Source organism: Ranitomeya variabilis, chromosome 4 (assembly GCF_051348905.1).
Source record: "Ranitomeya variabilis isolate aRanVar5 chromosome 4, aRanVar5.hap1, whole genome shotgun sequence".
Lineage (NCBI taxonomy): Eukaryota > Metazoa > Chordata > Amphibia > Anura > Dendrobatidae > Ranitomeya > Ranitomeya variabilis.
In genome coordinates this window covers 104,557,577-104,688,390 of record NC_135235.1, presented here as the reverse complement: position 1 = coordinate 104,688,390, position 130,814 = coordinate 104,557,577, and the positions used below count along the sequence as shown (strand labels likewise).

Genomic DNA, 130,814 nt, shown 5'->3' with positions numbered 1-130,814 from the left:
GGTAGTAGTCACACTCTAGCCTAGTGCCAAAGAGAGTAGAGAGGTAGTAGTCACACTCTAGCCTAGTGCCAAAGAGAGTAGAGAGGTAGTAGTCACACTCTAGCCTAGTGCCAAAGAGAGTAGAGAGGTAGCAGTCACACTCTAGCCTGGTGCCAAAGAGAGTAGAGACGTAGCAGTCACACTCTAGCCTGGTGCCAAAGAGAGTAGAGACGTAGCAGTCACACTCTAGCCTGGTGCCAAAGAGTACCAAAAAACACAACAGGACACAAGTGTTATAAAATCAGATTTGACATTGTGGCCTAGGAACTTCCAGTTGTTTTTCTGCTTTTAAACAAAATATCATTGAGCAGACAATGTAGCTGGTATTGGGACATAGGAATAAGGGCCACAGCATATGAATGACATAGCTGGTTGCAATAGACAGAGTGACAAAAAGCGCACATAGGGCATTATCCATATAGAATGCAGTTTTTTTTAGCTCACCTTGTGATGCTGTGAAACCACAACAATTGAATAACCTTAAATAGCAATACCCACCAGCTGCTTCTCTGCTAAGAGGTCCGTACGACCTTGAAATGAGTTGCAAATAAACTACAATCTATTTCTATACATCTAAATCCTGTGAATTCTTTACCAGCATTTCTGCTCTTTGGTACATATTGACATTGGTGGTTGGCCATTGGTACAAAACTGTGGGTTGGGAAATTTGGCAAAATGGACATGAAGAATATATGCAGGTGAAAACAAACCCCTTAATGGTTAGGCTTTTCAATGTTGGAGGTTCAGTCTCTTCTACGCTATTCAGTATAAAAAAAATTATATTGTACACATACTAATTGCATCATTATTCTTGGTGCCATGATATAATCTGCATGTTCCAAAGTCTAAGCACAATGCAAAGTTCATTCCTCCATGGATGAAGTTTTATTATATTGTATTTACAGTGGGGAAAAAAAGTATTGTCAGCCACCAATAGTGTAAGTTCTCCCGCATTAAAAGACGAGAGAGGCCTGTAATTGACATCATAGGTAGACCACAACTATGAGAGTCAAAATGAGAAAAGAAATCCAGAAAATCACCTTGTCTGATTTGTTTATATTTACTTTGCAAATAAATGTATTATCCATTACACTGTAGTTCAAAGAGTGAATGCAAAAGGAATGAACTTTTTGCTGTTCAGTAATAGACCACATCTAATTCAATTGTGTGGATAAAATCCGGGCATAAAACTCAACATACTCACTGTTATGTGTCGAGTTCCTGCCGCAGCGCGGGGGGAATCTCGAACCATGTCCTCTGCGGTTTCTCATTCTTCCTCAGCCGCAGAGGAGCCTGCTCAGCCGGTCGGTCCCAGTGTCTGGCTCAAGCTGATACTGTGCGTCCGGTTACTGCTGCCGTCCCAGGTTCAGCCATTGTAACCAGCATTAATCAGCGGCGACCAGACGGTCCACGGACTAAGTCCTGTTTTTCATCTACTGAGCATGCCCGTGGGACGACCTCTCATTGGAGGCCGGAGGTAACAAGCTCAGGTCCTGTAGTGGCTCTGATTGCACCACTGGGAAGGTCCCGGAGGGCTGCATCTATAAAATGTTCACATGGCCGCTCGGCCATGCGCTAGTAAAAACCTACTATAGTGTGTGTGTGGATGCGTGAATGTTATCTGGTGGAAGCTCCTAATGATCTCCTTCCCTAGTGTTGTTGTATGTGGTCGGGTGCTAGAACTGACTAGCGCCAGATAGTGCAATCCAGCATAAAAGCACGAAATACTGCATCACTTCAGCAGCGTTCGCCAGTGCGGCTCCATGTGCATCTAGTGCGCTTTCCAGGCCCTAGTTAGGGTGGTTAATGGCGTCCGCCAGAGCTGTGCTGCGCGCACCTAGTGCTCTAAATTTATTAACATTTCTTTTCTCCTGGCACCGCAGTTGCGGCGCTGAGCGCTAGTGGTCTAGAGGGACTCTAACCCTGTGTCCTTGGGGCAGAGTCCTGTGATCAAACACTAGCGTTCTCTCTGCGGTATTGCGGCCCTGTGACGTAACAGGGTTTGCCTCCTTACATACCAGGTGAAGCTAACCCGTGTGTGTTCACATTATACCGCCATATACTGTCCGCCATTACCGAGCAGCAGGTGTCATCTCTGCACGGTGGACCCCGGGCTGCGAATGCACCTTATACCATACCGCCAGCCCTAACACTCACAAGACAAACTGACATATTGTGGATAATAATTGAATGGAATTTGTCCAGTTTCTTCTGGACCAATTTGAATCAGGCATTATGAATACAGTTAGGTCCATATATATTTGGACAGAGACAACATTTTTCTAATTTTGGTAATAGACATTACCACAATGAATTTTAAACAAAACAATTCAGATGCAGTTAAAGTTCAGACTTTCAGCTTTCATTTGAGGGTATCCAAATTAAAATTGGAGGAAGGGTTTAGGAGTTTCAGCTCCTTAACATGTGCCACCTTGTTTTTAAAGGGACCAAAAGTAATTGGACAGATTCAATAATTTTAAATAAAATGTTCATTTTTAGTACGTGGTTGAAAACTCTTTGTTGGCAATGACTGCCTGAAGTCTTGAACTCATGGACATCACCAGACGCTGTGTTTCCTCCTTTTTGATGCTCTGCCAGGCCTTCACTGCGGTGGTTTTCAGTTGATGTTTGTTTGTGGGCCTTTCTGTCTGAAGTTTAGTCTTTAACAAGTGAAATGCATGCTCGATTGGGTTGAGATCAGGTGACTGACTTGACCATTCAAGAATATTCCTCTTCTTTGCTTTAATAAACTCCTGGGTTGCTTTGGCTTTATGTTTTGGGTCATTGTCCATCTGTAGTATGAAACGACGACCAATCAGTTTGGCTGCATTTGGCTGGATCTGAGCACACAGTGTGGGTCTGAATACCTCAGAATTCATTCGGCTGCTTCTGTCCTGTGTCACATCATCAATAAACACTAGTGACCCAGTGCCACTGGCAGCCATGCATGCCCAAGCCATCACACTGCCTCCGCCGTGTTTTACAGATGATGTGGTATGCTTTGGATCATGAGCTGTACCTCACCTTCGCCATACTTTTCTCTTTCCATCATTCTGGTAGAGGTTGATCTTGGTTTCATCTGTCCAAAGAATGTTCTTCCAGAACTGTGCTGGCTTTTTTAGATGTTTTTTTTAGCAAAGTCCAGTCTAGCCTTTTTATTCTTGATGCTTATGAGTGGCTTGCACCGTGCAGTGAACACTCTGTATTTACTTTCATGCAGTCTTCTCTTTATGGTAGATTTGGATATTGATACGCCGACCTCCTGGAGAGTGTTGTTCACTTGGTTGGCTGTTGTGAAGGGGTTTCTCTTCACCATGGAGATTATTCTGCGATCATCCACCACTGTTGTCTTCCGTGGGCGCCCAGGTCTTTTTGCATTGATGAGTTCACCAGTGCTTTCTTTCTTTCTCAGGATGTACCAAACTGTAGATTTTGCCACTCCTAATATTGTAGCAATTTCTCGGATAGGTTTTTTCTGTTTTCGCAGCTTAAGGATGACTTGTTTTACCTGCATGGAGAGCTCCTTTGACCGCATGTTAACTTCACAGCAAAACCTTCCAAATGCAAGCACCACACCTCAAATCAACTCCAGGCCTTTTACCTGCTTAATTGAGAATGACATAACGAAGGGATTGCCCACACCTGTCCATGAAATAGCCTTGGAGTCAATTGTCCAATTACTTTTGGTCCTTTTAAAAACAGGATGGCACATGTTAAGGAGCTGAAACTCCTAAACCCTTCATCCAATTTTAATGTGGATACCCTCAAATGAAAGCTGAAAGTCTCAACGTCAACTGCATCTGAATTGTTTTGTTTAAAATTCATTGTGGTAATGACTATAACCAAAATTAGAAAAATGTTGTCTCTGTCCAAATATATATGGACCTAACTGTATCAGCCATGTTGAAATGTTAACAGAGCCTTAAAGGGATTGTTCATTACTGGACAACCCCTGCTTCATCAATTCAGGACCTCAATTACAAGGAAACCCATGTATACTCACCTCCAACAAACAAAAGGATCAGCCGCTGAAATTTGTTCTCCTGACATTACAGTCTACTGACTAGACTATTGGCTGACTTTATGTTACTATGATGTTACTCTGATGACATGCTTTTCTAGTCAACGGACCGCTGCAGCCAATCACAGGCTGCAGCAGTCTTGTGACTTCTAAAATGGAACATACAACACTTTCTGAGTCAACGCAGACCTCTGGAGCAGTATGTTTCTGATCTGTTGGGGTGCTGGAAAATGAATGTTTCCATTTATTCTTTTAAAATGATCCATGCCTGAAAACAAACAATATTCACTGTGGAACAACTCCATAAAGCAGTGCGACCACGTTCCACCTAGCGTCTCAGCAGTATCTGCATGGTGTAATATGCTTTCAGGTTTCTGACCACTGCTGATCACAATTACTTTAATAGATCAGTGGTCACAGAAAATCTTTTTCTTTTTGGGCATGCTTCTGTCTTTTTACATTCCTGGCATGGCTTCCATCATACTGAATATTCCTGTCTGCTTTATCTCCTGCAGTTCAGATATGGATGAATCAGCAAACTATTACTGTACAGGACATGTGGAATATACACGTTCCTCTGTGTCCATCATCCAAGTGATGTCTGTTCTTGCCATGATCTAACAGGACAGGATGGCAGACTGCACAGTATTAGATAGGGTGTATTAATTATTCTCACTGGCAGCTTATTTATAACCATATTTACTGTCCATGATGGCGGATTATATACAGGTTAGTATGTAGAAATGTGTCCTAATGTGCTGTGGAGAAATGCATTAGATTAGATGGCATTCACATCCCGGCTGAAGCATAAAGTCATAAGTGACTAAGTGGGCTCAAGGGAATAATTGACCAAGTAACAAATCCAATTACAACTTTCAAGTTCATGACATAGGACACAAAACAAAAGGGGCAGAGCAAAAGCAAAGAGCATTGAGAAGCACAGTGTTGACATGTACGATGGCAGTCATTTGCTTTTATTATCAAAGCTTTTTCCAGGAATGAGTCACCTAATTCTCCAAATCTGGATTCTGCTGCTGACTTTGATATTACACCTGTTGTGTGGTTGGTCCCACCTAAAACCTAATCCCACCTAATACAGCAATAAGTCCCACCTAATACTTTACGGGGTCCCACTTAATGCTGCACCCAATCCCACGTAATACTGCACCCTATCCCACCTAATACTGCACCCGGTCTCACCAAATGCTGCATTTTTCCGTACAGAGTGAATAAAGTGAATTCTGCCAAGTACTGCCCATACAGTGATGTGGGGGCCCATATTTGCACAGGGGCCCAATGGGGGATTCCCGATACCCTATGGGCCAGTCCAAGCGTGGAGTAGTGCATAGTGCAGGATAAGCAGAGGATTAGATTAGGACGAAGATAAATTCTGTTTATATAGTGGTTTAGCAAAGGTATAGGATAAGAACAATAGGTTTAGTCTATAGGATAGGACATAATTATAATACTAGCCCAGTGGGTAAGAAAAAGTTTTAATTAAAGGAGGGCATTTCCTGATTGTAAGAGAGATAGAGAAGAGAGATAGAGAGGTTCCTTGACAAAGCCAAGTTCAAGTTCAGTGGGCTGCTAGGGAGAGTATGTGTCTAACATTCGAGGCAGTGGGACGCCATACTGGAATCTCAAGCATTCTCTCTGACTAACCCGGAGCCCAAGGTCTGTCATAGGGGCTGCCGGGCACATTGTATCCTATGGTATACAGGGGAAGATGGACAGTGGCTTACACATAAGATAATGGATCCCAGATGCACTGCCGAACAGGAAGAGAGATCCCTGGGGTTAACAGACTCAGCGGGCAAAGTGATGCCCAAGGAGATACTAACGGTAGGGCTGAAGATGTGTTGTGCTTTCTTAACTTACTTTCTTGACTAAGGAATGTAAATTGCTGTGTCCTATCCCATGTATTACAACTTGAACTTGGACTGACTAGTAAACGTTTGCGTGTTGCACTGAACTTGGTGTCCCATGGATTGTGTGCGGCAGCCCCCGAGGAGTCGCCTCCTGATGAAATACTAAGAAGAAACGTGCGTTGAGGCGGTGGGGACGCTTTTACAAATCTAATTTCATGTAAGTAACGCTGTTATGCTGTAATCTATTGGACAAATTGTGGGAGAAGTGCTACCCCATGTACTATACCTCTGTGGATTTATTTGACATGATAGGCATTTTTACTATGCAGTATGTTGTACTGTTTGGCGTCTCCATTATTTAGTGTCCAGTAGTGTATTTTTTTTCTAATTTATTTTTGGTTTTAATACATCTCATTTAACCCCTTACTGCCATCGGACGGAATAGTATGTCTGATGGCAGTATCCCCTGCTTTGATGTGGGCTCCGGCGGTGAGCCTGTATCAAAGCCAGGACATATCAGCTGTTTTGAACAGCTGCTATTTGTCCGCAATAGGCGCAGGTGGAATCGCGATCCACCAACGCCTATTAACTAGTTAAATGCCGCTGTCAAACTCTGACAGTGATATTTAACAAGCGCTTCTGGCCATCTGGGGGTCATCAGTGCATCGGCACCAGAGGTCTCCTTGAGACCTCTATGGTTGTTGATGCTGGATTGCTATGAGCACCAGCCTGTGGTCGGGGTTCATAGCAAGTCTGTAATTCTGCTACATAGAGGCGATCTGAGCATCGCCTCTATGTAGCAGAGCCGATTAAGTTGTGGCAGCTTCTAGCCTCCCATGGAGGCTATTGAAGCATGCCAAAAGTAGATAAAAATGTTTTAAAAAATATGAAATAATATATATATAAAAGTTCAAATCACCCCCCTTTTGCCCCATTCAAAATAAAACAATAATAATAATAAAAAATACACATATTTGGTATCGCCGAGTTCAGAATCACGTGATCTTTCAATAAAAAAAAAGGATTAACCTGATCGCTAAACGGCGTAGCGATAAAAAAAGTAAATACTCCAGAATTACCTTTTTTTTTGTCGCCGCACCATTGCATTAAAATGCAATAACTGGTGATCAAAAGAATGCATCTGCACCAAAATGGTATTATTAAAAACGTCAGCTCGGCACGCAAAAAATAAGCCCTCACCCAACCAGAGATCACAAAAGATGGAGACGCTACAGGTTTAAAAAATTTATTTTTTTAGCAAAGTTTAGAATTTCTTTTCACCACTTAGATAAAAAAGAACCTAGATATGTTTGGTGTTTATGAACTTGTAATGACCTGGAGAATCATAATGGAAAAATAAAAAAGTTATAGTTTAGTATAGCTTTGGGAAGGAGGGGAGCGAAAAACAAAAACGCAAAACCGAAAAAAGCTCCGGGGGTTAAGGGATTAATAAAAAATATTTTTAACAGGTATATACTCTTTGGTTATTTATTTAATCATTTTTGTATACAGTGTTAATCTATGAGTTTAATTATCCTAACATTCTATTCTGGCGCTGCTCCGGTTCCGATCCGTAATATTGTGACTGGAACTTCTGACTGACTGGAAGGCAAACTTAATGGTAACAAGCTCTCAATGAAACTCTATGAGAGCCTCGTTCTGGCTTTCGTTCTTTTAGACTGACATAGAGGTGTGACTCCTGACTCGCCGAGCAAACACTGGAGCGATCCGGCAGGTCATAAACTGCTGGAGACTGACCGGAGCGCTGCCGATAACAGATGAAGACGGCGGCCGGTAAGTATGAGACTAAGTGCAGGGAAACTTAGACTAGTGACAACACTCCAGCACTGCAATTAAAAAAAAAACATTGGGGTGGTGCTTTAAGTCCCAAAACGGGCAAGTCCTTAAAGGGGTCGTCAACAACTCCGATAACTTCCTAATTACAATATTCATCTACAAGAAATAAGAACACTATACATTCATATCCGATGCGGGCACTGTACCAGCAACAGGGGTCTCTTGGGGCTAAATGTTGATGTCATGTCACATGAGCCCTGCAGCCAACAAACGGCCACTAGTGCTCTGCTTCACTCTCACATACTTTGGACTAAATTGATGGGCTCATACTCATCTGCATTAAAAACAGTGAAATCAGATAAAAAAAATCAGATTGCACTCTGACCAATGTTATTCTATGACTCCCTGCTCATCTGGGATTTTTTTCAGCTCAGATCGGACTAAGAAAAATATCACAGCATAATGTGAGTGGCCGCATATATCGGACGAGACTCGCCAATGTAAGTCAATGGGTGCAAGAAAAATAAATTGCACTCCACATGGACCTTGCATGTGCCATGTGATTTTTACGCACCCATCTCATAGAAAACCCGACATTTCATCAGCCGACTACAGTAAATTCACAACCAGAACTCTCAAAATATAAGAATATATATATATATATATATATATATATATATATATATATATATATATATATATATATGACAAAAAAATGGCATATGGTCCCTCAAATTTTTAAAAACCAGCAAAGGGAAAGCTGACAGCTGGGGGCAGATGTTTGTAGTCTGGGAACGAGATAATAAACTTGGAGCTTCCCAGCCTATAAATATCAGCTTACATCTGTCTGCTTAGCCTTTACTGGTTATTAAAATGGAGGACCACCCAAAAAAATGATGTGGGGGTCCCCCTTATAATCAGTAACCAGCAAATGCTAGGAAGACAACTGCGGGCTGATATTAATACACTACGATGGGGCCATGGATATTGCTTCCCCCCCCAGACTAAGAACATCAGTCCTCAGCAGCCTCAAACATAGCGCATCCATAAGATGTGTCAAATCTGGTGCTTAGCCTCGCTCTTCTCACTTGCCCTAGTGTGGTGGCAAGTGGGGTAATAGGATTGAGGTTGATGGCATGATGCCACCACTCAGCAAGCTAGTCGGAACACACTGAAACAGGAGCGTGATGATTACTGCTCCTGCAGTGTGTAAGGCCGGTTTCACACGTCAGTGGCTCCGGTACGTGAGGTGACAGTTTCCTCAAGTACCGGAGACACTGACACACGTAGACCCATAAAAATCAATGCATCTGTTCAGATGTCATTGATTTTTTGCGGACCGTGTCTCCGTGTGCCAAACACGGAGACATGTCAGTGTTCGTGGGAGCGCACGTATTACACGGACCCATTAAAGTCAATGGGTCCGTGTAAAACACGGACCTCACACGGACGTTCTCCGTCTGGGGTCCGTGTGCGTGCAGGAGACAGCGCTACAGTAAGCGCTGTCCCCCCCACATGGTGCTGAAGCCGCGATTCATATGTTCCCTGCAGCAGCGTTTGCTGCAGAGAAAATATGAATAATAGTGTTTAAAATAAAGATCTATGTGTCCAGCCGCCCCCCCACCCCCTGTGCGCCCCCCCGCTGTTCGGAAAATACTCACCCGCTCCCTCGTTGGCTGTCGCTCCTTCCTCGCTGCCCCGCGCCTTCTCCTGTATGCGGTCACGTGGGGCCGCTCATTTACAATCATGAATAGTCGGCTCCGCCCCTATGGGAGGTGGAGCCGCCTATTCATGACTGTAAATGATCGGCCCCACGTGACCGCATACAGGAGAAGTTGGGGCCAGACCAGGAAGGAGCGACAGCCAACGAGGGAGCGGGTGAGTATTTTCTGAACAGCGGGGGGGGGCGCACAGGGGGTGGGAGGGCTCAGGACACATAGATCTTTATTTTAAACACTATTATTCATATTTTCTCTGCAGCAAACGCTGCTGCAGGGAACATATGAATCGCGGCTTCAGCACAATGCAGGGTACCACACGCGTGGGTACCACACGCTCCGTGTGGTACCCACTCGCCATACGGGTGGCACACGTGTGCCGCACGTATGGCCTACGTGAGTTCCCGGGCACACGGACACGGATAACTCCGGTACCGATTTATTCCGGTACCGGAATTATCTGGACGTGTGGGACAGCCCTAATGCTGATGTGAGAAAGGTCACTGGAGTCCATAGCTGATGAGCCCCGGTCACCTCACTGACATCACCATTCACTGCTTGAGAAAGTTCAATGGTAAACCCGTTGCTGGAACGGTATCTGCACTGGAGGTGAGTATAAGGTATTTTTATTTTACATGGGGCAATATTGTGGTTGATAAGCGGATATCTGAATAGTGGACAATCCCTTTAAGGAGTTAAAAGAATATAAATAGTGTGATTCTAACATTTATTATAAAGTCACATGATTAGTAAGATTAAAACATCTTATATAAAGCATGCTGCAGTTTAATAAAAATTAATAATTAAAGGGTGATTTGCTTCTCAGCCTTTCATGGCTGAGGTGGGAATGACTCCGGTCCACCAGTAACTCCCAATTTAGAATTCCATGCATGCCTTTAACATCTATGAGAATTGCAGAAACAGAGCTCAGCTGCGGTTATGTCTGTCTCAGGCATGAAAGGTGGAGATGATAATCATCTAAAGCGAAAAAGCACGAAAGAAAAATGCAGTTGATGTATTGCATTTATTACTTCCCTTCTTACTCCCAGTAAACATATGCTTGCACCATTTTAGACCAAAAATTAAATTGTGGGAAAAATAAGACACTTAAAAGCTGCATTTTTTTTCAAACTGCCAAGTGTGATGTGAATCTTAGACTGGATTCACACAACCATGTAAAACAATCATCAGAGTTTCATCCTGAAAACTATTATTTTCTTCTCACTTGTTTTTTTTTCCTTTTTTACAGCAGCCGCTATTGATCATTTACTAGGCCATTAGCAATATATCCGTAAAAGTCGGATGCATGTTTTTTTGCGCACCCATAGACTTGAATGGCTGAGTCTCAGCCAATTCATGGAAGAAACTAGTGCATGCTGCAATTTTTTTTTTTTTCACACACAGGTTTGGTCTGTGAAAAAAAATCGGTCCGAGTGCTCCTGGTTTTTTAATGTGGTCCTTACATACAGTAAAGAAGATAACATGTGAAAAGTCATTTTAAATATTATTTTATTTTATTTGCGAAATCAAAATAATGAATGTTGGTGAGAAAACTACGAAAATAAGTAGCGCTGCTATAAAATCATGTAATGCGAAATCATAAACTGATGCTGCTTCTCTGTAAATAAAAAAATCAAACAAACTAGCTGGTACCATCCAGTGTAACATAATATTTACTCATGAGCTCTTTGTTTGCCAGAGATGTTACATTTCATTGCTCCCATTACATATTGTTATTTTATTACACTGGACGCCCTGGGATTGTGTAAGATCTCAGGCATTTTCAGGGGTGCTCCCCTAACAGAGGTAGGGAGATACATTCCTAAGGGCTGCTCCCTTTTTTTTCACTCGCTCCTGGCTGGGAGCCACCTACAGTTCAGATCGGCCTCTGAAAGAGCCAGCACTGATTGAGCTTTTAGCTCAGTTTCCTCTGTGGCAGAGACAAGAATCCGGTCTCCGGTTCCCTTCCCCAGCTGGAAAGCTGCTTCTCCTTAGATAACTGCAATCTGGGACCCGACTATCATGGAGACGGAACGAGAAGCTGATTACTTTATAGCCTTGAATTAAGCAAAGAGGATTCCGCAGCATTAGATCCAAAGTCTCTACTTTCCGGAGGGAGACACAAGTGCACACCGCAAGCTGCAACTATCCGCTTGTCACAGGGGGACAATGTTTAACTGGCACAAAACCTTTGCAATCTTGCCGCATTGGAAGAGAGGTATGGCTTCAATGCTCTTTAATAATATCAATTATCACATAGTAATAAATGTATTACAATAATAATGACCATAACAGATAGAAAATCCATCTGTGACTCCAGAAGTCCATGTGCTTATTCGTCATCTAGGGTCTATCAGCTCTTAGGGCTCACTGCTTGTACCTCTATTATCAGCATGCTTTCTTCTTCATGCTTTAAGTTGTTTTTTTTCCAAAAGTCATTTAAGAGACCCTAACCTTGACAAAGTGACTGCCACATCACACCATCACATAGTCCAAACTGCAACGTGAATGCCCGAAAGATAAATGGCTTTGGTTTTATTACGTTTTTACTGAAAGTTTAAAAAAAAAAAAAAGTAAATTTATGGAAATGATGGGTATTAGAGGGTAACGTGTAGAAGAAAAAAAATGTTTTTTTTTATTACTTGCCAACTTGTAGTTAAAGCAGAACACTGCAATAAAACTGCTACAGATTGATTATTAGCTGTCACGTCTCTTCCCATTTATGAATGAGCAGAAATGAAGGCAAGACTGTGAGATTTCAGAATATGGGCTGCCATCCATCCTAATGTAGAATCTATGGAATCTATGGAAGAATCTGTCACCTGACTGCTTTATATGGCTGCTTGTTGTTTGGTTCAGCTATGCTACAATCACTGCAGCTATAGCACTGGACATGGCTAATATACATGAATGAAAAAGAAATACGTGTATGGTTTATTTTATCGCTGATAGGTCATTGAATCCCGTGAAAAAATTGTAGTTTTGGTTCAGTTTGCAGTCAAAAGATTTCAATATGTCATGAACCTTTTTCCAGTTTTCTGCATTGACCAAATTATTGCATTGAAGGGCATATCCAATACTTTAGAAGTCGTGTTCATCTCTGAGCACCATTTTACTACAGCAGTGCTCGGCTATCTCCGGCGGTCCCATTGAGAATAAAAGGAGCAAAGGAGTGTATGTATGCTTGACCTCTGCTGCATTCAGTTGGGAGAAGCCCCATTCTCTTGATCTGTGGAAATCACAGCGGTCAGACCCCCAGCGATTGGAAAGTTATCCCCTATCATAAGGATAGGAGGTAACTTCTAATATTGGCATATAGTTATACCCTTTATGTTCAAGAGGCATGGGGTGGAGGAGAAATGGCTGATAAGTGGAAAAGCAGGTGTCTCTGATAAGATTATATATATATATATATATATATATACAGTATATATAATACGTTCCTTACATTTAATTGTAATATAAGTTTGTTTAAAGTACAATTCCCAATTAAGGTAATATCAAGTATGGAAAAAAAAGAGCCGCCATGTGTGTAATCTGGCAGCTCATTCTTATTCAAGTGAATAGAGCTGAATTGCAATACCAGATGTAGCTCATGATCAGACATGGCGCTTGCGAAAGTATTCACCCCCTTGGCTTTTACCTATTTTATTATATTGCAACCTGTGTTTAAACATTTTTGCAATCCGCTTTGTGTGTGCTGCACCAGCACTAAATAGTCTAAGTAGGTGAAGTGAGAAAAATATAGGCATAAATTAAATTTATGGGATCAAATAAATAAAAATTGGGATGTGCATATGTATTGCGATGAAGCCCCTAAAAAGTTCTGGTGCAAGCAAGTGCCTTTATAAGTCACATACTTGGTGAGAGGAAGTCCACCTGTGTGCAATGTAAGTGTCACATGGTCTGTCAGTATATACACACCTTCTCTGAAAGGCACAGAGGTTGCAACACCATTAACAAGAGGCACCGCTAACCAAATAACACCATGAAGGCCAAGGAGATCTCCAAACAAGTCAGGGACAAAGTTGTTGAGAAGTCCAAGCTTAAGTAATAAAAAAAAAAAACACAATTTCTGATGAGCCCCTGGAGCACCATGAAATCCATTATAATCAAATGGAAAAAACATGGTACCACAACTAACCTGCCAAGAGAGGGCTGCCCACCAAAACTCTCAGCCCAGACAAGAATGGCATTAATCAGGCAGAGCAGAGACCAAAGGTAACCCTGAAGTAGCTGCTGGAGTGTCTGTCCATACGACCACAATAAGTCGTACACTCCATAGAGGTGGCTTTTATGGATTAGTGGGCCGAAAAAAAAGCCTTTACTTACACACACAAATAAGGCTCGTTTTGTGTTTGCCAAAAGACATGTGAGAGACTCCCCAAATGTATGAAGGAAGGGGCTGGGGTCAGGTGAGACCAAAATTGAACTTTTTGGCCACCAAGGTAAACACTATGTCTAGTGCCAAACCAACACAGCTCATCACCCTAAGAAAACTATCCCCACAGTGAAACATGGTGGTGGCAGCATAATTCAGTGGGAATGTCTTTCGGCACCCGGGACAGGAAAGATGGTCCTAGTCAAGGAGAAGATGGATGGCGCAAAATAGTGATATTCTTAAGCAAAACTTGTTTCAGTCTGTCCGTGATTTGAGACTGGGATGGAGGTTCACCTTCCAACAAGACAATGACCCAATGCATATTGTTAAATCGGCACTCATGTGGTTCAAGGGGAAAGGTATAATGCTTTGGAGTGGTCTAGTCAAAGCCAAGGCCTTAACCCAATTGAGAATCTGTGGCCAGACTTGAAGATTTCTGTTCACCAGAGGAAACCATCTAACTTGAAGGAGCTGGAGCAGTTTTGCCTTGAGGAATGGGCAAAAATCCCAGTGGCAAAATGTGGAAAGCTCATAGAGACTTATCTAAAGCATCTTGCAGCTGTAATTGCCCTAAAGAAGGCTTTACAAAATAGTGACTTTAAGAGGTGAACAGTTAAGCACAGTGAAGTTTTCAGTTATTTTGTCCTATTTGTTGCTTGCTTCACAAAAATAAGAAAACCAAAATGTTCACTATTGTAGACAAGTTATTTACATGAACTGATGCGAACCCTAAAAAAAAACACTGAAATTCCAGGTTGTGATGTAGCAAAAGACAAAAATGCCAAGAAGGGTGAATTCTTTTGCAAGCCACTGTAGTGAAACATTTAAATGACAAATTTAGCTCTGCTATATTATCATACAGAATATATCAACACAAAGAATACACTAGAGTTATATGGTTATAAATAACCCATTTTATTAGAACAAAACTCTTTAATTGCACATATGCAAACAATTTGGTTATAGCAGAGAACCCCTTTATATAAATCCCTTTATGAATCATTGTAGAATGTCGTTTTATGAATTAGAGGGAAATTAACATTTAAATACACACAGACAGTTTAGTTTACATAACAGTAATTGTATGATTTTAGCAGCAAGCCTGATCAAAGGGACTGGGAAACAGCAAGGTGCCATTTTGCAAATGTTGTACATCCTACACCCTATAACATCTGTCTAAACAGGACTGGAAACCCTGCCTAAACACTGCCCTACCATAAATTATCTTATCTCTGCTTGATCATAAACTCTTAAAACCAACTTTTTCCCTGAAGCCTCAAATTAGGAAAATAATCTGATGAAATCCTTTCAACACACTTCAATCATGTTACAGATCAGTGCCCTCTTCTCAGCGGAAAAAGTGAGGAACCGCAAGACAACAGAGGGATGTGTTTTTCCAAAATACAACTTTTAAGGCGACTATTTCCTTTACAATTGTAAACACTATTGACATGTTATCCTTTAATCTTCTTTAGTCCGGCCTTAACATGCCCATAACATCTGATCAGGCTAGGCACTTTAAGGCCTGCGAGGCGGTTGCCTCTAAATTCCACACAGGATGATCTATACAGGACATTGCAAAGGTGTGCAAGTGTGTCAGCACAATGGGCGATGATGTAGTGTTAATCAGTGAAGCGAATGCTAATGCAGCACAGACACATTGCCACATCACCATAGCCAAGTGCCCATTTCATGTAATTGTGAAGTTGCTTGAATGGGGGTATTCTCGTGCACTGGCCCAAAAACGGAAAGAAAACAAGTGGTTCATTGGATAATTGCATTGACACTTTGCCACAGATCCGGTCTGAATTCCATCATTGGAACCTTGTAACATTGATAAAGTCAATAATGCTTCCCACATCCCAAGTACTCAAACACCTTGGAGTGTGCTAGAAGTTAGCAGTCATTTACTGTGCCTTATATTAGGCAACAAAACTTGGATTTTTCCCCAATAATTGTTTTTATGGGAGATAGAAACAGCACTGAATCTTCCGTTTACTTGGATCTTCTTAATGCATTAGCCATTTACAATGGCCGATTACGACATAGATGCTGATCAGCGGTCATTGAATGGGCTTTAAGTCCACGTGTCCACCTGTCTGTCTTCCTATCTATCTATGGAAAGTGACAATTTGTTATTGTTTGCCACGTAGCTGCTGCCAAAACTGACAACCAATAAGGCAACGGAATCATTAGTAATCCTCTCAAAATATCAGCTGCAAGGGGACAAAACAATGGGAAGGTCTTCCTGGGAATATTATAACGTAATAAGGCATACTCACCAGCGCTGGCTTCTACACTTCTCTGCACCAAGGCAGGAAGTGGTCATGTATCGTTTGTTATTGTCTTGACTGCCGAGGCCGGTGATGGCTCTTGCGGATTGAGGGTAGGTGACTAGAACAGGATGTTAACCTCACCATATCACATGACGTCCCTTTACAGTTACCTGAATGCTCGAGTTAACTAACAGTCTCATAGGTCAAGTGACTGAAGAACGGAAAGTCACCTTTCCTGTCCCAGGACATCCGGAACAGCTAGTACTGGATCCATGGGAGTTTGAGCTGGTGATGCATCATGTTACAACATTCCCTGCCATTTAGAAAATTTTGTCAGGAGATAAACCCCTTTGAGTAAATTAATTACTTGCACTGCTAAGCCATTTAGATGTGGTATGATTGTGATTTTAATGGTACATAACACCAAAACAGATCCTCTTACCAGAGACATATAAAGACAGTAAAAGCAGTAAACATGAGCTTACAAGCACCCACCAAAAGACTTTCCATGTAGTGGTTGTTCGAGATTTAAACCCCTTACGATCTATGGTGCATATATGCATCATAGGTCGCCTCTCCCTCTTTGGTGTGGGCTCTCCGGCATTGAACCTGCACATTTTCCAGCACGACAGTTGCTCTAGTCAGCTGTCATGTGCCCCTAACAGCCAGAGGTCGAATCGCGATTCTCCCACGGTGCAAACCGAATGCGTGTCATTAGCTCTGCCCATTCGACCCATATCACAGGACCGCAGGGTGCCGATGGGCTGGCAAGACAACCCGGGGTCTGCAGTAGACCACTATGGTTGCCATTTATGAACAGCTATGAGCGTTGTTCTCACCCAGCCCAGAATTCAAAAAATGGTGACGCTACGGGTCTAAGAAAATGGCGCCATTTTTTTACTACTTCAATAAAAAAGAACCAAAACATGTTTGGTATCTGTAAACTCATAATGACCTGCAGAATCATAATGGCAAAACAGTTTTAGCACTTAGTGTCCACGGTAGGAAAAAAAAGAAACAACAATTGCGGAATTGCATTTTTTTGGCAATTTAACCGCACTTGAAACTTTTTTCCCATGTTCCAGTACACTACGTATATGGTAAAATCAATGGTGTTGTTCAAAAGTGCAACTAGTTCTGCAAAAAACAAGACCTTACACGGCCATATTGACAGAAAAAAAAGCTATGGTTCTGGAAAGAAGGGGAGCAAAACACGGAAAAAACCAAGGTGGTAAAGGGATTAAACAAAATAAAAAAAGCTGGAAAATTGTTAACATAATAAAATAACCAATAAATACCCCACAGTTCCGGTTTGAATGCTCTGCTATTCCACACTGGATCTTCAGCTATAACACTATATCATTCTCATGATCACTGCAGCCAATCAGTTGCCCTAGCAGTCACATACCGTGCATGCACATATTGCTACTGAGGCCAGTGATTGGAAGAAGAGGTCATGTCATTGATAGATGAGACGTCATCACTGAAGCACTTGCAGTCAGTCACCACCAGAGCGGCAGCACTGAAAAATTGAATATATAAGTAATTCTTTAAACAAATTTCCAGCCCTTTACAAAAAATCAATTAACATAAAGCTTTAGTTGTCAGTCTGGTAATTTCTTGCATACGTGCATGTTTTTCCATCTGAATCTTTAATTGGAGTAAGACAAGTGACCTGACACATTTTTTTGTCCCTAGATGAGCACCTTGGAGCCATGTATCGGAGGGATTTCTATCTGTTGATTTAGCTGTAGTTCAGCGTTCATGGAACATTGTAAACTTTATTTAGGTTTATACGTATACTAAAAGCTTAGCTATGGTTATCAAGGGTAAAGGTAAATGTACTGTAAGCTGAAAAGTTGTATCTAACCTCTGTTTTTTTTCTTTTATTGGTTTCAGTGAGTACCTATCTTCTCTCTCTGTGCTTCTTGAGACTGTGGTCTTAATCTGGTGGTTTAGTGTTGGTGCTAGACCTTTTCACATAGGTCGATTATTGGCCAAACATTCATTGGGACACTTCTGACCCATTTATACCTGTCCATCGATCAGCCGCCAAAGGAGAAATCACTTATTTATTGCCTGATCATGTCTTTTATACAGAACTGAAACTTGTCACTGGTTGGCAGATTCTCCCCTCATGTCAATAGGGATGTGCTGCTGACAGTAATGACGGGGGAACAAAATATTATACAGTCATTCATACAATCCCCTCTCCTTGTCATTGCTACGTGAAAATGGTCCTTAACAAGCACCAATCGACTTCCAAGATTGTCGTTAACTATTTATTATGGAGCTTTAGGACCTTAAAGAGAATCAGTCAGTAAGACCAACCCTCCATCTATATGGGCATGCAGGTCATAGGAAGCTGAATAAAATGATACCTTGAGATCTGCGATCTGATGTCTTATTCCAGAGAAATCCATGTTTTTTCTTAATATGTAAATGAGCTAAGATCTATGAGCTGGACATAGATCTCCAGGAAATCTGCCTCCAGAGCATATTTTACATAAAAAAGAGGCGTTACCAGTGAGACATATAGATCAGGAGAGCAGACTGTCAGTCATTACACATCACACTGGTAATGCCACTTTCAATTAAAATTCCATTATTGAGTTGGGGGGGGGGGAATCCTTTTACTTTTTTCAGTATTTTCTGACATCTATAAAGAAATGAAGAAAATGGTAGTATTTTGTTGTGGTGGGAACAAAAAATTGTCAGGGCATCTTCTGGCTGTTTTTATAGCCTTACCATTGACATGAATTGTAAAGTATTAGGTGTCTTCCTAGTGCAAGATGCCTGAAGAATGGATGTTACTTTTTTAATAATAATAACCTTTATTTATATAGCACCAACATATTCCACAGCGCTTTACAGTTTAAGGCCGGCGTCACACTCGGCGTAAGACAATACGGTCCGTTTTTTACGTCCGTACTACGGCCGTAATACGGAGAAATGTTCCCAAAATAGTGATCCGTAGTCAGGGTGTGTCAGCGTATTTTGCGCATGGCATCCTCCGTATGTAATCCGTATGGCATCCGTACTGCGAGATTTTCGCGCAGGCTTGCAAAACCGACATCTAATGGATTTATGTGCTCAAATGTTCGGGAAAACATATATACAGTATATATATATATATATATATATATATATATATATGTCATTGAGACACATATATATATATTCTGTATTTAGATTTCATTCAGCGCGATATCTGTGAACAGCCGGTAATTCAATTACCGGCTTTTCATTTCTCCTGCACAAACCCGACAGGATATGAGACATGATTACATACAGTAAACCATCTCATATCCCCCTTTTTTTTGCATATTCCACACTACTAATGTTAGTAGTGTGTATGTGCAAAATTTCAGCGCTGTAGCTGCTGAAATAAAGGGTTAAATGGCGGAAAAAATTGGCGTGGGCTCCCGCGCAATTTTCTCCGCCAGAATGGTAAAGCCAGTGACTGAGGGCAGATATTAATAGCCAGGAGAGGGTCCATGGTTATTGGCCCCCCCGTGGCTAAAAACATCTGCCCCCAGCCACCCCAGAAAAGGCACATCTGGAAGATGCGCCTATTCTGGCACTTGGCCACTCTCTTCCCACTCCCTGTAGCGGTGGGATATGGGGTAATGAAGGGTTAATGCCACCTTGCTATTGGAAGGTGACATTAAGCCAGATTAATAATGGAGAGGCGTCAATTATGACACCTATCCATTATTAATCCAATTGTTGGAAAGGGTTAAAAAACACACACACACACATGATTTAAAAGTATTTTAATAAAATAAACACAGCGGTTGTTGTAATAATTTATTGTTCTCTCAATCCATCAGGAACACCCTCGCTTGGAAAAATAATAAACGCACAAGATACATACCTTCTGGTGAACCGTCTCGTCCCACGAAGTAATCCATCTGAAGGGGTTAACTAATATTACAGGCAGGAGCCCTGCTAATGCAGCTGTGCTCCGTGCCTGTAATCCCCGGGTGCTGAAAGGAAAGCAGTGATCTGTACTTACATTGAGTCGCGGTGATGCGCCCCTGCTGGATGTTCTCATGAACTGCAGCCTGGGAACTTTTTCCCACGCTCCAGGTCATATGAGGACATCCACCAGGGGGCGCATCACCGCGACTGAAGGAAATGTAGGTCAATGACCTACATTTCATTCATTCGCCGGGGATTACAGGCACGGAGCACCGCTGCATTAGCAGGGCTCCTGCCTGTAATATTAGTTAACCCCTTCAGATGGATTACATCATGGGACGAGACGGTTCACCAGAAGGTATGTATCTTGTGCGTTTATTATTTTTCCAAGCGAGGGTGTTCCTGATGGATTGAGAGAACAATAAATTATTACAACAACCGCTGTGTTTATTTCATTAAAATACTTTTAAATCATGTGTGTGTGTGTTTTTTAACCCTTTCCAACAATTGGATTAATAATGGATAGGTGTCATAATTGACGCCTCTCCATTATTAATCTGGCTTAATGTCATCTTCCAATAGCAAGGTGGCATTAACCCTTCATTACCCCATATCCCACCGCTACAGGGAGTGGGAAGAGAGTGGCCAAGTGCCAGAATAGGCGCATCTTCCAGATGTGCCTTTTCTGGGGTGGCTGGGGGCAGATGTTTTTAGCCACGGGGGGGCCAATAACCATGGACCCTCTCCTGGCTATTAATATCTGCCCTCAGTCACTGGCTTTACCATTCTGGCGGAGAAAATTGCGCGGGAGCCCATGCCAATTTTTTCCGCCATTTAACCCTTTATTTCAGCAGCTACAGCGCTGAAATTTTGCACATACACACTACTAACATTAGTAGTGTGGAATATGCAAAAAAAAGGGGATATGAGATGGTTTACTGTATGAAAACCATGTCTCATATCCTGTCGGGTTTGTGCAGGAGAAATGAAAAGCCGGCAATTGAATTACCGACTTTTCACTAACACCGCTGCGTATTTCTCGCAAGTCACACTGCAGGTCCGTGTGGAATCCGTATTTTTCTCGCCCCCATAGACTTTCATTAGCGATTTTTTTGCGCAATACGCTGACAAACGCAGCATGCTGCGATTTTGTACGGCCGTAGAAAGCCGTATAATACTGAACCGTAATATACGGCTAATAGGAGCAGCCCCATTGAGAATAATTGTGCCGTATGTAATGTGAGTTTTACGGACGTAGTTTCTGCGCTCTTACGTCCGTAAAAGTCGCCAGTGTGACGCCGGCCTAACAGTTCAGTTTTTTAAAGGGAACTTGTCACCCCCAAAATGGAAGATGAGCTAAGCCCACCGGCATCAGGGGCTTATCTACAGCATTCTGTAATGCTGTAGATAAGCCCCTGATGTATCCTGAAAGATGGGAAAAAGAGGTTAGATTATACTCACCCAGGGGCGGTCCGGTCCGATGGGCATCGCGGTCCGGGGCCTCCCATCTACTTACGATCACGTCCTCTTCTGGTCTTCACGCTGCGGCTCCGGTGCAGGCGTACTTTGTCTGCCCTGTTGAGGGTAGAGCAAAGTACTTCAGTGCGCAGGCACCGGGAAAGGTCAGAGAGGCCCGGAGCCTGCGCACTGCAGTACTTTGCTCTGCCCTCAACATGGCAGACAAAGTACACCTGCGCCGGAGCCGCAGCGTGAAGACAAGAAGAGGACATCATCCTATGAAGATGGGAGGCTCCGGACCGCGACACCCATCAGATTGGACGGCCCCCCCAGGTGAGTATAATCTAACCTCTTTTTCTCATCTTTCAGGATACATCGGGGGCTTATCTACAGCATTCCAGAATGCTGTAAATAAGCCCCTGATGCCGGTGGGCTTAGCTCACCTTCGATTTTGGGGGAGACAGGTTCTCTTTAAATATCATCTTTTAAATGCCTGACTCATTCAAAAGAAGCTCAGAAGCCTGAGCACTTGACCAGCAAGTGGTTTTTACATAGAAATTTATATTCTTATTTTGAGCAATTTAAGTTTTTTTTTTTACGGAGTTATCCCCACGAAAAATGGTGGAAAAACACGGTGTAAACATATCCTAATGGGGGAAAAACAGCATCTGTCTTCCAATTGCTGCTGCTGAACAGAGACCCTACAGAAAGGGAAAGGGGGAACTGTTGGCTTCAAGAAAATAAGGAAGTTGTGAATTTCTCTTTAAGATTTGTTGCTGTCTATATGTAATATTGATTTATGAAAAACTATAATAATAGTTACACAATAATGTTATTTTGTGCAGGATTAATCACATGACTCCAGTCCCTGGGTAATAGTCACTTAAGCAGATAAGAATGATGTGATTTATTATAACTGAGAGTCAAATGAGTGGGTAATAAAAGTGACAATATTGTGAAAGAATGGTAAACAATGTTGGATTTCACCTCTTGTCTCCCACTCCCTGGTTGTCATTGCCTTTCTGCTCCTGACCTTTCCTTCTTCTCTCTTTCATCACCTCATCTTTCTCCTGTTGACAGGAACTCTACTACCATTTGCTTAGGAGTATAATTCCCTGTCAATGCATTAGACATTGGGAGCAGTGTAATGCTGCTGGAAGGAAGTATGTGGCTTCTGTTCCTACAGGCTCTGCAAACAGCAAATTGTTGAGTTTGGCAACACTTAAGGTACCTTCACATGAAACGACATCGCTAGCGATCCGTGACGTTGCAGCGTCCTCGCTAGCGATATCGTTTAGTTTGACACGCAGCAGCGATCAGGATCCTGCTGTGATGTCGCTGAATAAAGTCCAGAACTTTATTTGGTCGTCCGATCGCCGTGTATCGTTGTGTTTGAAAGCAAAAGCAACGATACCAGCGATGTTTTACACTGGTAACCAGGGTAAATATCGGGTTACCAAGCGCAGGGCCGCGCTTAGTAAGCCGATGTTTACCCTGGTTACCAGCGTAAAAGTAAAAAAAACAAACAGTACATGCTCACCTGCTCGTCCTCCAGCATCTGCTTCCTGACACTTACTGAGCGCCGGCCCTAAAGTGAAAGTGAAAGCACAGCGGTGACGTCACCGCTGTGCTGTTAGGGCCGGAGCTCAGTCAGTGTCAGGAAGCAGACGCTGGAGGACGAGCAGGTGAGCATGTACTGTTTGTTTTTTTAACTTTTACGCTGGTAACCAGGGTAAACATCGGGTTACTAAGCGCGGCCCTGCGCTTAGCAACCCAATGTTTACCCTGGTTACCCGGGGACCTCGGCATCGTTGGTCGCTGGAGAGCGGTCTGTGTGACAGCTCTCCAGCGATCAAACAGCGACGCTGCAGCGATCGGCATCGTTGTCGCTATCGCTGCAGCGTCGCTTCGTGTGAAGGTACCTTTAGGAGTGGTTGTCTCAGACAAGGTCTGGCTGTCTCACAGTGGCAATTTCTCAGTGGTAGGTGAAGTACTAGATTTGATCTGTGGTCACCTTCGTGCTAGTTTAGAGGATCTTGTGGTGCACTTAATAAAAGGGATCATTAAGTGCACAGTAACCATGCGATTCTGCTGCCACGGCCGGCACCTGCCTGCAGAAGCGTTTTTGTGTTTTTTTCATTATTCAGTATGTGATGGTATTCATTACGCAAACTAGAGGGCAGGTCAGTGAGGGATCAGTGCTACCTGTCAGCAGGCTGCATTATGAATATCTAATCAGAGCACCACATACCCCAGCCACACCTTAGGGCACGAGCATATCATTAACACAAAACTGAAAATAAAGATTAAGAAACAGCCACAAGACGGATTTCATCACCCAAGGTATCATTATAACGGCACCGACCTGACCCTGTGTGTAGGTTACTGTGCACAATCCTGCTGACAGGTTCCCTTTAAGTCTTGGCATGAGCATGGTGACACATAATAACCTGCTTGTGGCAAGGGAGAGAGCTGTTGTTTTCTGCTTGTTATTTTTCTGGCTTCGTACCCTATCATTGTTGTACCCGGATAAACAGGATCCTAAGATTTTGCAAACGTAAATAGTACACCTTGCAGAATAACGTAATTGTGCACTGCAGTGGATTACTATACAAACGGCAATTTCTTCTCCAGAGGATAGAAGGACAATGCTTACTTTATTCATCTGAGCCAAAGATGTTCCTGTTCATTAATGAACTTCCTTCTAATTATTTATTATCTATGAAACTCGCTAAATGAATTACTTATTATAAAGCCTGTCTGTCACGATTCTGTTGTCGGGAGTCACAGGATCAGGGGCTCCTTCCCTGTCCCTAACGCTAGGGGGCACACTAGCCCACCCTGTTCAACAGATTACTTCTGATGGTGAAGACGTCGGGGCCACGTACCTTGCCTTAACTCCTGAATCTACCTTCAGTCTGTACACTTCCCCCACCCAGGGAAGAGGGGAGCAGTAGTGTATCGTAATACACCCACCAGATTCAACAAGATAATACAAACAGGGGTAGCGGAAAATACCAAACATACAAATATATGCACACATATACCAGGTATGCACCATGGAGTGGAGGATGAGGTTAAACCAAAGTAGGAGAAGAAAGGGAATTATCACACACTCAAAAACCAAGCAACAGTCACAGATAAATCCACCAAATGCCTTCTCCAATAATAACCAACAACAATCACCAGTCATTCAGCAAAAGCTAACTCTGACAATGAGTGCTAGCCAGGGCCCAGATTATATAGATGAGGGTGGCTAACAGTGCACAGCTGAGAGCCTTAGCTCCAAAAGCTCTCAACAGAGCAGATTAACCCCTGTACTGCCCAAACAAATTTACACTGTTTAATATGAAGATAAAGTGCTTCTATTCAAAGCAGGAGTAGGAGAAATTAGACACTGCGGTCTCCTGGCTCCTCTCTGTCGTGGTAAACCCTTGACACTGTCATTACATTGGCACTTATGGGAGCACACATAACCCCACGTGTGTCAGCAATTTAAGGATTCGGAAGTACAGTACCGTATGTGCTTTGCGGATATGAAAATGGACTCCTATATATATTATTATAAATTTTATTGCAAAGTCATTTTGTCATCAATTTCTAAATTAATTCATTTTATCTAATTAAATGGAAAACTGTCTAACTTTCAGCTTCTGGTAAGTGTTCTGTTGTTAAAAAAATATGGCTATAAGATATTTTCATATCAAAGCATTCTTGTTTCTTTCCATTTTTCACAGCGTCCCAACTTTTGTGGAATTAGTTTTGTGCATAACTTGTCTCATCAGAGATGCAGTAAGATCTTATCCTGATTATCAGCAATCACACTGCACTGTGGGCAGCCACATCCACCACTATGCAAACACCTATTAAGGAAGCATCAATACAAGTGGATCTCACACAGTGCAAACATATGACTTACATACTTCCCTTTCATTAGCTAAAAAAACAACCTGTCCCCAAACAGCCCAGTCTTAGTGTCTCTCTTCTTCCTTGTTTTGTTTAGGTTCCGAGTTGATTGTGGTATTTTCTGTTGGTATTTATATCCTGGAAGAAATTCTTTCCAATCTACAGTATCTTTGCATATATGTATGTGGTATGAAAGCAATTACTTCTAAGGCTTGGGTCACCTGACCGTATTTTCTCTCACCCGAGAAAGAAATTGGGCCAATTATGCTAATCACACTCCGTTCAGCGTTTGATTACAGTGTGAAACGATTTTCTCAGATGTGGAAAAGATGGAAAAAATAATTCTACATTCTATCAGTCAGAGAAAATCGGACTGCACTCAGATGTCATCCAAGTGCAAGTGCAGTCTGATTTTTTTTTTTTTAACGAACCCATTGACTTGCATGGCAGAGTGCGATCAGATTTATGGATGCAAATTGTGCACATTGCAACTGTTTTTCCTCGGGCAGACTCTGCAGGAGAAGAAAATTGGACATATGCACGGCCCCATATAATAACATTGGTCTGAGTGCGATCTAGTGTTTTGTCACATTGCACTTGGACGTTCGTCAGCTTGAGCCCTTATTCTGATATCCTATAGCTAGCTTTAAGGCCTCATCACACATCAGTGTTTTTTCACGTATGAGAAAACAGACGATTATTTTTATCAAACTTTGATCAGAGGGTTGTCCAAGTGTTATCAAATTTTCTCATGAAAAAAAGTTTTTTCACCTTTTCCTTTCTGACAGTCTATGAAAATTGGACCGCACTCAGAAATTGTTCACATTTTTCACTAACCCATTGACTTGCATTGCCGTTATTTATCCAACCTTTGAATCAAAAGCGGACATGTCTCAACAATTTTCGGTGGACTTTTCGGTCCATGAAAAATCACAGACATGTGAATGGCCCCATAGACAATTAGGGGTACAAATGCTATCTGTGAAAAGCACAGATGGCATTCATATCAGAATACAGGATGTCTGAATGAGCCTTAACTCTGCTACAATCACGTCTGCTTGAAGGCTGAAGACACATAAGACTGTCAGACAAATCCACCAGATTTCTCGCACAAACTGACGAATCCTTCTTAGTTTTCTGTAAGCAATAGTAGCTAGAGCTAATGCTACCACCAATACTGTGCCATGAAACTACTGAACTAATCCTCTGGCTCAATAATTGCTTGAAAAGTACAGTTTTAATTACTAAATACTTCCTGCCAGCATCCTTACACATTACCGATTCAGGAGCAAGCAAGGTCAGATGTTTGTGTGACTTTTGAATATTTCTCGTGAATTATTTCTTAAGATCAGCAGGCGTGTGTTGGATTTATTCTCGATGTGTGAGGAAATTCAACATCTTAGTGAAAGGGAATGAATGTCTGGCAGGTTTCATTTTTCTTCAAGACGATTTATAACATTGTTTTCTTGGATTTCAGTAAAATTCCAGAGATGAGAAGGTGCTCTATAAATTTGGTTAACAAACACTTTCTTCTTGTATTAAAAGGTGTTTTGGATTATTTTAGAAAACCTAAGGGATAAGAGGAGCAAGTTCTAAACAAGTATTATTACTTTTTTGTAACATGCTTTTGGTTGACATTTTTCTGGTGTTTTTTCTTGTTTATTGGCATGTAGACATTCTGTATTCAGTATGCATAACTATTCACCCTCGTAAAGTCTGTACTCTGTAGAGCCTCCTTTTGTGGCAATTACACCTGCAAGTCACTATGGATAAGTCTCTATGAGCTTTCCACATCTTGCCACTGAGTTTTGCCCATTCCTCAGGGCAAAACTGCTCCAACTCAAGTTAGATGGTTTCCTCTGGTGAATAGCAGTCTTCAAGTCCGAACAGATTCTCCATTGGATTAAGGTCTGGGCTTTGACGTTTCCACTTAAACCACTCGAGTGTTTTAGCTGTGCTTTGGGTCATTGTCTTGTTGGAAGGTGAGCCTGCGTCTCAGTCTCAAATCACTGACAGACTGAGATAATCCTGCTTAAGAATATCCCTGTATTTTGCGCCCTCCATCTTCCCCTTGCCTCAGACCTATTCCCTGTAATTGCTGCTGAAAGACATCCCCACAGAATGGTGCTGCCACCACCACGTTTCACTGTGGGGATGGTGTTCTTGGGTGATGAGCTGTGTTGGTTTGGTGCCAGACATAGCGTTTACCTTGGTGGCCGAAATGTTCAAATTTGATCTCATCTGACCACAACACTTTCCTCTACACATTTGGGGAGTCTCCCACATGTTTTTTGGCAAACTCAAAATAAGAAATTACAATTTTTATGTGTAAGTAAAGGCTTTTTTTCTGCCCATTCTTCCATAAAGGCCACATTCTATCGAGGGTTACCTATGGTCTCTGTGCTGCCTTTTGAATTTAATGCCCTGCTTGCCCGGGCTGAGAGTTTTGCCCTCTCTTGGCAAGTTTGTTGTGGTTCTTTCCATTTGATGATTGTCAAGGAGGGGACAACCCATCGCTGACACCAATTGTCAAAGATCGCAGTTAGCGGGTTGTATCTCACATCCATCTGCTGTTATCTTTGAAGCGAACAGCTCTTTGCTTCCCAAATGGTCCTGACAATTGCACAACTGACTGACGGTTAACGGAGGACGTCGTCGCAGGCTGTTTCCACTAACAGGCCGATTATCGGGAAACTAACAGTGAACCTATGGTGTATAGATCTCCGATTCCAATGCATGGAATATATGTATATTCCTCCGATACGGTTACTGGGAATTCCATGATGACCAAAAAAAGATTATTAGCTGCCACCACCAGTCGTTTTTACGGGCCTGATCTCTGGTAGGGTATGGCTTCAGAATGTGGCTTTCAGAACAAAAGTAAGAGAACTATTACATTTTATATTTAATCCAAACGAGGCAGTGTATATTAAAAACACAAAAGATTTTACAAAGGGGACAAAACAATACAGCATATACAGTACATAGAATAAAAAGGAATTATGGAAGAAACTTACTACACCGCTCAAAGAGTTGAGTCAACATAGCTGAAAGAGAGCACTTTGATTGGGGATGTTTAGCGAATGGGATTCATGCATACTCAATGTGTATCTGTCTACATGAACCAAGATCATAATTCAGCTTGACCTTTTATCAGCACGAGTTACACCCACACAACCTCCTTAACCCCTTCCCGACCTGTGACGCCACGTAGGTGTCATGAAAGTCAATGCCAATCGGACCTGTGACGCCTATGTGGCGTCATGGAGGGATCGCGTCCCTGCAGATCGGGTGAAAGGGTTAACTCCAATTTCACCCGATCTGCTGGGACAGGGGGAGTGGTACTTCAGCCCAGGGGGGTGGCTTTGCCCCCACATGGCTACGATCGCTCTGATTGGCTGTTGAAAGTAAAACAGCCAACCAGAGCAATTTGTAATATTTCACCTATGAAACTTGGTTAAATATTACAATCCAGCCATGGCCGATGCTGTAATATCATCGGCCATCGCTGGAAACCGCGATCTTCCCCCTCCACCGACTGACAACGGCGATCTGCCACCGCTGTCAGTCTTTCCTCCCCTTCGTTCTGTGCTCCACTGCCCCCCGCTGCCTTCCTCTCCGTCCTGTTCGGCGCCCCCCGGCTGTCCGATCCCACCCCCTGTACCTCTGGAGTCCTGGGGTCCCTCCTGGTGTCCATCCGGCATCTAGGATGGGTGCTGCCATCTTCCAAAATGGCGGGCGCATGCGCAATGCGCCCGCCGAATCTTATCACCCCCATAGGTAGGGAAAATAATGAAATAAATAAAATATATTTATTTTTATGTTTCCACTAGGGTTAGGGTTAGAACTAGGGTTAGAATTAGGGTTGCAGTTAGGGTTAGAATTAGGGTTGCAATTAGGGTTAGAATTGGGCTATATGCACATGGTGTGGATTTGGCTGTGGCCAATCCGCTGCGGATTCGTGGCAGTTTTCCATCATGTTTACAGTACCATGTAAACCTATGGAAAACCAAATCCGCTTTTGCCCATGGTGCGGAAAATACCGCGTGGAAACGCTGCGTATTTTCCACAGCATGTCAATTCTTTGTGCGGATTCCGTATCGTTTTACACCTGTTCCTCAATAGGAATCCGCAGGCGAAATCCGCACAAAAAACACTGGAAATCCGCGGTAAATCTGCCTGTAAAAAGCAGTGCGTTTTACCTGCGATTTTTCAAAAATGGTGCGGAACAATCCGCACACGAATCCGCAATGTGGGCACATAGCCTTAGGGTTAGGGCTGGAACTAGAGTTAGGGTTGGAATTAGGGTTAAGATTAGGGTTAGGGGTGTGTTGAGGTTAGGGTTAGGCTTGTGGTTAGGGTTATGGTTGGGATTAGGGTTGGTTGTGTGTTGGGGTTAGGGTTGGGATTAGGGTTAGGGGTGTGTTGGGGTTAGAGTTGTGGTTAGGGGTGTGTTGTGGTTAGGGTTGTGATTACGGTTATGGTTAGAGTTGGGATTAGGGTTAGGGGTGTGTTGGGGTTAGTGTTGGAGTCCAATCACGACATGGTGCCACCATTGATTCCAGCCAATCTTGCATTCAAAAAGTCAAATGGTGCTCCCTCCCTTCCGAGCCCCGACGTGTGCCCAAACAGTGGTTTAACCAAATATATGGGGCATAAGCGTACTCAGGAAAAATTGTACAACAATTTTGGGGGTCTAATTTCTCCTTTTACCCTTGGAAAAATATAAAAATGGGGGCTAAAAAATTATTTTTGTGGGAAAAAAATTATTTTTTATTTTCATGGCTCTGCGTTATAAAATTCTGTGAAACACTTGGGGGTTCAAAGTGCTTACCACAAATCTAGATAAGTTCCTTGCCTAAGCTGGCTATTGTAGCATTTGCCTTGCAGTAAACCACAGTCTCTTTTGAATTCAAAATACATTTCCTGGGGACACTTTGCTATATATGTGTAAACACAGGTACCCTATTGTTGTCCAATCCTCTGAAAAGAGTTCTCCTGTCTCAATTACCTATGCAAACTAAAACTCATTATCTACAGGCAAAAGACATCCTCATTGGTACTGCTGGGGTGTTTTGTCCTAAAAGGAGCTACTGCATGTTACCGTAATTAAGATTTCCTACTCCTTTATGCCCATTTTAATCTGAGTCTAGTAAACTCAAATTGTCAGCTGTTTTTTGTCAATTCTTGTCCTCCTACAATAGAGAGTGAGTAGAAGGGGGACGGGGAATGCCCCTTCACTACTTGCCTAAGAGATTTTAATATTTTCTATGACAATCATAATGTATTTGTTGGTGCTCCGGCGGATCATCAGAGATTGGAAAAATTTGTATAACTCAACCCTGATCTGTGCTTCTCAACAACTTTGTCCCTGACTTGCTTGGACATTTCCTTTGTCCTCATGGTGTTGTTTGATTATTGGTGCCACTTGCTTAAAGAAGTCCACTACTTGGACAACTTGTTGTCATGCCCCATTCTTGGCCCCAATAAAATAAAACCTATACTCGCCTTCCATGCAGGCGCCGTTCCTGTCTCGATCATGAAGAGGAAGTCTGGGCTGCAGCTGATCCTGGACATCCTCTTCATGTTTGATTGGGCGCCGGCATCACGTGTCACAACACCGCACGAGACCCCCGGGGAGAGTAACTACAAGAGGTGAGTATAAGGTTTATTTTTTTTGGGGGGGGGGGCAAACATTTTGATCAAGAAGGGGTTGTCCTAGTCGTGGATGATCTCTTTAATTGTGTTGCAGCCTTTCAGAAAAGGTGTGTATGTACTAACAGACCATGTGACACTTAGATTGCACACAGGTGGACTTCATTTCACTAAGCATGTGACTTATGAAGGTAATAGCTTGCACCGGACATTTGTAAGGGCTTCATAGCAAAAGGAAAGAATACATATGCACATGTCTATTTTTAGTTATTTGACCCAATAAATGTCATTTAGGTCTATATTTTTCTCACTTCACTTCACCAACTTAGACAATTTAGTGCTGATGCATCACACACAAATTGGATTTCAAAAGTATTTAAACACTGGTTGTAATGTGACAAAATAGGTAGAAAGCCAAGGGGATGAAATTTTTTGCAAGTGTGTGTGTATATATATATATATATATATATATATATATATATATATATATATATATATATAATAAATGGAAGACACCAAATAATGTAGACATATTTGGACTCTCTATAACCATGAAGAGAATATGAAAGTAGAGGAGCAAAAATCTGTTTTGTCAAAACATGGCAAAGCAAAAACTAAGATAATCTTTTGATTTTACAGGCTAAAACGGTCCAGGACTCAAAGGGATTCTTTATAAATATGTCCATAATTATGTAAAAAAAAAATTACACTACAAACACCCTAAAGTTGAAATGTGGAGTGATTGGTAAACTGTTGTGAATTTACCTTTTGGCTCCCTCTAGTGGCTACTAGTGTTTTTACTCTGGGTATGTCTATCATCCCTTGTATGCTCACCTGGGTCGTTAGGTCAGGGGTGTTGCTATATTAGCTCCCTGGACCTTCAGTTCAATGCCTGGCAACGTTGATATCAGAGCTAATCTGTAGTGCTCTTGTCTACTGATCCTGGTTCCTGCTGGATTAAGCTAAGTCTGCTTTCTTGCTTTTTGCTATTGTTTTTGTTTGCATTTTTGTCCAGCTTGTACATAATTTGTATCCTATCCTTACTGGAAGCTCTGGGGAGGCTGGAGTTCTCCCCCCGGGCCGTTAGACGGTTCGGGGGTTCTTGAATCTCCAGTGTGGATTTTTGTAGGGTTTTTGTTGACCATATAAGTTATTTTACTACATTCTGCTATTAGTGAGTGGGCCTCTCTTTGCTAAACCTAGTTCATCTCTGTGTTTGTCATTTCCTCTTACCTCACCGTTATTATTTGTGGGGGGCTTGTATCCAACTTTTGGGGTCTATTCTCTGGAGGCAAGAGAGGTCTTTGTTTTCCTCTTCTAGGGGTAGTTAGTCCTCCGGCTGGCGCGAGACATCTAGCGACCAACGTAGGCATGTTCCCCGGCTACTTCTAGTGTTGGCGTTAGGAGTAGATATATGGTCAACCCAGTTACCACTGCCCTATGAGCTGGATTTTTGTACTTAGCAGACTTGCTGATATCTCTGAGACCCTCGCCATTGGGGTCATAACAGTTTGCCAGGCCAGTATTAAATGTTTAATGCATTGCAGAAGCGGGATTATAAGAAAGAAAGTTCTGAGTTTTTTTTTCTCTCTCTCATTTTTTTTTCTTTTCCCCTTTACCTCTGAGTGGCTTGTGATTGCTGTAGACATGAATGTCCAGGCCTTGATTACAAGTGTGGACCAGCTTGCTGCTCGTGTGCAGGGCATACAAGATTATGTTACCAGAAATCCTATGTCAGAACCTAAGATACCGATTCCTGAACTGTTTTCCGGAGACCGATTTAAGTTTAGAAATTTCAGGAATAATTGTAAATTGTTTTTGTCCCTGAGACCCTGTTCCTCTGGAGACTCCGCTCAGCAAGTGAAAATTGTTATTTCTTTTTTACGGGGCGACCCTCAGGATTGGGCTTTCTCGCTGGCGCCAGGAGATCCGGCATTGGCTGATATTGATGCGTTTTTTCTGGCGCTCGGTTTGCTTTATGAGGAACCCAATCTTGAGATTCAGGCAGAAAAAGCCTTGCTGGCTATGTCTCAGGGCCAGGACGAGGCTGAAGTGTATTGCCAAAAATTTCGGAAATGGTCCGTGCTGACCCAGTGGAACGAGTGTGCATTGGCTGCAAATTTTAGAAATGGTCTTTCTGAAGCCATTAAGAATGTGATGGTGGGTTTTCCCATTCCCACAGGTCTGAATGATTCTATGGCCCTGGCTATTCAAATCGACCGGCCCTATGAGCTGGATTTTTGTACTTAGCAGACTTGCTGATATCTCTGAGACCCTCGCCATTGGGGTCATAACAGTAAACACTGGTAAAAGTGTTAAAGGGCCACTGTCACCCCCTCCAGCCGTTATAAACTAAAAGAGCCACCTTGTGCAGCAGTAATGCTGCATTCTAACAAGGTGGCTCTTTTAGTTTTAGGTTCAAGTATACCCCCAAAAAAGCGATTTGATACTTAGCCACCATTGCTGTCTCTAGCCAGGGAGGAAGCTCCTCACTCCCCAGCTCGAAACGCTCCTCTGCCGTCACTCACATCTTCTTGGTCTTTCTGCGCCGCCCCCTCAGCGCTGTTTACGTTTTCAAACCGGCGCCTGCGCTGTGTAGTACTGTTCTGTGCGGCAGTGCGGCCACCCACCTTTGGAATCCCAGCCCCGCACTGTGTTATGCATTATGCACAGTGCGGGGCTGGGATTCCTGGGCATGCGCAGAACAGTACTACACAGCGCAGGCGCCGGTTTGAAAACGTAAACAGCGCTGAGGGGGCGGCGCAGAAAGACCAAGAATATGTGAGTGACGGCAGAGGAGCGTTTCGAGCTGGGGAGTGAGGAGCCGCCTCCCTGGCTAGAGACAGCAATGGTGGCTAAGTATCAAATCACTTTTTTTGGGGTATACTTGAACCTAAAACTAAAAGAGCCACCTTGTTAGAATGCAGCATTACTGCTGCACAAGGTGGCTCTTTTAGTTTATAACGGCTGGAGGGGGGTGACAGTGGCCCTTTAAATAATTCAAATTACAGTGTAAACTAACTTAAAGTAAAAAAAATAGGATGCCCTGCAAATAATTTACTTTCCATTGTTTTAGTGTGCGTTTCAGTATTTTACATCTTTTTCTGTTTCCACAGGAAAGAAAAGTGTCTCAACTGAAGGGGAAGTAGTGCTGACCCACATGAAGAAACTAATAGATGAATATGAAAATGACTCTATAAGTGCTCACAGTTTGAATGGAGATCGGTTTGATCACACAGATGCTGCTTCAGATTGTCCGTCTGATGTTCCAGCTAAAGAAGACAATATATGTGAACTGCCAGTGCGTGACCCTCTTCAGCAGTTCAAGAGGATGTACAAGTTTGAGTCAGAGGATTCTGGGGTTGAGATGCCAAGTGGGGCAAACTCACCTTCTACTCCCAAAGGTTCTGAGAAGAGTTTTGTGATGCATAGCCGGGATTCATCCTGTGATTCTGGGGTGCTTAGTGCATCATCCTCACCCACTGTGGGTCACATGGAAATAAGTGATGGAGGAGCAACTGTAAATGTGACCCATACATTCCTTTCAAATGTAGAGAAATTTAAAGACCACACGGAACTTAGTAAAGAACATGTTGATGAGAATGAAAATAGTGTAGAAGATTTTATTGACTGCCAAGAGGAAGAGCTAGACTTACCTCCATGTAATGAGGAAAATGAACCTTCAGCCATTGCGTTGTTTAATACAGAGCTTTCTTCCACAATGGAGGAGGAAACGAAAGCCATGGGTGACTTTTACAAAGACACTTTTGAAGATATCCAGAATTTGCATCAATTAAAAAGATGTCCAACAAGTGACAGCCTGGACGAATATATGGATGAATGTTGCAGGCTTAGTGAGGTAAGAGTATTTGTAGGACACTTATATGACACTGTGTCATGACAACATTAAGGGTCATTCAAATGGTCTAGATACAATGTGCGCCCATTGGGATCTCGTGAACTTTATCACAGGTCTGTATTACACAGATATTTGAGTTCATGAAACTTAACCTAACCCCTTAGTGACAGAGCCAATTTGGTACTTAATGACCGAGCCAATTTTTACAATTCTGACCACTGTCACTTTATGAGGTTATAACTCTGGAACGCTTCAACGGATCCTGCTGATTCTGAGATTGTTTTTTCGTGACATATTGTACTTCATGTCAGTGGTAACATTTCTTCGATATTACTTGCGATTATTTATGAAAAAAATGGAAACATGGCGAAAATTTTTAAAATTTTGCAATTTTCAAACTTTGTATTTTTATGCCCTTAAATCAGAGATATGTCACACAAAATAGTTAATAAATAACATTTCCCACATGTCTACTTTACATCAGCACAATTTTGGAAACAAAATTTTTTTTTGTTAGGGAGTTATAAGGGTTAAAAGTTGACCAGCAATTTCTCATTTTTACAACACCATTTGTTTTTAGGGACATCATATTTGAAGTCACTTTGATGAGTCTATATGATAGAAAATAACCAAGTGTGACACCATTCTAAAAACTGCACCCCTCAAGGTGCTCAAAACCACATTCAAGAAGTTTATTAACCCTTTACGTGCTTCACAGGAATTGAAAAGATGTGGAAGGAAAAAATGAACATTTAACTTTTTTTTGCAAACATTTTAATTCAGAACCGTTTTTTTTATTTTCACAAGTGTAAATACAGAAATTTAACCATAAATTTTGTTGTGCAATTTCTCCTGAATACGCTGATACCCCATATCTGGGGGTAAACCACTGTTTGGGCGCATGGCAGAGCTTGGAAGAGAAGGAGCGCCGTTTGACTTTTTCAATGCAGAATTGGCTGGAATTGAGATTGGATGCCATGTCACGTTTAGAGAGCCCCTGATGTGCCTAAACAGTGGAAACGCTCCACAAGTGACACCATTTTGGAAACTAGACCCCTTAAGGAACTTATCTAGATGTGTGGTGAGCACTTTGAGCCCCCAAGTGCTTCACAGAAGTTTATAAAGTAGAGCCGTGAAAATAAAAAATCGCATTTGCTTACACAAAAATGATCTTTTCGCCCACAAATTCTTATTTTCACAAGGGTAACAGGAGAAATTAGACCACAAAAGTTGTTGTGCAATTTCTCCTGAGTACGTCGATACCCCATATGTGGGGGTAAACCACTGTTTGGGCGCACCGCAGAGCTTGGAAGGGAAGGAGTGCCGTTTTACTTTTTCAATGTAGAATTGGCTGGAATTGAGATCGGACACCATGTCGTGTTTGGAGAGCCCCTGATGTGCCTAAACAGTAGAAACCCCCCACAAGTGACCCCATTTTGGAAACTAGACCCCTTAAGGAACTTATCTAGATGTGTGGTGAGCACTTTAAACCCCCAAGTGCTTCACAGAAATTTATAACAAATAAAAAATCATTTTTTTTTCCTCAAAAATGATTTTTTTAGCCTGCAATTTTTTATTTTCTCAAGGGTAACAGGAGACATTGGACCCCAAAATCTGTTGACCAGTTTGTCCTGAGTATGCTGATACCCCATATGTGGGGGGGAGAGCACTGTTTGGGCACCCATCAGGGCTCGGAAGGGAAGGAGCGCCGCTTGGAATGCAGACTTTGATGGGATGGTCTGCGGGCGTCATGTTGCATTTGCAGAGCTCCTGATGTACCTAAACAGTAGAAACCCCCCACAAGTGACCCCATTTTGGAAACTAGACCCACCAAAGAGCTTATCTAGATGTGTGGTAAGCACTATGAACCCCCAACTGCTTCACAGAAGTTTATAATGTAGAGCCATGAAAATAAAAAAAATCATCATATTTTTTCCACAAAAATGATCTTTTCACCCCCAAATTTTTACTTTCACAAGGTTAACAAGAGAAATTGGACCCCAAAATGTATTGTGCAATTTATGCTGAGTAGGCTGATACCCCATATGTGGGGGTAAACCACTGGGCGCATGGCAGAGCTCGGAAGGGAAGGAGCGCCGTTTTGGAATGCAGACTTTTATAGAATGGTCTGCGGGCGTTATGTTGCGTTTGCAGAGCCCCTGATGTACCTAAACAGTAGAAACCTCCCACAAGAGACCCCATTTTGGAAACAAGACCCCCCAAGGAACTTATCTAGATGTGTGGTGAGAACTTTGAACCCCCAAGTGCTTCACAGAAGTTTATAATGCAGAGTCGTGAAAATAAAAAATATTTTTTTTTCCACAAAAAATATTTTTTAGCCCCCAAGTTTCTATTTTCACAAGGGTAACAGGAGAAATTGGACCCCAAAAGTTGTTGTCCAATTTATCCCGAGTACGCTGATGCCCCATATGTGGGGGTAAACCACTGTTTTGGCACACGGCAGAGCTCAGAAGAGAGGGAGCACCATTTGACTTTTTGAGCGCAAAACTGGCTGCGGCGTTTAGACCCCCTGATGTACCTAAACAGTGGAAACCCCCCAATTCTAACTCCAACCCTAACCCCAACACACCCCTAACCCTAATCCCAACCCGATCCATAATCCTAATCACAACCCTAACCCCCAAAACACCCCTAACCCTAATCCCAAAGCTAACCATAACCCTAATCAAAACCCTAAACCCAACACACCCCTAATCCTAATCTCAACCCTAACCTCAAAACCTAACCCTAATCCCAATACACCCCTATCCCTACTCCCAACCCTAACCTTAACCCTAATCCCAAACCTAACCATAATCCCAAATGTAACCCTAATGCCAACCCTAATCCAAACCCTAATCCTAACTCTAACCCTAACTTTAGCCCCAACCCTAGCCCTAACTTTAGCCCAAACCGTAACTTTAGCCCTAAATCTAGCCCCAACCCTAACTTTAGCCCCAGCCCTAACCCTAGCCCTAAGGCTATGTGCACACGTTGCGGATTTTGCTGCGGATCCGCAGCGTTTCCGCAGCTGCGGATCCGCAGCGTTTCCGCAGCTGCGGGTCCGCAGCAGTTTCCCGTGAGTTTACAGTACAATGTAAACCTATGGGAAACATAAAACGCAGTACCCATGCTGCGGAAAAAACTACGCGGAAACGCAACGGTTTACATTCCGCAGCATGTCAATTCTTTCAGCGGATTCCGCAGCGGTTTTACACCTGCTCCATAATAGAAAACCGCAGGTGCAAAACCGCAGGGGAATCCGCACAAAAACCGCGGTACATCCGTGATAAATCCGCAGGAAAAACGCAGCGTTTTGGCCCTGCGGATTTATCAAATCCGCTGCAGAAAAATCCGCAGAGAACCATTCTACGTGTGCACATATCCTAACCCTACCCCTAAATGGAAAATAGAAATACATACTTTTTTAAATTTTATTATTTTTTCCTTACTAAGGGGGTGATAAAGGGGGGGGGGGGTTATTTACTATTTCTTTTATTTTGATCACTGTGATAGGATCTCACAGTGACCAAAATAAAACAAGAGGAAGAATCTTCCTCTGCCGGCCGGCAGATCATGGCGGGCGCACTGCGCATGCGCCCACCATTTTCCTACCGGAGCAAGAAGCCGGCGGCCAGCAGAAGAAGCAGGAAGATCCCTCTATTTCTCTGTCCTCTGATGTGCAATCACATCAGAGAACAGATAATGACATCACTTTTTTTTTTTTTGCAGTCGTCGGTAAACAGTTAATTACCGGCGATCGCAAAACAGGGGTTGGTAAAAACCGATCATGTTCTTTGGGGTCTCGGCTACCCCCGCCAGCCGAGACCCCAAAGATCTTACGGCTGCGATCACATCGGAGGACAGAGAAATTAAATGGCAAATCACGTTTTTTTTTTTAATTTGTTGCGACCGCCGATTACCGGCGATCGCAACTCGGGGGTCGGTAAAACCCCCCCGAATCATGTTCTCTGGGGTCTTGGCTACCCCCGGCAACCGAGACCCCAGAGAAAATCCGACTCTGGGGGGCGCTATTCACTTTTTCCACAGCGCCGTTAATTAACGGCGCTGTGGTTTAAGTACCCTTAACTGCCGCCGTTAAAAGGCGTATCGGCGGTCGTTAAGGGGTTAAATCTGTCAGCAGGATTTCACCCCCTCAAAACTACTTATATATGCATGTTTATTTGTCAGTGACAAGTCCAGCAATACCTTTCCATGTACGTTCCTCCATAACTGAAAAATGAGCATTTTAGTTTACACTCAGAGGAGGCTGAGAGGTTATTGTAGATCTTTAGCCTCCGTCCATGTGATTTTCTGATTTTTATTTTTAGATTCTGTTTTTCACAGTTAAAGTGTATCTATGATAAAAATTACAGACCTCTCCATTCTTTGTAGGTGGGAAAACTTGCAAAACCAGCAGAGTATCAAACACTTATTTTCCCCACTGTATGCACACACGTTATGTATTTGGTGCAGAAATTTCTGCATCTTTTGTCAGGAAAAATTCAGAGGCAAAAATGAGCCTTTTTAACATGCTTTTTTTGGTGCATTTTCCCCACTCATTATTATGAGTGCCTATCTTTCCTAGCCGTACATACGTGCAGGTATGTCCTCATGGGACTCATTATTTGCTGTCAGGGAAGAGTCAGGAGGCCCCCTATACACAGTAGATGCCTTTCTGGGCTTGTTGGTTTGATAATATACATTAAATGTGTATGGCCAGCTTAACATACCATCACTTATGTGATTCATTACGCAAACAATATCATGCACATATGCCTTACCCGCTCTTGTCAGGATACAATATTTACCTAAATCCTTGCTGTTAAAGTTTATTCACTACACACCACAAATCCTGTCCATGTTACAAATGTAATCTAAATAATCGTTTTAGGTGAGTAAAGTTCACCCAGAACCATTTCTTATGTTTAATTCAGAAAGAAGCAAAGCACAGGGAAAGGGAGAGGCTGGCCAACAATATAGCAGCTGATAGTAGTTAATCATTGACAGGTACTGCTATTGAATGCCTGCATTCTGGACATCTGACAAATAATGTCTTTCTGACAAAGAAAAATATTTGAGCTGCCCAAGTAAGTGTAGCATCCAAACCACTAAAATGTGGCGGAACGTTGCTGTAATGGAGCTTATTTAACTGGGCAACTAAACCTGTTACTCAATGTCTGTTTGCTGTAGCAAAGCCAAAGTCATATTCTCTATAACACTACATTTTTATTCTATATACAACATCAACAGTGGTATAAATAAAAGAGAAGGGGCAATAAATAATGTGGATTTTTTACCCATGACTGGTAGACTTGGTGTTTGCGTTCTTCTGTACAGCTTTTTTGGAGAGTTCTGCACCGGTTCTTGCTACTCAGCAGCAAAGCTAATGGAACTAAGCAAGCCTGTGCCCTCTTTCTCCAAAGGTCCTACCACGGCAGCTACATGTCCGACACTACGGTAAGCATCAATTGATAGGATCTTCATGCAAACATTTATAAAGGCATTTATATTTATAACTAGCTGATCTTGGTGAAAGGAGGATGTTTAGCATGCACTTCTATCATAGACTACAGTAAAGGAAGAGGGATGGAGGCTCATCAAAACCACACAGATCACCATGTTCTTCTTCTACGTAACACAGGAACAATAGTGGCTGAAATCTGATTTTTTAAATATATATTTTCATTTATAACACATTTGGCACAAGGGCTTATTTATGAAACCAAGTGAAAAAAAGGACAATGACTCTCCCCTTGTTATAAGTCATTTGGGATTTGATTAATTTTCACAGGTAACACTACTGTTGAATATAGCCTTATACTGTTGACATGATGTCACCATTTTTACTGATTCATTTTTCATTCCAAACCTCATCTGAATGATGATTGTCAGTTTTTATGAGCCAGACGTTAACATATGATGGGGGGATTGGGAGAATGTGTATGGGCAGCTGTAGAAATACACTTATCTCATCAGAAAATCAAGATGACGTTTTGTCCGCCTTCCTATTTCTTTTTGTGCTGCAGTTCAGTCCTCCCTCCCAGATTTTGTGCTGCAGCTCTGTCCTCCATCCCAGGTTTTGTGCTGGAGCGTCGTCCCTCCCTACCAGGTTTTGAGCTGCAGGTCTACTTAAAGTGTGCTTCCACAACTAAGGGGCCTCATACATACATAATACCTGTCAGATGAGTAATGGCTCAGCCAATATTATGATAAGCAGCTATCTCTCTCTGTCTTCATAGGATCATTCCCTCCTCTTGCCTAAAAAAAAAAAAAAAAGGTTGGTAGTCGGACATTGGATGTTGTCTCAGTAGAGTTGGAAGGTCTCTATGCATATTAGACGATCGGGAGAGCATGCCAAAATCCGCGACTATGGCCTAAGTAATGGGTATCCTGAAGATTTCATAGCTTCAAAGTACCACATAGTGGTATACCATGAACCTCTCCAAGTACTATATGTCGTGTTAGTAATGCATTTTGGAGAAAAATAGAATGACAGCTGGAGGATTTTTAGACATGTGGCGCTTATGGTGTAATTGACTTTGCATGTGAAACAACTTGTACCACTCAGTACATATCTTTTTGTCGGCCCAATGTATAGGAAAGTGAAGTCTGCTGCTCTTTCTTATATAGTAAAAAAAAATAAGCAGACACATAGCCGCCCAACAGAGAACAAAGGCGCAGTTTGCACAAACCTAAGAATTTTATTCTTAATTTCTGATGTGATAATGTGAACATTACTCAGGCCTCTGACACTGTATATTCTACATTAAAATACCAATGGACATATGAATAGTGTTTGATTACATTATAAGGAATCCGTTAAACTAACACTGACTCATATACACTCACCGGCCACTTTATTAGGTACACCATGCTAGTAACGGGTTGGACCCCCTTTTGCCTTCAGAACTGCCTCAATTCTTCGTGGCATAGATTCAACAAGGTGCTGGAAGCATTCCTCAGAGATTTTGGTCCATATTGACATGATGGCATCACACAGTTGCCGCAGATTTGTCGGCTGCACATCCCAAAGATGCTCCATACAAGGCAGGATGGATCCATGCTTTCATGTTGTTTACGCCAAATTCTGACCCTACCATCCGAATGTTGCAGCAGAAATCGAGACTCATCAGACCAAGCAACGTTTTTCCAATCTTCTACTGTCCAATTTCGATGAGCTTGTACAAATTGTAGCCTCAGTTTCCTGTTCTTAGCTGAAAGGAGTGGTACCCGGTGTGGTCTTCTGCTGCTGTAGCCCATCTGCCTCAAAGTTCGACGCACTGTGCGTTCAGAGATGCTCTTGGGCCTACCTTGGTTGTAACGGGTGGCGATTTGAGTCACTGTTGCCTTTCTATCAGCTCGAACCAGTCTGCCCATTCTCCTCTGACCTCTGGCATCAACAAGGCATTTCCGCCCACAGAACTGCCGCTCACTGGATTTTTTTTCTTTTTCGGACCATTCTCTGTAAACCCTAGAGATGGTTGTGCGTGAAAATCCCAGTAGATCAGCAGTTTCTGAAATACTCAGACCAGCCCTTCTGGCACCAACAACCATGCCACGTTCAAAGGCACTCAAATCACCTTTCTTCCCCATACTGATGCTCGGTTTGAACTGCAGGAGATTGTCTTGACCATGTCTACATGCCTAAATGCACTGAGTTGCCGCCATGTGATTGGCTGATTAGAAATTAAGTGTTAACAAGAAGTTGGACAGGTGTACCTAATAAAGTGGCCAGTGAGTGTATATATATAATACAAGAGTATACATATTTGCCGTCTTTGACTCATTCTATGGCAAAATGTTCTTGAACCAAAGGGATTAAGAAAGGTTCCTGGGTCTTTTGTATGTTCCTTGTAAGAGCACTGACTTCTAATCATTAGGCCGCACATACATTGTTCCTTAGGCCCAACTGTTCGTGCGGCATTCCTTCTCTCTACGTGGCCCCTTCACGTGTAGTAATTAGCAGGCATTGGAGGCCACACATGACAGACAAGCTGGACATAAGACACAGAACTCCCATTATATCATATTTAAAGATGATTTCAAAGTCTTTGCAGTCCATGAAGAATGCAATTGCTTTGTCCTACCCTGTAACTTTTGCATCGTACAACACGCTACATTTTTCAACACAGGTTCGACATTGATTAAATTATTTATGTTTCAGGCCAATAAAGGCATCTTTGTTGAATGAGGCTTTATAAGCAGCCTGGCCTGGCTCCAGCTCCTGCTGCTTCTATACTTCAGAAGCTCAGGTTTATCCTCTGCGCTGACAGATTGTTGTTTTCTGCTCAGCCTTTATCATCGCCCGGGCTTTAAAAGCAATCATGTAATTTATCTTCAGAAGAAAAAGAAAATTGTGATCAGAGATATTGCGCTTTGTTAAACATTCAGTTAAAACGACATCAATCTTGCGAGAACATTGTAAACATTGAAATGAAAATTAAACGGTATTAAAGGATTGAATGATACGTGTACTCTGTGACATCAAGAGATTACTCACAGCCGATCACACATTTCTCTTAAGGTACCGTCACATTAAGCGACGCTGCAGCGATATAGACAACGATGCCGATCGCTGCAGAGTCGCTGTTTCGTCGTGTGGTCGCTGGAGAGCTGTCACACAGACAGCTCTCCAACGACCAACGATGCCGAAGACCCCGGGTAACCAGGGTAAACATCGGGTTACTAAGCGCAGGGCCGCGCTTAGTAACCCGATGTTTACCCTGGTTACCAGTGTAAATGTAAAAAAAAAAAAAACACTACATACTTACATTCCGGTGTCTGTCGGGTCCCCCGGCGTCCGCTTCCCTGCACTGTGTCAGCGCCGGCCCTAAAGCAGAGCGGTGACGTCACCGCTGTGCTCTGCTTTACGGCCGGCCGGCGCTGACACAGTGCAGGGAAGCGGACGCCGGGGGACCCGACAGACACCGGAATGTAAGTATGTAGTGTTTGGTTTTTTTACACTTACATTGGTAACCAGGGTAAACATCGGGTTACTAAGCGCGGCCCTGCGCTTAGTAACCCGATGTTTACCCTGGTTACCAGTGAAGACATCGCTGAATCCGCGTCACACACACCGATCCAGCGATGTCAGCGGGTGATCCAGCGACGAAATAAGGTGCTGGCCTTCTAGCTCCGACCAACGATGTCACAGCAGGATCCTGATCGCTGCTGCGTGTCAAACACAACGATATCGCTATCCAGGACGCTGCAACGTCACGGATCGCTATCGTTATCGTTAAGTTGTTCAGTGTGAAGGTACCTTTACAGAAATGATCTATATAAATATATGACAATATAATTCTATAGATGCAATTTAAGGATATATGAAATCAGAAAAACACAATCTGCTGAATGGAAAGAGAAAAGGTGAGAAATAAGTAGAAAGAATGAAAAAGGAACATAAAATGGCTTTGTAAAGCACATGACACCTTTGTCATATGACATATAAATACTGGGGTTTCTTTACTAGTTCCAGTGGCTTGCAAAAGTATTCACCCCATTTGCTTTTTTCATCTTTTGTTACATTACATCCTGTTTGTGTGATGCATCAGCACAAAATAGTCTAAGTTGGTGAAGTGAGAAAAAGCATAAATTACAGTTATGGGAACAAATAACTAAAAATTGGCATGTGCATATGTATTCATACATATTCATGCATATGAAGCCCCTAAACATTTCTGGTGAAAGCAATTACCTTCATAAGTCACATGATTAAAGAAAGGAAGTCCACATGTATGAAATGTAAGTGTCACATGGTCTATCAGTATATGCACACTTTTTTTTTGAAAAGCCAGAGAGGCTGCAACACCATTAACCCCTTCATGACCCAGCCTATTTTGGCCTTAATGACCTTGCCGTTTTTTGCAATTCTGACCAGTGTCCCTTTATGAGGTAATAACTCAGGAACGCTTCAACGGATCCTAGCGATTCTGAGATTGTTTTTTCGTGACATATTGGGCTTCATGTTAGTGGTAAATTTAGGTCGATAATTTCTGAGTTTATTTGTGAAAAAAACGGAAATTTGGCGAAAATTTTGAAAATTTCGCAATTTTCACATTTTGAATTTTTATTCTGTTAAACCAGAGAGTTATGTGACACAAAATAGTTAATAAATAACATTTCCCACATGTCTACTTTACATCAGCACAATTTTGGAAACAAATTTTTTTTTGCTAGGAAGTTATAAGGGTTAAAATTTGACCAGTGATTTCTCATTTTTACAACAAAATTTACAAAACCATTTTTTTTAGGGACCACCTCACATTTGAAGTCAGTTTGAGGGTTCTATATGGCTGAAAGTACCCCAAAGTGACACCATTCTAAAAACTGCACCCCTCAAGGTGCTCAAAACCACATTCAAGAAGTTTATTAACCCTTCAGGTGTTTCACAGCAGCAGAAGCAACATGGAAGGAAAAAATGAACATTTAACTTTTTAGTCACAAAAATGATCTTTTAGCAATAATTTTTTTATTTTCCCAAGGGTAAAAGGAAAAACTGGACCACGAACGATGTTGTCCAATTTGTCCTGAGTACGCTGATACCTCATATGTGGGGGTAAACCACTGTTTGGGCATACGGCAGGGCTTGGAAGGAAAGGAGCGCCATTTGACTTTTTGAATGAAAAATTGGCTCCAATCTTTAGCGGACACCATGTCGCGTTTGGAGAGCCCCCGTGTGCCTAAACATTGGAGCTCCCCCACAAGTGACCCCATTTTGGAAACTAGACCCCCCAAGGAACTTATCTAGAAGCATAGTGAGCACTTTAAACCCCCAGGTGCTTCACAAATTGATCCGTAAAAATTAAACAGTACTTTTTTTTCACAAAAAAATTATTTTAGCCTCAATTTTTTCATTTTCACATGGGCAACAGGATAAAATGGATCCTAAAATTTGTTGGACAATTTCTCCTGAGTACACTGATACCTCACATGTGGGGGTAAACCACTGTTTGGGCACATGGTAAGGCTCGGAAGGGAAGGAGCGCCATTTGACTTTTTGAATGAAAAATGATCTCCATCGCTAGCAGAGACCATGTCACGTTTGGAGAGCCCCCGTGTGCCTAAACATTGGAGCGCTCCCACAAGTGACCCCATTTTGGAAAGTAGACCCCCCAAGGAACTTATCTAGAAGCATAGTGAGCACTTTAAACTCTCAGGTGCTTCACAAATTGATCCGTAAAAATTAAAAAGTACTTTTTTTTCACACAAAATTTCTTTTAGCCTCAATTTTTTCATTTTCACATGGGCAACAGGATAAAATGGATCCTAAAATTTGTTGGGCAATTTCTGCTGAGTATGTTGATACCTCATATGTGGGGGTAAACCACTGTTTGGGTGCACGGCAAGGCTCGGAAGGGGAGGCGTGCCATTTGACTTTTTGAATGGAAAATTAGCTCCAATCGTTAGCGAACACCATGTCGCGTTTGGAGAGCCCCTGTGTGCCTAAACATTGGAGCTCCCCTACACGTGACCCCATTTTGGAAACTAGACCCCCCAAGGAACTTATCTAGATGCATAGTGAGCACTTATAACCCCCAGGTGCTTCACAGAAGTTTATAACGCAGAGCCGTGAAAATAAAAAAATAATTTTTCTTTCCTCAAAAATGAGTTTTAGCCCAGGATTTTTTAATTTTCCAAGGGTAATAGGAGAAATTGGACCCCAAATGTTGTTGTCCAGTTTGTCCTGAGTACGATGATACCCCATATGTGGGGGTAAACCACTGTTTGGGCACACGGCAGGGCTCGGAAGGGAAGGCACGCCATTTGGCTTTTTGAATGGAAAATTAGCTCCAATCATTAGCGGACACCATGTCACGTTTGGAGAGCCCCTGTGTGCCTAAACATTGGAGCTCCCTAACAAGTGACCCCATTTTGGAAACTAGACCTCCCAAGGAACTAATCTAGATGTGTGGTGAGCACTTTGAACCCCCAAGTGCTTCGCAGAAGTTTATAACGCAGAGCCGTGAAAATAATAAATGTGTTTCCTTTCCTCAAAAATATTTTTTTAGCCCAGAATTTTTTATTTTTGCAAGGGTAACAGGAGAAATTGGACCCCAAAAGTTGTTGTCCAGTTTCTCCTGAGTACGGTGATACCCCATATGTGGGGGTAAACCACTGTTTGGGCACATGCCGGGGCTCGGAAGGGAAGTAGTGACGTTTTGGAATGCAGACTTTGATGGAATGCTCTGCTGGCGTCACGTTGCATTTGCAGAGCCCCTGATGTGCCTAAACAGTAGAAACACCCCACAAGTGACCCCATTTTGGAAACTAGACCCCCCAAGGAACTTATCTAGATGTGTGATGAGCACATTCAACCCCCAAGTGCTTCACAGAAGTTTACAACACAGAGCCGTGAAAATAAAAAATCATTTTTCTTTCCTCAAAAAAGATGTTTTAGCAAGCAATTTTTTATTTTCACAAGGGTAACAGGAGAAATTGGGCCCCAATGTTTGTTGCCCAGTTTGTTGTGAGTACAGTGATACCCCATATGTGGGGGTAAACCACTGTTTGGGCGCACGTCAGGGCTCGGAAGGGAAGTAGTGACATTTGAAATGCAGACTTTGATGGAATGGTCTGCGGGCGTCACGTTGCATTTGCAGAGCCCCTGATGTGCCTAAACAGTAGAAACACCCCACAAGTGACCCCATTTTGGAAACTAGACCCCCCAAGGAACTTATCTAGATGTGTGATGAGCACGTTCAACCTCCAAGTGCTTCACAGAAGTTTACAACACAGAGCCGTGAAAATAAAAAATCATTTTTCTTTCCTCAAAAAAGATGTTTTAGCAAGCAATTTTTTATTTTCACAAGGGTAACAGGAGAAATTGGGCCCCAATGTTTGTTGCCCAGTTTGTTGTGAGTACAGTGATACCCCATATGTGGGGGTAAACCACTGTTTGGGCGCACGTCAGGGCTCGGAAGGGAAGTAGTGACATTTGAAATGCAGACTTTGATGGAATGGTCTGCGGGCGTCACGTTGCATTTGCAGAGCCCCTGATGTGCCTAAACAGTAGAAACACCCCACAAGTGACCCCATTTTGGAAACTAGACCCCCCAAGGAACTTATCTAGATGTGTGATGAGCACGTTCAACCTCCAAGTGCTTCACAGAAGTTTACAACGCAGAGCCGTGAAAATAAAAAATAATTCTTCTTTCCTCAAAAATTATGTCTTAGCAAGTAATTTTTTATTTTTGCAAGGGTAACAGGAGAAATTGGACCCCAACAGTTGTTGCCCAGTTTGTCCTGAGTACGCTGGTACCCCAAATGTGGGGGTAAACCACTGTTTGGGCACACGTCGGGGCTTGGAAGGGAGGGAGCACCATTTGACTTTTTGAATGCAAGATTGGCTGGAATCAATGGTGGCGCCATGTTGCGTTTGGAGACCCCTGATGTGCCCTAACAGTGGAAACCCCTCATTTCTAACTTCAACACTAACCCCAACACACCCCTAATCCTAATCCCAACTGTAGCCATAACCCTAATCCCAACCCTAACCCCAACACACCCCTAACCACAACCCTAACCCCAACACACCCGTAACCCTAATTCCAACCCTAGCCCTAATTCCAACCCTAACCCTAAGGGTATGTGCCCACGTAGCGGATTCGTGTGAGATTTTTCCGCACGACTTTTGAAAAATCTGCAAGTAAAAGGCACTGCGTTTTACCTGCGGATTTACAGCAGATTTCCAGTGTTTTTTTGTGCGGATTTCACCTGCGGATTCCTATTGAGGAACAGGTGTAAAACGCTGCAGAATCCGCACAAAGAATTGACATGCTGTGGAAAATACAACGCAGCGTTTCTGCACGGAATTTTCCGCACCATGGGCACAGCGGATTTGGTTTTCCATAGGTGTACACGGTACTGTAAACCTGATGGAAAACTGCTACGAATTCGCAGCGGCCGATCCGCTGCGGATCCGCGGCCGATCCGCTGCGGATCCGCGGCCGATCCGCTGCGGATCCGCGGCCGATCCGCTGCGGATCCCCGGCCGATCCGCTGCGGATCCGCGGCCGATCCGCTGCGGATCCGCTGCCAAATCCGCACATGCCATAACCCTACCCGTAACCCTAACCCTAGTTCTAACCCTAACCCTAGTTCTAACCCTAACCACAGTGGGAAAAAAAAAAAAAAATATTTTCTTTATTTTATTATTGTCCCTATCTATGGGGGTGATAAAGGGGGGGGTTTATTTATTATTTTTTTTATTTTGATCGCTGTGGTAGAACCTACCACAGCGATCAAAATGTACCTGTAAGGAATCTGCCGGCCGGCGGGCGTACTGAGCATGCGCCCGCCATTTTGGAAGATGGCGGCGCCCAGCGAGGAGACGGCCGGACACCGGGAGGATCGGTAAGTATGAAGGGGTGGTGGGGGGGTGGATCTGAGCACAGGGGGGGTGATCAGAGGACGGGGGGAGCGGACAGCAGGACGGGGGAGCGGGCAGGAGCACGGGGCAGCGGAGCACAGGACGGAGGGGACCGGACCCCATAACGGAGCGGTGGGGGGGGCGATCGGTGGGGTGGGGGGTGGTCACTTCAGGTTTTCCAGCCATGGCCGATGATATTGCAGCATCGGCCATGGCTGGATTGTAATATTTCACCTGTTTTTTAGGTGAAATATTACAAATCGCTCTGATTGGCAGTTTCACTTTCAACAGCCAATCAGAGCGATCGTAGCCACGGGGGGGTGAAGCCACCCCCCCTGGGCTGAAGCAACACTCCCCCTCTCCCTGCAGATCGGGTAAAATAGGAGTTAACCCTTTCACCCGATCTGCAGGGACGCGATCATTCCATGACGCCACATAGGCGTCATGGGTCGGATTGGCACGGGTTTTCATGACGCCTATGTGGCGTCATGGGTCGGGAAGGGGTTAAGCAAGAGGCACCCCTAGCCAAACAACACCATGAAGACCAAGGAGATCTCCAAACAAGTCAGGGACACATTTGTTGAGCAGTCTAACTCAGGGTTGGGTGAAAAAAAAATCCCAATTTCTGATGATCCCCCGGAAGCACCATCAAAACCATTATCATTAAATGGAAGGAACATGGTACCAGAACAAACCTGACAAGAAACAGCTGTCCACCAAAACTCTCAGTCCAGGGAGGTAGGGCATTATTCAGAGAGGCAGCACAGAAATTAAAGGTAACCCAGAAGGAGCTGCAGAGTTCCTAAGCAGAGACTGGAGTATTTGTCCATACGACCACAATAAGCCGTACACTCCAGAGAGGTGGCCTTTATGGAAGAGTGGGTAGACAAAAGCCTTTACTTACACACAAAAATTGTAAGGCTCGTTTTGACTTTGCCAGAAGACGTGGGAGACTCCCCAAATGTAGGGAGCAAGGTGCTGTGGTCAGTTGAAACCAAAATTTAACTTCTTAGCCACCAAGGTAAATGTTATCTCTGGCACCAAACCAACACCGCTCATCACCCCAAGAACCATGCTGTGAGGATGCCTTTCAGCAGCAGGGACAGGGAAAATGAATGGTGCAAAATACAGGAATATTATTCTGACTTCATAGCTAGACTGCAAATGTAGGGCGCTTGAAATACCATTTCTAGGGTCTCTCTGTATAAAATCAGTACTCACACGTAGATATATTATCATATAGATTGAACTCGACTGTAGGAGGCAGGTGTGAAGATTCCAGAAGAAGGATTATTTTTCAGCTGAACTGTTGCACATGTGCACACATACCGCAGGTAAAAAAGACTTTTCAAAAACAGGGCTGCAAACACATAAGCTTCTAAGATGGCTGATAGACAATGAATGAGGAAGAAGGGAGGGGTTACTGACATCAGAGACAGGGAGAGAGGAAGGGCAAACTTCTAAAGAGAGCAAACCTTATTGTATAGGAACAAAACGGCACAATACAACACAATGATACAATACTGTCTGTATGATTTCCAAATCATGGGACATGACAGATATTCTTGAGCAAAACCTGCTTTAAGGCCCCGTCACACACAGCGACGCTGCAGCGATACAGACAACGATGCTGATCGCTGCAGCGTCGCTGTTTTGTCGCTGTGTGGTCACTGGGGAGCTGTCACACAGACAGCTCTCTCCAGCGACCAACGATCAGGGGAACGACTTCGGCATCGTTGAAACTGTCTTCAACGATGCCGAAGTCCCCCTGCAGCACCCGGGTAACCAGGGTAAACATCGGGTTACTAAGCGCAGGGCCGCGCTTAGTAACCCGATGTTTACCCTGGTTACCAAAAAAAACAAACAGTACATACTCACCATCTGATGTCCGTCAGGTCCCTTGCCGTCTGCTTCCTGCTCTGACTGAGTGCCGCCGTACAGTGAGAGCAGAGCGCAGCGGTGACGTCACCGCTGTGCTGTACTTTCACTTTCACTTTGCGGCGCTCAGTCAGTGTGGGAAGCAGACGGCAAGGGACCTGACGGACATCAGATGGTGAGTATGTACTGTTTGTTTTTTTTGGTAACCAGGGTAAACATCGTGTTACTAAGCGCGGCCCTGCGCTTAGTAACCCGATGTTTACCCTGGTTACCAGTGAAGACATCGCTGGATCGGTGTCACACACACCGATTCAGCGATGTCAGCGGGACCTCAACGATCAAAAAACGGCCCAGGCCGTTCCGACACGACCAGCGATCTCGCAGCAGGGGCCTGATCGCTGGTACGTGTCACACATAGCGAGATCGCTACTGAGGTCGCTGTTGCGTCACAAAACTTGTGACTCAGCAGCGATCTCGCTAGCGATCTCGCTATGTGAGACGGGGCCTTAGTCTGTCAGTGATTTGAAACTGGGACAGAGGTTCACCTTCCAACAATACAATGACCCAAAGAATACTGCTAAAGCAACACTCTAGTGGTTTAAGGGGAAACGTTGTAAATATTTTGGAGTAGCCTAGTCTAAGCCCAGACCTAAAACCGATTGAGAATCTATGGTCAGACTTGAAGGTTGCTGTTCACCAGAGGAAACCATCTAACTTGAAGGAGCTGGAGCACTTTTGCCTTTAGGCCGAAATCCCAGTGCCAAGATGTTGAAAGCCCATAGAGACGTATCCAAAGCGACTGAAACTGTAATTGCTGCAAAAGGAGGCTCTACAAAGTACTGACTTTAGGGGGTGAACAGATATGCACACTGAAGTTTCCAGTTATTTTGTCTTATTTGTTGTTTGTGTCACAATTTAAAAAAACAAATGTTCACACCTGTAGGTATGTTCTCTACGTAAACTGATGCAAGCCCTAAAAAAAGATTTGAAATTCCAGGTTGTGAGGTAGCAAAACCGGAAAAAATTCCAAGGGGGTGAATACTTTCACAAACCACTGTATAGAGAACCCATCTTTCCATCTCCACCAGGAAATACTTCAGAAATGTTTTCTTCCATCACCAGGCGCCACTATGTTTGTTCGGCAGGTGGCGATAAAAAGACGTTGAGAACAGAAGTTCTAGACAACACAAGCTCTGTCCAGCCATTTAGATTAGGGAGGCTGGGACCTGCAGTGCCATCCAGTCTGGCAGTAAGAGTGTGTGTGCTGTTCGGTCTGATAGAATAGGTGTGGGTTCTGTCCAGTCTGGCAGCAAGAGTGTATGTGCTGTATCAGATCCCTGCTCCAGGCAATTGTAAAGCACCACACCATACTTAAGCTTCCAGTTTACTTCTGGAAGCTGCCAGATATAGCCTTGTTCTCCTCTAGTTTATTTCTGTTTATTTAGCTCCTTATAGTATAATTTCCTTGTTTTTGACTTCAGCTTGTGTTTCTGACTTTTCTTACGTATTATGATTTTGTACTTTTTCCTGCCCTCTTTGTTTTGACTTGGCTACCTGGCCCCTCACGCCAGCCTGCACCACTGAACAGCAGCTTATTATGTGGCCCCAGCCCTAGATTTTTCTCCAGGTGTTAAAGGGTGAAGGTCAGGGCAACCCCTGGAATCTGGTAGGTGGAGTTGTTTGCGCTCAGGCTGTCCATGACAGCCATTTCAGAACTGCCAGGTGACCATGAACAGAACGTCATTACAATAATATTTTCATCCTGAACTAAAGAACTTCAGCTTCTTTATGGGAATTAGTGGACATACCATAGAATCAGACATCCCTCATACATATGAATGTTTATGTGAGAACCTGCTCAGGGGTCCAAAAACATATTCTAGAAATTCCCGAGAATGAAATAAGTCATGTTTCAATGGAAATTAAATACACATATTAAACACTGCCCCAGGCTATTGTATGGTTTAATTAAAAGAAAACCCATGAGGACATACTATAACTTACTCAACATCCTAATTTTATTTGTACATCTTTATCTGCAGGAATTCACATTTATTAAAACTATCATTTCCTCCGAGGGGAAAAAAAAATGTACTGGTATTTCACTATGACTCAATATTACAGTAGTATTTCAGATATACAAGGAGCATTATAATTTTTATGATAGATACATTGTACAATATTATGGATAATAGACCTTTTAGGATACATGTAAATAAAGTAAGCAGGGTCTCCAAAGACCCCGAAGAAGAGAAATTTAAAAAGAAACCCCCTTTTAGCACTATAAAGGTGACCGGTCAGCAGAGCATAGTAAAGTAGATGGTTGCCATTGAGGTTTGCTTAATTTAAGTTCCCTGACTGGTGATACATCAGTGAACTTAACATACTAATAAGACAGATTTTCACTCATGCTGTATAATTAAACCCTATGCAAAACTATAAGAAGGTTTCATAACCCTGGAGCATATGAGCTGAGGGTGTTAGGATTTATGCAATTAAAACATGACTAACGTCTGTAGCGGAGTATGGCAGTCAGCCGAGGTTAGGAACTCTGGGACTTGTAAAACATTACAGATGGTAAAAATGGGACACATTGCCTGTTATAGGGACATAGATATGGCTGGATGGAAGATGGTAGAAACTGGCATTGTAAATCTGTTCCTAAAGAGTAGTAAAGCATTTAATCTGGAACTAGAGACAGCCTAGGTATGAATGGAGCAGTGGTTGCCACTTGTAAGGGTGAATTTATACTGAAAAAGAATAGTGAACAAGCAAAAGGAATCTGTGAGTAGGATTAACCCTCCATAACCATCTAGATGGGCCTGTAGGTCATAGGAAGCTGAATAAAATGATACTTTGATATATTCGATCCGATGTATGTCTTATTCCAGAGAAATCCACATTTTTTTAATACACAAACGGGCTGTAACGGAGAGCAGACTGTCAGTCATTACATGTCTCACACTGATAACATCTCCTGTAATTTAAAATAATCTCTGGAGGCAGACTGTCCGGAAGATCAGTGTCCGGCACATCGCCCTGAACAGCTCATTTACATATAAGAAAGACATGGATTTCTCTGGAATAGGACATTGGATTGCAGATATCAAGGTATCATTTTATTCAGCTCTCTTTGACCTGCATGACCATATAGACGGCTTTGAAGGATTGATCCATCTGACAGATTCCCATTAATAATGCTCGTTTCGCACTAATCTTTCAGTGTAAACAGGCTGCCAATCACCCGAAGAATAGACAAAACGCTCATTTGTCAGGTGAGATGATATTTTCCGCAGTGCAAAAGATCATCGTCCTCGGAAGTGCACAATCCTGTGGAAAGAGGACTTGCACTGCTCGGAACCATGGCAGGCTATGTACACTGAGCGATTGCTCGGTGTGCATCATTTACTTCGGTCTGTATGTGTAAACAGACACCCATTAAGGCATTTTTGCATATTATCAATTTAATAGCCCTTTAAATTTATTTGTTTCACATTTCCAAATAATTTAATAGGATTTACTAGAACGTCCTAACATAAAAACGAAAGCGTATTGGTGACTTGTCTCTCATCTGGTCTGATAATTCCAGCCAAAAGGCAGTAAGAAGATCAGGATTGTCTAGCACATCCTGAGCCTCAAAGTAGAGGAAGCCAAGATCAAGAAAAGGAAACCCATGCTGTGAAGTTGTTCCCAGCAGCGGACTCTATTTCTGATCACGAGGATGTTATTAAAAGAAGTTCACCACGTAGACAATGCTGCACATTCCTCAGGGAAATGGGTCCTACGCAGGTCTGTGGTTTTCAAGGGGATTTTTAATTTTCTCATCATTTTTACGTCACCTTTGTTATTTGAAGGAAATGGGCATTACTTCAGGTGACATTACATAGTGGTTGGAAATGTTTTAAATGAAATAAAATATATATTAGCATTTTGTCAAAGATCCAGGTCATTTATTTTACAAAGATAGAGGATGTAATGCAATTGTACAGATAGAAAACACCTGACATTTCTAGACATTCTAAAACAATGATAAAGATACCCGTTCTAAGTTTACCTGCTTATTTCTTTGTGGTTCAGTGATGCTGAAAAATAATACACACAAAACACCATAACTCAAATTCCATCCAACCTGCTGGTCCAGTCCGAGAAAAATATAACAGAGGATTTGTGACCCTTTTATCGGTATCGCAGCTACTAGTATCTATAATGTCAAAGTAACAAAATAGTCAAAAATGTCTTTACAACATGACATATTTCATGGATTTCCTGTTGCTTTTATAACACCAACATATCATGCAGCCCTCACAAGGCCAAGACAGTCACCTGATCTCAGCCCAATTGAGCATGCATTTCACTTGTTAAAGACTACACTTCAGACATAAAGGCCCACAAACAAACAGCAACTGAAAACCACCGCAGTGAAGGCCTGGCAGAGCATCAAACAGGAGGAAACACAGCGTCTGGTGATGTCCATGAGTTCAAGACTTCAGGCAGTCATTGCCAACAAAGGGTTTTCAACCAAGTACTAGAAATGAACATTTTATTTAAAATTATTTAATCTGTCCAATTACTTTTGGTCCCTTTTAAAAACAGTGTGGCACATGTTAAAGAGCTGAAACTCCTAAACCCTTCATCCAATTTTAATGTGGATACCCTCAAATGAAAGCTGAAAGTCTGAACTTCAACTGCATCTGAATTGTTTTGTTTAAAATTCATTGTGGTAATGTCTATAACCAAAATTAGAAAAATGTTGTCTCTGTCCAAATATATATGGACGCAACTGTATATTGACGGGTTTGACCAGTGGTCTAATGTTTATGGAGGCACTGGCCGAGTCATGCTTGGAGGAGATGTCGATCTTGCTTGTCTGATTTCAGACTGCAAAACGCATGGTTTTTTCGGAGATAAGCTAGTCGACAGCTTTCTCATGGAGAACAAGGGAGCACTTGAACGAATGAGAGCTTCTGTGTATGGGAAAATTGGTTGAGATGGCTTTCAGCTATCAAATATGTATAGCCAGCTTTAGGGTGTCTCACAGCACTCATATGTATTTGATTCTGAGTGCATTCAAAATTTAAAGTGCATTGTTTTAGATGCATATTTGCAAAGAAACAAACAATCCGCACTGCTGCACTGCCAAATCAACTAACCCAACTACGGGGTCACAGACGCTGCAGGCTCACATGCCTGGACGTACAGGTGCTCAATTCAGAAAAAAACATCACCGAAAGTCCATTTGTAAAGAAAGAGTGGGATGGCACTCACCGTCCTGTAAAATCCGTAGCTTGAGACACTAAAAAATCTTCAGCAGGGGAGTAATGTGTGGGTTACAAGGATGATGGCCGTTTCGCGCGGCTGTGCTTCTACAGGTCCCTTGAGAAATGGCCGTCGTCCTTATATCCCACACATTGCTCCCCTGCTGAAGATTTTTTAATGTCTTAATAAACTACGGATTTTACAGGACGGTGAGTGCCATCCCACTCTTTCTTTACAAATGGATTGTCCTAGATGCGCACCACTCTTGTAAGTAAAATGGTGTGGAGCTGCAATACCTGACATCGTGCTGTTGGAAATATTCCCTTTACCTACAGTATCTTTACTTGACATGCACTTGACAAATCATTTAGGAAGTTATAAATCTAGGAATTGGAACTGTTAGTATTAAGGGAAATGTGCATCATACAGACTACACAACATAGCTACATAGCAAGGACATCCTAGTTGACTAGACACATAAATCAAGATCATAGACATAAACTTCAGCTCTGCGCTCGCAGCAGCTTCTGAGCTTACAGGAATCTAAACTGAAAACTGCTATAAATTAGCGGTGGGACTCCAGCGGACCCTGTAAATGAGGGGGCACTGCTGTGTAGGAAACTGACACAAGCCCCATTTGACTGCTCCCTGAGCAGTTTGGTGGCTAGAAAAAAAACAATGAAGGGGACGCAGCTTTATATAAACACCACAGCCCCTTTAAATTTGGGATCGGTAGAGGTCCCAGAAGTCCGATTACTTGATTGAGAACAAGTGATGACATATTCAAGTGCTGGAAATACCCCTCTACTGTTAAAACCTACTTTCCATATGATAAGAGATATGATCTTCTTGGCATTTGTTGTCTTATATTGCAAAATACATCTTACATATCTCTTTTATATGTCCTCATGAATTTACTGTGTGCTTCTTAGTACAGGTAGTGCTATGTTCATAGGTAAATAATGCAATGTATTATCCTTTGACTAATAATTCATCAGTTGTTAGTGCAGGTTCACAAATACATCATGGAAAGTAACCAGAGGGTTAGCCTCATCTCTCCCTTTTAACGTTCTGCTTAGATAAGCGTAGGTTGTAACATGGAGATGCCTTGGAGTGAGTGATCTGGATAATGGACCAGACAATTTAATGTCACTCTTGTAACAAAAGGTTATAGCTTCTTTCGTAGGAGGCAAAAATATCACTTTAATCCAGTCGTGTTACTTATGTGTAGTTTATGTGATTTTTTCACTTCAAAGAAATCTCTATTTATTGACCTAACGCAAAAATGTTCATCTGGTCTTCCAGCTGCATGTCCTCAGGATATTGCTCGTGCAATCAGCAGTTTTCCTGGTGGAAGTCAGGCATGTGGGAACAAGCTTAAGGTGCAGCTAAGATCATATACTGGTAAGGTAAAAAATATTAGGTTTATCTGCGTTGAACCAGGGGACTCCGCTCTTGATTATTGGGGATGTTAACATTATGGACTCCCATTGGGATGAAGGGAACATAACACCTTTTGGATCCTTCATTAAAGAGGTTGCGCTGGTAGCTTTATAGAGAAATAGATTTCCTGATACCTATCAATACTCGTGTTATTCAACAACACATAATTCCTTGTCACGTACAGATTTGGCGCTGGGGAATATAGCTATGGATCACCTGGTGGGAGATATTCAATACTTGCCTAGAGTTATCTCAGATCACAGTCCTCTTCGGGTTTCACTGAGATTGAGCACACACTCCCCTAGGCTCTGGAGATTAAATCAGTTCTGGCAACAAATCACAAATGTAGAAAGTGTCCGTAGACCTCAAATAATTTTTCCAAATTAATAATGGAACAGAATCTATTCCAATGGTCTGGGAGTCTATGAAGGCCTACCTGAGAGGGATATTAGAGAAATAACGAGGAGCAAAACGAAAACTGAAACAGCAGATCAGGGAGTATTTCAAGAACTCACGCAGCCTAAAGTTAACGTGATAGATGATCCTACACCTGAGGCTCAAAGTAGGCTTAAAATAGCCCAGTCCCTGGCTACACGGACGTTATTCAGGGACAAGGGGGCATCCTCTACGTCTGGAGGAAAGAAGGTTTAAGCATAATAACAGACGCGGATTCTTTACTGTAAGAGCAGTGAGACTATGGAACTCTCTGCCGTATGATGTTGTAATGAGTGATTCATTAATTAAATTTAAGAGGGGACTGGATGCCTTTCTGGAAAAGTATAATGTTACAGGGTATATATACTAGATTCCTTGATAAGGCGTTGATCCAGGGAACTAGTCTGATTGCCGTATGTGGAGTCGGGAAGGAATGTTTTTCCCCATGGTGGAGTTACTCTTTGCCACATGGTTTTTTTTTTGCCTTCCTCTGGATCAACATGTTAGGGCATGTTAGGTTAGGCTATGGGTTGAACTAGATGGACTTACAGTCTTCCTTCAACCTTAATAACTATGTTATTACAAAAAGCTTAAGAGGAAAAGAGCCTTTCAGGGAATCATCTTTTTTGAAGAAGGTGAAATAGCAGGGCACTTACTATCTTTTGTTGCTGCAGAGCAAAGGGATTTGTTCCATAATTATAAGCTTCACTCTCAAAATGGGGATTGGGCAAAGTCTCAACCAAACCAATAATTTGATGAGCTGCGTTTGACCTTATATTTGATTGATGAAGTTCTTGTGCTGACATACCTTAAATTTGTTTTTCATTGAGATCATTTTGTGAAAGTCAGTTTTACACACAATTTTTCTCTCACATATGAAAAAAGTCTTTTTTTTTTGGTCCATGCATCTTCTTTCACAATACTTGTTGAATCCTTGTTCTTAGCCATTTATACCCATTTAAAAAGTATAATATGGACAGCAAGCAAATGACATGATCAAGGTAGGATGTCTCCATTTTTGTTAGTTTTTTTCATAGTGGACAATCATTCCATAAAATCAAGAGCGTTCTTGCTCTCTTCCTCAGGGCATGTAAAACATGCCCTGAGGAAGAGAGCAAGAACGCTCTTGAAACGCGTAGGCTCAAATAAACTATCTAAAATATATCCCGTGAGCGCGGTCTTCATTTTGCCTAAGACTACTACCCCCAACATCCTTTTGGATTTCTGTGGAGACCTGCTGCTACGGTTACACCTGCATGGGAGTTGTGACCTATTTTCACAACTGCAATAGGTGAGCACATTCCCTACAAAGTCTGTATTTATTCATATACAGTGTGACACATTGGGGGCGCCTTGTGTTTTTTTTCCTTTTCATAAAATCAAGGACATGTGATTCTGTGATAAGGCACATGGATTGTAATGGGTCTGTGATATATCTATAAAAAATAATGGATAGCACATATATTAAGAACTTATGTGTAAAAGAGCCCTTAACAACTCCATCTGAATCAATTTTTTCCCCCAGTAAAATAACACTTATATTCCCCTCCGGTGCCGTTCCAGTGATGTCAGTTGTGGCTCTTCCAGGGATTACTGCGGCCAATCAGCACTGGTTTTACTCTTCCAGACTTTGGCCAAGTCAAGACATCTGGTGGAAGTGGAAAAGCAGCCTTACAAGAATCAATATAGTATATAATTTTTTTTTTTTTTGAGCCATAAATTCAGGAGACACCTTTGTATGCAGTCATTAGAGGAATATTTCCTAGTTGTGGTCTTTGTTCTACAGCTACCCAATAAGTAAGTGCGGGGTAGATGCTCCTGTGTGACAGCAAGATAAATTAGGAGTATTACGATGCACCTCTACCCATAGGATGGAAATTGTGTGACTTTACACCGGTAAAACCTCATTGAAAATCATGTGCAATCATCATGTGCTCTGGGTGGTATTATTGTTGAAAATGTCATCTTCGCAGTAGTCCACACATAATGAAGAAAGCGGAAAGTCATTGGTTTGGCATTTCCCTAATATTGCGTTTGTTATGGGAAAGCTTTGAGTTCACTTCCTGCTTTTGTAGAGAGAGATGAAGAGTGTAAAAGAAATGAGCACAGCTTGTTTCCACGAATCTGACCGTTATTTTTTTTTTATAGTGATGACATTGGCAACACGGAAAACGCTAATGTGCATTCAGTAAATGAAACAAAAAGTGATGATAGCGGTGATCACAAGTGTTGAGGCTTCTTTTGAACCTGATGATTTGCTAATAATTATTTTACAATATGAATCATGAAAACAATGTATTTTTAGTTGCTGTAGCATGAGAGGGAATTTATACCATGAATTCTTTAAAGAAAAATAAACAATTCCTTTGATTATCATTTTTAGATAGATTTTATGGAAACGTCGGGCCACTGATCATTGAGAGACTTAGACGGGTATAAATTCAGCCTGCTGCTAATTCTACTGGTTACCCAATCAACTGAATCACACCCTGGAAGCCCACTCAGTTCTACCAAAAGGAGAACGTTGTAATGATCTATAGGCTTCACAAACAAAATGGGGTTCAGTTAAAAAAATTTGGAGTGTCAGCACTGTCTCCTCAAACACAAAATCTTTTCTGTTCAGCTGTTTAAGACCTCTTTTTTTTAAATAAAGAAAATGTATATTCAAAATCATAAACAAGTTCAACACCAATCTTTTTGTTAAACACATGTTAGGCGACAGGATAGATTCCAAGCATTATCTGCTTATGTGGTCTCCCATTCAGGTCTGAGCCAGGTGCTGCTCAGCAGACGTCAGTTCCAGTGTCTTGCTCAGGCTCATGTTATACATTTGGTTACTGCTGGCTCTCCAGCCAAGTCTATGGTAACCAGTGATATTCTGGTGCAGCCACGCACTCCGTAGTCTAAGTCCAGAGATCACCTTACTGAGCATGTCCGTGATGTGGAATCTTCTCATTAGTGGTCGGACGTTAGCTGCTCTGGTGATGTGGCAGTCCCGGATTGGTCCGTGGGCGATGTCTCGACAGACTGGGCGTGATTGTTTGGGGTGGTGCCTAGCATTTAAAAGACTCTCAGCGGCGCACACGGTCGTGCTAGTATCACTTATGTGAGGTGTATGTGAGTGGATACTCTACCACTCTGCACGTGTCGCTCTATTCACTGAGGGTACGTTCGTTAGCAGGTAGGGTTAGGACTGGGTAACTTCCCCTTGGCTTAGCATCTGTTAAGTTGAGTTACAGAGCAAGTCCAACCTTCAGGCTACATCTTTCAGGAAGAGCGTCGGGGGTTTGTTCTTTCCATTGGCTCAGCATCTGCTTCATTCTTGTGTGCTGTTAGCACAGTTTAGTTGCAGAGCGAGCACAACCCACGTGCTATCATCCCTGTGACGTTTAACGGGGTATACTAGTCATCACACCTAGACCCGTTGCGCAAAACGGCCGTCGCCCAACGGCCGTCCAACGCAGTCTGATTATGGTTAACGCTCACTACTTTGTTCCGCCATTATTCACATTAGCGGCAGTTATACATCTCTGCATGATGGACTCCGGGTTGCAATTGCACTTTAATTTATATTTTATTTAGTGTAATCCGCCAACCCTAACGCATAAGATCCTTCTAGATTTTTTTACATACTGTATATATTACAAAAAGGAAATAGTAACACCGCCAAAAAGTCATACACCCTCCCCAATGAACCCATACTGCCATTCTGGTGCACAACATGACCAAAAAACAATTGAGATTAAATCTCAAAAAAATTAAAAAACACATCTCTCACCAACTGGCCAGATACCACCCCAGGGCATCTAATCTAGTTGCCCCATTGCTTACCAAATTTACCTGTTTCTCCACTTTTAATATGTATCTTTTTTTCCATCAGTATAGTGTTATTCAGACCTCTAATTATCTCATTTCCCAATTGAGGATTAGTTGCCCACCAGTATTTGGCTATAAAAACATAATTATTTTTAACCCAAAATAAAATTTTAAAATTTTATTTTGTGTAAAAGTCTGTATGAGCAAATGTGTTCTCGATACTGTATCAGACCTTTGTCAGATTCCTGCAGATTTTTATCCTGGATGGACCTGAATCTATTGTTTTAGAGAAAAGCAAACCTAAGGTGCTTCATTAAATACACTTTAAAAAATACAGGTGACTAGAATATATTGGGCTGGGAATTACTATCCGTTAGCTCATAGGTAAAGCTGACAAAATATAGTGTGTTTGACCTACACATCACAGGAGTACCGTAAATCTTGCTTCTAGCTAGAATTCAGCCATGAGGTCAATCGCCATGCATCATTACACATTTTCTGTTGATGTAACCTTCTAACACTATTTATCTGGTTAAAAGCAGTGATCCTTTCCTCCTCTGACAACTCACAGAAACACCTTGTTGTAATACTTAGTTGAATGTTGAAGGGCAAATATTTCCTTCACAAAAAGGAAACGGATTTGATTTGTAAAAAGGACTAGTATGATTGTCCATTCCTTCCTCTGTGCCTCTCGATTGTAAGACAGGTAACTAAAGGATAACAATAGACATTACTTCAAGTGGAATTCCAGCTTGGGAAAAAATATCTGTAAATGTAATTAATTCCCCATGTAAATAACTTTCTTCCCTTGAGATGCTTACAATCCTCAGATGTTCTTTACAGAGGACATGTCATCAAATTTTTAATGTTGAACTAGACAGATGATGTAATAGGGGCTAAAAAGTAAAATAAACATTTATTTATTTATTTAGCCTCTCCGTTACAGAAATATTAGCAATCAAATTATTTGGCACTTAACACCAATGGCTGTTATCAGACAGTTTTCACTGGAGATGTGTACTTCCTCCCCTTTTATGATGTTGTTCAATCATATGCTGGTAACACTAAACACGCCCCCAGTGAAAACTGTCTGATAACGTTCTTAAATCCAAGTGGGTGTTAATGTATTATTTTTATTCAGCTCTGCAGCCACTACTACATCCTGTGTCCAATTCAACATGAAAAATTTGGTGAAAGGCCCTCTTTTAAGATTTATTTGGATAAGACAATAATTGGGAACCAGTGTTCATTAGAACGCTTGTGTACACATGACAGGGATCACCCAACAAACAAATGATTGGATTGTTCATGCCACAGTTAGAATTATCGTTCTTGGCAGCACCTCATATGTGTAAGTCGGTGATGTGCTACCGGTCAGCAATTTCTCTGTTTTTTTTGTACACCCTGGCAGGTGATCACTGATATTGCACAGACCAGTCCATAAGAATAATCTTCTCATCAGCAATGGACATATTAGTTGGACATTGTAACAATAATTTTATTTATATAGCGCCAACATATTCCGCAGCGCTTTACAATTATAGAGGGGATTTGTACAGACAATAGACATTACAGCATAACAATAATCACAGTTCAAAACAGATACCAGTAGGAATGAGGGCCCTGCTCGCAAGCTTTCAATCTATAGGAAAAAGGGGAGACACGAGAGGTGTATAGTGACAATTGCTTTCGTTGTTCGGACCAGCCATAGTGTAAGGATCAGGTGTTCATGTAAAGCTGCATGAACCAGTTAACAGCCTAAGTATGTAACAGTATAGACCAGACATAGAGGGCTATTAACTGCATAAAATGTATGAGAACATGATGCGAGGAACCTGATTATGGTTTAAGTTTTTTTAACCCCTTCCTGACATCAGACGTACTATCCCGTCGAGGTGGGGTGGGCCCCTATGACCACCGACGGGATAGTACGTCATACGCGATCGGCCGCGCTCACGGGGGGAGCGCGGCCGATCGCGGCCGGGTGTCAGCTGCCTATCGCAGCTGACATCCGGCACTATGTGCCAGGAGCGGTCATGGACCGCCCCCGGCACATTAACCCCCGGCACACCGCGATCAAACATGATCGCAGTGTACCGGCGGTATAGGGAAGCATCGCGCAGGGAGGGGGCTCCCTGCGGGCTTCCCTGAGACCCCCGGAGCAACGCGATGTGATCGCGTTGCTGCAAGGGTCTCCTACCTCCTTCCTGGCTGCAGGTCCCGGATCCAAGATGGCCGCGGCATCCGGGTCCTGCAGGGAAGGAGGTGGCTTACCGAGTGTCTGCTCAGAGCAGACACTTGGTAAGCCTGCAGCCCTGCACAGCAGATCGTCGATCTGGCAGAGTGCTGTGCACACTGCCAGATCAATGATCTGTATTGTCCCCCCCTGGGACAAAGTAAAAAAGTTAAAAAAAAATTTTTCCACATGTGTAAAAAAAAATAAAAAAAAATTCCTAAATAAATAATAAAAAAATATATATATTATTCCCATAAATACATTTCTTTATCTAAATAAAAAAAAACAAAACAATAAAAGTACACATATTTATTATCGCCGCGTCCGTAACGACCCAACCTATAAAACTGCCCCACTAGTTAACCCCTTCAGTAAACACCGTAAGAAAAAAAAAAAAAAAAACGAGGCAAAAAAACAACGCTTTATTACCATACCGCCGAACAAAAAGTGGAATAACACGCGATCAAAAAGACTGATATAAATATCCATGGTACCGCTGAAAACGTCATCTTGTCCCGCAAAAAAAGAGCCACCATAAAGCATCATCAGCAAAAAAATAAAAAAGTTATAGTCCTGAGAATAAAGCGATACCAAAATAATTATTTTTTCTATAAAATAGTTTTTATCGTATAAAAGCGCCAAAACATAAAAAAATGATATAAATGAGATATCGCTGTAATCGTACTGACCCGAAGAATAAAACTGCTTTATCAATTTTACCAAACGCGGAACGGTATAAACGCCTCTCCCAAAAGAAATTCATGAATAGCAGGTTTTTGGTCATTCTGCCTCACAAAAATCGGAATAAAAAGCGATCAAAAACGGTCACGTGTCCGAAAATGTTACCAATAAAAACGTCAACTCGTCCCGCAAAAAACAAGACCTCACATGACTCTGTGGAGCAAAATGTGGAAAAATTATAGGTCTCAAAATGTGGAGACGCAAAAACTTTTTTGCTATAAAAAGCGTCGCTGGTTTCACACTTGCGTTTTTGTCTGCAGCGTTTTTTGCACAAAAAAAGCATGCGTTTTTTCCCTATATTTAACATTGAAAACGCATGCGGTTTTTTTGTACGCGTTTGGTCGCGTTTTCAAACGGATGCGGTTTTTTTCTGCATGCGTTCATTTTCAGAAATACAACCTGCAGTATTTTCTTGCGTTTTTAAGCACATGCGTTTGTTTGCGTTAAAAACGCATGCATTTTTATCGAAAAAAAACAGAAAACACACTGAAAAGCCACACACCACCATCAAGGTGATAAAGGGATCCAAACCCTAACCCTAACTCTACCCCTAACCTCACCCCTAACCGTTTAATGAAGATTTTCTGACAGTCATAGTGCCACGTATTTCAGTGCCACGTATTTCAGTGCCACGTATTTCAGTGCCACGTATTTCAGTGCCACGTATCACGTATTTCAGTGCCACGTGTTTCAGTGCCACGTATCACGTATTTCAGTGCCACGTATCACGTATTTCAGTGCCACATATTTTAGTACCACGTATTTCAGTTGCACGTATTTTAGTACCACGTATTTCAGTTGCACGTATTTCAGTGCCACGTATTTCAGTGCCACGTATTTCAGTGACACGTATTACAGTGCCACGTATCACGTATTTCAGTGCCACGTGTTTCAGTGCCACGTATTTAAGTGCCACGTATATCATATTTCAGTGCCACGTATTTAAGTGCCACGTATTTAAGTGCCACGTATTTAAGTGCCACGTATTTCAGTGCCACGTATTTCAGTGCCACGTGTTTCAGTGCCACGTATTTAAGTGCCACGTATCACGTATTTCAGTGCCACGTATTTCAGTGCCACGTGTTTCAGTGCCACGTGTTTCAGTGCCACGTATCACGTATTTCAGTGCCACGTATTTCAGTGCCACGTATTTCAGTCACGTTTAGGGTTAGGGCTAGGGTTGGAGGTAAAGTTAGGGTTGGGGCTAAAGTTAGGGTTTGGATTACATTTACGTTTGGATTAGGGTTGGGATTAGAATTATGGGTGTGTCAGGGCTAGGGGTGTGGTTGGGTTACCGTTGGGATTAGGGTTAGGGATGTGTTTGGGTTAGGGTTTCAGGTAGAATTGGGGAGTTTCCACTGTCCAGGCACATCAGGGGCTCTCCAAGCGCGACATGGCGTCCAATCTCAATTCCAGCCAATTCTGCGTTGAAAAAGTAAAACAGTGCTCCTTCCCTTCCGAGCTCTCCCGTGCGCCCAAAAAGGGGTTTACCCCAACATATGTGTTATCAGCGTACTCGGGACAAATTGAACAACAACTTCTGGGGTCCAAGTTCTCTTGTTATCCTTAGGAAAATAAAAATTTGGGGGGCTAAAAATCATTTTTGTGGGAAAAAAAAGATGTTTTATTTTCACGGCTCTGCGTTATAAACTGTAGTGAAACACTTGGGGGTTCAAAGTTCTCAAAACACATCTAGATAAGTTCCTTGGGAGGTCTAGTTTCCAATATGGGGTCACTTGTGGGGGGTTTGTACTGTTTGGGTACATCAGGGGCTCTGCAAATGCAACGTGACGGCTGCTGACCAATCCATTTAAGTCTGCATTCCAAATGGCGCTCCTTCCCTTCCGAGCTCTGTCATGCGCCCAAACAGTGGTTCCCCCCCACATATGGGGTATCAGCGTACTCAGGACAAATTGCACAACATTTTTTGGGGTCCAATTTCTTCTCTTACCCTTGGGAAAATAAAAAATTGGGGGCGAAAAGATCATTTTTGTGAAAAAATATGATTTTTTATTTTTACGGCTCTGCATTATAAACTTCTGTGAAGCACTTGGTGGGTCAAAGTGCTCACCACACATCTAGATAAGTTCCTTAGGGGGTCTACTTTCCAAAATGGTGTCACTTGTAGGGAGTTTCAATGTTTAGGCACATCAGGGGCTCTCCAAACGCAACATGGCATCCCATCTCAATTCCAGTCAATTTTGCATTGAAAAGTCAAATGGCGCTCCTTCCCTTCCAAGCTCTGCCATGCGCCCAAACAATGGTTTACACCCACATATGGGGTATCAGCGTACTCAGGACAAATTGCACAACATTTTTTGGGGTCCAATTTCTTCTCTTACCCTTGGGAAAATAAAAAATTGGGGCGAAAAGATCATTTTTGTGAAAAAATATGATTTTTTATTTTTACGGCTCTGCATTATAAACTTCTGTGAAGCACTTGGAGGGTCAAAGTGCTCACCACACATCTAGATAAGTTCCTTAGGGGGTCTACTTTCCAAAATGGTGTCACTTGTAGGGAGTTTCAATGTTTAGGCACATCAGGGGCTCTCCAAACGCAACATGGCGTCCCATCTCAATTCCAGTCAATTTTGCATTGAAAAGTCAAATGGCGCTCCTTCCCTTCCAAGCTCTGCCATGCGCCCAAACAATGGTTTACACCCACATATGGGGTATCAGCGTACTCAGGACAAATTGCACAACATTTTTTGGGGTCCAATTTCTTCTCTTACCCTTGGGAAAATAAAAAATTGGGGGCGAAAAGATCATTTTTGTGAAAAAATATGATTTTTTATTTTTACGGCTCTGCATTATAAACTTCTGTGAAGCACTTGGTGGGTCAAAGTGCTCACCACACATCAAGATAAGTTCCTTAGGGGGTCTACTTTCCAAAATGGTGTCACTTGTAGGGGGTTTCAGTGTTTAGGCACATCAGGGGCTCTCCAAACGCAACATGGCGTCCCATCTCAATTCCAGTCAATTTTGCATTGAAAAGTCAAATGGCGCTCCTTTCCTTCCAAGCTCTGCCATACGCCCAAACAGTGGTTTACCCCCACATATGGGGTATCCGCGTACTCAGGACAAATTGTACAACAACTTTGGGGGTCCATTTTCTCCTGTTACCCTTGGTAAAATAAAACAAATTGGAGCTGAAATAAATTTTGTGTGAAAAAAAGTTAAATGTTCATTTTTATTTAAACATTCCAAAAATTCCTGTGAAACACCTGAAGGGTTAATAAACTTCTTGAATGTGGTTTTGAGCACCTTGAGGGGTGCAGTTTTTAGAATGGTGTCACACTTGGGTATTTTCTATCATATAGACCCCTCAAAATGACTTCAAATGAGATGTGGTCCCTAAAAACAAATGGTGTTGTAAAAATGAGAAATTGCTGGTCAACTTTTAACCCTTATAACTCCGTCACAAAAAAAAATTTTGGTTCCAAAATTGTACTGATGTAAAGTAGACATGTGGGAAATTGTACTTATTAAGTATTTTGCGTGACATATGTCTGTGATTTAAGGGCATAAAAATTCAAAGTTGGAAAATTGCAAAATTTTCAAAATTTTCGCCAAATTTCCATTTTTTTCACAAATAAACGCAAGTTATATCGAATAAATTTTACCACTAACATGAAGTACAATATGTCACGAGAAAACAATGTCAGAATCGCCAAGATCCGTCAAAGCGTTCCAGAGTTATAGCCTCATAAAGGGACAGTGGTCAGAATTGTAAAAATTGGCCCGGTCATTAACGTGCAAACCACCCTTGGGGGTGAAGGGGTTAATGGGCCACACAGGGATAGTTAGGCTAATGCGTTGAGGCGGCAGGCCAGTCTGAACAAATGCTTTTTTAGGGCACGCTTAAAACTGTGGGGATTGGGGATTAATCGTATTAACCTGGGTAGTGCATTTCAAAGAATTGGCGAAGCACGTGAAAAGTCTTGGAGACGGGAGTGGGAGGTTCTGATTATTGAGGATGCTAACCTCAGGTCATTGGCAGAACGGAGAGCACGGGTAGGGTGGTAGACTGAGACCAGGGAGGAGATGTACGGTGGTGCTGAGCCATGGAGTGCTTTGTGGATGAGGGTAATAGTTTTGTACTGGATTCTGGAGTGGATGGGTAACCAGTGTAATGACTGGCACAAGGTAGAGGCATCGGTATAACAATGGGTGAGGAATATGATCCTGGCTGCAGCATTCAGGACAGATTGGAGAGGGGAGCGTTTGGTAAGAGGGAATATAAGTGGAAATTAAAAGAACTCCAGGGGGTGCCTGTTGTGAATTAGCTTTTTGCTCCCTCTAGTGGTTACTAGTTTTTTGACTCTGGTTTTTCTGTCATTCCTTTTATCCGCACCTGGGTCGTTAGTTAGGGGTGTTGCTATATAAGCTCCCTGGACCTTCAGTTCTATGCCTGGCAACGTAGTTATCAGAGCTAGTCTGCTGTGCTCTTGTCTACTGATCCTGGTTCCAGTTATATCAGCTAAGTCTGCCTTTTGCTTTTTGCTATTTGTTTTGGTTTTGTATTTTTGTCCAGCTTGTTCCTAATCTATATCCTGACCTTTGCTGGAAGCTCTAGGGGGGCTGGTGTTCTCCCCCCGGACCGTTAGACGGTTCGGGGGTTCTTGAATTTCCAGTGTGGATTTTGATAGGGTTTTTGTTGACCATATAAGTTACCTTTCTTTATTCTGCTATTAGTAAGCGGGCCTCTCTGTGCTAAACCTGGTTCATTTCTGTGTTTGTCATTTCCTCTTACCTCACCGTCATTATTTGTGGGGGGCTTCTATCCAGCTTTGGGGTCCCCTTCTCTGGAGGCAAGAAAGGTCTTTGTTTTCCTCTACTAGGGGTAGCTAGATTCTCCGGCTGGCGCGTGTCATCTAGAATCAACGTAGGAATGATCCCCGGCTACTTCTAGTGTTGGCGTTAGGAGTAGATATATGGTCAACCCAGTTACCACTGCCCTATGAGCTGGATTTTTGTATTCTGCAGACTTCCACGTTCCTCTGAGACCCTCGCCATTGGGGTCATAACAGTTTGCCAGGCCAGTATTAAATGTTTAATGCATTGCAGAAGAGGGATTATAAGAAAGAAGATTCTGAGTTTTTTTTTTTTTTTTTTCTTTTTCCCCTTTACCTCAGAGTGGCTATGCTTGCTGCAGACATGAATGTCCAGACCTTGATTACAAGTGTGGACCAGCTGGCTACTCGTGTGCAGGGCATACAAGATTATGTTATCAGAAATCCTAGGTCAGAACCTAAAATACCGATTCCTGAACTGTTTTCCGGAGACAGGTTTAAGTTTAGGAATTTCGTGAATAATTGTAAATTGTTTTTGTCCCTGAGACCCTGTTCATCTGGAGATTCTGCTCAGCAAGTAAAAATTGTTATTTCGTTCTTACGGGGCGACCCTCAGGATTGGGCTTTTTCGCTGGCGCCAGGAGATCCGGCATTGGCTGATCTTGATGCGTTTTTTCTGGCGCTCGGTTTACTTTATGAGGAACCCAATCTTGAGATTCAGGCAGAAAAGGCCTTGCTGGCTATGTCTCAGGGGCAGGACGAGGCTGAAGTGTATTGCCAAAAATTTCGGAAATGGTCCGTGCTGACACATTGGAACGAGTGTGCACTGGCCGCTAATTTTAGAAATGGCCTTTCTGAAGCCATTAAGAATGTTATGGTGGGTTTTCCCATTCCCACAGGTCTGAATGATACTATGGCACTGGCTATTCAAATTGACCGGCGGTTGCGGGAGCGCAAAACCGCAAATTCCCTCATGGTGTTGTCTGAACAGACACCTAATTCGGTGCAATGTGATAGAAAAACCGCAAATTCCCTCATGGTGTTGTCTGAACAGACACCTGATTTAATGCAATGTGATAGAATCCTGACTAGAAATGAGCGGAAAATTCATAGACGCCGGAATGGCTTGTGCTACTACTGTGGTGATTCTACACATGTTATCTCAGCATGCTCTAAACGTATAGCTAAGGTTGTTAGTCCTGTCACCGTTGGTAATTTGCAACCTAAATTTATTCTGTCTGTAACTTTGATTTGCTCACTGTCATCTTATCCTGTCATGGCGTTTGTAGATTCAGGTGCTGCCCTGAGTCTCATGGATCTCTCATTTGCTAAGCGCTGTGGTTTTACTCTTGAACCATTAGAAAATCCTATTCCTCTTAGGGGTATTGATGCTACACCATTGGCAGCAAATAAACCGCAGTATTGGACACAGGTTACCATGTGCATGACTGCTGAACACCGCGAGGTGATACGTTTCCTGGTTTTACATAAAATGCATGATTTGGTTGTTTTAGGGCTGCCATGGTTACAGACCCATAATCCAGTCCTGGACTGGAAGGCTATGTCAGTCTCAAGTTGGGGCTGTCGTGGTATTCATGAGGATTCCCTGCCTGTGTCTATTGCTTCTTCTACGCCTTCGGAAGTTCCGGAGTATTTGTCTGATTATCAGGATGTCTTCAGTGAGTCTGAGTCCAGTGCACTGCCTCCTCATAGGGACTGTGACTGTGCTATAGATTTGATCCCAGGCAGTAAATTTCCTAAGGGAAGACTGTTTAATCTGTCGGTACCTGAACATACCGCTATGCGTTCATATATCAAGGAGTCTCTGGAGAAAGGACATATTCGTCCGTCTTCTTCCCCTCTTGGTGCGGGATTCTTTTTTGTGGCAAAAAAGGACGGATCTTTGAGACCTTGTATTGATTATCGGCTTTTAAATAAGATCACTGTCAAGTTTCAGTATCCTTTACCGCTGTTGTCTGACTTGTTTGCCCGGATTAAGGGTGCCAAGTGGTTCACCAAGATAGACCTTCGTGGTGCGTGCAACCTTGTGCGCATTAAGCAAGGTGATGAATGGAAAACCGCATTCAATACGCCCGAAGGTTATTTTGAGTACTTGGTGATGCCTTTTGGGCTCTCCAATGCGCCTTCAGTTTTTCAGTCCTTTATGCATGACATTTTCCGGAAGTATCTGGATAAATTTTTGATTGTTTATCTGGATGATATTTTGGTTTTTTCTGATAATTGGGATTCGCATGTGGAGCAGGTCAGGTTGGTCTTTAAAATTTTGCGTGAAAATTCTTTGTTTGTCAAGGGCTCAAAGTGTCTCTTTGGTGTACAGAAGGTTCCCTTTTTGGGGTTCATTTTTTCCCCTTCTGCTGTGGAGATGGACCCAGTCAAGGTCCGAGCTATTCTTGATTGGACTCAGCCCTCGTCACTTAAGAGTCTTCAGAAGTTCTTGGGCTTCGCTAACTTCTACCGTCGTTTTATCGCTAATTTTTCTAGCATTGTGAAACCTTTGACGGATATGACCAAGAAGGGCTCCGATGTAGCTAACTGGGCTCCTGCTGCCGTGGAGGCTTTCCAGGAGTTGAAACGCCGGTTTACTTCGGCGCCTGTTTTGTGCCAGCCTGACGTCTCACTTCCCTTTCAGGTTGAGGTGGATGCTTCGGAGATTGGGGCAGGGGCCGTTTTGTCGCAGAGAGGCCCTGGTTGCTCTGTTATGAAACCTTGTGCCTTTTTCTCTAGGAAGTTTTCGCCTGCCGTGCGAAATTATGATGTGGGCAATCGGGAGTTGTTGGCCATGAAATGGGCATTTGAGGAGTGGCGTCATTGGCTCGAGGGTGCTAAGCATCGTGTGGTGGTCTTGACTGATCACAAAAATCTGATGTATCTCGAGTCTGCTAAACGCCTTAATCCGAGACAGGCCCGCTGGTCATTGTTTTTCTCCCGCTTTGATTTTGTTGTCTCGTATTTACCAGGTTCAAAGAATGTGAAGGCCGATGCTCTTTCTAGGAGCTTTGTGCCTGATGCTCCTGGAATCGCTGATCCTGTTGGTATTCTTAAAGATGGAGTTATCTTGTCAGCTATTTCTCCGGATCTGCGACGTGTGTTGCAGAGATTTCAGGCTGATAGGCCTGAGTCTTGTCCACCTGACAGACTGTTTGTCCCGGATAAGTGGACCAGCAGAGTCATTTCCGAGGTTCATTCCTCGGTGTTGGCAGGTCACCCGGGAATTTTTGGCACCAGAGATCTGGTGGCCAGGTCCTTTTGGTGGCCTTCCTTGTCAAGGGATGTGCGGTCATTTGTGCAGTCCTGTGGGACTTGTGCTCGAGCTAAGCCTTGCTGTTCTCGTGCCAGCGGTTTGCTCTTGCCCTTGCCTGTCCCGAAGAGACCTTGGACACATATCTCCATGGATTTCATTTCTGATCTTCCGCTATCTCAGGGCATGTCCGTTATCTGGGTGATATGTGATCGCTTTTCCAAGATGGTCCATTTGGTTCCTTTGCCTAAGCTGCCTTCCTCTTCCGATCTGGTTCCTGTGTTTTTTCAGAACGTGGTTCGTTTGCACGGCATCCCTGAGAATATTGTGTCAGACAGAGGATCCCAGTTCGTTTCCAGGTTCTGGCGATCCTTTTGTAGTAGGATGGGCATTGATTTGTCGTTTTCGTCTGCTTTCCATCCTCAGACTAATGGACAGACGGAGCGAACTAATCAGACTTTGGAGGCTTATTTGAGGTGTTTTGTCTCTGCTGATCAGGACGATTGGGTGACATTCTTGCCGTTGGCTGAGTTTGCCCTTAATAATCGGGCTAGTTCCGCCACCTTGGTTTCGCCTTTTTTCTGCAACTCTGGTTTCCATCCTCGTTTTTCTTCGGGTCATGTGGAGCCTTCTGACTGTCCTGGGGTGGATTCTGTGGTGGATAGGTTGCAGCAGATCTGGAATCATGTGGTGGACAACTTGAAGTTGTCACAGGAGAAGGCTCAGCGCTTTGCCAACCGCCGCCGCGGTGTGGGTCCCCGACTACGCGTTGGGGATTTGGTATGGCTTTCTTCCCGCTTTGTTCCTATGAAGGTCTCCTCTCCCAAATTTAAACCTCGTTTTATTGGGCCTTACAAGATATTGGAAATCCTTAATCCTGTATCTTTTCGTCTGGATCTTCCTGTGTCGTTTGCTATTCACAATGTATTTCATAGGTCCTTGTTGCGGTGGTACATTGTGCCTGTAGTTCCTTCTGCTGAGCCTCCTGCTCCGGTGTTGGTTGAGGGCGAGTTGGAGTACGTGGTGGAGAAGATCTTGGATTCTCGCCTCTCCAGGCGGAGGCTTCAGTACCTGGTCAAGTGGAAGGGCTATGGTCAGGAGGATAATTCCTGGGTGGTCGCCTCTGATGTTCATGCGGCCGATTTAGTTCGTGCCTTTCATGCCGCTCATCCTGATCGCCCTGGTGGTCGTGGTGAGGGTTCGGTGACCCCTCACTAAGGGGGGGGTACTGTTGTGAATTTGCTTTTTGCTCCCTCTAGTGGTTACTAGTTTTTTGACTCTGGTTTTTCTGTCATTCCTTTTATCCGCACCTGGGTCGTTAGTTAGGGGTGTTGCTATATAAGCTCCCTGGACCTTCAGTTCTATGCCTGGCAACGTAGTTATCAGAGCTAGTCTGCTGTGCTCTTGTCTACTGATCCTGGTTCCAGTTATATCAGCTAAGTCTGCCTTTTGCTTTTTGCTATTTGTTTTGGTTTTGTATTTTTGTCCAGCTTGTTCCTAATCTATATCCTGACCTTTGCTGGAAGCTCTAGGGGGGCTGGTGTTCTCCCCCCGGACCGTTAGACGGTTCGGGGGTTCTTGAATTTCCAGTGTGGATTTTGATAGGGTTTTTGTTGACCATATAAGTTACCTTTCTTTATTCTGCTATTAGTAAGCGGGCCTCTCTGTGCTAAACCTGGTTCATTTCTGTGTTTGTCATTTCCTCTTACCTCACCGTCATTATTTGTGGGGGGCTTCTATCCAGCTTTGGGGTCCCCTTCTCTGGAGGCAAGAAAGGTCTTTGTTTTCCTCTACTAGGGGTAGCTAGATTCTCCGGCTGGCGCGTGTCATCTAGAATCAACGTAGGAATGATCCCCGGCTACTTCTAGTGTTGGCGTTAGGAGTAGATATATGGTCAACCCAGTTACCACTGCCCTATGAGCTGGATTTTTGTATTCTGCAGACTTCCACGTTCCTCTGAGACCCTCGCCATTGGGGTCATAACAGGTGCCACAATAAGTATAAAGCATCAATGTCTAGACACAAGAATACTTTTTTATAAATGTGTCAGGTTTTACCTTATCCAACAAACTAAAATAATATTTAATAGTGGGACCAGCCCTTTAGGTAAGCTTTGGTGGAACAGGATTGAAGAAAAAAATTGAGTAAAACAAAATATAAAATTGTGTGCCAGAAGGGGGAACAAGCTGCTCTAAACCAATATGAATCTAAGAAGAATATGCCACCTATAATTTGTATCCTATTCAATATGTTTTGAAAAACGTATTTTAAACTTAATTGTTAAAATAATTTGCAGGTCAACCAGGGAGCAGAGAAAGCACTCGGATCTGGTCTTGGATATTTGGAACACATTTGTCAACTAATAGAAAAAATAGGACAGCTTCAAGAGCATAATCTGAAACTGCAGAAGCAAGTCTTCTCATTACAAAAGGAAGATAGAGTAAAACAAATGAAAGAGGTAAGAAGCGTGAAGGTCTACTGTACTGTCTGCTGTAGAGCTGGGGTTCTCAACCTGTAGCTTGGGAGCCATATTTGGATTGCGGGCCCAAGATGTGTGACTTGGTGTGAAAATGAGGTCTCCAAATTGTGACTTCTATGAGTAGCCCTGCACAGGAGAGAATATCTGGATGTTCATATACTGGTGGAGGGAATGATATTGCCTTGAGCAGGCGTGTACTCCGGAGGACAGAGAATGAACTTCAATCCAATATTGCGGCCAGCATGTAGCCAGTGGGTAAGGAAAGGGTGAATCAAACACCCGAAAACCCCGCCCATATGACCCAAAACCGGTCCCGCCAAATTCAGGTGACAGGTTCCCTTTAACGTGAATCTGTCAGCAGGATTTCACTCTCCAAACTTTTTATATGCACATGTAGCTCTTTCAAAGTCAAGTCCAGCAATATCTTTATGTGGCCAGTCTGTTCCTCTGTTACTGAGAAATCAACGTTTGAAATGATATGCAGATGAGGTTGGAGCCATTATCACTCCAGCTTTATTCACTGTACAGGGATACTTCTTCCTGTTTAACTAAGAACTCCTTGGCATGAAGTTAGCCAAGCAGGAGCAGGCAGCGCTGGGTGGGAAATACAGGTGAAGTGACAGAGGCTTGAGATCTACAAATAGCTCTTCAGCCTCATTTGCTTATAATAATAATCTTTATTTTTATATAGCGCTAACATATTCCGCAGCGCTTTACCGTTTGCACACATTATCCTCACTGTCCCCGTTGGGGCTCACAATCTAAATTCCCTATCAGTATGTCTTTGGAATGTGGGAGGAAACCGGAGTACCCGGAGGAAACCCAAGCAAGCACGGAGAGAACATACAAACTCTTTGCAGATGTTATCCTTGGTGGGGTTTGAACCCAGGACTCCAGCGCTGCAAGGCTGCAGTGCTAACCACTGAGCCAGCCTTACCAGATATGCTTATCAATTGAAATGTAAATTTCTCAGTAATGGAGGAACGGACTGGCCATGTAAAGGTATTACAAAACTTATCTTAAAAAAAGCAACATGGGCATATAAATAGTTGGGGTGGGGTGAAATTCACTGGCATTCCTTTTAAAACAGACGTCCTATGCAACATTGCATCACAAATCCCAATAAAGTGGTTTGTTTCTTCTGCAATAAATACTTGGATTTTGTTCCAAGGGTTATTACACGGCTTCCATGACCACCAATGCACAAAATAAGATACTGCTTAAAATGTAGCACATATATATATTATCTTTTATACAGCTGGCTCCTGCCATACAGCCTTGATATCCATATTGCACACTGATGAAACAGCTGTAATGAAGTGAGAACACATGGCCATCGTATAAAGTTCCTATCTGTGCAGGAACTAGCTCATGTGGTTTCAAGCTGCACATTAGGGATTGTATGTAGTTTTGTTTCTCTAATATTTGTATAAATATATGTATAGGCTTTATAAAACAAGTAATGTGAGACAAAAGACACCCATACTGCCACAACTCTCTGACAAGGTGCTCCTTCCCTGCCCCTAACACTAGGAGCACTGTCATGATTCCCCAATGGCATGGGAACATCAGAAGCACCAAATAACAGACTAGCTCTCGGGTGATGGAACCTCAAGCTGACCGTGACCTAAATCTACCACACAACTAACAGTAGCCAGGGAGCATTCCTACGGCTGCCTAAATGCCACGCGCCAGCCGGAGAACTAACTACGCCTGGAAGAGGAAGGAACAGACCTGGCTTACCTCTAGTGAAATTCCCCAAAGATGATAGTAGCCCCCACATATATTAACGGTGAGTTCAGAGGAAAAGACATACACAGTATGAAGGTAGATTTAGCAAAGCGAGGTCCACTTACTAGATAGAGGAAGGATACAAAAGAGGACTTCACGGTCAGCTGAAAAACTGATGACCGGCAAGGAAGTGACTGGAGAGCAAGGCTAAATAGGGAACTCCCAAAACTGATGGAAACAGGTGAGCTGAGGGAGAAAAGCACACACAAGCCTCCAGTACCACCAGCCACCACCAGGGGAGCCCAAAAAGCGGATCACAACAGAGCACCCTACCAGACACCAACCAGACTAACAAGGTAATACGAACAGGGATAAAGGAAAATGCCAATAATACAAATATACTCACACAAACAACAGAGGTAAACACTGGGGAGTGGAGGATGGGGTCAACAATGAAAATGAGCACACACCCAAAACCTAGCAACAGTCTCAGATAAATCCACCAAATGCCTTCTCAAACAGTCTCCAACTACCAATTATTAACCATGTAGCATGAGCTAGCTCTGGCAATGAGTGCTTGCCAGAGCCCAGATTATATAGGAGATAAAAGTGGCCAACAGTGAACAGCTGAGAGCCTTAATGCAGGAAAACTTCCAAGAGCTCTGAACTAAGCAGATTAACCCCTGCACTGCTAAAAGAAATCTGCATTATTTAATATAAAGATAAAGAGCTTCTAATCAGCGCAGGAGTAATCAGTTCCTTCTGGCTCCTATCTGACGCGGTAAACCTGTGACGCATACACATTATTCAAAAGCTAGCTGAATGTAATGACCTTCCGATGCGTATGGATGCTTCCTTGCTTCCTGATGATGGCAGGGGAGAAAAGGATCCGGTAGTTGGAATATCAACGACAGATGCTGCTAGAGGTGTGAGTCAGTGGCTATTTCCTCTTTCCCCACTGAAAACATAAAACTGTTCAGGAAAATCTGTGTGCTCATGGGCATAGGGGGAGTCTGTAGAGATGTGTAGGCATAAAGAGAGTTCATCCAAAAGATCTCTCATGTGTATGGCCAGCATTACAATTCATAGATGTTGCTGATATTTTGTATTCCTCTGAAAATGTATTGATGTACTGATTGCCAATGATCTAAAATATTTAGATCTAGATTATTTGTTAATACAAAACCATTTATTCCATGGGGTTTTACATGTGAAAAGGGGTATTACATAATAAAACCAAGTACAATAATCTTGAACAAAACGAGTCACCGACTGGTACAGTAGGAGAGAGGACCCTGCACGCGAGGGCTAACAATCTACAAGGGATGGGTGAAGATACAGCAGGTGAGGGGAGAATATACAGCTCTGGCAAAAATTAAGAGACCAATATTGAACTGCAAAATTTTCAGTTTGTCTGATTTTTCTCTTTATAGGTATATTTTTGAGTAAAATGTAAATTGCTCATTTGTTCTATAAAATACTGAATTTCCAAGCACTAAATTTTGTATTTATTTTCAGAAAATGAGAAATGGTCAAAAAAACAAAAAAAACAGTGCTTTCAGACCTCAAATAATGCTAAGAAAAACAAATTCATAATCATTTAGAAACAACAATACTAATGTTTTAACTCAGGAACAGTTCTTCTTTGATTTGATCGCTTGTGACTATGGTTGAGCGAAACGGGTCGTTCATTTTCATAAGTCGCCGACTTTTGGCAAAGTCGGCGTCTCATGAAACCCGACCCGATCCCTGTGCGGGGTCGGCCATGCGGTACGCGATCTTGGCGCTAAAGTCGCGTTTCGTATGATGCGTTTAGCGCCATTTTTTCAGCCAATGAATGAGCGTGGGCAGAGTGATGACATAGGTCTTAGGGGAGTGAACGCCTATCGTCATGTTATTGCTTGTGCGCAGTAGGGATTTGGAATGTGCAATACGAAATTTTCTGTGCTGGGACGGAGGGGAGAGAGAGAGAGAGGGAGAGAGAGAGGGAGAGGGAGAGGGAGAAAAAAAATAATTCTTCATTGGGTTTCGTGTTTCGGCCGAAACCCGACTTTTCACGGTGGTCGGCCGATTTCACTCGACTCGACTTTTAAGACAGTCGGGTTTCACAAAACCCGACTCGACCCTAAAAAACTAAAGGTCGCTCAACCGTACTTGTGACTATCCATCATCCTCTTGATTACATTCCAGAGGTTTTCAATAATGTTCAGGTCTGGACATTGGGCTGCCCATGACAGGGATTTGATGTGGTGGTCCTTCATCCACACATTGATTGACCTAGCTGTGTGGCATGGCGCATTGTCCTGTTGGAAAAACCAGTCCTCAGAGTTGGGGAATATTGCATGAGCTGAAGGAATCAACTGTTTTTCCAGGATAACCTTGTATGCGGCTTGATTCATAAATCCTTCGCAAAGATTAACCTGCCCAATTCCAGCCTTGCTCTAGCATCCCCAGATCATCACCGATCCTCCACCAAATTTCACAGTGGGTGCAAGACACTGTGGCTTGTACGCATCTCCAGGTCTCCATCTAAACATTAGACGACCAGGTGTTGGGCAAAGCTGAAAATTAGAAGATTACCTTACTCCAGTCCTCTATGGTCTAATCCTTATGGTCTTTGGCAAACTTCAGCCTGGCTCTCTTTTGCTTCTCATTGATGCAATATTTTTTTCTACCTTTACATAACTTGATTCCTGCCTCTAGGAGCCTGTTACGAACTGTTCATGCCGTGCACTTCACCCCAGCTGCCATTTGCCATTCCTTTTGTAGGTAACTTGATGTCATCCTGTGGTTGCTGATTGACATTCCAATAAGAGGACTGTCATCCCGGTCAGTGGAGAGTAGTTTTCGCCCTTGTTTTGCCATCCAGCTTGTCCTATTGCAAGAGGATTGTGAACACCACAGCAGTGTTTTTTATATTTTCCTTCGCTATATAAGATTTGGTTCAGGTGATCACCTAATCAGAAGCATCTTAAGTAGAATGAGGTGTACTCTGGTTGGAATTCAACTGACACTGGGATGGAATGGCTGTCAGACATGTAGAGATTTTTATAAAACTGTGCAGTGGTCTATTGATTTTTGCCAGAGCTGTATATGAAATATTCTCATTATGCCAAATACTAGAAGTTAAGAGCAGGTAACAATAAGTACAGAACTGATAAAACCAAATATACAAACATACCTGAAGTGATGCTAATAAATATATGTCTAAGTAATCAATTTATCAAATATCCAATCACAGCCTCTGTTTACCCAGAGACCATATAAAAAATGGTAAGTCAGGGATCCAGGAATTCCATTAGAAGGGGCTTAGTTTTGGAATGCTAGCAATGTGGGCATATGATATCACCGCACTTACTGGAAGGCTTGAGATGTAACATTGCATGACTCCTTTCTCCTGTTGGTGTAGGAGTACGCTGGACAGCATTGCTCCTGTGGTGCAGCGAATATTTTCCTCACTCCGTACCAGGAGTCTAAGAAGCACTTTCCTGTAAGGAGGAACCGGCCGCATAGTATGTTTGTACAAAGTGGAAACCAATCTGACCTCTTCATGATCCCAGAAATTGGTATTAACTCTGAAAAGTTTGGCTACAAAGGTTGGTTTCTTATCTCAATGTGTCTGTTTTAACACACCCTGATAAAACTCCAGAGAACAATAGTGTGGAGTATAAGATTTATAGTGTCTGAAAAACGCCATCCTGTTACTTTTTTACATTGGCACCTGAGAGGTACGCTACCATGTCAGCGCTACCATGTCAGCGCACGGTGAAATCACATCCCTTTTAGACTTATAAGTGCTAAGATATTGTCTTCAGTGGACATCAATGACTAACATATTACTGAAACGAAGCAGAGATGACACTATTGGGTCAATATGTGTGGATCAGAATTGCGTCTTGACTGCCAGTGGGGTATATTAATTGAAAAATAAATTGATAAAACTTAAATTGATTTTATAAAGGGAAATAAGCTTCCAAATCTTTTTTGGTATGTTGTATTACCTGTGATCCAAGAACACCCGTTTGCTCAAACCAAGGGACAGAATCGCTCAACTTTTTTTGGAGCGCACGCATAACTATGTATAAGCTGCTTGTCATGGCCAAGCATGAACTGAGACCTTAATATGAACGATTAGTATGTTACTTGGGACCAAGCATAATTAATATTATTATATGGGAAAATAGAAAATATTTCAAAGCTTACTAACCTTTAAAGGGTTGGTCCAGCACCTAAAATGTTCTTTATAAATACCTAAATTTACACCCTAACCACTTTTGTAATTAGCTTTATAATAAAATGTCTTACACTTCTCTGTATCTAGCTAATCCCTAGATGTATTGTTTTTACTGCAATTCCTGTGACATTTTGTGAGAGGAGTCTCAAACGGGATGTCACATGAGTCTGGGCTACACTCACTTTCCTGCAGCGTTTATCACCCATCCTGGAACAGGACATCATCAAAGAGCAGTGCTATAATTACTCATTACAGTTTCTTACATCACCAGCCTTTAAAGATGTCCTGAATCCACAGTGGTAGTCTCTGCTCGACCGGTGAGTGCAGTGCCCATACTCTGCTTCTATCTCCTCCGATGATACAAGCAGTGAGTCATACCAGCGCCACCTCCTGATGACGATTCATTTGAGGGAAATAGCCGAAGCTTTGGGGTGGCGCTGTTGTCACTCACACCTTCTATAACTGCCCCGACATGTTATTTCACAATTAGAAGATGAAGAAGAGATAGAAGCAGAATGCCGGTGCTGCACTCACCTCTCCCATAGCATCTTATCACCATGTATCCAGGACATATTCAGAGAGTGGTGATGCAAAAAACTGTAGTAGGGAACTGCATCTCTGCCTCCGATGACGTACAGTACCAGTAGGGAAGATAAATGCTAGACAGAAGTGCAGTACCAGTCTCCTGTGATGTCCTGTTTGAGACTTCAGTCTAACGAAACATCACATGAAGTGAAGTGAAAAAAACATAGGGATTAGCTAGAAGGTGAAAAGTGTAGGGTATTGTGTAATAAAGATGATTACAAAATTATTATTTATTTTTATCGAACCATTAATTCCATGGTGCTGTACATGAAAGGGGTTCCGTACAGCGTTATAGATATCGTTTACAGTAAACAAATTTACGATGACAGACTGGTACAGAGGGGAGAGGACCCTGTCCTTGATAACTTATATTCTACAAAAGTGGTTAGGATGTAAAGATAGATATTTAGAAAATACATTTTAGGTGACCGGACCAACTCTTTAATGAAAACATGACTGCAGTCATTGATTGGATGAAACTTTGTTTCTTTGTGTTGTAATTTTTCCATATCACCATTATTACTTGTTTTAGGAAATCTTGCCCAGACAGATGGCTGGAGGAGTCCTTCTATATTGGGAGTAAGGAAACCCTTTACTAAACTGAAATGTGATGACAAAGAAAGTAAGCAAATGTGGGACAGGAACTACGGTGACGCCTATACACAATCAGAACAAGATATAAAAAAGGTTTGCTGTTTCTTTTCTTCATATGCTTATACATGTTGACTTCTGTCAGGGCTGTACTATGTAGCTTTAAAGGGATATTTATATATCTCGTACATTTATAACCATATCCTCAATATACGCCAAACATGTATAGCAGATAGTACTACAAATGGGATCTGCATAACTTTTGAGAACGGGGCTCCATCATGCGCAGCAGTCAGTGGGCAAGTGATTGGAAGTCCCATACAAATAAAATGGTGAGAGCTGCGTGTGCCTGAGAATGTGCCATAAATGTACGAGTTGTAAGCACCACTATAATAATCATGACAGCTTTATTATTGTAGCATTACATAAATACCTAATGCATCGGGTTCCGCACCCAGCCCCTTCCAACCATAAGTTTATAATTAGATGAGGTACGATACTGTAGATTTTCTTTTTATAGTATAACTTCCTACCACTCACTAATAAAACCAGTATTTTGGATTTTGAAATACCTTGACATTACTTGGCGGATGATAATAAGGAAGACTATATTAGGTAACAGTACATACATAAAGTATCATGTGGTGCTCGACTACGTCTACATAAAACATGCAGCTGAACAAATAGACTTTGAAGTGACTTTCACGAATGGTTTTAATATGTTTCTTGAACCAAGATGTTTATATTATGTTGTCTGTTCTAAGGATATTACATTATAATATAATCCATACAAAGTCTTCTGAATCCCTGGAAGGTTTTCAGAACATCTGTGTATTCAGTAATATTGGATAACTTAGGGCACGTGCTCCCTGGTACTGAACCTTTATGGCTACTGCTCACTGCCGTACAGACTCCTGACTGTGTGTAGGTATCTCACAATGTTTCTAAGGCCTCACAGCATATAGCAAATCCTACAGAAAAAGTAAGGAAAGGCAACAGTAAGTGATAGTCACAGCTCACCTCCTCTCCCTCCCTGCAGAGTGACTTCTGCACAGATCACAATGCTGGTCTAGAAAACTCTTAACATGGGAGTCAATGAACATTCAGATTATTGTTTCCTATGGTCATCAGATCTGCTGTAAAACATTTCTCTACATGCTGATACTAGAAGCTCAATCAAGGCTGCAGGAAAAAGAATAAGACAAATTTGTGAAAATAAGATCCGATAATAATAATTTTTATTTATATAGTGCCAACATATTCCGCAGCGCTTTACAAATTATAGAGGGGACTTGTACAGACAATAGACATTACAGCATAACAGAAATCACAGTTCAAAACAGATACCAGTAGGAATGAGGGCCCTGCTCACAAGCTTACAAACTATGCGGAAAAGGGGAGACATGAGAGGTGGATGGTAACAATTGCCGATTAGAAATTAGAAATTGCCGATTAAAAATAAAATGAATATTTTTTTCAATATTCAGCTTAAATTTAAAAAAAAATGTAGGTTATACATTTCCTTTAAAGGGAACCTGACAGGTCACCCAAATCACCAGAATTTAGATCTTCCTATATAAGCAACCTGTCTAACAAGCCCTTTATTATGTTTGAGACATTAATAGATTTTTAGAAAAAAATATTTCTAAAGTTCATTTTTCATATGCAAATTACCTTTTGACTAGTCTATCGGGCATTTGTCTCCCAAGAACAGTTGTCCCCCTCAGCCTGTTGTCATAATAATCCCTGCAAGTGTGATAACATGATTTCCAAGAGCCGACTTCATCGCCAGCTTCCTGTGTGTGACTTCCTTTCATACACAGTAGTAAAAAGGACAGCGCCTCAAATTTTGGTGAAAAAAAATCACATTTTATTCTGCCTTCCTGTGGCAAGATCCAAAAGATCTTTCTCAACCTTTTTTCCGGGACGAACTCCCTGGTTGTGACGTGCGTCCTAAATAATGTCCTGTAGGACTCTGACTACATGAGGTGCGGTTTAACTTATAATTTTTGATTTCCTTTCATACACGTCATTGCGCCTCTGAAGCCAGGAAGTGTACACCTGGCGTCAGATGTGCACTGTGCATCTCCGGGAGCAGAGAAGAAGCCGACAGCAACGGGAGAGAAGAAGATCAAGCTTCTCCTCTGCTTCCACACATGCGCAGACTGCCTCTGAAGTCGGGTGTACACTTCCTAGCTTCAGAGGCGCTATGATTTGTATGAAAGGAAGTCACACGCTGGTAAATAATGTAATCACACCCACAGGGGTGGGATAACATACTAAGTGGGACGGCTAGTCTGGGCAAACAAATGCCCCATAAACTAGTCAAAAGTAGTGATGAGCGAATATACTCGTTACTTGAGATTTCTCGAGCATGCTCGGGGGTCCTCCGAGTATTTTTTAGTGCTCGGAGATTTAGTTTTTATTGCCGCAGCTGAATGATTTACATCTGTTAGCCAGCATAAGTACATGTGGGGATTCCCTAGCAACCAGGCAACCCCCACATGTACTTATGCTGACTAAGAGATGTAAATCATTCAGCTGCTGCAATAAAAGCAATCTCCGAGCACTAAAAAATACTCGGAGGTCACCCAAGCATGCTCGAGAAATCTCGAGTAACGAGTATATTCACTCATCACTAGTCAAAAGGTTAATTTGCACAATAAAAATTGACTTTTTCTAAAGATTTGTTAATGTGTCAAATGTAATAAAGGGTTTGTTATGCAGGGTGTTTAGTTCCCTTTAGTTTGACCTTTCTCAATTAAATGTCTCACTGCCCGCCATGCTTCTTTAACTCACAATCTCAATCTTGCCCTTTTTTCACTGACATGGGTTTTACAAGTAAAATGGCCCAGGACAGAACCCTTTGACAAAAACATCTAAAAGATGACATGTCAACTTCAAATCAGGGAACCTATGCAGGGACACATCCATTTACTTTACATAGTGGGGTGATCTTTCTTGCAGCGGCCATTGAGTGCTATTCTCAGGTCATCTGCTCCATTGCCAGACACCTTTTACGGCAGTCTGAGGCCAGACTAATTAATGTAAGGGTAAGAAAGATTTTCAGCTGAAAATACCAGGTGTGAGTCTGGCTCCTAAAAGGATGATCATAGAGACCGTAATCAGCAGCCATGCTTTTCAGACTATAAGGTGTCTGTGTCCCTAATGGAGGCTCAGACATTCCTCCAGTATTCCTCAACAAGCCGAAACTTGCACTTCATTATTTGCTTTTCTACACTGCGTGAGTTCTCTGGCAGGATTGGCTTGATAGCACTGGAGAACTCCAATATAGCAAAAGAAAATAGCTTCCAGCAAAATGACATTATTCCAGAGTGGGAAAGATATTATTACGCACAGGGTAAAATAAGTTTTATCAGAACGGTGTGAAGCCAAACTAACAAAGCCTGTTTTGTTAACATCTGATCATCCAATCGAAAGCTGAATCTGAAAATCTGTTTCTGATTGTAAGTGTGAGGCCTGGTCTCATGTCATTAGATCCTGAATAAACATGACTCATCCATTATAGTATTAGTCTTAGAGGGTCACAGGGTAACGGCTATTGAATCTTCAGGGTCCTATATGTCTTGGGTATGTTCTGTCATATCTCTGCTCTTGTTTTTTAGCTTGATCTCCACCCGTGGGGAAGAGTTAGAGATCTCCTCAAGAAGACCAAAAACAAGAACCAGAATAAACTTGGATTATCCTCAGCATCACTAAAAAGATCCTGCCCCCAACTCTACAGGTAAACTGGCTCAATGTTGTACTCCTCTTTCTATTTCATTCCTATGGACAGGGGATAACTTTCAATACCTTTTAAACACTATTATTATGCCACATTCAAAATCTTTGAGAAATCTTGTCATTTTGCCAGTCTGAACTTTGCTGCTTAAACTTTAACTTTTGGCAACAACAAATAAATTTTTTTACTTGAAGATGGACAAATCTGCAGCTATACACAGTTTAAAAATAAGAATATGAATGAACAATGCTACCAACAACAATAAAAAACGATTCGTGTGAAAACGGGCCTTACAGTCAGATTTTTTTGAACTTGCAAAAAGCTCTGTTCAGTACCTAAATTTGTACAGGAAAGCAAGTGGTATTTTTTTTTACTTCTTTCTTTTTATTAATCCATCTGTAATCATTGAATTGGCAGCTTAATACCTAATATTGTACTACATAAAATAAGAACAGCATACTTACCACCCAGACCGGTTCTCCTCCTCTGAGTCCACCAGCGATCTCATGACACCGACCGTCAGCAGCATGTACTATTCCATCAGTTGGGTTGTTACTGGTCTTATAAATGCTAAGACCTGATAAAATATCCAGTTGGCTGCACTCATAATTTTAGACAACTTTCATCATAAATGATGTGAGTTTCTGACAGGTAGAACCTGTAAAAAAATGTCTATCTGAGCCCCTAAGACCAAGGATATAGATTCTTCCCACTTGTGTTTTTTTTCCAACTCCACGTTGTTATTTTTCGTTACCATTAACCATTGTAATTAGTTATAGACTTAAAAATGGAGCTTCACATTCCTAGCAATTCAGTGTTTCCAGGGTTTATGATATCCTCCCGTGATCATAATTCATCCAACAGAAATAGTGGAAAAAGCAGAGGTCACTTTTTGGTTCATAAGCTCAAAGGAAATAGCCTATATATATATATATAAATATTCTTCAAATAAGTCCATACAGTGACATTAATATCTGTAGTCAACCTCAGTATTTCCTTCTATTGTTTAAAACTAAAGAAACCCAGACCACAGCATATTCTCTGCACTTCCTTTCTTAACAATTGAATTGCTTTTTTGACCTCATTGTCAAAGAACAAAACAAAGAAAGATCCACGTGCAGTTCTATTATTATTTTATTGTATATAATATATTTAGTTATTTTTTTATTGTTCCTTCAATTTACCTAGCCACTTGGGAGATACGAAACGTGACATACATTTATCAGATTGAGAATGAGTTGTCTGTCCTCATATACCTTTTTGGTATTCGCTATGTAAAGGCACATAAATCGCCTTTCTGATTTATGGTATATGTATTAAAAAACTGCTTTCCCTCTATGTCACGTAAGGGGTTTGACCCAGCCATGTGTTCCTTTCCTCTCCTTCTTTCGTGTACAGAGAATAGGTTTAGCCAATAGATCCAGTGCTGAATTTCTAAAGAAAATATCTCCCAGACATTTTACTGTCTGGTGTGTTCAGACGAGTAAGGAATCAGTGGACCAGCATTTGTAAAAATGCTTGTCCCCACATATTGGCCCAGGTAAACATGCCGATGATCACCCAACGAATGAGAAAAAAAAAAAAAATAATTGGCAGAATATCGTTGGTGAAAATGGCTGATGTGCTGCTGATAACATGATTTATGGAGACAGAAAGATCTTATTAACGATCGTTCTGCTCCCATCAGCCTGTGTAAACAAACCAATAAACAAGCTCTGAATTAGTGACTGTGACAAGAGGTCATTGCTTCTATATATATCTGCTTTTAAGACAATGCATGGAAAAAGGAGGTAAAGGTAATAAATGGGTCGCGGGAGTGATGGTCCTGATCAACCAGGGACATGTAAACAAAGAATGTTTTTCTACAAATAAATTAAAAAGTTAATTCATTTGTATTACTATGACCACTGATGGCCTATATGTGTATAGTTGTATCTAGACATATATAGAGTGGCATGTAAAAATTTGGACACTCCTGGTCAAAATTACGGTTATTGGGAACAGTTAAGCAAGTTGAATATGAAATGATCTCTAAAAGGTCTAAAGTTAAAGATGACACATTTCCGTTGTATTTTAGGTGTATATATATATATATATATATATATATATATATATATATATATATATATATATATATATATATATACTGTATATGTGTATATATATACAGGTCCTTCTCAAAAAATTAGCATATAGTGTTAAATTTCATTATTTACCATAATGTAATGATTACAATTAAACTTTCATATACTATAGATTCATTATCCACCAACTGAAATTTGTCAGGTCTTTTATTGTTTTAATACTGATGATTTTGGCATACAACTCCTGATAACCCAAAAAACCTGTCTCAATAAATTAGCATATCAAGAAAAGGTTCTCTAAATGACCTATTACCCTAATCTTCTGAATCAACTAATTAACTCTAAACACATGCAAAAGATACCTGAGGCTTTTAAAAACTCCCTGCCTGGTTCATTACTCAAAACCCCCATCATGGGTAAGACTAGCGACCTGACAGATGTCAAGAAGGCCATCATTGACACCCTCAAGCAAGAGGGTAAGACCCAGAAAGAAATTTCTCAACAAATAGGCTGTTCCCAGAGTGCTGTATCAAGGCACCTCAATGGTAAGTCTGTTGGAAGGAAACAATGTGGCAGAAAACGCTGTACAACGAGAAGAGGTGACCGGAACCTGAGGAAGCAGTGGACTGAATCTGGTGTGGAAACATCCAGAGCCACCGTGCACAGGCGTGTGCAGGAAATGGGCTACAGGTGCCGCATTCCCCAGGTAAAGCCACTTTTGAACCATAAACAGCGGCAGAAGCGCCTGACCTGGGCTACAGAGAAGCAGCACTGGACTGTTGCTAAGTGGTCCCAAGTACTTTTTTCTGATGAAAGCAAATTTTGCATGTCATTCGGAAATCAAGGTGCCAGAGTCTGGAGGAAGACTGGGGAGAAGGAAATGCCAAAATGCCTGAAGTCCAGTGTCAAGTACCCACAGTCAGTGATGGTGTGGGGTGCCATGTCAGCTGCTGGTGTTGGTCCACTGTGTTTCATCAAGGGCAGGGTCAATGCAGCTAGCTATCAGGAGATTTTGGAGCACTTCATGCTTCCATTGGCTGAAATGCTTTATGGAGATGAAGATTTCATTTTTCAGCACGACCTGGCACCTGCTCACAGTGCCAAAACCACTGGTAAATGGTTTACTGACCGTGGTATTACTGTGCTCAATTGGCCTGCCAACTCTCCTGACCTGAACCCCATAGAGAATCTGTGGGATATTGTGAAGAGAAAGTTGAGAGACGCAAGACCCAACACTCTGGATGAGCTTAAGGCCGCTATTGAAGCATCCTGGGCCTCCATAACATCTCAGCAGTGTCACAGGCTGATTGCCTCCATGCCACGCCGCATTGAAGCAGTCATTTCTGCCAAAGGATTCCCGACCAAGTATTGAGTGCATAACTGAACATTATTATTTGATGGTTTTTTTGTTTGGTATTAAAAAACACTTTTATTTGATTGGTCGGGTGAAATATGCTAATTTATTGAGACAGGTTTTTTGGGTTATCAGGAGTTGTATGCCAAAATCATCAGTATTAAAACAATAAAAGACCTGACAAATTTCAGTTGGTGGATAATGAATCTATAGTATATGAAAGTTTAATTGTAATCATTACATTATGGTAAATAATGAAATTTAACACTATATGCTAATTTTTTGAGAAGGACCTGTATATATATATATATGTATATGTGTATATATACAGTATATACATACATATATATATATATATATATATATATATATATATATATATATATAGTCATTTTTTACATTTTCATAATTATAAAAAAGTAAAATGAGCAAATGCAAAAGTTTGGGCACACTTGGAGATTTGTGTGCTCAGGTAACTTTGACCAAGGTTTCAGACCTTAATTAGCCTGTTAACGTTATGGCTTGTTCACTATCATTGTTAGGAAAGGCCAGGTGATGCAAATTTCCCAGCTTTATAAAAAACCAGCATCCTCTAACCTTGTGCCAAAAAAATGCAGCCATGGGTTCTTCTAAGCAGCTTCCTAGCGCTATGAAAATGAAAGTCGTGGAGGCCCACAAAGCAGGAGAAGGATATAAGAAGATAGCAAAGCTTTTCAAGTTTCCCTTCCCTCAGTTTGAAATGTAATCAAGAAATTGCAGTTAATATGAACAGTGGAGGTCAAGATAAGGTCTGGAAGACCAAACTAAATTTCAGTGAGAGCTGCTCATAGTAGTGCTAGAGAGGCAAATCAGAACCCCCGATGACTGCAAAATAACTTCCTAAAGATTTAGCAGACTCTGGAGTTGTGGTACATTGTTCTACAGTTCAGAGACACATGCACAAATCTAACCTTTATGGAAGAGTCATAAGAAGAAAACCTCTCCTGCATCCTCACCATAAAATTCAGAGTCACTAGTATGCAAAATAACATCTAAACAAGCCTGATGCATTTTGGAGACAAGTCCTGTGGACCAATGAGGTTACAATAGAACTCTTTGGCCACAATGATAAAAGGTATATGTGAACATCTCGCCAACTATTAAGCAAGGGGGTGAATGAAACATGCTTTGGGGTTGTGTTGCAGCCATTGGCATGGGGAACATTACATGGGTAGAGGGAAGAATGGATTCAATGAAATGTCAACAAATTTTTGAGGCAAACAGAACACCATCTGTAAAAAAGCTGAAGTTGAAACAGGATGGCTTCTACAAATGGATGATCTAAATGCACATCAAAATCCACAATAGACTACCTCAAAAGGTGCAAGCCGAAGGTTTGACAATGGCCCTCACAGTCCCCTGATCTGAAGATAATTGAAAATCTGTGGATAGACCTCAAAATAGCAGTGCATGCAAGACGACCCAGGAATCTCACAGAAAGTGAAGAATTTTCCCAGGAAGAATAGATGAAAATCCCTCAAACAAGAATTAAAAGACTCTCAGCTGGCTACACAAAGTGTTTACAAGCTGTGAAACATTCAAAAGGGGGTGCTACTAGGCACTAACCATGCAGAGTGCCCAAACTTTTGCATCAGCCCATTTTCATAATTTTTAAAATTTAAAAAGACATATATTTATATATTTACCGCTGAGTGATCGTCTTGATTGTTAAATTCCTGTTTATTACTAACTAAAACCAATTTGCTCTGAATGTGTATTGAGATCATGAATGTGTTTTACCACGGCTAAGACTGGAATGTGTTGTGTGTGAATCACAAGAAATGATGAATGTGGATAGATATTTCCGCTGTGTGTCCAGCACCTCCAGATGCACTGACACATCCTGATACACAAGTGCAATCACTTCTAATCATCGCTGTAATGACATTGCGCGCTCATCTTGTTGTTTTCTGCTTATAGAGTACGGTATCATATAATGCACTTTTTTGTTACCAGGCCTGATCTCATACATGGTGAGATTAAGAGAGGAGACAGAAACTCCATGATTGTGTTTGGACAGAATGTAAGCAGAGAAAACGCTTGGTCCAGTCTGTATGTCTTAAACAGGTAAATGCTATGTTAAGAGGTTTTCCATTTTATTGTGAGATTATACTGTGTATTTCAAGCCTTCATCTATTTCAAGATGTTTCCTTTCATTAATTAGAAACATTCTAGTTCACCTGTAAACCTAATGCTTTTAACAGCTGAGCGGTAAACACTATTGTGTCAAGTCTTGACAATCGTCGGGGAGCTAAGTATATGAGCAGCACACATCTTCCCCTCGCTCCTGCCGGTTTTTTTATACAATGTGTAGGGGTGCTGTCACATTGCGTTCAGACACTCGTTTGATGACCCCGTCGGGGCTTGCGGCCGAACCTCCCGAAAACAGGACTTGGGAGTAGGTCAGAGAGGCCCGGCGCCTGCGCACTGCAGTACTTTGCCCTGCCCTCAACAGGGCAGACAAAGTATGCCTGCGCAGGAGCCGCGGCAAGAAGAGGACGTCATCGTATGAAGATAGGAGGCCCCGGACCGGACCGCGCCGCCCATCGGACCCGGACCGCAGCGGGACCGCGCCTGGGTGAGTATACAGTAACCTTTATTTCTCATCTTTCAGGCTACATCGGGGCTTATCTACAGCATTATAGAATGCATTACAGAATGCTGTAGATAAGCCCCTGATGCCGGTGGCCGCAGCTCATATACGATTTCGAGGGTGACAGATTCCCTTTAAGTATTGCATCTCCATTCAAGTCAATAGGGGTGAGCTGCAAAACCATACACAAACTATGGATAAGTGTGGCGCTATTTCTGGAAAAAAAAGCAGATCTTAGACATGATTGCAGTCTGCTGCTCAGTTATAGTTTATGTAGTGGGGGTTGGTACTAAAGTCTCCATTCATGTGGTTTAGCTCTATTTGCTATAGAAATCCACAGATGGAGATCTAGATTTTATAATCCATAGATCTGGCGAGTTTAATAAAGGAAGGGGCCTAAAACACAGATCATATCGTCCCCACGGGCCCCAGAGTTATAAATCCTGGAGAACACTTGTATACATGTATTAATCTGAATGGATCTTATGTATTTACAGGAAAGAAGAAGATATGTGAACGCACAAGATATAAACGGCCAGGATACAAGAAGGGAATATAGAAGACAGAAGAACAGAGAGTATCAGCATGTGGGAAATGTTATGGGAATGTAGAGAATGTTAAGACGTTTGTAAGGATTTACGTCAGTTCACATGAATATATAGGTAGCACAGTTATCTGTGTATGTACTCTGCATGCTCCTATGAAGCGCTCATTATTTATTACCTATAACCCGTACTGTAGGACACATGAAGGCAGGCGACATCATTACTCATTAGAAATGGGGTTAAGGAAAAGTGGCTACCCATAGTAAATCATCAGAGTCCAGACATTTACCATTGCCATACACCATAAATCTATAACTCCTGAAATATCTATTATCTTGTTCTTTCCCAATGGGAAACCATCCGGCAAGAAAACTGTTTATGGATAAAAAAAAATCTGCATTGCTGGACATCTTATACATATAATATCTATATGGTAAATCGCTATAATGATAATTACGCACCATTACCACAGTAACTAAAATGGATAATATGTTTTATAGAATTATTTCTGAGATAGGTGTCTGTTCTGATATTAGGTCTCGTGCATTCAGCTCTATGCAGCTCATAGCTTGTCCCGTGCATAAGGGCTAGCATGTTATACCGTTATACTGGCTCATGGTCCCTGGTTTGCATCACAAATATAGAGGTACAACACATTTTTACATAAACTGGAAATATTTGTAATGACATGTAAGCAATAGAGACACATAGTTAATGTCTGTTTAGCCCATAGTTTTAATGGCAAAGGAATCTTAAAGGGAATCTGTTAACAGGCTTTTGCCACCTAATCTGATAACAGCATGATGTAGGGGCAGAGCTCCTGATTCCAGCGATGTATCACATAATGGGCTGCTAAGTGTATTTTTCATAAACTCAGTTTTATCAGCAGGAGATTATCACTAAAGGACTAGTAAATATTCTGCCATGTAGTCCTCCATATTCATGAGCTCTGTATAACCCCGCCCCCACCACTGATTTGCAGCGTTGTTTATGCACAGTGTACAGCTGTCAATCAGTAGTGTACACAAGGTTAAACAGAGCTCAGCATCCAAAGCTGGTAGATCTGCAGCAGGTAAAACAGGCTGCAATCAAAACTGCAGCAGGCAGCTCAGTGACACATCGCTAGAATCTGTGTCTCTTCTCTTCCCCTACATTATGCTGCTCTCAGATGACATAGCAAAAACCTTGTGACATATTCCCTTTCATGTAATCAGACCGCAAAAGTACAGGTGAAGCACTTACCAAGAAAGTTTTATCTTTGTACGTATGATGTTACTAGGTTGATACATATGTCTGTGGGCACATGCAATTTTATAGATTTCCCCATTTAGCTCTACAGAAAAATGTTGTTTAATCTATAAAACCAGGAACACTTTATTTTAACCCCTTCACGACATGTGCCATATATTTACGTCATATGTTGTGTCCTTGACTTTGATGCGGGTTCCGGCTCTGAGCCCGCATCTTTCCCTGCACATGACAGTTGATTTGATCAGCTGTCATGTGTCACTAAGATCAGCGCTCCACCCGCTGCTGTTAACCAGTTAAATCCTGCTGTCAATCTCATGGCAGGCACTCCTAGGAGATCGCGATTACTGCTATGTATAGCACAGGTGAACAGATGATCACAGATTCAAATCTGATAAGAGAACTTAAATAAAATGAAATTAAAAAAAAAAATTTGTAAAAAAAAATAAAAAAAAAATGTAAATTTCAAATCACCCCACTTTTCAAATCACCCCACTTTTGAACCATTGAAAATAAAAGAATAAAAAATACACATATTTGGTATCGTTGCGATCAGAAATGTCTGCCCTATGAAAATATAAAGTAAATTAAACAGATCGGTAAACAGCGTAACGAGAAAAAGAATTGAACTTCCAGAATGACTTCTTATTTTTTTGGGCTGCCTCAACATTGTGTTAACATAAGAAGCAATCAAAACATTGTATCTACCCCAAAATGGTATCGATAAAAACATCAGTTCGGGGTACAAAAAATAAACCACCACCCAGTCCCCTAAAAAATGAAAATGCTACGGAAAATGCAAAAACTTTTTTCATACAAATTTTGGAATTTTTTTCCGCCACCAAAAAATAAAAACTATGCATGTTTGGATTCTACATACTCGTGCTGGCCTGAAGAATCATACTGCCAAGTTATTTTACCATATAGTGAACATGGTAAAGAAACAACCCAAAAAAACAATTGTGGAATTGCCCTTTTTTTTTTTTTTGCAATTTCACTGCACTGATAAATCAATGGTGCTATTAGTACAACTAATCCCGCAAAAAATAAGCCCTCGTATGGCTAGATTGATGGAAAAATTAAAAAAAATGATGGCTTTGGGAAAGAAGGGGAGAAAAAAAATAAAAGAATAAATTGAAAATGGCCATGGCGTGAAGAGGTTAATGCACTTCCAGATTGTATCTAAAAACAATATTATAAAGATTAACACTGGAATTTCAAATGTATTTGCACATTGTAAAATATATATATATATATATATATATATATATATATATATATATATATATATATATATATATATATATATAGTTATTAGCTAATACAGTTTAGTAATATATATTATCAGCCATAGAATTACAGCAACTGACAGGTGAAGTGAAAGACATTGAATATCTAGTGTTGATGACACATTGCTTTATCATATTTGGTGGATAAGAGCTGATATTTTTTGGATTTTTTTTATTGTTGATTTGTTGGAAGCAGGATATATAGGAAAGCATATGGATATGAGCAACTTTGAAAAGGGCCAAGTTTTCATAGATGATTCGGTCAGACCACTTCACGACTGCAAATATGCTGGAGTTAGTACCTGGCATACAGTGGGTACGGAAAGTATTCATACCCTGTTACATTTTTCACTCTTTGTTTCATTGCAGCCATTTGGTAAATTCAAAAAAGTTCATTTTTTCCACATTAATGTACACTCTGCACCCCATCTTGACTGAAAAAAACAGAAAAACACCCCCATAGCATGATGCTGCCACCACTATGTTTCACTGTTGGGATTGTACTGGGCAGGTAATGAGCAGTGCCTGGTTTTCTCTACACAAACCGCTTAGAATTATCACCAAAAAAGTCTATCTTTGTCTCATCAGACCAGAGAATCTTATTTCTCATAGTCTGGGAGTCCTTCATGTGTTTTTAGCAATCTCTATGCGGGCTTTCATATGTCTTGCACTGAGGAGAGACTTCCGTTGGACCACTCTGCCAAAAAAGGCCTGACTGGTGGAGGGCTGCAGTGATAATTGACTTCATGGAACTTTCTTCCATCTCCCTACTGCATCTCTGGAGCTCAGTCACAGTGATCTTGGGGTTCTTCTTTACCTCTCTTACCAAGGCTCTTCTACGAAGATTGCTCAGTTTGGCTGGACGGTCAGCTCTAGGAAGACTTCTGGTGGTCCCAAACTTCTTCCATTTAAGGATTATGGAGAACCTTGAGAACTGCAGAAATTCGGCTGTAACCTTGGCCAGATCTGTGCCTTGCCACAATACTGTCTCTGAGCTCCTTGGCCAGTTCCTTTGACCTCATGATTCTCATTTGGTCTGACATGCGATGTGAGCTGTGAGGTCTTATATAGACAGGTGTGCGCCTTTCCAAATCAAGTCCTATCAGTTTAATTAAACACAGCTGGACTCCAGTGAAGGAGTAGAACCATCTCAAGGAGGATCACAAGGAAATGGACAGAATGTGACTTAAATATGAGTGTCTGAGCAAATGGTCTGGATACTTATGACCATGTGATAGTTCAGTTTTTCTTTCTTATTAAATTTGAAAAAAAATTCTACATTTCTGTTCTTTTTTCATTGAAGATGGGGTACAGAGTGTACATTAATGTGAAGAACGTGAACTTTTTTGAATTTACCAAATGGCTGCAATGAAACAAAGAGTAAAACATTTAAAGGGGTCTGAATACTTTCTGTACTCACTGTAAGTGTTTGAAGGACAACTGAGGAACAGGTTACAGGATAATGTGTATCATGGGTTTGCGTAGAATGGCCCATCTGGTCCTATGCATAATTTGCTTAAAAAATTAAAAAGATAATATTGCCTATTCTGGAAAGGTGTTAGAACAGACAGTGTGTCACATTTTTCTTTGTATAATGCTACTTAAGGTTTATATTCAGGACTTTATGAAAAAAAAAAAAATGTGCCTAAACTCTAATAGGTGGGTAGTTGCTACCTACCTACATGTTGGGCATGGCGCTGTTCTTCCCCGACACAGAGAGGTCACCTCTTCTGATCTGCGGCTTCTTTTCCACCCTGCTCTGTCGACAGAATGGGACTTCCGATGTCATTCTGATAGACAGCCGACTCCCCCAGTTAGGCAGCGGGAATCCGGTCTCTGTAGACGTGACATCAGCATAGGCTGCTGAATCGCTGGCAAGAGCGGGCTGCGACAGCGCTGGCCACAACAAGCAGATAAGCATAAACTACCTGTCTTAGTGCTTAGGCCCCTTTATTGTTTTCCATAAAGTTCTGGATATCCCCTTTAAGTCTGAACGCACATGCTGGTCTTCTCTAAACCGGAAGTGGGTGTATTGAGCTTATATGAAACACAATTGATTTACAAATTTAGGAAAGAAGGTGACCTAGTATAGCCATGCTTTCTTTTCCATCATGTGGGTGGTCGGTTGTGTGTGTACCAGCTCCATAGCAGAAAAGGCAGTACGAAGCATGATGGCAGAGCCAATGTGCAGCCACTGGGGACACCTCCAGAATATTAGGAAGGTGATTTTAAAGTTATGGCTGAATTCTGTATATATTATTCTGATAGAGCAGTGAGACAATGCTTTCCTGCCAGTCATTAGCAGACATGCTGTTCTATGCCTGCTGCACCACAGATACAAGCTGTCCCAATAGAAACCTATGTGCTACTTGCAGACTCACAGGGCAGATTATATTCCTTGTGTATACTCGGCTCTAATATAGGGTTATTTCTGCTCATATTCCAATAGTTCTATATTAGTGAGTCTCTCAGCAAATGTGAACTTGTACTTTATGTTAATGAATTGAGTTTGAGGCTGGAACTACTGATTTAGTGTAAAATGTATATTGATACTGCACACTGATAAAAGGCGGATGTTTATGATGTAAATAGGTACGTGTGCATGGGTGAAAGTGTTCAATGCAAGTTGACCAGACTATGTTTTATATACAGTATAAGAATTTACTACATCTGTGTACATATCAGTAAAAGTCCTTGTATCCTTAAAATATATCGCATTTCAGACTGACCATAGGGGTCTCTAACATGGATGATGGACCAACAAAGAAACATATTAAGTAAAACTTTCAATACATTTGTTAGAACGTAGTGTTCAGGTGATCATACACATTGGATCCAAGGGACAGCGGGGGACCTGCATCTATAATGTCTCACACGGGGCAAACCCTTTACATTTAGCCACTGATTTCAGCTGATTCCATCTAAAGTTTATGTGAGTGCATACTGTATATATAGGGAGTTTGGGTTCAAGATATTGAGTGCAATTATTTGAATTGTAAATGATATATTCCTATTTCTTGCTGCAAATCTCATTGGCTATTTATGTGGCTGAAAAGATTGTTTACCCTGATTATTCTGTGAATAGTCTCACGTTATTGGTTCAGATGTATTTTATATATTACTGTCACATACTTACATTCCATTTCATATAATTTTTATAAAATTAACTCCTATTCTGTTATAACATATTTTCCAAGCATTATCCTACAAACATTTTATATTTATAAATGTATCGACTTATATTTTTACAAACTGTAATAAAAATAAATGTAAAATGTTTAATAAACTTCTACATATAAAACATGTGCCTAGATTTGGTTTGGTATGGTCACCAAAGTTAATGACCGTGTCGGAGGCTTCGAACGTTACTGGGTGATTGCTGAGTGTAAGGGTTAGTGATGACAGAATATACTCGTTACTCGAGATTTCCCGAGCATGCTCGGGTGTCCTCCGAGTATTTTTTAGTGCTCGGAAATTTAATAATTTAATTTTTCTTGCCGCAGCTGAATGATTTACATCTGTTAGCCAGCATAAGTACATGTGGGGGTTGCCCGGTTGCTAGGGAATCCCCACATGTACTTATGATGGCTAACAGATGTAAATCATTCAGCTGCGGCAAGAAAAACTAAATTTCCAAGCACTAAAAAATACTCGGAGGACACCCGAGCATGCTCAGGAAATCTCGAGTAACGAGTATATTCGCTCATCACTAGTAAGGGTATGTGCATACGTTCAGTATTTGGTGTAGACATTTCTGCACTTCTTCTATATCTCTTCGCAGGAAAAACGCAAAGGCAAAACGCAGATTTCTCCCCATTCATTAGTAAGGGAAAGTTCAAATACAGGCAGACTAAAATGCACAGCACTACGGCTAAACATTAACTGACTACATGAGGCAAAATTAATAAAACATGAGAGCATATAGCACGTCTTAGGCCATAACTTCTCACCTGTATTCCTTTAATGTGCAGAATGTGTGCCGACATATGGTTAAATCTACACGTGATGTTGAGGAAGGATCTTGTGATGTTTTCTATAGAATGAATGAAGGACAGCGTTGTGGCGGTAGAAGAGGTTTTTGCATCACAGTTATCTTTGTGCAATTCAAATCTAAATTTGAAGATGACGGTCACATCACACAAACGCTAGAATATCGGTGAACCGGAAGTCACTGCCAATGAGGAAACGCCAAAGATTTCTCGGTAACACTGCAAGAAGCTGGTGTCTGGCTGTGCTTCATGTTTGCAGCCAAATGTGCTCTATTAAGCACTGAGGATACTTGTCGTAAAGAGGTTGGATAATTCTGAGCCTGCAGCAGTCATTACTAGTGGCATTTAGCGTTGAGTTTCTAGAAACTACTTGTTATATTAGTTATAGCTGGACTGAGCAAACTGTTCATCTTTCACTTGCTTATTGAAAACCGGAGAACATTTGTAAATGTTGCTAATAAAACTAATTTGTAATGTGGGGTCTCATAATTGTGATTGCTTCTGTAGATTTTAAATTATATTAGACATAAAAATCTCATTTTGGATTAAATATATGTCTAGGCCAGGGGTGGGGACTTTTCTTTTTGCCAGGGTTATTTGGATATCTATAACATCAGTCTGGGGCCAAACAAAATTATCAACTTGAAATTAATTTATCCTGCTATATATTTGGTCAAACAATGGGGCATATATACAACACAGGAGACGCTGGGGCATATATACAACACAGGAGACGCTGGGGCATATATACAACACAGGAGACGCTGGGTGATATATACAACACAGGAGACGTTGGGGCATATATACAACACAGGAAACGCTGGGGCATATATACATCACAGGAGACGCTGGGGCATATATACATCAGAGGAGACGCTCGGGCATATATACAGTTATATGAAAAAGTTTGGGCACCCCTATTAATCTTAAGCTTAATGTTTTATAAAAATTGCTTTTTTTTGCAACAGCTATTTCAGTTTCATATATCTAATAACTGTTGGACACAGTAATGTTTCTGCCTTGAAATGAGGTTTATTGTACTAACAGAAAATGTGCAATCTGCATTCAAACAAAATTTGACAGGTGCATAAGTATGGGCACCCTTATCATTTTCTTGTTTTAAATACTTCTACCTACTTTTTACTGACTTACTAAAGCACTTTTTTGGTTTTGTAACCTCATTGAGCTTTGAACTTCATAGCTAGGTGTATGCAATCATGAGAAAAGCTACTTACAGTGGTCACTTGCAAGTTGTTCTCCTGTTTGAATCTCCTCTGAAGAGTGGCATCATGGGCTCCTCAAAACAACTGTCAAATGATCTGAAAACAAAGATTATTCAACATAGTTGTTCAGTTGTTCATTTGAAGAGGGCTGTCCATGCTCGGCGACCATCAAACTTAACTGAACTGGAATTGTTTTGTAAAGAGGAATGGTCAAAAATACCTTCATCCAGGATCTCATTAAAAGCTACAGGAAGCGACTAGAGGCTGTTATTTTTGAAAAAGGAGGATCTACTAAATATTAATGTCACTTTTCTGGTGAGGTGCCCATATTTATGCACCTGTCAAATTTCGTTTGAATGCAGATTGCACATTTTCTGTTAGTACAATAAACCTCATTTCAAGGCAGAAACATTACTGTGTCCAACAGTTATTAGATATATGAAACTGAAATAGCTGTTGCAAAAAAACAATTTTTTATAAAACATTAAGCTTAAGATTAATAGGGGTGCCCAAACTTTTTCATATAACTATACATCACAGGAGACGCTGGGGCATATATACAACACAAAAGACGCTGGGGCATATATACCGCACAGGAAACACTGGGGCATATATATACATCACAGGAGACGCTGGGGCATATATATACAACACAGGAGACGCTGGGGCATATATACATCACAGGAGACGCTGGGGCATTTTTACAGCACAGGAAACGCTGGGGCATATATACAGCACAGAAGACGCTGGGGTACATATACAGCACAGAAGACGCTGGGGCATATTTACAGCACAGGAAACGCTGGGACATATATACAGCACAGGAGACGCTGGGGCCTTAAAACAGCACAGGAGACGCTGGGGTATTTATACATCACAGGAGATGCTGGGGTATATATACAGTACAGGAGACGCCAGGGCATGTACAGTGGGGTAAAAAAAGTATTTAGTCAGCCACCAATTGTGCAAGTTCTCCCACTTAAAAAGATGAGAGAGGCCTGTAATTGACATCATAGGTAGACCACAACTATGAGAGTCAAAATGAGAAAACATACAGAAAAAAATCACCTTGTCTGATTTGGCAAGAGTTATATTGCAAACTATGCTAGAAAATAAGTATTTGGTCCCCTAAAAACATGCAAGATTTCTGGCTGTCACAGACCTGTAATTCCTTCTTTAAGAGGCTCCTCTGTCCTCCACTCATTACCTGTAGTAGTGGCACCTGTTTGAACTTGCTATCAGTATAAAAGACACCTGTCCACAACCTCAAACAGTCACACTCCAAACTACACTATGGTGAAGACCAAAGAGCTGTCGAAGGACACCAGAAACAAAATTGTAGTAGTACTTGACTGGCATGAGTAAGACCGCTACAGGTCGAAACGCGTAACCGTATATGCACAATTCCCTGTTTTGATTCACCTATGTAAGGAATATTTTTTCTGTTTTTATTACCATTATGGACGAATAAAGCTTATACCATTTTTTCTATTCCGCTGGAGCTGGAGTATCTACATTTGTTTCAAGTACTACTGCTGGACGTCGTGATCAGGACGGGTCTCCGTGCTTCGTGGTGAATGGTCTGGTTGGTGAGCTGGCTGCGACTTTTATAGTCGCTTACTTTTTTTCATTCAACAAAATTGTAGCCCTGCACCAGGCTGGGAAGACTGAATCTGCAATAGGCAAGCAGCTTGGTGTGATTAAATCAACTGTGGGAGCAATAATAATAAAATGGAAGACAGACAAGACCACTGATAATCTCCCTCGATCTGGGGCTCTACGCAAGATCTCACCCGGTGAGGTCAAAATGATCACAAGAACGGTGACCAAAAATCCCAGAACCACACAGGGGGACCTAGTGAATGACCTGCATAGAGCTGGAACCACCGTAACAAAGGATACCATCAGTAACACACTACGCCACCATGGACTGAGATTCTGCAGTGCCAGACGTGTCCCCCTGCTTAACCCCTTCCCGACATGTGACGGAATAGTACGTCACATGTCGGGACCCCCGCTTTGATGTGCGCTCCGGCGGTGAGCGCACATCAAAGTCGCGACATGTCAGCTGTTTTTTACAGCTGACATGTGCGCGCAATAGCGGCGGGTGAAATCGCGATCACCCGCCGCTATTAACTAGTTAAATGCCGCTGTCAAACGCAGACAGCGGCATTTAACTACCGCATCCGGCCGTGCGGCCGGATATGAGCGCATCGCCGACCCCCGTCACATGATCGGGGGTCGGCGATGCTCCTCCATTGTAACCATAGAGGTCCTTGAGACCTCTATGGTTACTGATTGCCGGTGGCTGTGAGCGCCACCCTGTGGTCGGCGCTCACAGCACACCGGCATTTTAGCTACATAACAGCGATCTGATGATCGCTGTTATGTAGCAGAGGCGATCGGGCTGTGCCTGCTTCTAGCCTCCCATGGAGGCTATAGAAGCATGGCAAAAGTAAAAAAAAAAAAAGTTTTTAAAAATGTGAAAAAAATAAAAAAAATATAAAAGTTTAAATCACCCCCCTTTCGCCCCAATCAAAATAAATCAATAAAAAAAAAACCCAACCTACACATATTTGGTATCGCCGCGTTCAGAATCGCCCGATCTATCAATAAAAAAAAAGCATTAACCTGATCGCTAAATGGCGTAATGAGAAAAAAAATTCGAAACGCCAGATTTACGTTTTTTTGGTCGCCACGACATTGCATTAAAATGCAATAACGGGCGATCAAAAGAACGTATCTACACCAAAATGCTATCATTAAAAACGCCAGCTCGGCACGCAAAAAATAAGCCCTCACCTGACCCCAGATCACGAAAAATGGAGACGCTACGAGTATCGGAAAATGGCGCAATTTTGTTTTGTTTTTTGCAAAGTTTGGAATTTTTTTTCACCACTTAGGTGAAAAATAACCTAGTCATGTTAGGTGTCTATGAACTCGTAGTGACCTGGAGAATCATAATGGCAGGTCAGTTTTAGCATTTAGTGAACCTAGGAAAATAGGCAAGCAAAAAACAAGTGTGGGATTGCACTTTTTTGCAATTTCACTGCACTTGGAATTTTTTTCCCGTTTTCTAGTACACGACATGCTAAAACCAATGATGTCGTTCAAAAGTACAACTCGTCCCGCAAAAAATAAGCCCTCACATGGCCAAATTGACGGAAAAATAAAAAAGTTATGGCTCTGGGAAGGAGGGGAGCGAAAAACGAAAACGGAAAAACGGAAAAAGCTCCGGGGGTGAAGGGGTTAAACCAGTACATGTCCGGGCCTGTCTGAAGTTTGCTACAGAGAATTTGGATTATCCAGAAGAGTATTGGGAGAATGTCATATGGTCTGATGAAACCAAAGTAGAACTGTTTGGTAGAAAGAAAACTCATCGTGTTTGGAAGAGACAGAATGCTGAGTTGCATCCAAAGAACACCATACCTACACTGTGAACATCATGCTTTAGGGCTGTTTCTCTGCAAAGGGACCAGGACGACTGATCCATGTACATGAAAGAATGATTGGGGCCATATATCGTGAGATTTTGAGTGCAAACCTCCTTCCATCGGCAAGGGCATTGAGGATAAAATGTGGATGGGTCTTTCAGCATGATAATGATCCAATGCACACCGCCAGGGCAACGAAGGAGTGTCTTGTAAGAAGTATAAGAAGGTCCTGGAGTGGCCTAGCCAGTCTCCAGATCTCAACCCCATATAAAACCTTTGGATGGAGTTGAAAGTCCTTGTTGCCCAACGACAGGCCCAAAACATCACTGCTCTAGAGGAGATCTGCATGGAGGAATGGGCCAACATACCAACAACAGTGTGTGGCAACCTTGTGAAGACTTACAGAAAACATTTGACCTATTTCATTGCCAACAAAGGATATATAACAAAATATTGAGATGAACTTTTGTTAATGACCAAATACTTATTTGCCACCATAATTTGCAAAGTAAATCTTGCCAAATCAGACAAGGTGATTTTCTGGATTTGTTTTCTCATTTTGACTCTCATAGTTGTGGTCTACCTATGATGTCAATTACCGGCCTCTTTCATCTTTTTAAGTGGGAGAACTTGCACAATTGGTGGCTGAATAAATATTTTTTTCCCCACTTTACATCTGTCCCTATATGAAAAAAATGGAAGTGGATCTGCAATACCCATTGTGGCTAGTATACAGTTGACAGAGCTGTGCTCTTCCGCTATGTATATGGGCAGAGAGCTGTCAATCCGTGGGGTGGGGGGGTTATACAGGGATCAACATTCAGAGAACTGCTCTACAGCAAATAACAGTGATTTTATCAAAATGACAGCAAGTAGCCCAGTAAGTGACACATCACTGGAATTAGGGTCTCTGCCTATACATTATACTGTTTTCAGATGGGGTAGCAAATACCTGGTGACAGATTCCCTTTGAGTTTTACCGTGGCTCTTGGGATTTGTTCAATCTGACATTGTGCCCCTCAGATCAGGCAAGGTTGTGCATCCCTAATCTATTTACACTCTCAAATTGCATACAGAACAGTTTGTGTGTGGCCGATTAAAGAACCTTCAACCAATTCGATTGATTTACCTTTGTTTGTCAGATTAAGATATATTATAAATGCTCCAATTAAACAACTATGACCTCTATCATGCTGAACACCAATGACTAGTGGAGCATTATGAAATGCAAGCCCAGGGCACTAAGGGGGCTTGTGCCACCACTGCGAGGGGCGTCATAGCCACGTAGTATCACATGTTTGGACACTTCACAACTGCATGGTTTGCTATCCCAAAAGCTTCATTTAATATTACGCATGCAGGATGATTTGCCAAGACAGATAAATATTGATGTGGTGGACACTAAGTATTCAAATCAGGGTATGCCTAGTCTAAATGAGAATTTAAGTTGTGGTTCTCCCAGTGGTAGCAGCTGATAAAGTAAACTACCTGCACCAGGCGCCTTCTGTCATCAAGATTTCCTCTGGGGGACTCACAATTTCAAAAAGGTTGATGCAAAACAGACACACTTAAAGAAAATGCCATATGAACAGATAAACTGCTGTAAACAAATACTTTTCCCATGGGGCTTTACTCTGTGATATTGAATTCAGCAAAATATTGTTTTTGTCAGAATTCCCAGAAGCCTAAAACAATATTGACTAAAACCCAGATTATTCTCTGCCAAATAAGTCTCCATGTTATAGTGGACTACTGCCAAATGCTCTTCCAGTGCAGCACAAAACGCCGGGGCCAAGAGATTGCAGATAAGTGGAGTGGTATTAAAAACTAGTGAAAAATCTTTGTCACAATATAGACACATACATGGGTATTAGAAAATATGCACAATGGGTTATTTGTTTACTTGTTTTGAAAAAGTTACAAAGATCATAAAAAGGAAAAGTCTACTGAGCTTTGCTTCAAGCGTTGCATCCAGAAAAGTAGAAATCAGGACAACATGATGAAGTCAAGACAATACATCTTTCCGAGGTCATGATACTCCACAAAAAGTGCAAAATACAAGTTTTTAATATAAATCTTAATGTGTCTCTGAAAGAAATGGCAAAGTGTGGCCAGGGCGTTCCTTCACTTATATATAAGCTCTGTAAATTTTTTTCCTTTCTCTATTTTAAAAACCTTAAGACATTTTTTTATTGTCTTTCACAAATATTTGATTTGAACAGGTAAAAACCTATAGAAGGTCTGTACCATCTTGTTTCACCCCAAAGCCTGTGTTCACCTTCCTGACCAGGCTAATTTTTTTAATTCTGACCAGTGTCACTTTATGAGGTAATAACTCTGGAACGCTTCAACTGATCCCACCGATTCTGAGAAAGTTTTCTCGTGACATATTGTACTCCATGATAGTAGTCAAATTTGTTCGATACGACTTCTCACAATTTTCAAACTTTTAATTTTTATGCCTTTAAATCAGAGTTAAGTCACACAAAGTAGTTAATAAAATTTCCCACATGTCTACTTGACATCAGCACAATTTTTGAAACATAATTTTTTTTGTTAGAAGCTGGAGGACGTGGCCTAGGACTGCAATGGTGTAGGACGTGCAGTTCCTGAGCTTGTATCTCCGTTCATACTGCCCCCACACACACACAAATGATACACCATTTGAAAGGTAAACTTGCCCCCTTCAGCAAGAAAATAGCCAAACAAACCACACATCCACAGTGTGATCACAAAATACAGTTTAAACATTAGTTTTCGTAAACCTGCAGTAAGGAAAAATGACCTGCAGGTGGCACCACACTACCCCAAAGCACACTATCACAAACAAATCCAAACAGATTGCACACTTCACTGTAGGTGAGTCTCATATGCAAACACATTTGGAAACATGCACTGCTTATTCTATTGGAAATATGCACTGCCTATTGTACTTTTTAAGCTGCATTTGGAGCGCAGACCGGACATTGTTTGGTTTGTAATTACTTTGTAGGATGACTAGGAAGAGGCGTATAAAAAGCAGGCCACAAAGCAGGCCAACATGAATGAAACATCCCAGACATCTTCAGACACCATCTCAGCGAACATCAAACAGACTACAAACTCAGGAACAAAGGCAGCAAAGACTTGAAAACCATAGACAGGCTCAACAGAAGAACAGACAGTGAATCAGGGTAGAACACTACTGCAAGAGCACTGTATTGATTTAGTTCCACCTGATTCCTTCCTGCGTCTACAACAAGACATCTGTGCAAGGAGGTGCCAACATTCACTTCCAAGACATACTGTTGTGCTCGCTTATTACTTCCAGTCAATGAAGTTAAAACCCACAGTGTTGGGAGTATGGATAAAGTATGTCCACACTGTTCAGCAAAGCTCTATTTAGGGGAAGCGGGTCATGACCAATCTGCTTACATCTGTTGCCACAAGGGAAAGGTTAAATTACATGCCATTACTGTTTGTAAAGAACTTCAGACACTTATTGAAAAGAATGATCACGTAGCTCAAACCTGTCTGTGTTCGTCATCTCATTAAATACATTTACATTTGTCGGAAATTGCCTGCGCCCCCGAAGACCAATGTGAAAAATTTTGCATGGGCCAACTAGTCTTTTATTATTTAAAGGGGCAGTGACAACAATATAATCCCCCTAACTCTACATTCAGAATTTTTTGTTCTGAGACCACATTAAGTGGTTGATTCTACTCACTTATTAATTCTATAAACCAGTTTTATTGCTTGGGGCCACTTTTGTGGAGAATTCTCAAAATTTGAAAAAGGGATTTGCTTTTATCCTATTTGAGACACTGATCTTACACAATGTTCCTAAACAAAATAAGCCAGAGTAATAATAAAAATAAACTAACAAACATGACTTCTTCCATACCAAAGACCCCATAGGTAATAAAGGATCTTCTCGAAATCCATCGGAAGACTCTGTTAATACCTTAAGTCCTATGAAGTCTAGGTCCCCAATCAGAAGGGAAGAAAAACAAGACTTTAACAAATCCCCCAAGTCAAACAAAGCAGACAACAGTAACAAACTAATAGATCCTGATAACTCAAAAAATAACCCCCCAAAAACCTGAGGATATGGACACCTCCCTCTCCTCTAAGAGGAAAATCCAAGGGTTACAGAAAGAAAAATATGCATCTCCACATGATACAACAGATGAAGACTACTCACCTAGTCCTAGATCCGAGAAATAAAAATTGAGAAAATTCTGCTGAAACATACAAATCTGACCAAAGTACTATCGAAGTATATACTGTATTTCCAGCCTAGCTGACAAAATCAGCAATAGTATGAGAGCTAACTTTGACAAACAAACAAACATTTTTAGAGAAACATTTGACCTATTCAGTAAGAAACTAGAGAACCATGAAGAAAAACTAAAAAGTGGTAGAAAAAAAGACGCACACTATGACAAAAGAAAACAAAGATATTTTCACTGAATTACAGACTGAAAATTAAGGTTGCAGATATGGAAGATAGAAATAGGAGGAATAATGTAAAAATAAGAGGAATTCCTGAGAGTGTAGCTCCTAATAAGCTTGAAGACTATATCAAACCAGTATTCAAAAAAAATAATCTCTGACTGAACGCGATTTAATAATAGATAGAATTCAATGCTTACCAAAACCACCAAATATCCCAAAAGAACTCCCAAGAGGCACCATTATGAGAATCCATTTCTTTCATGTGAAAGAACAGATTCAGAATTTAAAAGAAAAGAAAAATTTCCCAGAGCCATATGGGTATCTTAAATTATATGCTGACCTCTCAAAAGCAACAATTGAAGGAAGGAAAACATTCAAACACATAACCATACCATTATGAGACAATGAAATCCCCTACAAATGGGGTTTCCCACTAAAACTTCTAGTTCACTATAGAGGCAATACTATCGCCTTATTCTCATCCGAAGAGGGCATTGACTTTTTGACATTGATAAACATCCCACCATACTCGAAAAAACCCGCCTCCCAAGAGACCAATCATAAGACCTGAATATTAACGTATGCAACTAACAAATACAAAGTCTTAAAGGTTGAGATAAAATGTTAAATTTGTGTTCTATGTGTCTCATTCTGTTCCATTATATAAAAGGATATTAATGTTTAAAGTTTAACCATTTCTTATCTATATAAGATGATGGCTCCTCAGGAGCGAAGTACACGAACTTTCCCCTAAAAGGAGAAGTAAAGTCCATAAAGGTGGACTCCTTCAAGAGGACATTTGGATTAGACAAATATAAGTCTAAGGGTACTGTCACACTCTGCAACTTTCCAACGATCACGACCAGCGATACGACCTGGCCGTGATCGTTGGAAAGTCGTTGTGTGGTCGCTGGAGAGCTGTCACACAGACCGCTCTCCAGCGACCAACGATGCCGAGGTCCCGGGTAACCAGGGTAAACATCGGGTTACTAAGCGCAGGGCCGCGCTTAGTAACCCGATGTTTACCGTGGTTACCAGCGTAAAAGTAAAAAAAAAAAAACCGTACATACTCACATTCCGGTGTCCTTCAGGTCCCTTGCAGTCTGCTTCCCGCTCTGACTGAGTGCCGCCGTAAAGTGAAAGCAGATCACAGCGGTGACGTCACCGCTGTGATCTGCTCTTACTTTCCGTCCGGCAGTCAGTCAGAGCAGGAAGCAGACGGCTAGGGACCTGAAGGACACCGGAATGTGAGTATGTACGGTTTTTTTTTTTTTACTTTTACGCTGGTAACCACGGTAAACATCGGGTTACTAAGCGCGGCCCTGCGCTTAGTAACCCGATGTTTACCCTGGTTACAAGCGAACGCAGCGGGAGATCCAGCGACGAAATAAAGTTTCAAACGATCTGCTACGACGTACGATTCTCAGCGGGGTCCATGATCGCAGTAGTGTGTCAGACACTGCGATATCGTATGGATATCGCTGGAACGTCACGGATCGTACCGTCGTAGCGATCAAAGTGCCACTGTGTGACAGTACCCTAAATATTTGTATTATCTTTTGAATTGTTATATCTGTTTGATAAAGACAGTTTAACCCCTTCACCCCCAAGGGTGGTTTGCACGTTAATGACCGGGCCAATTTTTACAATTCTGACCACTGTCCCTTTATGAGGCTATAACTCTGGAACGCTTTGACGGATCTTGGCGATTCTGACATTGTTTTCTCGTGACATATTGTACTTCATGTTAGTGGTAAAATTTATTCGATATAACTTGCGTTTATTTGTGAAAAAAATGGAAATTTGGCGAAAATTTTGAAAATTTTGCAATTTTCCAACTTTGAATTTTTATGCCCTTAAATCACAGACATATGTCACGCAAAATACTTAATAAGTAACATTTCCCACATGTCTACTTTACATCAGTACAATTTTGGAACCAAAATTTTTTTTTGTGACGGAGTTATAAGGGTTAAAAGTTGACCAGCAATTTCTCATTTTTACAACACCATTTTTTTTTAGGGACCACATCTCATTTGAAGTCATTTTGAGGGGTCTATATGATAGAAAATACCCAAGTGTGATACCATTCTAAAAACTGCACCCCTCAAGGTACTCAAAACCACTTTCAAGAAGTTTATTAACCCTTCAGGTGTTTCACAGGAATTTTTGGAATGTTTAAATAAAAATGAACATTTAACTTTTTTTCACACAAAATTTATTTCAGCTCCAATTTGTTTTATTTTACCAAGGGTAACAGGAGAAAATGGACCGCCAAAGTTGTTGTACAATTTGTCCTGAGTACGCTGATACCCCATATGTGGGGGTAAACCACTGTTTGGGCGTATGGCAGAGCTCGGAAGGAAAGGAGCGCCATTTGACTTTTCAATGCAAAATTGACTGGAATTGAGATGGGACGCCATGTTGCGTTTGGAGAGCCCCTGATGTGCCTAAACACTGAAACCCCCTACAAGTGACACCATTTTGGAAAGTAGACCCCCTAAGGAACTTATCTTGATGTGTGGTGAGCACTTTGACCCACCAAGTGCTTCACAGAAGTTTATAATGCAGAGCCGTAAAAATAAAAAATCATATTTTTTCACAAAAATGATCTTTTCGCCCCCAATTTTTTATTTTCCCAAGGGTAAGAGAAGAAATTGGACCCCAAAAAATGTTGTGCAATTTGTCCTGAGTACGATGATACCCCATATGTGGGTGTAAACCATTGTTTGGGCGCATGGCAGAGCTTGGAAGGGAAGGAGCGCCATTTGACTTTTCAATGCAAAATTGACTGGAATTGAGATGGGACGCCATGTTGCGTTTGGAGAGCCCCTGATGTGCCTAAACACTGAAACCCCCTACAAGTGACACCATTTTGGAAAGTAGACCCCCTAAGGAACTTATCTTGATGTGTGGTGAGCACTTTGACCCACCAAGTGCTTCACAGAAGTTTATAATGCAGAGCCGTAAAAATAAAAAATCATATTTTTTCACAAAAATGATCTTTTCGCCCCCAATTTTTTATTTTCCCAAGGGTAAGAGAAGAAATTGGACCCCAAAAAATGTTGTGCAATTTGTCCTGAGTACGATGATACCCCATATGTGGGTGTAAACCATTGTTTGGGCGCATGGCAGAGCTTGGAAGGGAAGGAGCGCCATTTGACTTTTCAATACAAAATTGACTGGAATTGAGATGGGACGCCATGTTGCGTTTGGAGAGCCCCTGATGTGCCTAAACATTGAAACTCCCTACAAGTGACACCATTTTGGAAAGTAGACCCCCTAAGGAACTTATCTAGATGTGTGGTGAGCACTTTGACCCACCAAGTGCTTCACAGAAGTTTATAATGCAGAGCCGTAAAAATAAAAAATCATATTTTTTCACAAAAATGATCTTTTCGCCCCCAATTTTTTATTTTCCCAAGGGTAAGAGAAGAAATTGGACCCCAAAAAATGTTGGCCAATTTGTCCTGAGTACGCTGATACCCCATATGTGGGTGTAAACCATTGTTTGGGCGCATGGCAGAGCTTGGAAGGGAAGGAGCGCCATTTGACTTTTCAATGCAAAATTGACTGGAATTGAGATGGGACGCCATGTTGCGTTTGGAGAGCCCCTGATGTGCCTAAACATTGAAACTCCCTACAAGTGACACCATTTTGGAAAGTAGACCCCCTAAGGAACTTATCTAGATGTGTGGTGAGCACTTTGACCCACCAAGTGCTTCACAGAAGTTTATAATGCAGAGCCGTAAAAATAAAAAATCATATTTTTTCACAAAAATGATCTTTTTGCCCCCAATTTTTTATTTTCCCAAGGGTAAGAGAAGAAATTGGACCCCAAAAAATGTTGGCCAATTTGTCCTGAGTACGCTGATACCCCATATGTGGGTGTAAACCATTGTTTGGGCGCATGGCAGAGCTTGGAAGGGAAGGAGCGCCATTTGACTTTTCAATGCAAAATTGACTGGAATTGAGATGGGACGCCATGTTGCGTTTGGAGAGCCCCTGATGTGCCTAAACATTGAAACTCCCTACAAGTGACACCATTTTGGAAAGTAGACCCCCTAAGGAACTTATCTAGATGTGTGGTGAGCACTTTGACCCACCAAGTGCTTCACAGAAGTTTATAATGCAGAGCCGTAAAAATAAAAAATCATATTTTTTCACAAAAATGATCTTTTTTCCCCCAATTTTTTATTTTCCCAAGGGTAAGAGAAGAAATTGGACCCCAAAAAATGTTGGCCAATTTGTCCTGAGTACGCTGATACCCCATATGTGGGTGTAAACCATTGTTTGGGCGCATGGCAGAGCTTGGAAGGGAAGGAGCGCCATTTGACTTTTCAATGCAAAATTGACTGGAATTGAGATGGGACGCCATGTTGCGTTTGGAGAGCCCCTGATGTGCCTAAACATTGAAACTCCCTACAAGTGACACCATTTTGGAAAGTAGACCCCCTAAGGATCTTATCTAGATGTGTTTTGAGAGCTTTGAACCCCCAAGTGTTTCACTACAGATTATAACGCAGAGCCGTGAAAATAATTTTTATTTTTTTTCTCAAAAATGATTTTTTAGCACCCAGCTTTGTATTTTTACAAGGGTAACAGAATAAATTGGACCCCAAAATTTGTTTTCCAATTTGTCCTGAGTACGCTGATACCCCATATGTGGGGGGGAACCACTGTTTGGGCGCATGACAGAGCTCGGAAGGGAAGGAGCGCCATTTGGAATGCAGCCTTAAATGGATTGGTCTGCAGGCGTCACGTTGCATTTGCAGAGCCCCTGATGTACCCAAACAGTACAAACCCCCCACAAGTGACCCCATATTGGAAACTAGACCTCCCAAGGAACTTATCTAGATGTGTTTTGAGAACTTTGAACCCCCAAGTGTTTCACTAAAGTTTATAGCGCAAAGCCGTGAAAATAAAAATTCTTTTTTTTTTTTCACAAAAATGATTTTTTAGCCCCCAGTTTTGTATTTTTACAAGGGTAACAGGATAAATTAGACCCCAAAAGTTGTTGTCCAATTTGTCCTGAGTACGCTGATACCCCATATGTGGGGGGGAACCACTGTTTGGGTGCATGACAGAGCTCGGAAGGGAAGGAGCGCCATTTGGAATGCAGCCTTAAATGGATTGGTCTGCAGGCGTCACGTTGCATTTGCAGAGCCCCTGATGTACCCAAACAGTACAAACCCCCCACAAGTGACCCCATATTGGAAACTAGACCTCCCAAGGAACTTATCTAGATGTGTTGTGAGAACTTTGAACCCCCAAGTGTTTCACTAAAGTTTATAGCGCAAAGCCGTGAAAATAAAAATTCCTTTTTTTTTTCACAAAAATGATTTTTTAGCCCCCAGTTTTGTATTTTTACAAGGGTAACAGGATAAATTAGACCCCAAAAGTTGTTGTCCAATTTGTCCTGAGTACGCTGATACCCCATATGTGGGGGGGAACCACTGGTTGGGTGCATGACAGAGCTCGGAAGGGAAGGAGCGCCATTTGGAATGCAGCCTTAAATGGATTGGTCTGCAGGCGTCACGTTGCATTTGCAGAGCCCCTGATGTACCCAAACAGTACAAACCCCCCACAAGTGACCCCATATTGGAAACTAGACCTCCCAAGGAACTTATCTAGATGTGTTGTGAGAACTTTGAACCCCCAAGTGTTTCACTACAGTTTATAACGCAGAGCCGTGAAAATAAAACATCTTTTTTTTCCCACAAAAATGATTTTTAGCCCCCCAAATTTTTATTTTCCTAAGGATAACAAGAGAACTTGGACCCCAGAAGTTGTTGTTCAATTTGTCCCGAGTACACTGATAACACATATGTTGGGGTAAACCCCTTTTTGGGCGCACGGGAGAGCTCGGAAGGGAAGGAGCACTGTTTTACTTTTTCAACGCAGAATTGGCTGGAATTGAGATTGGACGCCATGTCGCGCTTGGAGAGCCCCTGATGTGCCTGGACAGTGGAAACTCCCCAATTCTACCTGAAACCCTAACCCAAACACACCCCTAACCCTAATCCCAACGGTAACCCTAACCACACCCCTAGCCCTGACACACCCATAATTCTAATCCCAACCCTAATCCAAACGTAAATGTAATCCAAACCCTAACCCTAACTTTACCTCCAACCCTAGCCCTAACCCTAACCCTACCCCTAAACGTGACTGAAATACGTGTCACTAAAATACGTGGCACTGAAATACGTGGCACTGAAATACGTGGCACTGAAATACGTGGCACTGAAATACGTGGCACTGAAATACGTGGCACTGAAATACGTGGCACTGAAATACGTGATACGTGGCACTTAAATACGTGGCACTGAAATACGTGATACGTGGCACTGAAATACGTGGCACTGAAATACGTGGCACTGAAATACGTGGCACTGAAATACGTGGCACTTAAATACGTGGCACTGAAATATGTGATACGTGGCACTGAAATACGTGGCACTGAAATACGTGGCACTGAAATACGTGGCACTGAAATACGTGGCACTTAAATACGTGGCACTGAAATACGTGGCACTGAAATATGTGATACATGGCACTTAAATACGTGGCACTGAAACACGTGGCACTGAAATACGTGGCACTGAAATACGTGGCACTGAAATACGTGGCACTGAAATACGTGGCACTGAAATACGTGGCACTAATATGTGGCACTGAAATACGTGATACGTGGCACTGAAATACGTGGCACTGAAACACGTGGCACTGAAATACGTGATACGTGGCACTGAAATACGTGGCACTGAAATACGTGGCACTGAAATACGTGGCACTGAAATACGTGGCACTGAAATACGTGGCACTTAAATACGTGGCACTGAAATATGTGATACGTGGCACTTAAATACGTGGCACTGAAACACGTGGCACTGAAATACGTGGCACTGAAATACGTGGCACTAAAATATGTGGCACTGAAATACGTGATACGTGGCACTGAAATACGTGGCACTGAAACACGTGGCACTGAAATACGTGATACGTGGCACTGAAATACGTGGCACTGAAATACGTGGCACTGAAATACGTGGCACTGAAATACGTGGCACTGAAATACGTGGCACTGAAATACGTGGCACTAAAATATGTGGCACTGAAATACGTGATACGTGGCACTGAAATACGTGGCACTGAAACACGTGGCACTGAAATACGTGATACGTGGCACTGAAATACGTGGCACTGAAATACGTGGCACTGAAATACGTGGCACTGAAATACGTGGCACTATGACTGTCAGAAAATGTTCATTAAACGGTTAGGGATGAGTTTAGGGGTAGGGTTAGGGTTTGGATCCCTTTATCACCTTGATGGTGGTGGGTGGCTTTTCAGTGTGTTTTCTGTTTTTTTTCGATAAAAATGCATGCGTTTTTAACGCAAACAAACGCATGTGCTTAAAAACGCAAGAAAATACTGCAGGTTGTATTTCTGAAAATGAACGCATGCAGAAAAAAACCGCATGCGTTTGAAAACGCGACCAAACGCGTACAAAAAAAACGCATGCGTTTTCAATGTCAAATATAGGGAAAAAACGCATGCGTTTTTTTGTGCAAAAAACGCTGCAGACAAAAACGCAAGTGTGAAACCAGCGACGCTTTTTATAGCAAAAAAGTTTTTGCGTCTCCACATTTTGAGACCTATAATTTTTCCACATTTTGCTCCACAGAGTCATGTGAGGTCTTGTTTTTTGCGGGACGAGTTGACGTTTTTATTGGTAACATTTTAGGACACGTGACCATTTTTGATCGCTTTTTATTCCGATTTTTGTGAGGCAGAATGACCAAAAACCTGCTATTCATGAATTTCTTTTGGGAGAGGCGTTTATACCGTTCCGCGTTTGGTAAAATTGATAAAGCAGTTTTATTCGTCGGGTCAGTATGATTACAGCGATATCTCATTTATATCATTTTTTTATGTTTTGGCGCTTTTATACGATAAAAACTAAAATATAGAAAAAATAATTATTTTGGTATCGCTTTATTCTCAGGACTATAACTTTTTTATTTTTTTGCTGATGATGCTGTATGGCGGCTTGTTTTTTGCGGGACAAGATGACGTTTTCAGCGGTACCATGGTTATTTATATCAGTCTTTTTGATCGCGTGTTATTCCACTTTTTGTTCGGCGGTATGGTAATAAAGCGTTGTTTTTTGCCTCGTTTTTTTTTTTTTTTTCTTACGGTGTTTACTGAAGGGGTTAACTAGTGGGGCAGTTTTATAGGTTGGGTCGTTACGGACGCGGCGATACTAAATATGTGTACTTTTATTGTTTTGTTTTTTTTATTTAGATAAAGAAATGTATTTATGGGAATAATATTTTTTTTTTTATTATTATTTATTTAGGAATTTTTTTTTATTTTTTTTTACACATGTGGAAAATTTTTTTTTTTACTTTTTTACTTTGTCCCAGGGGGGGACATCACAGATCATTGATCTGGCAGTGTGCACAGCACTCTGCCAGATCGACGATCTGCTGTGCAGGGCTGCAGGCTTTCCAAGTGTCTGCTCTGAGCAGACACTCGGTAAGCCACCTCCCTCCCTGCAGGACCCGGATGCCGCGGCCATCTTGGATCCGGGACCTGCGGCGAGGAGGGAGGTAGGAGACCCTCAGAGCAACGCGATCACATCGCGTTGCTCCGGGGGTCTCAGGGAAGCCCGCAGGGAGCCCCCTCCCTGCGCGATGCTTCCCTATACCGCCGGTACACTGCGATCATGTTTGATCGCGGTGTGCCGGGGGTTAATGTGCCGGGGGCGGTCCGTGACCGCTCCTGGCACATAGTGCCGGATGTCAGCTGCGATATGCAGCTGACACCCGGCCGCGATCGGCCGCGCTCCCCCCGTGAGCGCCGCTGATCGATGATGACATACTATCCCGTCGGCGGTCATACGGGCCCACCCCACCTCGACGGGATAGTACGTCTGATGTCAGGAAGGGGTTAAAGGGAATTTTTTTGCAGGTTTTTTACAGGTTCTTGCTACACCAAATAATCAGGTTTACACTCATAAATAAAGCAAACGCACTCTATATTCACATCATCCATTAACCCTCACTATGAGCATTAAGATATTAACTTATAATGTTAGGGGGTTAAATAGCCCACAAAAAAGATTCTCTCTTTGGAAGGAAATCATTAAAAACCGGGCAGATGTAATTTGCATCCAAGAATCAAAATTAAAAAAAATAACAAAACCAAAATTCTCACACAAAAATTTCCCTAATTTATTTGAATCAGAAAATTCAAAGAATAAAGCTGGGGTTATCACGATTATTAAAAATAGCCTCTCCTTTGAACTCATAGAAGAGTACAAGGATACAAAAGGGAGATACCACATATTAATTTGTACTCTGAACAATCAGACTTGTACAATAGTCAATACTTACGCCCAAAACAATGGCCAACTAAATTTTCAAAATAAGCTTAAGGAAAAGATTTCATCAATTAGGAAAGGAGACTTGATCTGGCTGGGCGATTTTAATATGGTCCCACATGTTCACCTGGACTCTTCAACATCAAGTAGAAACAGATCAAACACTCTGGAATACTGGCTGTTCCAAAACTAAATGTTCGATACTTTCAGGTGCTTAATTACCTCCTCAATTGAATTTACCCATTTTTCTGACCCACATCAATCCTCACGCCTCACGAATAGATTTAATACTAACAGACATATTCACTCTACCCACAGTTCAGTTCACTATTAGGAAAAAAACATTTTCTGACCACTCACCGGTTATAGAGGAACTCAAATTAGGATAACCAATAAATAAAAACCCAATGTGGAAATGTGACTCTTAACATTCTACACAACCCTGAGTATAAGCAGATAATTGAAAACGCTTTCATAAACTATTTTAAAGAAAATACCTCAGATTATACAGACGCGTACACCAACTGGTGCGCCCACAAGGCCGTAATCAGAGGAATTATGATCCAAATTTCATCCAAAAGGAAAAAAGCAATCAGATCCCAAATGATGGAACTTCAAAATAAAATAAAAAAAATAAGGAAAACAAACAATGAAATTTGACCACTCCATCAGTAACAGTCAAAACAGAGATACTAAAGCTAAGACAATAACTCAAGCATACAATATTTTCTTCATACGATGCAATGTTAAAAAACTCTAAATTCAAACAATACTCATCATTGAACAAACCAACCAGTTATATGATGAACAGAATAAAAAAAAATAAGACAAATAAACCAAAAAGTACAAAAATGCCACCCCTAGGAGAACAGGGCACTATTGATATTTTTATGAAATTGGTAACAGACGAAATTAAGAGGATTAATCCAAGAAATAGATCAATATCCCCTAATATAACTGAGTATGAAAGAAATGCCCTAGAGCAGGGGTCCCCAAACTACGGCCCGCGGGCCGCATACGGCCCCCGGAGGCCTTTTACCCGGCCCCCGCCGCAATTCACATGTTCCTCTCGCTTCTGAGCGCCCGGCGCTATGCAGAGGCGAGAGTTCGGCGCTCATCTTCCAGAGACTCCAGACCTAGATGAGCACGTCGCACGTAGTGACGCGCGACGTGCGCATCTAGGCCTGACAGACGAACAGCGAGGAGCGCGGGCAGCGGCTACGCTACAGTGCACTGCTAGGTAATGTATAGTTTTCTTTGTTTTTTATTTCAAAATAATTTTATTAGATTTTGATCTTTAAACATAGGTAGGATGAGTTAGGGTGGGGAGGGGGGGAGGGGGAAGAGGATAGGAAGCAAGGGGTAGGTGAATCCCCTGTAACATTTGGGGATTCTAAACAGGAACTATGTACAATTTTGAACAGTTCAGACTGACAACATTACTTTTATGTATAACATTGTATAAAGTTTGTTAGTTAGTTCTGCATTTATTAATGACATTCATAGCTATAATGAATATTACATGACGTAACATGGATAGAGATGGAAAACACAGTTTAACTAGTGGTTCTCGCTGAAAGTTTTGATAGATCCGTGGGAGAGTAAGGCAAGTGGGAATCTAATTTGATTGGTTGGTGAGTGTGAGTTTGGCAATTATTTTATGTGATAGGAGTAGGGAATTGTTGATCCCATCTTGCCCATTTCTTTGTGAATTTTTTGCATTGGTCATTGGCTATAGCAAAATGGAATTCGTGGGATCTGTGTAAAGATATTCTCGTGATAATATCATTTATTGAGGGAGTTTGCTGTGTTTTCCATTGGGAAGCAATATAATTTTTAACTACTAAACATATATGTAATATCAGTAATTTCAGGTTATGTTCGAGCCGACCAAGTCCAAGGGACAACAAAGCACTCTGAGGCTTCAATTCAAAATGTTCATCAGTAAGTTTATCTATTATCTCTTTTGAGGTTTTCTTCCAGATGGGTTTTACTGAAGGGCAACTCCAAAAAATGTGCATTATGTCGCCTTTCTGGCCGCATCCTCTCCAACATTGGGCAGAATTAATGGTGTCCATATGGGCTAGTCTACTAGGGGTATAATACCATCTCGAGACCGTTTTAAAGTGGGTCTCTTGTAATGACATTGAGATGGTGGACTGATAGGAGGCAGTGAAGGCCTCCTCCCATTCCTCCATGCCAAAAGTGTTTTTTGTATCTTGTTCCCATTTTACCATTGGGGGAGTTTTAGATAGATTATGATCTGAATTAAAGTTATTATAGATGAATTTGTGACTCCAGAATATAGGATGTCCGATGTTATTCAAGAGTTTGATGGAAGCTTCAGAGAATTTGGGTTTTCTCCCCAAGAAAGATTCTATGTTTCTCTTGAGTATCAAAAACTCAAGGAAGGAAGAAGAGGGTGTATTGTATTGACCTTTTAGAGTTAGAAAGCTTAGGAATGACTCTCCTGTATGTATATCTCCAATTTTCTTTATTTTATGATTTGGCCAAATTTCAGGGAGGGGTTGGTCGATTATAGAGTAGGCCAAGGAGATGGGAATCTTTTTTTGAATATCTGATTTTTTTAGGCCTTTTTGAAGTGAGAGTTTTTTCCATGCTGAAGCTATAGCCTGAAAAATTGAATGGGCTATCAAGTCGGGGTAATTACCAAGTATTGTTTTATATATAATCCACTTCGGGTGGCGGTCATTATTTAGTGTTGTCTCTAGGTCCATCCAAATTGGCGGGTTAGAGCCTTGCAGCCAGTGTATACTTTGTTTAATGAGCAAAGTATAGTAGTGGGCTTTAATGTTTGGAATATTGATCCCTCCATTGGTTTTCTTTTTGAAGAGAGTTTGAGTGGCCGTTCTAGCTTTTTTTGAGTTCCATATAAAGTCATTTATTTGTGTCTGTAAGTGTGTGAGGCTGATGTCTGGGAATGGGAGTGGGACACATCTGAGGATATACAGGAGTTTGGGAAGGAAAAATAGTCTCATAGTTAGTACCCTACCCCACCAGGACAAAGTGTTGTCCCTGTGTGCTAGGGTTGCCTTGGATATTATCTCCTTTAGTAGGCTAAAGTTAGCTTTTATTGTGCCCTTGATTGTTTTATTAATTATGACTCCTAAATATGAAAATTCTTTATCACACCAGATTAAGGGTGTAGCGTTTTTAATGGTTTGGGTTTGGTCTTTACTTAATTCTATTGGGAGTATATTAGATTTAGCTAAGTTGATTTTAAAATTTGATAGTGTGGAGAATTTATCTATGTCTTCCATTGCTTCGGGGATTGAGGTTATTGGATCGGTGAGGGAAAGTATGATATCGTCCGCAAACAATGTGATTTTATGGTGTTTAGTGGGGGTGGAGATGCCAGTGATTTTGTTGTTATTTCTAATGGTTTCGGCTAGAGGTTCGATGGCCATGTTGAATAGAATTGGTGAGAGGGGACAACCTTGTCTAGTCCCATTTCTTATGTTAAATGGGTCTGAAATTTGCGAGTTGCAATAGACGCTGGCCTTAGGATCTGAGTATAAGGCCATTATGCGGGATGTCATATCTTCATCGAAACCAAATTTGGCTAGACATTCTTTTAAAAAATCCCAATTGACTCTATCGAATGCTTTTTCTGCATCGAGTGATAGTAATGTGGTGGGGGTTTTCCGTTTCCTTGCCCAGCTAGTGATATTGATAATTCTCCTAGTGGCGTCCGTTGGTTGTCTGCCCCTCACAAATCCCATTTGGTCACCGGCTATTAGTTTTGGTAATAACAGACCAATTCTGTCTGCTAAGATTTTAGAGTATATTTTTACATCCACATTTATTAGTGAGATGGGTCTGAAATTTTCCAGGGTTTCTGGATCTCCCTTTGATTTTGGGATCACTGATACTATGGCCATTAACATCTCAGAGGGAAAGGAGCCTCCACGAAAAATATGGTTGAAAGTATCAGCCAGATGTGGGGAGAGGGTGTTTGAAAAAGCTTTGTAGTATGCATTGGTGTATCCATCTGGGCCTGGTGATTTATGGAGATTGAATTTTTTGATAACGTTTTCCACTTCCTCAGGGGTGATGGAAGTTTTGAGGGCATTTAATTCGTCGGGTGTTAGGATGGGGAGGTTTATTTGTTTTAGGTATTTTTTGATTTTGTCTATTCTGACCTGCTTGTTTGTGTGGTTGTTTTGTAGGGGGTCTAAGTTATATAGTTTGGAGTAGAAACATGCAAATTCGTTGGCTATTTCCTTCGGGTGAGAGGTTTTGCCCATCCCATTTAGTTTGTTTATTCTGTTGATTTTGTTAATTGTTCTTTTCCTTTTTATTTTGTTGACCATATATTTTGTTGGTTTATTGTGTGATGTGTAGAATTTATAATTTGACATTTTAACTATGCTATCATACGGTGAGAATAAGGTCTCTCTTAGTTCCGTTCTAAGTTTGGAGAGTTCATTTGGGGTGTTCTGGGGGGATTTAGTTTTGTTGATTAGGTTATTTTCAATTATTCGAATTTTATTTGTCAGATCTTTGATTTTTTCCCTGGATTTCTTTTTTTCTTTGGAAGCTATACTCATAATCACGCCTCTAATAACTGCTTTGTGCGCGCACCAATTGGTGCATGGGTTCGTTAATTCTGGCTTATTGTTCTCGAAGTAGTTTTTTATGGCCTTTTGGATTATGGTTTTGTTGGCTGGTTTATGTAGAATTTTAGCGCTACATCTCCATAATCTGGTGTTAAAGAGGGGGGGGCCAATCATTATTTTCCCTAGGACTGGGGCGTGATCAGAGATCGTTCTGGCCCCAATAGAAATTTCTTTAACATTTGTCAAGGAGTAGATATCAGTGGTAATTAGGTCAATTCTTGATGCCGTTTGGTGTATATCTGAAAAATGAGTATATTCCCTGGAGTTGGCATTAAGGCATCTAAAACAGTCATGTAATTCATTGTTATCTAGCCAGGAGTTAAGACGATCTGCAGTGGGTCTATTTTTGGAGGAAGAGTCTAATTTGTTGTCCGGAGTGACATTGAAGTCACCCATTAAGATTAGTCCACCCCTTCTGACCTCTTCGATTTTTTTTATGATTGTGTTTAAAAATTGTATTTGGCCTACATTTGGGGCATAGATGTTGGCTACTGTGTAGTCTTGATCGTTTATTTTGCAGATGAGTATATGGAAGCGGCCCTTTTTGTCTTTGATTTCTCTTATAAGCTCAAAAGGGGTAGAGCCCTCAATTAGTGTCAGTACTCCTGCTCTTTTCTTAGTGTTACAAGCCTCAAATATGTGAGAGAATTTGTGATGTGTAAAATAAGGATGATTACCCTCCAGGAATTTGGACTCCTGCAGGCAAATGACATTGGCCCTGGACTCGGTCAGCTCTCTCCACAGCGCGTGTCTTTTCTTGGGGTTGTTAAGCCCTCTAACGTTGTAAGACATCAGGTTTAACTCCATTCTTAGTTCTAGGTGAGTGATCCAAAAATGGAGATAGTTAAAACAATGAGTATAAACAAATGAACGAATTTTAAATGGAAGAAACGCAGTTACAACTTTGTTACACCAGTACACTGTTTCCGGACAAAGTACACTCCTGTAAGGAAGAAAAAATATTAGACTAGTTTAGCAGGGTAGAATTAATGAACAGGTAGATCCTAAGGGATACTACCGCTTCTCTATTGGATACCCCTGTGAAAGGAAGAAGAGGGAGCAAGAACAGGCAAGCATCCTAGTAGCAAAGATCTAGACTTTACAAACATAACATTTTCAAATCTTGGGTTTGGTGAAGGTGTCCCTGATCCATCCAATGAAGTCCATTCCTTCTTTGGGTGAGAAGATTGGAATGGTCCGCCCACTAAAACTCACTAGTAGCTTCAGTGGGAAACCCCACTTGTAGGGTATGCCTTTCTCTCTAAGGAGGGCGGTGACCTTGCCGAACTCTCTGCGGCCCTCCAATGTTTCCTTAGATAGGTCTGGGAATACCTTTAGGTCCTTGTAAGGTTCTGGGAAAAATTTGTTAGCTCTCAGGTAGTTTATGATCTTTTCCTTCGTTTGGAAGAAATGGACCCTAAGGATAGTGTCTCTTGGAATATCAGAGGCTATTTTGGGGGGTCGAGGAAGTCTGTGAGCCCTGTCAATTGTAAGATCAGAAGGGGACAGTTCTGGGATTGCCGTTTTAAAAATCTCCTGAATATGTTTTGTTAGGTCTTCTTGATTGATAGCTTCCGGGAGCCCTCTAATTTTTATATTGTTTCGGCGTCCTCTGTCTTCTATGTCCGCCATTTTGATTTTCAGTCTATGGATTTCCGCGGAAAGGTATTCTAGATCTACATATGATTCTGCAGCTCCTTTTTCAATTTTTTGTATTCTCGTTTCGTGGTCGTCTATTTTTTTATTGATTAGGTTGCAAAATTTATCAAATTTGTCGTCTATTTCCCGTCTCTGATTTTGGAATTTTTCGTCAAGCACCCTATCCATTTCTTTCCAGAAGTCTGGCTGATTACTTTGGATTGGGGGATAAACATCCCGCTGGGCTCTTTGTGGGCTGTCTCTCCTGAATCTCTGTTTTTCGGGACTGAGATTGGGGCTTTGGTCATTGTAAGATTCTTCAGATTCACTGAGGTCTCTTACATCTTTATATTTTTGGCTTGAGGCCCCTGGCATGTTTCTCTTTGATGAAAGGGAAGAGTCCATTTTTTCCATCTGATGTGGATTGTCATCCGTTTTTGTTTTTCTTCTGACTACTGGTTGCTGATTTACATCTCTCGGAGGAGATCTGGATCTAGCTCTCATGGGGCTAATAGGATTTACCTGATCTCTTTGAGGATTTCGTTTGTTATGTGTTTTGTTTTGTTTAATGACGTTTTGCGATTTCGGTGATTGTGGTGTTTGTGAGGGCCCTTTAAGTCTTGAGAAGCTCATAGTGGTTGAATGTTTGGCTTGGGTTGATAGGGAAATAGTAGGGTAATACCGGTGGGGCCCGGTGTGGGAGCCTCCGCTTTAAATGCCCTTTTAGCGGAAATTATGTGGCTCGGTGGTCTTTTTATTGGTTGGCGCGGGACAGATAGATGCCACTGGTGGATCTGTGTGATTATATTGATAAGTCCCTTAGCGTATTGAGGTTGGTATGCTGGTGCGGCGAGGATGTGACGTTAGAGCTTTATGTGTAAGTCTGTAGAACTGATGTAGCTGTGTTCAAGTCAAAGTGTCACAGATTACTAGTGTATCAATACGTTGCCATTTATTAGGGTGCCTTTAGTCTATGTCTAATTTTATGAATAAGTCTCTCTCCCGCTTATTATTGCACTTGTTCCTGTGAAAACGGCTACTGTGATTGCTTTGCTAGCAGGGGTGCTGTGACTTGTAATTCGCTGCTTTTGCTGAGCAGCAGCTGCTTCCTGTGTAGTGTGTAGTACCAGAAGCTGGGCTCGGGGGGAGGAGGGAGGGGCTCTACCTCCTATCTGCCGTCAGTCAGTAGAGCTGAGCCCTGCTTGATTCCTTGCCTGTACCTCCAAACCGGGAGTTGTGGAGTGCACCAGGGGTTAAGTCTGCTCTGCCGCTTTGCTCAGGTGAGTTGAACGGCGTCGGGTCTCTCCCCTACTGTCACTCTTTCCTGCGAGTGTGAGGAGAGGGGGGAGGGGAGCGGCTGCTTCTAGCCGCTGCTATGTGCGCAGATCTCTCCGTTTTCACTCGCTCCTGCGAGTGTGGGAAGGAGGAGGGGGAAGTGGCTCCTCTCCCGCCGCTCTTATGCGCTCTATTGGCTGGGAATTCCGGCGCGGCTGGAGAACGGACAGACAGCTTCAGTGGCAGTTTAGCCGCATTGTCCTTACCTGGTCACGGCGGTCCCTGTGCCAGTGGGGGACTTGATTATAAGCCTCTCTTCGGCCAAGATTAGGCCCTGGAGGTACCTCGCTGTGCCTGGAGAGGTGCGATGGGGATGTAAAAACGCTGTGGAGGCGCTGCTGTTGGTCGGCTGCAGAAATTTAGTCCCAGGCCTCTGATGTGAGTGGTAGGCCTCAATGCAAAAGTCCACCGAAATGAGAAATAAAGGTCTTGAAATGTGCTGGGCTATATTCTGGATCGATCCTGACTGTTTATGGAGCTGGATGTCTAGGATCTGGTAGGGTTTTTGCCGGATTTGGATGTCTTCCCTTGGAGCTTCACACTCTACAGCCTCATGCTACGAGCTCAGGGGGCGGAGCCTTTCTTTGTTTTTTAAGCGGGGATGGGGGGGGTTTGGGAGAGAGCATGGGAGCTGGACCTATATGGGGGAACACAGAGCATAAGAGCTGGACCTATATGGGGGAACACAGAGCATGGGAGCTGGACCTATATGGGGGGAACACAGAGCATGGGAGCTGGACCTACAGTTAGGTCCATATATATTTGGACAGAGACAACATTTTTCTAATTTTGGTTATGGACATTACCATAATGAATTTTAAACAAAACAATTCAGATGCAGTTGAAGTTCAGACTTTCAGCTTTCATTTGAGGGTATCCACATTAAAATTGGATGAAGGGTTAAGGAGTTTCAGCTACTTAACCTGTGCCACCCTGTTTTTAAAGGGACCAAAAGTAATTGGACAATTGACTCCAAGGCTATTTCATGGACAGGTGTGGGCAATCCCTTCGTTATGTCATTCTAAATTAAGCAGATAAAAGGCCTGGAGTTGATTTGAGGTGTGGTGCTGCATTTGGAAGGTTTTGCTATGAAGTAAACATAACATGCGGTCAAAGGAGCTCTCCATGCAGGTGAAGCAAGCCATCTTTAAGCTGCGAAAACAGAAAAAACCCATCCGAGAAATTGCTACAATATTAGGAGTGGCAAAATCTACAGTTTGGTACATCCTAAGAAAGACAGAAACCACTGGTGAACTCATCAATGCAAAAAGACCTGAGCGCCCACGGAAGACAACAGTGGTGTATGATCGCAGAATAATCTCCATGGTGAAGAGAAACCCCTTCACAACAGCCAACCAAGTGAAGAACACTCTCCAGGAGGTAGGCGCATCAATATCCAAATCTACCATAAAGAGAAGACTGCATGAAAGTAAATACAGAGGGTTCACTGCACGGTGCAAGCCACTCATAAGCATCAAGAATAAAAAGGCTAGACTGGACTTTGCTAAAAAACATCTAAAAAAGCCAGCACAGTTCTGGAATAACATTCTTTGGACAGATGAAACAAAGATCAACCTCTACCAGAATGATGGCAAGAGAAAAGCATGGCGAAGGCGTGGTACAGCTCATGACCCAAAGCATATCACATCATCTGTAAAACATGGTGGAGGCAGTGTGATGGCTTGGGCATGCATGGCTGCCAGTGGTACTGGGTCGCTAGTGTTTATTGATGATGTGACACAGGACAGAAGCAGCCGAATGAATTCTGAGGTATTCAGAGCCATACTGTGTGCTCAGATCCAGCCAAATGCAGCAAAACTGATTGGTCGTCGTTTCATACTACAGATGGACAATGACCCAAAACATAAAGCCAAAGCAACCCAGGAGTTAATTAAAGCAAAGAAGTGGAATATTCTTGAATGGCCAAGTCAGTCACCTGATCTCAACCCAATTGAGCAGCATTTCACTTGTTAAAGACTAAACTTCAGACAGAAAGGCCCACAAACAAACCGCAACTGAAAACCACCGCAGTGAAGGCCTGACAGAGCATCAAAAAGGAGGAAACACAGCGTCTGGTGATGTCCATGAGTTCAAGACTTCAGGCAGTCATTGCCAACAAAGGGTTTTCAACCAAGTATTAAAAATGAACATTTCATTTAAAATTATTGAATCTGTCCAATTACTTTTGGTCCCTTTAAAAACAGGGTGGCACATGTTAAGTAGCTGAAACTCCTTAACCCTTCATCCAATTTTAATGTGGATACCCTCAAATGAAAGCTGAAAGTCTGAACTTCAACTGCATCTGAATTGTTTTGTTTAAAATTCATTGTGGTAATGTCTATAACCAAAATTAGAAAAATGTTGTCTCTGTCCAAATATATATGGACCTAACTGTATATGGGGGTGATTGTTGGTATATTGTTTTTGTAGGGCTGTATATATATCTATTGGTATTTTACTAATAGCAATTTGGAATCCCTAGGAAACAATGACGTCAAGAAAGAGAAAAATTGACTCGGAGTGTAGGATATTCAAAGAACAGTGGACTTATGATTACTTTTTCATGCAGTACAAGGAAAGAGCTGTGTGTTTGATATGTCAGAATATAGTGGCTGTGTTTAAAGAATACAATTTGCGTTGACACTATCAAACTCAACATAAAGATAAATATGATTGTTTGGTTGGAGATGTAAGAAAAGATAAAATATTAAAACTGAAACATTCATTGACAGCTCAGCAAAATACTTTTGTGAAGCAGAAGCAGCTAAACATTTCATCACTGCGAGCAAGTTTTCAAGTTGCCAAGCTAATAGCGTGCCCTGGCAGGCCATTCGTGGAGGGAGAATTTGTTAAAGAGTGCCTTCTTTCTGTCGCCAAAGAGATGTGTCCAGAAAAGTCAGACTTGTTTAGTACAGTTAGTCTTTCAGGATCTACAATTACACGAAGGATTGAAGAAATGGGAGACAATTTGCATCAGCATTTGCAAAACTCTGCAAGAAAACTTTCCTATTTTTCCTTGGCACTTGACAAGAGCAATGATGTTCGTGATTCTGCACAACTTCTAATTTTTATTCGTGGGACGAATGACAATTTTGAAGTCATGGAAGAGCTTGCTGCACTGCAAAGCATCAAAGGAACAACTGTTGTGAATACTGCTCTTGGGCTCCCTCCGGTGGTTGTAAGTGGTAGCGCTGCTGTCTCTGAATCACAGCATTTATCAGGTGTTTTCACCTTTTGCAATTTGGACAGGGCTATTTAGTCTTGCTTCACCCTTTAGTCAGTGCCAGTTGTCCATTGTTCCTGGAGGATTCACATCCCTTCCTGGTCTCTCCTGCTTGCTGTTCTTTGCAACCAAGATAAGTTCTGCTTGTTTTTGCAGCCACATTTTGTGGGCCTTATTGTTCAGTGCATTTCATGTTTTTTTCTTGTCCAGCTTAATCTGTGTAAGGATTTATGCAGCCAAGCTGGAATCTCTGGAGAGGCAGATATACCCTCCATGTCTTTAATTAGATGTGGAGTTTTTGTATTTTCTGTGGTGGATATTTTCTAGTATTTTAATACTGACCGCATAGTACTCTGTCCTGTCCTTTCTATTTAGCTAGAAGTGGCCTCCTTTGCTAAATTCTCATTTCAGTCTGTGTATGTTTTTTCCCTCTCCTCTCACAGTCAATATTTGTGGGGGGGCTGCCTGTTCTTTGGGGATTTTTTCTGAGGCAAGATAGTTTTCCCTTTTCTATCTCTAGGGGTAATTAGTCCTCCGGCTGTGTCGAGATGTCTAGGGAGCGCTAGGTACATTCCACGGCTACTTCTAGTTGCGGTGTTAGGTTCAGGGTCTGCGGTCAGTACAGGTACCACCTTCTCCAGAGTACGTCCCATGCTGCTCTTGGGTCACCAGATCATAACAAACAACTACAGGAGAGGATATCTATGAAAAGCTTTCCCAAAATGTGAAGGATTTGGAGCTAGACTGGGCTAAACTTTCCAGTGTGACAACTGATGGTGCGCCTAGCATGGTGGGGTCTAAGAAAGGAGTAATTGCTCGCATTAAACAAGAGATGGACAAACATAACCATTCTCATCCAATAGCCATACACTGCCTCATCCACCAACAAGCGCTATGTAGTAAATCACTGAAGTGGGACTTTGTTATGAAAATTGTGGTATCTTGTGTTAACTTCATTAGAGCTAATGCACTAAACCACAGACAATTTCAGGAATTTCTGTCTGAGCTAAATGTTGCCTATGAAGATGTTCTGTACCACACAGAAGTCCGTTGGCTGAGTCGAGGCAGAGTTTTGAGACATTTTTATGACTTGCTTCCACAGATTACAGATTTTATGCTGTCAAAAAACAAAGAAGTACCAGAGCTCAGTGATGCAGAATGGAAATGGCACCTTGCCTTTTTGACAGATGTAACAGAGCTACTCAACAGTTTCATTGTGCAACTTCAAGGAAAAGGGAAGCTCATCTGTGATATGCACTCACATGTGAAAGCATTTGCAGTAAAATTAGGCCTCCTTATCAAACAAGTGAAGGAGGAAAATTTCTGCCATCTCACCTTAACTCAAAATCTGTTAGCAGAAAAACCCATGGTTGCATTTCCAAAAGAATTTTGTGTGAATTCACTGGAAAAATTGCAAAAGGAGTTCCAATTCAGATTTAAACAGCTTCATCTCCATGAACAGGACATACAGCTTTTCCGTAACCCATTTTCTATTGACATTGAAAATGTGGATGCAATTTACCAAATGGAACTGGCTGAACTGCAGAATTGTGACTCTCTGAAAGACGCATTCAAGTCAAGCAGCTTGCCTAACTTCTATGCATCTCTCCCCTCTGAGACCTATCCTAATCTCAGGAATCATGCACTCAAAATGGCAACCATCTTTGGCAGCACTTATGTTTGTGAACAGACTTTTTCCAGAATGAAACATCTGAAATCTCCAACCAGATCTAGATTAACTGATGTGCACTTGCATCACTTGTTACGGCTAGCAGTGACAAATATGGAACCGGACATTGACCACCTCATCAGTCAAAAGCAGGCCCATAGTTCCCATTGAAATAATGGTGAGTT

At 41.8% G+C, this 130,814-nt stretch overlaps 2 protein-coding genes across 2 annotated transcripts in view; both read left to right on the top strand.

Moving 5' to 3' along the window:
* Nucleotides 1–11,360: 11,360 nt before the first annotated feature.
* On the top strand, nt 11,361–94,764 carry LOC143769950 (uncharacterized). The gene is made up of 8 exons (XM_077259034.1): nt 11,361–11,661; nt 34,160–34,902; nt 75,430–75,591; nt 80,753–80,939; nt 82,695–82,849; nt 86,380–86,498; nt 91,929–92,039; nt 93,063–94,764. The coding sequence occupies exons 1-8, from the start codon at nt 11,613–11,615 to the stop codon at nt 93,079–93,081; spliced, it is 1,545 nt and encodes a 514-aa protein (XP_077115149.1). The 5' UTR covers nt 11,361–11,612; the 3' UTR covers nt 93,082–94,764.
* A 30,798-nt stretch (nt 94,765–125,562) lies between these two features.
* LOC143769951 (uncharacterized) overlaps nt 125,563–130,814 on the top strand; it is an 8,197-nt gene continuing 2,945 nt past the window's right edge. Inside the window, exon 1 of the mRNA XM_077259035.1 lies at nt 125,563–125,682. The gene's annotated coding sequence lies outside the window, so the exon portion shown is untranslated. The remainder of the gene's footprint in view (nt 125,683–130,814) is intronic.

What these genes read in the sequence shown, in the direction of transcription:
- LOC143769950 (XM_077259034.1), top strand. Translation starts at nt 11,613, where the DNA reads ATGTTTAACTGGCACAAAACCTTTGCAATCTTGCCGCATTGGAAGAGA. An exon ending in CTTGCCGCATTGGAAGAGAG is followed by an intron (nt 11,662 to 34,159) that starts GTATGGCTTCAA and finishes CTGTTTCCACAG; the next exon opens with GAAAGAAAAGTGTCTCAACT. An exon ending in AATGTTGCAGGCTTAGTGAG is followed by an intron (nt 34,903 to 75,429) that starts GTAAGAGTATTT and finishes AATAATTTGCAG; the next exon opens with GTCAACCAGGGAGCAGAGAA.